The sequence below is a fragment of the Budorcas taxicolor genome, chromosome 24 (assembly GCF_023091745.1).
Source record: "Budorcas taxicolor isolate Tak-1 chromosome 24, Takin1.1, whole genome shotgun sequence".
Lineage (NCBI taxonomy): Eukaryota > Metazoa > Chordata > Mammalia > Artiodactyla > Bovidae > Budorcas > Budorcas taxicolor.
In genome coordinates this window covers 31181666-31325844 of record NC_068933.1, presented here as the reverse complement: position 1 = coordinate 31325844, position 144179 = coordinate 31181666, and positions in this window count along the sequence as shown.

Here is a 144179-nt window from a genome sequence, read left to right as displayed (position 1 = left end):
TGTGGCGGAGCCTGGTGGGTTGACATCTATGCGGTCTCTCAGAGTCGGATATGACTGAAGCGACTTAGCAACAGCAGCAGCATATGTCAGTCCCAAACGCCTAATTTTTCCATACCAACCTCCATGTTTCCCCTTTGGTAATCACAGGTTTGTTTTTGAAGTCTGTGAATCTGTTTCTATTATGCAAATATGCTACTTTGTATCATCTTTTTTAGATTCCATATATTAGTGACATATGATATTTTTCTTTCTCTGTCTGACTTAACTTCACTAAAAACAGCGGGCGGTACGGTTGTTCCCAGGGTCTTGCAGAGGAGAGGACTGGGAAGTCAGTGCTTCGTGAGTACCAGGTTTCAGTGGGGGACAATGAAAACAAGTTCTAGTGACTGATAATGGTAAAGGTCGTAGAATAATATTGACTGTGCTTAAGGCCGCTGAACTGTGTGCTTAGAAATGGTTAAAACAGTTTTATGTTTTGTATATTTTATAACAATTTTAACAAAATAAGTTGCTGCTGATGTCGAGTATTTGCATCACATCAAGAAGCACAAAGTGACTAGCTGACCTATTATTCATGGTGGAGACAAACCATCTTTCCGTTCTCAGGGGATATTTTCCCCTTTGACAAGTGGGGCTTAACCTGAGTGGCAGCATTTTCAGCACAGGCACTTCTCACGTAATGATTTTAGCATTCATCAGTGATCCTTGCCTGACTCGAGCTAGTCAGTGGCAGTGTTTTTCTCCCTGTCATTTCATCGATAATCATTAGCTGATCCTCTTTTATAATGAGATATTGTTTCCTCATCAATTAGGGCCATTTGGTGACATTTCATAGTCAGAAAAACAAAAGTATAAATGCCTAACTAATTCTTTCTTATTAATTTACTTTTAAAGTAAGAAGTTAGTATAACTGTCATTTCTAATGAGTCTTTTTCACGTGTGTAATTTTAATTTCAAATTTCAATCCACAATGTTTTATATATACATATGTATATACATACAGACACTTCCCTGGTGGTTCAGCTGGTAAAGAGTCAGCCTGCAGTACAGGAGACCTGGGTTTGATCTCTGTGTTGGGAAGATCCCCTGGAGAAAGAAATGGCAACCCACTCCAGTATTCTTGCCTAGAGAATTCCATGGACGAGCCTGGTGGGCTTCAGTCCATGGGGTCACAAAGAATCAGACACAAGACTAAATGACTAACTTTCACTTTTTCATACACATACGTACACATATATGGGGTTCCCTGATGGCTCAGATGATACAGAATCCGCCTGCAATGTGGGAGACCTGGGTTTGATCCCTGGTTTGGGAAGATCCCCTGGAGAAAGGCATGACAACCCACTCCAGTATTCTCAGCTGGAGAATCCCCATGGACAGAGGAGCCTGGAGGGCTTCAGTCCATGGGGTCGCAGAGCCGGACACAACTGAGAGAGTAAGCCCACACACATGTATTTCAGTGGGCTGAAATTGTATGTTCACAACATGCTACAATGAAATACATTTATCATTATTATTTTGCTCACATTGTTTCAAGTTTGAACAGTAGAATCTCTTTCAACTGGGTCCTGGGTCCTTTTGACAGAATTCAATTAGTCTTTGAATGCATTTTTGTTTTCTGGTACAAAAAGATGTCCCAATACCTTTTCCTTGCCTTAGCAGATCTGGAGACAGTTTTAGAAAAGAACACTGTCACCTTTAGTGGAGAATGGTTTTGAGAAAGCAAACTTTGGATACAAGTGGTACTCAATTTTACTTGGGTATCACTGGTAATCAGCCCTTTCACGAATGCCATAATTAAAAAAAAATCTTGCATCTATTTATACAATTTTCATTTCAAGTATGACATAAGAAAAGAGTTACTTAATTTCTTGAACTTTAGATCTGTGTCTCTTTTCCCATACAGTGAAATCATGGTACATAAAAAATGATATGGAAATGACTATTTATTTGTAGCATAATACAATAGTCACAAGAAAGTTTCAGAATAAAATAAATATTACTACTGAAATAAAACTACTGAATAAACTTTAAGATTTCCTTGTACTTCTTTTTAAATTAAGTTTATCAATTTCTTTTAAATTGTGGTAAGAACATTTAACATGAGCTCTATCCTCTTGGCAAATTTTTAAGCGTGTAATGTAGTATTGTTAATTATAGACACAATGTTATAATGATTCTGCTGTGACACCTCATGATAACCTCACACAGACTCAGTTTAGCCATGAAGTATTCCAAGTCTTCTCCAGAAATCTCCAGCCTTTCTCATGTTACTTAGAGTGCCGCTCGTTGAACACATACTTATGAACTGTAGGACATCCTTCCTCTCTGACTCAGGGCAGTCCTTGCTTTTCAACACCTGCTCTGCTGGGTAACCCGTGGAAGGAAGGGCTCATCAGTTCGCACCTGACATCTTCTGTTGCTTCTGTTCTCAGGAATCTGGAATTGGAATCTACATGGTTGATTTCTACCTTAAAATATCTCACCATTGTGAATTCTAAAGATTTTCTGAGCTTCAGGTTATCAAACTCTCTTCTGTTCTTCTACGGTTAATGGGCAGAGCAATTCTCATGAATCCTCACTGACCCCAAACTGCCTAGTTCTGGGAAGAGAAGAAATACTTAAAGTGATTGGATCATACTGGTTCAGTAACACTCGAGCACACAAGCATGGGTCTCAACCAAACAATGATTCAAACGTTGCCTAACTTTCTGAAATAGTGTTTCAAATTTGAAAAAGGAATCGCGTTTGGATTATTCCAATGACTTCTATGATTCAATACCATGGAATCCTTGCCTTGTTAAACTCTGTATTTTAGGATACACGAATTTTGTTCTTTTTAATATTTACTTCACTTTAAACTTTAAGTGAAGAATATCTGAAAGCAAATTCTTCTTTTTTTTCTGGGAAAAGGTGGTATGTATTGATATTTTAAACTTAGAGTTTGTTGTTCTGCCATGAATGGAGGCCCCTAACTCTTCTTATCAAGTTGCAATCTCAATTATATGTGGAACTTAAAAACACTGAACTTACAAAAACAGACAGTAGAATGGTAACCCCCACAGCTTGAGGTGTTGGAGAAATGGGGAGATATAGGTCAAAGGGCACAAACTTTCAGATATAAGATGAAAATATCAGCTAACAATAGTGTTCTGTCTACCAATACAATAACAATAGTGCTTCACAGACTGTTGCTATGAGAGTAGAGCTTTAATATTCTCACTGTAACATAACGCAAACAAGAAGAAAATGGTAATTACGTGAACTAACCTTGTTAACTAACTTTATTGTTGTAAGCATTTGGCAATATATACATGTATCAAATCATCACTTTGTATAACTTGCTGCTGCTGCTGCTGCTAAGTCACTTCAGTTGTGTCTGACTCTGTGTGACCCCATAGACAGCAGCCCACTAGGCTCCTCTGTCTCTGGGATTCTCCAGGCAAGAATTCTGGAGTGGGTTGCCATTTCTTTCTCCAATGCATGAAAGTTGAAAGCAAAAGTGAAGTCGCTCAGTTGTGCCCGACTCTTAGCGACCACATGGACTGCAGCCTACCAGGCTCCTCCGTCCATGGGATTTTCCAGGCAAGAGTACTGGAGTGGGGTGCCATTGCCTTCTCCGTTGTATAACTTAAATGCACACAATGTCATTATGTCAAATATATCTTAATAAAGCTAGAAAAAAGAATTAAGGAAACTTCAGGAAGATGTAAACACAATAATTAATTTGGTCATTATTAAGGGACACTGCATGACAAATGCTTATAACTTAATTAAAGACAGTGTGATCTCCAAGTTCTGAGTATTATTTCTTCAATTTTAAAAAAAAATCATTCAGTTCAGTCTCTGAACTCAACCCACTACCAAGAAAATAGAAGAATTCACTCTGGGTAGAGTAGGAAAAATCCCCTAGAGAAGAGAATGGCAACCCACTCCAGTATTCTTGCCTGGGGAATTCCATGGACAGAGGAGCCTGGTGGGCTACAGTCCATGGGGTCACAAAGAGTCAGACACGACTGAGCAATTAACACTTTGGACTTCCCAGGAGGTGCTAGTGGTGAAGAACCCGCCTGCCAGTGCAGGAGACATAAGAGACGCAGGTTCGAACCCTGGGTCAGGAAGAGCCCCTGGAGGAGGGCATGGCAGCCCACCCCAGTATTCTTGCCTGGAGAATCCCATGGACAGAGGAGCCTGTGGGCTATAGTCCAGGGGAACGCAAAGGGTCAGACCTGACTGAAGCAACTTAGCACACATGTACAGGAGCTGCCCATGCTCTGAAGAACAGAAAACCTGTATACACTGGATGTGTCGGTCCTGCCTGCTCGGTTACTCTACAAATCTGATCAAAACCCAAATGAATGCTGAGTCTGGACAAAAGGCATGCCATAGCTAAAAGCTTCCACACACCACAACAAAGATGAAAGAACCTGCAACTAAGACCTGGTGCAGCCAAATACATTTTTTTTAATTTTATTTTAAATGCTGGGTGACAGGAAACCTCAGAACCGGCTTCTAGTTTGGCATGTATTCTGGACTATGATTTCTTCTGGATTGGGCAATATTCTGAATAAACCCCAAATCCCATTTTATGCAAGAATCTAAGCTCCTACCTTGGTCTTCCAGGTCCTTTGTTTCACAGCCGAGTCAGAAGACCAATGTGGAGGATTAAATCCGTCCAAAGCTTGTGCAGAGACTATTTTCATTTTCCCCTGCTGCATTTTTCAAAAGAGGATAAGACCTATTAACAGAGATTTATATTCTGTCAAGCTTTATTTGAGAGAATGATATTCAACATTCCAACCCATTTTTGCTAACATATCTGAAGAGAAAGAATTTTTCCCTTTTAACATAGTGAACTTGTCTCTTTGGTTTAAAATCTTATGATGAGGTCACAGATATCTGATGGAATCTTAGGCCAAATTAAACATAGGAAAGAACCATTTATTAAACAGGATTATCTATAGTGTTGTGATTGAATATATATTATTTTACTATTTCAAAATTTACTTCATGCATCTACTGTAGCACATAAATTTTCTTCCCACACATGCAGTCTTGAATTACGACGTGGAACACAGAAAACATCTCTTGGAATCCAGGAGGCTGAAGTTACATCCATAGATTGCTGTCTTGTTATTTAGTCTCTAAGCTGTGTCCGACTCTTTTGTGACCCCAGGGACTGTAGCCCACTCGAGTCCTCTGTCCATGGGATTTTCCAGGCAAGAATACTAGAGCAGGTTGCATCTCCTTCTCCAGGGGATCTTCCTGACCCAGGGATCAAACCTGCGTCTCCTGCACTGGCAGGAAGCTTCTTTACCATTGTGCCACCAGGGAAGCACCTCAGCTAAAGATATTTCTCTTGATTATAAAAGCATCCTCTTCCCATCTTCAGCCCCTGACCTTTCATGTGCCTAGAGAATCTAGCAGAGCTTCCAAGGGAAAAATATGACCACGGTCCATGATTTTCTTCAAGTCAGAAGGACAACCAGGGAACTGTTGGCAGCCAGGGAACTCTTGCCTCCTCCCCCTGGGGAAGCAGCTTCATCCAGGCAGAAGTCTCTGGAGGGTGACAAAGTGCTAACAGCCCTATCTCTTTTCTCCAAGACATTTTATTCACCAGCAAGTGCTTTCGGATGAAGAGATTCCTTTCTTGGTTTCTCTTGTTAAATTTAACATCTCTCATAAGAATTAATTACAGCGACTCAGTACTAGCAAATGACTAATGAATTACTTTGGCCACCTGACACAAAGAACTGACTCACTGGAAAAGACCCTGACGCTGGGAAAGATTGAAGACAGGAGGAGAAGGGGACGACAGAGGATGAGATGGTTGGAATCTCATGGTGGCTTGAATTGAAAAGCCATGAACAGTGATGAGGGGAACATCACATTTCAGAAAATCATGGTAAGAGATGAAAACATGGGGACTGGCCACTCAGGTGGACGACAGGGTGTGTGTCAGTGATATGATGATACCGGGGGAGCTGCCCCTCCTGCGTCTCTGCTCTTCTCGAGCACTGGGCTGGCTGTGGCATTGCCTCACTTTTTTTTTGAAATTATTTTTTATTGGAGCATAGTTGCTTAACAGGGTTCTGTTAGTTTCCACTGTTCAGCAACGTGAATCAGCTATACATAAACATATATTCCCCCTCCCCTTGGGATTTCCTTCCCATTCAGGAACTCCGCTTCCCTGGGCTGTAAAGTGTGCTCTCATCAGTTATCTACTTTATACATAGTATCAATACTGTATATGTGTCAATTCCAATCTCTCAACTCATCACACCTGCTTTTCCCCTCTGGTGTCCATACACAAGTGTCCTGTGTCTGTGTCTCTATTTCTGCTTTGTGCACACAATCGCCTAGACCATTTTTCTAGATTCCATGTACAAGTGTTAATATGCGATATTTGTTTTTCTCTTTCTGACTGACTTCTCTCTGTATGACACTCACTTCATTTTGTGCCTGCTGTGTCCCTGACCTGGACAGTAGCATGGTTTTCTGTAGTTAGAAGGTGTAGGTCCCTTCAAGCCTTGACTGTGATGGATTCCTCACGTGTAACCTTAAGGGAATATCTTTATCTCTTTGAGAGATGATACCACATGACTACCACTCATTGTTGGAGACATTAGGATCCTATCACCTGAATAGCATTTTCTCATTGACAAAGTCTTTTCAAAGGTTATTTCTTCACTTTCTGCCCTTGTTCCCCCAAATTGAGGTATAATGAAATGTTCTCTGAATTTATCTTTCACAAAAGCTCTGTTACATTAAAATCTATGAGTCAGGTAAATGCAAGCAATGGAACTAAAATGGTATAGTTTACTCCACTGGTGCTTTATATTTTTTCTGTGATTGATGGATTGATTGATGCATTTTTGCTTTCAAACAAAACTTTTCCTATTGCAGACCCCTGGCTTTATTGAGCTTTGCCTCGAAGATTTAATAAAATCGTGCCTTTCAGCATTTGTTTTAGAGCTTCCATCCTGATATTGCACTGGGGTGGGCCATGCAAAGAAAGCAAAACAAAACCTATTACCCTTCTTCAAAATTGTTACAATATGAGTTTCTTCTTCGAATAGATATGCTGCTCTGGTTGATCAGTTGTCCAAGAAAACTTTCCAGCCACTGCCCTAGAGCTCTCAGCAGTGAGAAGTTCGGAGATTTGGGCTCAGGGAATGAGACCATATTGACATCAACCACAGTATCCTGAAGCTGATGAGAATTTGTCTCTTAAATATTCAGAGCAATGGGCTGGATGTAAAGGGAAAAAAAACCCCACAGATATTTTCTCAGGGAACGGGACAAATTACCCCTTGGATCTAAAATAACACCCATTCATATGAACCAGAATGATAAAGCAGAACTTCCCAACCAGCCCTAGGGAGATGGTGAGTGAAACTGTCAGTGTTGATAATTTCCAATAATTCTCAGCATGCACGTATCTTATAATTCTTGAAGCACACTTAACGCATTTGACTTTGCATTTTCCTCCTAAGAAAATTATCACTATTTACCAGTATGTATGGCATTATAAAATAAGAATTAGGTCAGCCTCCTTCACGCTTTGGGATCTAACATGGTAGTAATGCTTGTTAGACATTGCTAATTCTGTTCCCCCCCAATATCTGGTCTTCTCCTCTTTAAATGGGGAACCTCTGACTTTTAGTTGAGCTCATTGCAGCCCAGAATGAAAGACTCTCTTCCCAACCTTCTTTACCAGCTAGCCATGCATGGCAAAGGGATGAATCTTTACCCGGAAGATGGATGTGGAAACGTGTAGAATTGTGGAAAGACTGCTTGAAAAGAGCTGTCTCAGCTGAGAGAGGACCCCTTTATGCTCTTCTGTCATTTCTCCTCCTCACTTGACACAGTCATGCTCATCACAAGGTGACCCTGGCGGGGGGCGCAGGGGAATACAGACTGAAGATGGTGAGATAAAAACTCAGGAGCCCCAAGTCCTGCCCATGTATGGAGCTCTTCCCCAGCCCTAAGCAGCTGACTCAGGACCTTCTCTACTCGAGTCAGACATTTCTCTCTTATGGGAGCCACTGGTTGTTTTGTCTGCTCTATGAAGGTAAATCTTAAATTTTAAATATAAAGTATATCAATAACAATGCTGCGGAGGGTCATATTGGAGCCTGAAATAAGAGGAAATTCAGTAAAACTGATCCTGTCTTTAATTTAAAAGTTCTGACCTTTTGTTTACATGGATTTTTTGGCATATTCTTTGATTTGTTTAAATACTGCATTGGGATTGCTGCTTCTTGGAAGATAAATTAGACAATTTCCCCTATTCCTCCTAAGTACAACTAAAACTTTTGCATTATATATAGGTAAACCACGGACTTTGGATTATACTGATGTGTTACTGAAAGTTCATCAACTGTAAAAAATGTACCACTCTGGTGGGGGATATGGATGAGGAGGAAAGCCATATGTGTGTCAGGACAAGGAACATATAGGAAATCTCTGTACTTTCTATTTAATTTTGCTGTGAAATGAAAACTGCCCTGAAAGAAATAGTCAATTTTAAAAGAATTTAATAGAACTGAAAGGAGAAATAGGCAAAAGACCAAATTGTATGTGGAAAAATCAAGACCCTTGTCTTAATAATAAAATGATTGGAGAGAAAATTAGCATGAATACAGAAAAACTCAATATGACCAGTGATCAGGATATAATCCATTTTCATAGAAAAGAAACCACACTGGGGCCATACATACAACCTCAATAAATTTAAAGAAAATTTAATTCAGACTGAGTGTGTTGACTGACTACAAATGAATTATATATTACCCCTTAGTAATATTTGTTAAAATCAATATATTTAGTTCTCCTCACTCTCCATATTCTTTCCAAAGATAAAAAAATTCAAGGACATGTCTTTTGGGACCAATGCAAAAATTAATCAATTAGCAAATATTACTTAAGAAAAATGTTGCATTAATTGTATTAAGTGTGCATGACATGCTAGGCAATGTATACATGTTAAATATTAAACATTTTTTAAACAAATCATCACAGAGGAAAATTTCCACTTAAGGTAGTATGTTCCTAGTTAGTACATTCACTACTGAGTGTCACAATAACTGACTCTAAACAGCTGATGCAGATAGACGATGTGAACTTTGAGTGATCTCAATATCCTAGACCCTTACTTGACCTTACTGGGCTTCCCTGGTGGCTCAGATGGCAAAGAATCTGTGTGCAATGCAGGGGACCTGAGTTTGATCTCGGGGTTGGAAAGATCCCCTGGAGAAGGGAACGTCTACCCATTCCAGTATTCTTGCCTGGAGAATTCCATGGACAGAGGAGCCTGGCAGGCTACAGTCTATGGGGTCACAAAGAGTTGGACACGACTGAGCAACTAACATTACTGGACCTAACTGAAGACATTGTCCAAAAAAGTGAACAATGAGGCTTATTTCAACTAATCATGCTGGATCCATGGACTCATTCTATTCTATCTATAAAACTAGTCTTCATTTAACAATTAACTAGCAGAACCATTAACTCTGACTTCCCAACACTTAAAATCCCTTGATTTCTTTTTCTAACCAACAAATAAATGAATGTCTTCATTGCTGTATCTTCCCTTGTTGGTAAGTTAATAGACTTTGATTTGCAACTTAGAAAAAAGATAAATTTATTTTTCTTCCCTTCTTTGGTAACTGGATAAACCAAGGTCTGCAGATTCTGAGCCCAGAGCTCTTGTATTCATCCTGGACTGCCTGAGTGCCCACCACTTCCATGGACTATGCATAATATACACGTTTAAGAAATCCAGCCCTGATCCCTCAAGAGGCCGTTGATCTATTGAAGTAAATAGAGATGAAAATAATAACATGAAAAATATTTCAAGAAAGCAAAAAAATGCAATTGCTGAAGAGCGGAAGATACGAAAAGCACTGGGGACTTGAAGGGAGAAGAAGCAGAATGAAGAAAGATTCTAGGCAAGAAGGTAGAAAGTAACACCGAGATCACTAATGCTCCTGTATCAGAAGCTGATCAAGCTGAACAGGGAGTAGTAGGGTCAGGTGTGGCTGAAGTTGTCACTAGGAATTTGTATTTCATTCTCCAATCTGATCCACCAGGGGAATGTGCCCTATTCATCTTAATAATAGAAGATGACACAACAGTGGTCCTTCAAAAAGGGATGAAACAGGAAGAAGGTGAAGTCGCTCAGCTGTGTCCAACTCTTTGCGATCCCATGGACTGTAGCCCACCAGGCTCCCCCATCCATGGGATTCTCCAGGCAAGAGTACTGGAGTGGGTCACCATTTCCTTCTCCAGGGGATCTTCCCAACCCAGGGATCAAACACAGGTCTCCCGCATTGTATGCAGAGGCTTTACCATCTGATCCACCAGGGAAGTCCTATGAAAGGAAGTCCTATGAAATGGGAGAGGAGGTTGAAAATTGACCACAGACTCACTGCTATAAGCCATGGGGATCTGCTGGATACCTTTGAACCAGGAATGACATATAACGACAGTGGTATTTTATGAGATTACTAAGAAAAGGAGCAGAGGGCAAAAGGAAGAGGGATGAAAAAACTGATTGCATATTTTAATCAAATCCAAAATTTGTTCTGAGTCGCTTATAATCTGTCAAAGAATTAGAGGATGGAATTAGAACTGCTAAAGTGAACTGAAAGAAGTCCTCTGATGGAATGTAAGCTCTGTGATACAGACCTGGGTGAGTTATTCACAGCTCTTGTCTGCAGAGCCTGGGTCAGTGCCTGGCACACCATAAATATGCAATAAATAGTTTTAAAATAATTGAAAGTTAAATGATTGAATTAAAACAACACTGGAGAACTTCTGGGTTGGGCTTGTAATATGAGAATTTGGCAAATCAAGAAAGTTTACATTATCTTATACTGGGTTTTCTTTGATACTTGTGTCCGCAGATATTCGAGTGGGGACCGAAATTTGAGAAAATAGAGACTTTTAAGTTGAGTTTCTTATCCTGACTCTGAATTTTTTTTTTTTTTACTTTATTTTACTTTACAATACTGTATTGGTTTTGCCATTCATTATAGAGAGTTCAGAAGTGTTTCAGCAACTAATACTTGCAGCAAAAGCTAGGTTTTTGAGTCATCAGATAAAGTTATTGCTTTTAAACTAAGAGAACTTGCTCAGAAATAAAAATCTTAATAGTTAGGATCTGACCCCGGATCAGACTAGCAAGATCCGGATAACTACTGACCTTAAACATTTTCCTTTCATAGAAGGCTCACCTAAGTTCACTGTATTCAACCTTGCATGCAGAATCATCTGGGAAGTCTTCAAATATCTATGTCTGCAGCTGCCCTCGGATATCCAGGTATCATGTGGTCCGGAAGCCAGGGCTTGGACATTAGTATTTTTTGAAAGTTATCGGGTGATTCTGATATGGAGACATTACAGAGGACCACTCCCCTGGTAACTTTATCTCTCCCACCATCTGCACCCCAAGCTTCATTTGCCTCTAAAGTCTCCAAGCCCTTTCACATTTCTATGCCGTTACTCACACTGCCCCTTGTCATTCTTACTTCATCTGAGGAACACCTGTTCATTGTCTTTGTGACTCAGATTAGATCCACTGGCCCCATGACATCTATCTGCTCTCAGGGCCAGCTCTGGCGTCATCCACGCCTCTCTATCTGATGTTGCCACAGCTCTCAGCTGATTTATATACAGTTGTCCATTTAATTCCCCCCCCCCCCCCCCGCCCCCACCAGGTTAGGAACTCACTGAGGGCAAGAAACATAGTTCTGGTAGTATCCTGATCACTTGTCACTTGGTAAATAATTAATAAATATGTATTGATGGAACCAAAATTATTTGAGAATATAATAGACAGTAATGTCCAGATTATGTTAAAGTCCCATCCAAAGTTTCTTTCTTTCTTTCTTTCTTTTTTTTTAAACCATGCTTTGTGTGTATTTTGTGTATCAGGACACAGAACTGAAAACTGAGGGTCTTATTTTCTGGTCTGGACAGTCCTTAGGTTTCCCTAAATTTAAGTTTCCTCACCTTTGAAGTGAGAGAATGGTTTCAAATAAATTCTATAATCTCATTAATTTTTAAATCAATTCATAGCTCATAGAATATAAAATTATAAAATAGCCTAATGGGGTTGTAAGAAAACATGCAACTTTCTGCTTGTAAGCTATTTATATGCTAAATGCACATTCACCTTCTGAAATCATATCTTCATGGACTGGAACACTCTTTGAAGCACAGAAAATCAAGAAATGTGCTGCTCTGTCAGCCTTTAATAACCATCACTTAATGGATGCTTCCCAAACAGCAGGAAATTCACAGCTGGGATGGAACTGTAGGTGTCAGTTCTATTTATTGATCATTTGTCTTCAAGCTACAATAGTATTAACATATTCTGTATTCATGCTAATAGTATTTGTTGGGCAAGCAACATGGATTTATCCTTCATTACCCTAAAAAGATGAATGTTAAGTGAAGCTACTTTCAGAGGATCACACTATTTATTCTAAGAGAACACACGAGTCCTTACTCAAGAATAGAGAATTCCCAGTGGAGAATAATATTATGTAGCATTTACTGAGCACCTTCTATGTACCTTATGTTGTACTTTACTTATTCTCTCATATGTATAATTTTATATCATTAACATGGCAAGGTAGATTTTTTTAATTTTATAAATTTTATTGTGTTTTGAATTCATTAAAAAATTTATAATGAAAAAAATTTAAACATATACAATAACAGTTTAGTGTAGTGAACATCCATGTACCTATCACCTAGATTTAATACTTTGTCAATGTTTTTCCTTTATCTGTTTTGTTCCAGGTTTTTAAAACTAGAGATATTCTGACAGTTTACCCTAAATTCTTTAGTATCCGCTCAAAAAAATAAGCATCGTTGCTGAAACAATCATTCACAATACCACTACAGCACCAAAATATTGAAACATCTCCTTCATATCATCTAACTTTAAGTTCACATTGTATTCATGTTCCCAATAGTTCTCAGAATGTGTGGTATTAAGAAAATACATATTGTCCGAAGTAGTTCTGGGCTGGGCAGGAGAGGAGGAGGGAAAGGTGAGCCAGGGGCCAAGTGTGCCCACACGCTTCTGCCCCACTTTGGCGGGAGGCTCGTCTGAGACAGGACGTCCCCTTTGAGTCACCGGCCTGCAGGATTACTCCCACACCCGTGTGCAACCTGGCACAGGGGAGACACACAGCACACACACCAGGCCAAGCCAGTCCCTGACAGGGGATATTCCGATGGGATGCTTCTGAAAGCTTGGAGAAAGCTAAGGCCACACTAAGTGAAGATGAAATGCCAGAACTTCCACAGCACACAGTGGAGGGCATGATCAAAATGCCCAGGGAGATGAGCAAGCTAGAGAAGCCCGGTTGCATTCTAGAGGGCCTGAAGGACACTACAGTTGCCAATGAGATGAGGAATCCACTGGAGAACTGAGCAAACGTATCATGGGGACGCTGAGTGGTACCTGCCTTCTGAAGGCCAGGGAAGAAGAGCAGGCGAAGTTACACAATTGGGCCCCTTGATATCAGTGGGTTAAGATCTGATCTTATATATAAGATCTGATATATAAGGTGGCTGCACTTAACAGAGTAAAGTCAAGGGGGCACAGTTATTGTAACAAGTATCAAGATACAAGCAGTAGCTAAGAGTCCTGGTCTGCAGGGAGCTATGAAACGGTTACCAGGATACAGAATTCTTGGGGGCAAGAGAGACAGGCAGCCACCAAGAACAAGACTTACTTCATACAGCAATAAGTGAAGAATAAATGACCCGGAGGCTGAGGAAAGCTACCCCATATGATAGCAAATGTTCAGCATGCTTGCTTAGTTTCCAGACATGAGCCAGTTCTCAGGCCCAGAATCCATTTAACACAGAAGAGATGAGTCAAAATGAAGAATGATTCTGCAACTCTCTGGCAAGAACAAACGTAGGAATTTCCCAACCCTCCCTAGAAGGACCTACCATCATTTTCCCGGGTAAATGTACGCTAAGGAAAGACAGATAGTATATAGGCCTTTCAAGAACTGTTAAATATCAGGTTCATGCTGACAGTGATATTCTGAGATACAAAGTTATCCTGTCCCCCATTAAAGTGGGATATACGGGGTTCTCATAATACAGGGAATCTTGATCCAGGCCTGGCTCATAGTGGATCCACAAGGTTCTCATTGTGGGTAAGAGCAGTATTCCCAAGCAGGGATATGCTGCTTTCAGATCCTGAAGAGCTCGAATAGGCTCCGAGCTTCCCCTTTAGTGACAGAGGCCTAGAGGCAAACTCTTCTCTACTTTGGAGAGAATTTCCTACCATAACCCAGCCACTAGATCCCTAATAACATGACTAATAGAGGAGGCCTTAGTGTTCATAGGGTTTATCTTCCATCTTCTGAAGCACGTTCTCACCAAGACTTCCAATGTCATTGCCATGTTTTGGCTCACTTTGATGAATTAACATTATGTCAATAAGATGGACCAATGTAATACTCTGTGAAAAGGCCAGACAGTCCAGGGCCTTTTGGAATGAGGGTGGAAGGGATGACATGTGACAATGTAAATGTATTTTGTGGCCAGTCAGCACCAGTTGAGCCAGACCTGCTTCTGAACCTCCCTTCTAATAGGAAAAATAATGCATTTTCCAGATCAATAGCATGGATGCTCTCTGGAGGTGACCACTGGCCATATCTGGGAAGGAAGCAAATTCTTAGGAGTGGAAGTTCCCTGAGGTCAAGGGCAATGCCCCAAGAGGTGGGCATCTGTGAGCAACCAGGGCTAGTGCTCTCCTGCAGCTGCCGGTTGGGTGATGGTCCTGACGAGGAGATCCGAGTGGGGCCACTGTAGCTAAGCTGCATGTGCTTAGTCGCTCAGTAGTGTCTGACTCTTTGCGACTCCTCGGACTGTAGCCCACCAGGCTCCTCTGTCCATGGGAATTCTCCAGGCAAGAATACTGGGGTGGGTTGCCGTGCCCTCCTCCAGGGGATCTTCCCAACCCAGGGATCGAATCTAGGTCACTTGCATTGCAGGTGAATTCTTTACCATCTGAGCCACCAGGGAAGCCCAAGAATACTAGAGTGGGTAGCCTATCCCTTTTCCAGGGGACCTTCCTGACCCAGGAATCAAACCAGGGTCTCTTGCATTGCAGGTGATTCTTTACCTGCTGAGCTACCAGGGAAGCCCACTGTAGCTATAACAGTAACTAATCCCCACAGTCTAAGGGAGAATAACTTATGTAAGTTATGCAAAACCCAGAAAGCACCATTAAGATTTTAATATTACATTTAGTTGCTGGATTGGAGAAGAAATCTAAATTTATGAAGTAAAACTGATTTTTTGGAAAGTTCTGTTGTTTCTATCAGTAACTTTTCCTTAGTGAAATGGATCAGAAATGCAGAGTGTTTAGCAAGACCTTCTTCATATTTTTTCCAGTTGCTTTACACTCTCGGTGTGTGTATTTTAAGTTAATTTGACCCTGTCACTTGAAGAGGGTTCTCATTTGGATCGGAATCAATATATAGATGTGAGTAGCCTTGTCCATACACGGACTGCTGACACTTTCCAGCAGGGGAGAAGACTATTACCAACGAGAATTTCACACAGAGGACCTGGCCGACTTTTGTAGGTAGAAGAAGCAGAAACCTAAATTAAGGCTTGTCTGTGATAGTGTTCCAGCCAGGACTAAATGCAATAATACACATATTGATTGACCTCGCTCCTCTAGCCTTGCGGTTTGTAGATGAGAACAATTTGATTTCTTTTTTTCTGCCTTCTATAGTGCAGACAATTTCCTTTGGCCCTTGGGGGACATTTCTAAGAGGGAGAACAGCTCATCTTAAATCTTATGATAGGCTTTGCCTTGGTGAATAAAGAATAAAATTTTACTTTGCCCATTTTCCCCACATGCTTGGGATTTAAATGTTGGAGAAGCAACTCATTTTCCCTAGGTCTCAGTTTCATTGTTTTTAAATGAGAAAGTTGAACCTATGATAATTGTGTACACTTCCATCTCTGAAATTGTTTCTGAGGTCCTGAGATCATCCTTCTGTACTGAGACTACCTGAAAATCAATTTTCACTCCTGTTGGCCAATGCATACCATATTCAATGGTGTTTAAAACAAAATCATATTATTATTGTTATTTTATAAAAGTAATACATGATTTTCAGGAGTAAGCCTCTCTCTGAAGCCAAACACTTAAAAGTAACACTTAAAACACAAAATTACCAATTGAAACTAGGAATAAGGGAAGTGAAGTTCCTTTCCCCAAACTCATTTGCAAAAGGAAACTGGAAAATGCTGCTGCTGACAGTTTCATGAGGCAACATCTCTAGAGAGAGGATGGAAGGACATGGGTATAGATTTAAGACCAAATCTGAAAACAGTCACCCATGGGTTGAGTACAAGACCTATGATGTCTTGAGATCACCAATGAAAGACTAAGTTCTGAGCTGGAAGCTTGGAAGAAACTGAACAAAGATAGATACTGTCAGCTAGGGAGTGAGCATAGGTGAAAAGTAAAAGGCAGAAAGCCACAAACCACAATTCCAAACACAAACACACAACTCACACTAAGAAAAAATGCAAAATTACAATAACCAGAACATAAATGTTCTTTCAGTTCAGTTCAGTTCAGTTCAGTCGCTCAGTCGTGTCCGACTCTTTGCGACCCCATGAATCGCAGCATGCCAGGCCTCCCTGTCCATCACCATCTCCCTGTCCATCACCATCTCAGACTCACGTCCATCAATTCTGTGATGCCATCCAGCCATCTCATCCTGGGTCGTCCCCTTCTCCTCCCACCCCCAATCTCTCCCAGCATCAGAGTCTTTTCCAATGATAATATTAAATAAATAAAACATTCGGAAAAACTGCTATAAAATAATCGTATAATCTAGGAGTTAAATGCATAGCAACTATTAATGGGAGGGGAAAAAACAGGCATAAAACAAGAACAAGTAGAAAATGAGAAATGTAATTTCTGAAATAGATTTTTTAAAAATATTTAAACCCTAGACTGAACACAGGCATAAAACTAGTTAACTGAGAGGTAGTACTAAGGAGATTATGTAGGACATGTAGAAAGACTTGATTAAGATGTAATTAGACTGTGTGCAAGTTCTTCCCTTTCAGAAGTTCGTTGTTGTTCTTGGTTAGTCACGTCCAAGGCTTTGTTACCCCATGGACTATAGTCTGGCAGGTTCCTCTGTCCATGGGATTCTCCAGGCAAGAATACTGGAGTGGGTTTCCATTTCCTTCTCCATCAGAAATTAGATACAGGTACTCAATAACTTAAGACTTTGTTAAGAAATATATAGTTAATCGCTCAGTCGTGTCTCTTTGTGACCGTATGGACTGTAGCCCACCAGGTTCCTCTTCCACGGGGATTCTCTGAACAGGAATAATGGAGTGGGTTGCCATGCCCTCCTCCAGGGGATCTTCCCAACGCAGGGATCAAACTCAGGTCTCCTGCATTGCAGGCAGATTCTTTACCAGCTGAGCCACCACGGAAGCCCAACAATAGTGGAGTGGGTAACTTATCCCTTCTCCAGGGTATCTTCCTGACCCAGGAGTCGAACCGTGGTCTCCTGCATTGTAGGTGGATTCTTTACCAGCTGAGTTACCAGGGAAGCCCATATTTTATACAAATAAATATTTATTATAGACAATTTGGAAAAGAAAGTATTGGATGAAGATAGAAATGAAACTCTCATATAACATTGTCACCCAGAGAGACCAAAAAAGAAAAAATCAATATTTGATATAATTCCCTAATATATATGCAATTTCCTTATGTATTATTTAATCCTTTCATTTATATATATGGACATATATGAAGGAATTGGGGCTTTCCTGGTGACTCAGTAGTAATGAATTCACCTGCAATGCAAGATCTGCAGGAGACTCAGGTTCGATCCCTGGGTTGGGAAGATCCTCTGGAGAAGGGAATGACAACCCAGTCCAGTATTCTTGCTTGGAGAATCCCATGGACAGAGGAGCCTGTTGGGCTACAGTGCATAGGGCTGCAAATGATACAAATGAGCAACTCTGTAAAAGTCAGGCCATACCCCTGAGGAATCATGTATATAAAGTATTAAAAGATAATTAATAAAGTCTCCCGTGTCCACTTGAAATGCTAGAGTTCACCTCAAGGAGTTCTGTTATTATCCCATAAGTTTTGAAAGTTCCCAGTACATATATTATTGTCAATGCATACCTTCAAACTCACCTAAACTTATGTGCTATACTGGGTTTGTAAGAAATATGAGTCCTGTCTTTGAGCAGTTTAATATAAAGAATAAATCTGAAGTAGATTTATCCAGAACCTCACCACTAGTACATCTACACCTAGGGGGAAAAAACAAAAAAAAAAAGGCATAAGTTAGTTTTTATGAGCCTTGTGGCCAAAAATTCATTTTATGTTTCATCCAAAAGAGATGATAAACAATCTTGTCAACAAGTTAGAACTTGTTAGCACTTCAGGAACTTTACGTAAACTCTGACTATATAATGTGGGCAAAGCTTTAAAAAAAAGTATTCATTCCAAGAAGCATTTGGCTTGTTACTAATAAACAGATTGGCTTTCCAATATAGGGTACAAATACGAGAGTTGATTAACTGCTGCCTGCTTCTTTTCTCACCTAAACTTTTCCCCCATAGTCAGATTACTATGGAAGTTGTAATAAAATTTGTAGCTGGTGTTTCATTCACACTTCAGTGTTATTTTGTTACTATTCAAGCCAGTGAATAGAAAACAAATTTACATCATGATAAGAGCTCAGGCAGATGCTATCCATAATGTTAACTACTTGTCATACGTGGCGATGTAGTTTTCTCTCCCATGGGAATAGGATTTCTCATTTCTCCTAACCATAGAGCAGTACCATTTATTGTCTCTCAGCAAAAACTACAAGGCAGTCATTGGAATGATGTCTCTTCTCAGAATAGAGTTTTACAGCTTATAGCTTCTCTCACTGACTTCCTCTCTGCCTTTAGAATATTTGACAGAGATTCTCTCTGGAAAGGAGTCTGGATAGTGAAGAGAGGTTAGATCATGCAGCCACAATCTCCTCTTTCCTGTCACAGACCACAGAGACCCCATATCAAAATGCTGGGTACCCTTAATAGAATTCCCTGGCGAGTTGTGGGGTGGGGGGTAAGCTGCTAATCCTGCCAGAGGCCAAGAGACACAACACACACAAACACATACACACAAAACACTGGCAGATGGAATTTTATCAGTCAACCCGAGTAGAATCCACATACTTGAATTCTGTTTCTCAAAGTCAAGTTTAAACCCAGATAACAGTTTTGAGCACATCCAGGAAGTATTCCTGCCGAAAACTGGGAGTTCTCATTCTATACTCTCCATGTTAATTCCCCTCAGTGACTACCAGTGAGAGACAAGAAAGCTTTTGAAGAAGTTACTAAAATATATTTTAAGCAGGTAATGGGGACGAGTATCACAGTTTGGCATTTTTTTGTAGCAATATTGACAAGTTTACCTCTCAGTCAGTCAGTTAAGTCACTCAGTTGTGTCCAAATTTTTGCCACCGCATGGACTGCAGCATGCCAAGCTTCCCTGTCCATCACCACCTCTCAGAGATTGCTCAAACTCATGTCTATACAGTCAGTGATACCATCCAACTATCTCATCCTCTGTCATCCCTTCTTCTGATGCCATCCAACCATCTCATCCTCTATCATCCCCTTCTTCCGCCTTCAATCTTTCCCAGCATCAGAGGATCTTTTCCAATGAGTCAGTTCTTCACATCAGGTGGCCAGAGTGTTGGACTTTAAGCTTCAGCATCAGTCATTCCAATGAATATTCAGGACTGATTTCCTTTAGGATGGACTGGTTGGATCTCCTGGCAGTCCAAGGGGACTTTCAAGAGTCTTCTCCAACACCACAGTTCAAAAGTATCGATTCTTTGGTGCTCAGCTTTCTTTATAGTCCAACTCTCACATCCATACATACTGGAAAACCATAGCTTTCACTAGATGGACCTTTGTGGGCAAAGTAATGTCTCTGCTTTTTAATATGCTATCTAGGCTTGTCATAGCTTTTTTTCCAAGAAGCAAGTGTCTTTTAGTTTTATGGCTGCAGTCACCATCTGTATATCTGAGGTTATTAATATATCTCCCAGCAATCTTGATTCCAGCTTGTGCTTCATCCAGCCTGGCATTTTGCATGATGTGTTCTGCGTATAAGTTAAATAAGCAGGGTAACAGTGTACAGCTTTGACGTACCCATTTCCCTATATGGAACCAGTCTGTTGTTCCATGTCCAGTTCTAACTATTGCTTCTTGATCTGCAAACAGATTTCTCAGGAGGCAGGTAAGGTGGTCTGGTATTCTCATCTCTTTCAGAATTTTCCACAGTTTGTTCTGATCTACACAGTCAAAGGCTTTGGCTTAGTCAAAGCAAAAGTAGATGTTTTTCTGTTACTCTCTTGCTTTTTCAATGATCCAGCAGATGTTGGCAATTTGATCTCTTGTTCCTCTGCCTTTTCTAAATCTAGCTTGAACACCTGGATGTTCATGGTTCATGTACTGGTGAAGCCTGGCTTGGAGAATTTGAGCATTAATTGGCTAGTGAGTGAGATGAGTGCAAATGTGTGGTCGTTTGAACATACTCTGTCATTGCCTTTCTTTGGGATTAGAATGAAAACTAACCTTTTCCAGTCCTGTGGACACTGCTGAGTTCTGCATTTTTTGTAGTAATGTTGACAAGTTCACCTCCCAAGTCTTGCAATCAAGTAAATTGTCTTGTTACGTATGTATCGTTGATGGTGCAGCACTGTTGCCTGTTCCTTAAATGTGAACTGCCAAGCACTTTGGAAGGACAGAAAGGTAACTGAGTCAGAAATCTGGAATCTTATATTTGGTTCTACCTCAAACAGTCATGAGTTTCCCTAGTGGCTCAGATGGTAAAGAGTCTGCCTGCAATGCAGGAGACCAAGATTTGATCCCTGGTTGGAAAGATTCCCTGGAAAAGGGAATGGTTACCCACTCCAGTATTCTTACCTGGAGAATTCCATGGATAGACGAGCTTGGGCAAAAATGGCCTTGGATAAGCCATACAGCTGTTTTCTAACCTGCAAAATATAAGGGTCTAGCATACTTTGCTCATTTCAGCTATAATTTGTAGATTCTGTGACATAAATGCATGGTATATGTGTAGAAGTGAAACTGAACCTCAGACTGTGACTCAAACCCACATGGCCAGGATTTGAGCCAAGCCAAAGCTTCAGTCTTCCAACTAAGATCACACTTGGTCTCTGGACTTAATGAGGCTGAAGTTCTTGATGTCTCATCACATAAGAAATTCAGTGAGAGACAAACTGATAGGTCAGAAGTGGATTTGTTTAGAGAGAAACACACTCCACAGACAGTGGACTGACCAGCTTAGAAGGAGAGAGCAGGCTTGAAATATGGCATGGTTAGTATTTATGGGCTGGGTAAAATTTCATAGGCTAATGAGTGGGAAGATTATTCCAATCTTTTCAGGGAAGGGGTGGGGATTTCCAGGAATTGGGCCACCACCCACTTTTTGGCCTTTGATGGTTGGCCTGAAACTGTCATGGTGCTGGTGGGTGTGGCATTTATCTCTGCTGAGTTATGATGAGCTTATATTGAGGCTCAAGGTGTAGTAGAAGTCAACTTATCCACCATCTTGACCTGTTTGGTTCTAATTAGTTTAAGTCATGTCCTCAGGCTTTGTCATTCTTTCCAAGTTAGTGGCCTTCCCCCTTCCCTGCGCCTCCACTGCAGGAGACCTGGGTTTGATCCCCAGAGTTGGAAAGATCCCCTGGAGGAGGACAAGGCAACCCACTCCAGTATTCTTGCCTGGAGAATCCCCATGGACGGAGGTTCCTGGCCAGCTACAGTCCACGGAGTTGCAAAGAGTCAGACACGACTGAGGAACGAAACACAGCCCTTCCCTCCTGTTTCAGAAGTAGCATGGAATAGGAGAGCATGGAAGAAAAGGAACATCGACCTAAGAGGCAGCAAAGCCTATCGCAGTTACTTTCAAATCCTGGTTGCACTACATGTTAGTGAGATGGATGCAATGCCTTAACCTCCTTGAACACACTTTTTCATTTGTAGAGAGGAAATGACAATGCATACCCCAAGGTATTGTTAGTATTGAATATAAAACGTAAATAAGGAAAAGCCTTGACCATTTACTGGCACAGAATATGCAGACAAAAAACGGCAATTTTATTGCTTTTGGTATCTGTTTTTCACACACAAATCTGAGAACCATTCATTTATGTATGACAAAAGAATTCTGGGATTAAAATGATAAATTCTGGGCTTAAATCCTGTTGTATGGATGACAATAAAAAATACAATATACCAAAACTTGTGGAAAGAAAAATGTTCTTTAGAGTATAATTCATAGTATATATTATAATTATATTTTTAACAGGCTAAAATTAATTGCTTGAAACTTAAAATAAAAAATGTTAAGAAGAAGATATTTGATAAACCTAAAGAAAGTAGAAAAAATGAAACAGTCAATGTAAGAGTAGAAATTAATGAATTAGGAAACAAATATATAATAGAGAAGGCAAAATTTTCTTAAATAGGACCAAAATTATTATTCATAAAATAATTGATTTATAAAATAAAATCTATTAAAATTAAGACTTTATTTGTCAAATATATATTTAAAAATAATAAGACATTTGAAATACATAATTTCATCAGAAGATAAACATCCGGGATATATAAAGATGCTAGACAAATAAATAAGAAAGTTCAATAGAAGAAAACAGGCAATAGCCTTGAAGAGATGACTATATCCATTTGGCCAACAAATATATCCAAAAACACTTGGGCTGGTTCAAAATTGGGAAAGGAATGCATCAAGGTTGTATATTGTCACCCTGCTTATTTAACTTATACACAGAGTACATCATGTGAAATGCCAGGCTGGATGAATCACAAGCTGGGATAAAGCCGGGGGAACCTCAGATATGTACCTCAGATATGTAGATGATACCACTCTAATGGCAAAAAGAGAAGAGGAAATAAAGAGCCCTTTGATGAGGGTAAAAGAGGAGAGTGATTAAGCTAGCTGAAAACTCAAATTCAAAAAATGAAAATCACGGCATCCAGTCCCATCCCTTCATGGCAAATAGATGGGGAAAAGGGGGAAATAGTGACAGATTGTATTTTCTTGGGTGTCAAAATCACTGTGGACTGTGACTGCAGCCACAGAATTAAAAGACCCTTGCTCCTTGGAAGGAAAGCTGTGACAAACCTAGACAACATAATAGCATAATAAAAAGCAGAGACTTCATTTTGCTGACAAAGGGCCCATACAGTCAAAGCTATGGTTTTTCCAGTAGTCATTTAAGGATGAGAGAGTTGGATCATGAAACAGGCTGAGCGCTGAAGAATTGATGCTTTCAAATTGTGGTGCTAGAGAAGACTCCTGAGAGTCCCTTGGACAGCAAAGAGATCAAACCAGTCAATCCTAAAGGAAATCAATCCTGAATATTCATCGGAAGGACTGATACTGAAGCTGAAGCTCCAATCCTTTGGCCACTTTATGCGAAGAGCCAACTCATTGGAAAAGACCCTGATGCTGGGAAAGATTGCGGGCAAGAGGAGAAGTGGGTGACAGAGGATGAGATGGTTGGATGGCATCACCAACTCAATGGACATGAGTCTGAGCAAACTCTAGGAGATGGTGAAGGACAGGAAAGCTTGGCGTGCTGCAGTCCATGGGGTCACAAAGAGTCAGACACAACTTAGGAACTCAACAACAACAACAAAGACACTCAACTTCGTAAGTCATTATATATATGCAAATTAAACTACAGAGAAGTACCGTAGCATACTTACCATAATTGCTAAAATTAACATTTTAAGTGTTGGCAAGAATGTGGAACAATTAACACTCTCACTTCTAGGGGAACTATAAACTGGAACAATCGTTTTAGGAATCTGTTCAGCAATGCCTACTAAAGCTGAGTACATGTGTACCGTAGGACCCAACATCTCCACCTCTAGTTCCATACCCAGGAGATTCACACCACACATATCCATAGTAGCACTATTTGTAATAGCCTCAAACTGCAGAAAATCTAAATATCTATCAGCAGTAAGACAGATAAATAAATGGTGGTGTATTTTGACTGTGAGACAACAAGCAGAGTGAACAACTGTCACACATACAACATGTATGAATCTCACACATGTGATGTTGAGTGAAGGAAGCTAGTTACAACAACAAAAAAAACCCATACTATCTCATTCTGTGTATATGAAGTTCAAAAGGAAGTAAAAGTAATCTTTGATACTAGTTGTCAGAATAATGGTTAATTGGTAGGAAAATATTTTCTGAGGAAGGTTCTTGGGTGAAGGTATTTTATTAATTTTTGGATCTGGATGATCGTCACATAAAATATTCAATTTGTGGAATTCACCCAGACAGATACTTATGATGGGTGGGTGTTTTCATATGCTTATAATATTTCAATAAAAGGTTTACTTATAAAAATACTGGCTCTGTGACTTTCCAGCCTTTTGTTCTTTGGAAAATCAGTTATAGTCTATATCTTATTTCTCCTATCTCTAAAATAGACATGAATGAATAACAATTCCACAGCATGTAACATAGAATTCTGTCTCTTTTTCTCTTTAAAGCACACCATGCCGATTAGTCCACGTGTTTTAGGTTCTGTGGATGCAATGATGAACCAGACAGTTCCCCCGCCTGCAATAAACTTGCATTTTGCTTGATTATGTGTAGATATGAGGACAAGGATCACATTTGATCCAACCTGAACTTGAACTTCTCTTTTAACTTCCACACAAAGAATTGCTAAGAAAGTGGCAAAAAGCAATATAATTCATATTTGCTAAAGAAAGAAATGATATAAATTTCACCTTTTCCCCTGCTTTGGCCCCTCACTGTGATTCAGAGAGTATGTGTAACATAGCCAGGGAAAAGCTGAGGGCGAGAGGTCTTGTTATATAGTGAAGAAGAAGGTTATCAGGGTAGTGTATTTAAAAAGCTTGATGATGCTGATGGCGCTGGTGTTCTTCAAGCAAAACCTGTGTAGAATTTTAGTTTCCTCTTTGTGTTTTAGTTCACTATTCAGCTTGAATCTAACTCTCAAATACAGTCACCTGCACATACTCACTTAAGCTTACAGCCACCTTGCTTGTGACTTTCCTGGCCAGTTCCCAGCACTTTCAACAAATGTCTTTACTTGCTCATGGCTTGAACCTAAAAACGCTTCAACCTTTAGCTTGAACCTGAAGACAAACTGGTAAATTATTAAATTTCCAAGGCCGCCTCTTACAGGGTTTGGAAGACCTCAACAGGAATCTCTATGCCATGATGTGAACTGCCCAGCAATGTTGTTAGAGCACCATGGTGCATGCATAAAGAAGTGAAAAGAAAATAATCGCTTCTTTAATACCTGGACAATTTATACTACTGACAAAGCATGTGGATTCTCTTTATCCTGAGAGTTGGGCTAGCTTCTCTTCCAGTTCCCCGAGAAACAGTGAAATAGTCAGAAACTTCTGAGTCTCAGTCAGCATTCAGGGTGGGTGAAAGGGAAGGGGCTTGGCAGAGATAAGTTATTGAGCTCAATCATGCTAAATTATTGTGGCTCATTAGGAATGATCAAAAGCCTTTCTCAGCAGAAATAATTTAACTTTACACTGAAGAGACTGTGTTTTTCTAAAACAACTCTCACATTGGTTAAATGCACACATGAGAAAGTGTCCTTTGGTCAGGGTTAGTGTTAAGGCTTTACCCTAGACTTTGTCAATGCTGCCGTGGTTGAGCAGTAACATAAAAAGGAAATTGCTACAGAAAGTAGAAAGTAGATCACTGCAGATTTTGCTTAAAGCCGGTGATGACTGTGCAACACCCTTCTTGAAACAATGCAAGTAATAGGAGTAAGATCTTAGCATGCATTAAATGCCTGTGATGTGTCAGATGCTGTTCTAAGTTTTCAAGTCTGAAATCACTTATTCTTCACAATATGCCTATGTTACATACTTTTCAAAAAAGCTTGGAACTACCCTGGTAGTCCAGTAGTTAAGACTTTGCCTTCCAATGCAGGGGGTTTGGGTTCGATCCCTGGGTTAAGATCCCACATGCCTTGTGGCCAAAAGTCCAAAACGTAAAGCAGAAGCAATGTGGTAACAAATTCAATAACAACTTTAAAAATGGCTCCCCCCAAAAAATCTTTTTTTTAAAAGAAAAAAGCTTTCTTATGGTATAATTGACATACAATACACTGCACATACTTCAAGGGTATAAGTTAATAAGTTTTGACATATGTATACACCCCTGAGACCATCATCATGATCAAGATGAAAGAACATGGATCACTCCAAAAGTTCTTTCATGCTCTTTGGCAATCCCTCCTTCCTATATTCCACATTCATATCTCTTTCCAACCACTGATCTGTTTCTGTCCCCACAGGTCAACTTGAAGTTTCCAGAATTTCACATACATTCAATCATATAGTTGTCTGGGGGAATCTGGCTTATTTCACTCAGCATAAATATTCTGGGATTCATCCATGTGGTTTGTGTGGAGCCCATTCATTTTTATCACTGAGTAGTACTTCGTTGTATGTATAAACAAATTCTATACATGCAACTGTTGATGGATATTTGAGCTGTACAATTATTGGTTGTTACAAATGCAGCTACTATAAACATCTGTATACAAATATTTTTATACATTTATTTTTATTGTGTAATAGCTACTAGTCAAATCTATGAGTCCTATGGTTTGCTTATCATTTAAAAAACTGCTAAACCCTTTTACAGAGTAGTCACACAATTTCAACGATAGAATTTTGCTTGAAACCGTGCATAAGAGTTCCAGTTACTCTACAAACCTGTCAGTGCTGGTTATTGTCTGTTCTTTTTTCATTCCAACCACTCTAATATGTGTGCCGTCGTGTGCTGTAGTAGCTCCTTGTTCCTTTAATTTGCATTTTCCTCATGACTAGTCATGTCAGGTGTCTCTTTATGTGCTTATTTGCCATCTGTTTACCTTTGGTGAACTGTCTGCTCAGATCTTTGACCCATTTTTGGTGGTTACTTGTGTATTTGTAGAGTGCATAGTAACATACAAAGAAAGTTCTGGAAAAGAAGCAAACATACTCAGTTGCGATCAGCGATATTGAGTGCCAGCTTCCTTTATTCGGTTAACATAGTGCTACTTTACCTCTTCCTTCTCCAGACGCATTTGATAGACTTCATGGTATATGTGACTGTATTACTTTGGTCTTTTCTTGAGATGAGTTTAAGTCTGGGACCTTAACTGTGAAAAAAGTTGAATAGAGAGAAAACCTTCTGTTGAACAGGACTGGCTTCCCTGATAGTTCAAGTGGTAGAGAATCCTCCTGCAATGCAGGAGACCCCGGGGTTGATTCCTGGGTTGGGAAGATCCTCTGGAGAAGGGATAGGCTATGTACTTCAGTATTCTTGGACTTCCATGGTGGCTCAGCGGGTAAAGAATCCACCTGCAATGCTGGACACCTGGGTTTGATCCCTGGGTTGAGAAGATTCCCTGGAAAAGGGAAAGGCTACCCACTCCTTTATGCACAGTTTCAAGGCAACATTCTCCAGTGTTCTAGCCTGGAGAATTCCATAGACTGTATAGTCCATGGGGTCACAAAGAGTCAGGCACGACTGAGTGACTCTCACTTTCACTTTTAAGTTTGAATGCTGGTTCTATTCCAGGCTAGATGAGTCACTGTGGGCAAATCCCTGATGTCTGAGTCTTAGTTATTTCTATCTGGACAACTGCGGGGTCAGTGTGGGGTGATGGCTCTTCCTTTACAGAGCTGCCAAGAGTATCACAAGGAGCTAAGGAAAAAGAAGCAGCCAGGACTGTATTAAACTTGTGTTGTTTTCAATTTCTTTGTCTTTTTTTCCCCCCTCTGTAATTTCAGTGGGAGACAAGCAGAGATGTGTACAGGGCCTGAGAAAAGAAATACATGATATACTTCAGGGAATTCTTTTAAATACTTTTAAAGTAGATCCCTTTATAATTAGAAGAGTGAAAAAATTTCCGTCGCCTAGATCTATAGATGCCAGTGAACAAAAGGTACATTGCACTATGCACCAGACTGTATAAATCAGCCCAGGGAATACATAAGGTGAAGAATCTTATTTCAAGTACCTGAAGCCTCACTAGGGACACAGAATATATCCCCTTAATTCCTCTCTTTTATTATTTCAACTTATATGAAATGTTTGCTTGGAAACAGAAGACCTCCTCTGGCTAATGCTGAGTGATGTTGACATTTTTTATGAAAAAAAGAGATGATATTGCTTGCTACAGCTAGCTGGGCGGTGGACTGGGAAATTGGGATTTGAGGATCTTCAATAGTACTAAGTATTTTTAATACATTTAAACCTGATCCAAAGTCCCCGTGGTCAACTGCATTATTTGTTCATAAGTAATTATACGTTTCCTAAGCTTGGCTTCCCTTGATTAGAATACCCTTCTGCATAGTAGTTCCTAATGGTAAATATGTCACTTCAAGTCTCCAATACTTCAGTGACGCCTGAGTGAACAACAATTCAGTTCAGTTCTGACACTAATAACCCCATAGTTAGTGCAGGTCCCAGGGGGTAAGGGCTCAGTCCCACGAAACTGCCCCCACTTCAATGTCAGCTGTAAATGGGGCCCCCAGGTGACTCACACTTCTGCCTGCTGACTACCAATTCAGGGGCTCCAACAATCCCCTTGATCAGGTTCAACAATTTGTTAGAATGATTCACAGAACTCAGAAAACCACTTCACATATGTTACTGACCTATTAGAAAGGATACACAGTGCAGAGTCCTAACCCCATCAAGAAAGATACTATATGACCCTGCAATCCCCCTCTTGGGCATATATTCAGAAAAAAAATATGGTTGGAAATGGTAAATGCACCCCAATGCTCATTGCAGTACTGCTTACAATAACCAAGACATGGAAGCAACCTAAGTGTCCATCGATAGAGGAATGAATAAAGAAGATGTGGTTCATATATACAATGGAACAGTACTCAACCATTAAAAGAATGAAATAATGCCATTTGCAGTACCATGGATGGACTTAGAGACTGTCATACTGAGTGAAGTAAGTTAGACAGAGAAAGATAAATATTGTATATCCTTGTATGTGGAATCTTAAAAAAAACATTATACAAATAAGCTTATTTACAAAACAGAAACAGACTCACAGCCTTAGAGAACAAACTTATGGTTGCTGGGTAGAAGGATAGGGGAAGGGATAGTTAGGGAGTTTGGGATAGACATGTATATGCTGCTATATTTAAAACGGATAACCAACAAGGACAGGGAACTCTGCTCAATGTTATGTGGATATCAATATATGTTTCACCAAAGAAGACATACAGCTGGCCAAAAAGAATATGAAAAGATGCTCAACATCACTAATTATTAGAGAAATGTAAATCAAAACTGCATTCCAACCTCATACCAGTCAGAATAGCCATGATCAAAAAAAAACCTATAAACAGTAAATGCTGGTAGGGGTGTGGAGAAAAGGGAACCCCTCTACACTGTTGGAAGGAATGTAAATTGGCGCAGCCACTATGGAAAACAATACAGAAATTCCTTACAAAACTAAAGATAGAACTACCATGTTACCCAGCAATCTGGACATATACCCAGAGAAAACCATAATTTGAAAAGACACATGCACCCCAATGTTCATTGCAAGACTATTTATAATAGCCAAGATATGGATGGTAAAGCCAATAGATGGATGGTAAAGAAGATATGGTACATATATACAATGGAATATTACTCAGCCATAAAAAGAATAAAACAATGCCATTTGCAGCAACATGGATGGACCTAGAGATTGTCATACTGAGTGAAGTCAGACACAGAAAGACACATATCACATTATATCCCTTATATGTAGAACCTAAGGGGAAAAAAAGGGTACAGAAGAACTTATTTATAAAATAAAAAGTAGAGACGAAGATATAGAAAACAAACATGACTACCAGGGGATAAGACAGGGGAGGGATAAATTGCGAGACAGGGATTGACACAGACACACTGCTCTACGTAAAAGAGATAACTAATAAGAACCTGCTGCATAGCACAGGGAACTCTACTCTTTACCCTGTAGCAGCCTATACGGGAAAAGAATCTTAAAAAGACAAGAGTGGATCCATGTATCTGTGCACCTCGATTCATTTTGCTGAACATCTGAAATGAACACAACAGAGTAAATCAACTATCCTCCAATAAAATATTTTTTAAAAGATTGACCTAAGAAGTAAAAAATAAATAAATGATGCAATTCAAGAGCAGCCAAACAGCAGAGATGGGTAGGGCAAGGGGGGAGAGTGAGTGCAGGGCTTCTGTGCCTTTGCCAGGCACACCACCCCAGCATATCAACATTGCATCAAACCTGAAGCTCCTTGAATCCATCAGAGGGGTTTTTATAGAGGTTTTACAAGAGATTAAACTTTCTGACATCTTTGAATGAACTCAACTGTCCTCCCTTTCTTCTCCCTCCCTGGGGGCAGGGTGGGCTGAAAGTCCTTACGCTGCATTCACATGGCTGGTTTTTCTGGTGACCCATCCTCCTCCTAAAGCTACCTAGGACCTTCTTCCCTATGATTCACTTCATTAGCACACGAAAACTGAAAACCCCAATAAAATCCAAGAGCTTGAGGAGTTGTGTGCCTGGAACCAGGGGCAAGGACCACATATACATACGTGGGCATACTCTCCAGGCTCCATTACTTTGGGTTGGGTTATCTGACTTGCATGGAACAATGGAATGTGGGCAGCTGTGACAGTGTGCCGGTTCCAAGTGAAGGATTTAAGAGGAATTCCATGGTTTTGCTCATCCTCGTGAATTTCCTCCCTCTGTCACAGAACAGCGCACCCTAGACAGTGGCTGCCCCTTGAGCCTGGTTCCCAGAAAAAGGACCAGTAAGTAGAGTGGACCTGAACCCAAACTGTAACGTGGAGCCAAGTCACTCCACGTCCAGTTGGACCAGCAGAACAATACTCAATTCCCAGAGCCAGGAGTAAGAAAGACTTTTTGGGTTATAAACTGCTGAGACCTGGAGTTTGCTTGCTGCCGCAGCAAAAGTTGACAAACGTATACATCAACATGCATTACTTCATGTTTATCCTTCGCTTACTGTTGGATTTTAAACATAGTTGTACATGTTTGAAATAAATCATGTTTCACTGAATTCAGAATTGCCATCCATTTATATTTTTCTTTGCATTTGGGGATTTAAGCTGAACTTTATAAGGTTTCATTGTCACTTGCTCCTATGGAGTCAGGCTTTCTTAAATCCACAAAGACCTGGAAATTAAAGGAATAAATAAGTAGGTTACCTGTGGGGCAAAATCCAATGCAAGTGTTGAAAACTCCAGTGTCTGAAAAATACATTCCTTGAGCCTCTCAGTCCAAATGCCACTGGCTTCCTCCATCCCCAGTTGATAGTACATTATGTTCAGGACTTATCAAAAATGCAGCCAGTCTGAAATTCAAACCTGCTCTCACAGAGGCAAGGTTCCCAGTGGGAGATGCCTCGCAGAACTGAGTTATCTCTTGACTAAGAAAGGCTAGTTAGGAATGACAGCTCTAAGAAGGAAAATGTGTTCGGGGGCGAAATGCATGCTGAACAAATACAGATGAGAAAGAGGCAAGAAGGAAAAGGAGGGGAAAAAAAGAAAAAAAAAAAAGAAAAAAAACACAACCCACTAAAATCTGCCCTGTAGAAATTCAACTTTGTGTGCCTGTGTGCTGTAAAACACTTCAAAGCCTAAAGAATCAAAGCAGAGAAGGTGTTAGCCTACAGTGAGAGATGAACACATAGCCCGCACTACCTTGGTACTAGGCAGGCACTGGATTGGACTAAAGAAAGAGTGAGAATTAACTAGAGCTCCTTCTGAAAGCCTTTCTTGGTGTTGCCTGTTTGGGCTTTTGTGGGTTTGATTTCTCCGTCTTGGTGTTTTTCCAGTTACCAGGCTGCTGCAAACTCAGGTCTTGAAAGCAAATCTGACTCAGTAAGTCTACAGGAAAATGATTGCAGCAGTGTTTACCCCTTTGATTCATACTCTGTTCACCACGGATCTGTTTTGTCCTACAAACCAAAAACTCATAACAGTTAATGGACAGCCCACAATATCAAGAACACATAATAAATTTCCCTTCTGAATCATTTTTTATTTTGGTTTCTGCAAACTCATTTGTGGATCGCTGGGTCCAGACCTTCCTGTTGTGGGAGGGGCTGTTTATTTTCAAAACTAAGTGAGAAGCTATGGATAAACTCAGAAGATGTTGGCTGATAAAACAGCCCAATATCAATATACTCAGCCTTAGAGTCTTCTCTTTGAAACTCATTATGTCCTTTAATCTAATGCAATATTTTAGCCTATTGTATACTTAGTTGTCTCTGTGGGCATATGGCAAATTTAAATTTTCAACCAGTTTTAACCTGAGCCATCAATACTATTTTTTTTCCACCAATTTTGGTTGGGTGACTGAAATAACTGCTGGAACTTAGCAGGTTAAGATGGATTGACTTTCATGATCTCTTATGCACCTACTACAAGTTCCAGAGAGACATCTTGTTTTGCTGCCGTTTGTCTTTCTGAACATGTTTTTAAAAATGCTTCAAGAGAGCTAAGAGTTCTTATCATTGGTATTGGATCTATGCATTAGAGAAAAGTCTTTAATTATTCGGCATAAATGAAAGGACTTTCCTTCTTAAAGGTGGAGACTCTATGAGTAGACAGTTCATCACTGTAACCCTGGGATCCTGCTTGTCCTTCAGTTTCAAGTTTCTTCCTTTAGAAATGGGATTTACTGGAAGCAGAGTCCAGGAGAGTGTGGATCTTGCTGAAAGCACACTCCCCTTAAACACTACCTGTCCATGGACAACCTAGAACAGCACCCTGTAAAGTAGGCCCTTCATTTACATGCACTCTTCTTAGAGGTTATTTCCCTTGAACTTCCTAAATCAAACTCAGGCATAGGTATAAACCGTGGCTAAGTGTTGGCCTGTCTTCAGAGGAGCAGAATATATTAACAGATTTTCATTCCATCTGACATTTTCCAAACTCGAGAGAAGAATGATTGTGGGAAAGCAACTCCTTTGCTACCATGCAGCCAAAAGAGAAGAGATGAAAGGAAACTGAGAGCAGCCCCTGGGCGCTACCAAACTCCGCTTCCGGCTCCTTCCTCTTGCGGCAAGCGTAGATCATTAACATCGGTAATGTCCTCACTAAATCTGCTTGGAGAAAGTGACAAGTCTCATTTGTTACTGACAGAAAGTCGGCTGGGAGTACGTTTAAAATGCATCGCTCTTGCTCCTGGACCCTCTGAGTTGCTGTGCGCTGTCTGTCGGGTAGGCCTGGGTATTTGGTTAAAGACTATCGGGGATTTCATCCATCTCCTCGGGGGCCTCCCGGAGGAAAGACCGGCTGCTACTGCTCCCTCCTTCTTTCTTCGGTTCCAGAAACAGCCTCTGCCAGCCAGCTGGAGGGGCTGTGATTTCAAATTCAGAACCTGGGGAGGGAGTTCTAAGCCAGTAACTGCCGTGGATAATCAACAGTGCTCAGTCTGACAAATAATTGCAGCGGATCTGGATAGCTTTAAACAGGTGGATGTGGCAATGATACTGGTTTTCATGAACTAGAAAACATAGTTGGGGTCCCTTTAATAAACTGTAGAGTGATTTTAAATTAAGTAAGGTAAAGTTTAAAAAACACAATGCAGGGGCTTCCTGGGTGGCTCAGTAGTAAAGATTCTTCCTGCCAGTGCAGGAGAAGTGGGTTCGATCCTGGTCTGGGAAGATCCCACATACACCAGAGCAGCTAAGTCGTGAGCCACACCTACTGAGCCTGCGCTATAGAGCCTGGGGGCTGCAACTACTGAGCCCACGTGCCACAAGGACTGAAGCCCGCAAGGAGAGAAGCTACCGCTCACCGGAACCAGAAAAAAGCCTGAGCAGCAACAAAGACCCAACAAAGCCAGAAATTAACAAATAAAAGTATTTTAAAACGATCTTGAAAGAAGTGATGCAAATGGGATCTCTCAGGAGTGGAGATGAGTGTGCCTCGTGAAAGAAAAGCTTAATCATGACCTACAATCTAAAATTAAAGTGAATTTCATGTGGATGATGATCGCCTGATCCCAATGTCAACCAGATTCAGAGCCATGGATTTTAAGTATGACATGAAATATTTAGACTCCACATTGGGAAGGCTTCCTCTATGACGCAGAATAGCTTATAGAAGAAAGCTACAGTGGAAATTGGATCAGGAGTAAACTAGCTGTTTACCCCACACTACATGCCTCACTTCTAGTTAGAATGAATGGTGCTGAGTCTTTGAAAGCCATTCATGGCCTTTGAGAACTGAAAGTGAGTTCCCCAAAATGTCAGAGAAACAACTATCTGCTGTGATAGATGTGGGTCACATTTAAAGCAAAATCCATGTTCTGTGATTTTACTCTTATTGTTATTTTATTTAATGTCAGTAGTTTCTTCATTTAGTTTTAGAAGTGTGGCCCTTCAAAAGCATGTGCACCATGGGAATGGAATAAATATACCAATAACCATCTAGCCCCTGCTAATTTATCAGGTACCTTGCTAAGTCTTGTGCATACAGATTTCATTTGATCTTCTAAACCCATGAGATATTTATATCTTTGCCTCAATTTTAGATAAGAAAACTGAAGTTCTAGATTTGGTATTTCAATAACTTGATAATAAAACAAGTAGCATATCATGTAGGCAAATTGCAGCCACACAAAAGTAGAGTCCGGTGAAAGATCACGTGGGACAGCCCCGATGAGGAGACGGATACAAGGTACTCATTGTTCGTTCTAAATATCAAGGACACCCAGAGAAATAAGAAATTGTCCCCATCATTTTTTAAAGTATCTTTGATATTAATTTCTCATTTAAATGCTTTCTTCTCTGCAACCACCCTCTATGTCTTTTCAGTCTTCTAACTTTATTGAGGCCTTTAATGGCTAAGTCAAAGATCTCTCTTGGCACATGTCACACTGCACTTGAAAATATGTGGGTTGCTTTCAAATATCTTTCAATATTGATCTCTAACATAACTCCACGGTAATAAGAGAACAGACTCTCTCTGGTTTCAATACCTTTAGACCATGAAATTTCTGCACCTGGTCTTATATCTCTGGATATGTTCCAGTGTCTCCTAGTTTATAGTCTATGGGAACTTGAGTAGAATTTGTATCCTACTGTTGTGTGAAAATTGCATAAATCTTAATTACATCATGTTGGCTCATATGCTTTTCAGGTCTACTATATTCTTGTACTTCTTTGTACATTCCTTCTATTAATTTCTGAGAGTTTGATGATTGCAGCCATGAAATTAAAAGACACTTACTCCTTGGAAGGAAAGTTATGACCAACCTAGATAGCATATTAAGAAGCAGAGACATTACTTTGCCAACAAAGGTCCGTCTAGTCAAGGCTATGGTTTTCCCAGTGGTGGTGTATGGATGTGAGTTGGACTATAAAGAAAGCTGAGTGCTGAAGAATTGATGCTTTTGAACTGTGGTGCTGGAGAAGACTCTTGAGAGTCCCTTGGACTACAAGGAGATCCACCCAGTCCATCCTAAAGGAGATCAGTCCTGGGTGTTTTTGAAAGGACTGATATTGAAGCTGAAGCTCCAGTACTTTGGTCACCTGATGCAAAGAGCTGACTTATTTGAAAAGACCCTGATGCTGGGAAAGATTGAGGGCATGAGGAAAAGGGGACGAGATAGTTGGATGACATCACCGACTCAATGGACATGGGTTTGGGTAGACACGGGCAGTTGGTGATAGACAGGGAGGCCTGGTGTGCTGCAGTTCATGGGGTCGCTAAGAGTCAGACATGACTGAGCAACTGAACTGAACTGAACTGATATTGAAACTCTAACTAAAATTCTTAATTTATCTACTTAAAATAAACAACCATGATATATAGTAGAACTATATGTTCTGTACTTTCCAAGTCTCCTGTAAATGTGTTATCATTTTTCATAATCAAAAAAAATAAAAATGAAAGATAAAGGAAAAAAGAAGAAGAAATGGCCCCCATCATTGAGACTTGAGTACAATGGAACAGCTTGGGGGATGGTCTGTCCCCGGTGGGGTAACCGTCATGTAGCGCTAGGTCAGGATTGTGGATGGGAGGCCATCACATCAACTCCAGGGGAGAAGTTACACTGATGGGAGGGGAGAGCTTAGCCCAGAGGGAAGGAAGAGAGCCTGATGTTTGTGCAATGGTGAGAAGCACTGTGTGGCTGGAACACAGACGACATCAATTTGATGAAGGGGAGTGCTGAGTAAGGCAAAACAGGGGTCTAAATGGCAAGAAATGAGGTTGAGAAGTCAGGTTGGAGATGCTTAAGCAGTCTAGTATGTAGCTACATTGCTCCCAATTCCCCTAGAAGAGAATGCCTTTATTTATTCTTTTTTTTTTTAGCATTTTTTTTACTGGGGTATAGTTGCTTTATAATGCTATGTTAGTTTCAGCTGTACAACAGTGTGAATCATATATATATATATATATACACACACACACACACACATCTCCTCCCCCTTAGCCTTCCCTCCCACCCTCAATCTCACCCCTCCTGGTCATCACGGAGCACTGAGCTGAGCTCTCTGTACTATATAGAAGCTTTCCACTAGCTATCTGTTTTACACATGGCAGTATATATATGTGTGTGTGTGTGTATGTGTGTGTGTCTTTAGCAATGCAATCTTCCCTTTCACCTCTGAGGTTGTCCAGCTAGAGTCTTCCTTTCATTTTGAAGTGGGTCCACAAACCTTTGCTTCTGTTGAGGACAGAAGCTCAATGATGGTGTAAGACCAAAGGATGGGTTGACCTACTTCCCACACTGGAGAAATCACATCTGGGCTTCAGGACACTGGTTAGTGTTCCCTCTTACAGCTTTATCTTCTCAGTTCTCGCTTGATGTCTAGGAGCATATAGATATTGCCACTAGGGTCACCAGTAGTCTATACTGTGTCTGTGTACTTTGGAAAAAGCTGAACTTCCTCCCTCCCACACCTGCCCTGCTTCTCTCCTGTTACCAGTGACAGCCCCATTGATACCTGGTTTGGGATTCAAAGGTGCTATTGTACCAGGAATCCCCCTTCATCCAGGTAGATGCCATCACTTGCAGGGCACAAGGCTACCATATTGGATTACAACTCTCTTTGCTTGGCATGACATAGTCCCCCCAGATTTCAAGGTGAGGGTGTAATTGCATTTTTGTAGTGCTGAGCTCCAATTTCCATATAAACAGCATAATTTGATAAATCACACTGCTACAGGATATAGCTAGCTCTGCCACTGCAAGTTCTAGAACAGACTCGAAATCATCATTAACGCTTAGTAACCATAGCAGGGAAGGTTTTGTGATCGTATAGATGGTCTCTTAGATCCTCCTGACCTAGAAATTCTGCCTGTGCTTATAACTGTTAACAGATGAGCAGCATGTTCCCATTGATTGAAGGTCTGTGAGTATGTGAAGCTGGGTGTGAACAGTGCTTGGAGCAGATGGGAAGAACAGATTTCTTAATGGTAATTGGTCCCTTGGATATCAGGGCTCACTTTCTACCTCATTTTTGGAGGTCAGTACATCAGTATTAAAAAACAAGGAGAGAGATTTTTCAGATCTGAATTACTTTGTAGCCTCATATTGTCAGCTTTCAGTTGACTATCTTCATCCCCTACTTTGTCTCCTAATATCAAACATACAGAGGCAGAGAATTCAGAGATCCGGATTAAAGTCCCAGATATGCCATTCACAAACTGTGCAGTCTCCTGGAGGAGGGCATGGCAACCCACTCCAGTATTCTTGTCTAGAGAATCCCATGGACAGAAGAGCCTTGTGGGCTATAGTCCATAGGGTCGCAAAGAGTCAGACATGACTGAAGAGACTTAGCAGACACACACAGAAGCAAGTCAGATACACTGCTGTGTTGGATCTCAAAATATACATATGCAAAATAAACATAATTGAGAAAAATGCCCCCAGTGCCCTGTTCCTATTTCCTACCACATCGTGAGGACAGGCATCAGGCCCCACCACCAGTTGCCAAGGCATCATCCTACAGCAGACTGGACCCCGAGGCCACTCATACATCTGCCTTCTTCCTCCTTTTCTGCTAGGAAAGTTAGCAAGCTGGTGCTCTGGCCACTCAGACCTTTTTCCAGCAAGTGACACATCCAGCGGCAAAAAGGAAGCTCTGCCTTGAACAGTTGATTAAACTGTTCGTGCTTTGCTCTGATTTAAAACTAAAACTAAGAATCAGTTATAGACCTCGGGAGGTTCTAATGGAGACTCGTTCAAATCATGTGCTCCTACATCTGTTACACATTCGCTTTCACACATTGCAAGCTCTTCAGACAGCAAGATGCTCCCCATCCTGTGGGCTTCACTCCGCAGAATGCCCGTCACTCAGGTTGCTACATACTCAGCACTGGCTCCATCACCTAGGCATCCTTTTTGGCACATTTTCACACTCAGTATTCTGCTACAGATTGTCCCCATCACTTCAGTTAAGTCAATTGATGCTTATTTTAGAGAATAAGTATAAAAGTAGGTACACAATGTGGAGAGTGTATTTACATTCATGGGACACGTTTCTGTGACTGTGCATATTAATGACAACATTATTCAAGTGGTTCTTGTAGAGATGGGAACACACACTGTATACAAGTCATTTAAAGTTCATTTGGGTGGAAACTATTCAGATAAACTTAAAGTGGAATCCTGGTAAATGCAACATTGATTCTTAAATTATTCTAGTATTTACTTTCTGATTTTTGTAGCCCGAACACAAAAATCAAGGTATAAATTGCTACTCAAGAGAAGTTAAGCTAAAGTCACCTTCAGTTTGCATGGACCAGCATCAGCATTAGGCTCTCATTACACTGGGCTTTTGTAAGTGATGTAATAAGGATGAGAATGGGGTGAGAGGTCAGTAGGAGCCAGTACGAGCTTCCTCTTCTCCACTAGGGAGCCTGGGATGCTCCAATATCCATGGACAAAGAAGTCTGGTAGGCTACAGTCCATGGAATCACAAAAGAGTAGGACACAACTTAGCAACGAAACAACAACAAAATGTATATACATCAATCCCAATATTGCAGCTCTTCCCACCCTCCGCATGTCCACACATCTGTTCTTTACATCTGTGTCTCTATTCCTTCCCTGAAGATAGGTTCATTTGCACCGCTTTTCTAGATTCCACATATGTGTGTTAATATAAAATATTTGTTTCCCTCCATCTGATTTGCTTCACTCTGTATAGCAGACTCTAGGTCCATCCACATCTCTACAAGTGACCCAGCTGCACCCCTCCTTATGGATGAGTAATATTCTACTGTATATATGCACCACATCTTCTTTATCCATTCATCTGTCGATGGACACTTAGGTTGCTCCATGTCCTGTCTTCTTAAAATGAAGAAGCAATCAGTTCTGATTGTACTTTAAATAGAAAACAAGCTGGGCTAAGATAGTTAGAAAGAACGGCACTGCTCATCTCGTGTTGTGCCCATTTTTCCCAGATATGTAACTAAAAATTATGGAACAACAATACCAAGATTGAAAACTAAGTTTAATTTTTTAAAAATCTTTTTTTTCCCTCCAAAGAGTTCTCATTTAATACTTTGATTAGGAAACATCATTGTTAAATTTAAGACTTTTTCAAACATCTTTCTGGTGATCCTGCTTTGCAGATGGCCCTACACATGTGTTTTCTCTGCCAGGTGGAAAACTATGATTGAACACAGCAGGATACCTCCCAAGAGTGGTAGCATCTCTCTCGTACTCTTTATTATTTTCTGGTGACCAATTAAAAGTACTTTTTATTGAATTTGTTACAATATTGCTTCTCTTTTATGTCTTGGTTCTTGGCCATAAGGCATGTGAGATCTTAACTCCCCGACCAGGGATCAAACTCACACCCCTGCCCTGGAATGTGAAGTCTTAACCACTGAACCACCAGAAAAGTTTCCTCTCTTGTACTCATGGAGGGGAGAAAAGAATGAAGGCTCAGATTCAATAATCACTGGGGGGCAAGAGCATGGATTTGGACACCCAGAGAGGAAAAGGTTAATCCGGGACTGAGGGTCGGTCTCCCTGTACCTCTGAGGAAGAAAACCAGGGAGAGCTTCTCCAGGGTTCTGTGGCTACACTATCACTGAGCAGGGCTTCACCAGGTAACCGATGAGCTCTGCAGCGTTTCCTCCTGCAAAGATGCTGGCAATGAAAGAAGAAATGTATGTCTGCTCAGCTATTAAGTGTGAAGAATCAGCAAGTCAGAAATGAACACAAATGATAATATACATCGAGTCCTTCATGGAAACAAATACCAAGAGCAAATATGGTCTTTTGCCTCCCTTAGTGTTCCCGACTGTGGCAGCAGGCTGGCTGGAAAAGACCTCCCAGCACCTGGTTCAGGGTAGAGTTAGCGTACACTTCTAATTCCTTTCCTTAGTCTCAAGACCAAAAATTACAATGGTTCATTTTTGCTGGGATTCTAGGGGGTGAGAGGCCCTGGAGATGAATAGGGATAACTGCCCACGAGGCATGAAAAGGATGTGAAGAACAGAGAGCAGAGTAAAAATACAAATGATAAAATATAAACTATGAAAATATAGAAAAATAGTAGCAGAATAATAAAAGAGAAAGAAAAAGAAGAGAACCAGTTATTGGCTGAATTGTTTCTTGTACATCAGAATGTAACTGTATTTGGAGGTAGGGAACTTAAAGTGATGATTATGGAAAAATGAGGTCATATGGATGGGCCCTAACCCAATATACCTTAAATTTTTACAAGAATATTAGATTAAGACACAGACTCACAAAATGGGAAGACCTTTTGAAGATACAGGGAGAAGGCAGCCATTTACAGCCAAGAAAAGAGGCCTCAGAAGCAACCATTTTTACTGACACCTTAGTCTCAAATTTCTAGCCTCCAGGATTGAGAGAAAATAAATTTCTGTTGTTGAAGCTACCCAGATTGTCAGACCCAGAAAATAAACAAAATCCTCCAAAGATGAATAGAAAGAATAGAGAAAAGTTGCAGATAGCTAGAAAATAAGATAGAAATAAATAATAGGATGCAAGTAATAAAGATGGGAAGAGAGTGGGGAGGGCAAGTGAAAAGATACGGTGGCATTTTTTGCTGAATTTCTAGGGAAAGGAGGAAAGGAAACCTGGAAGACCAGCAGGCACAGAATAAATGAATGGAGCCAGAGAAAGCACAGAGTGGGCCTTCATGACTGAGGACATTGGAACGTTTGCTGAACTTCCTCACTCTGTGAAACACCGACTCCAGGAAAGCCTTGTAATTAGTTCTTGCCAGGGAACTTGGATTGCTTGAGGAAATAACAGACTCATGAGATAATCTTGATTATATATTGTTGCTGTTGTTTAGTTGCTAAGTTGTGTTCAACTCTTTGCGACCCCATGGACTGAAGCTTGCCAGGCTCCACTGTCCATGGGATTTTCCAGGCAAGAATATGGGAGTGGGTTGTCACTTCTTTCTCCAGGGGATCTTCCTGACCCAGGGATTGAACTTGCATCTCCTGCATTGCAGAGAGAGTCTTTACCTCTGAGCCACTAGGGAAGCCCCAAAATAGAAGAGGCCTGCGTCCTCAAGTTCTTCATGAAAGTGAAAGTGCTATTCGCTCAGCCGTATCCAACTCTTCGTGACCCCATGGACTGTAGCTGGCCAGGCTCCTCTGTTCATGGGATTCTCCAGGAAGAGTTGGTAGTCATTCTCAGCTCCAGGGGATCTTCCTGACCCAAGGATCAAATCCGGGTCTGCTGCATTGCAGGCAGATTCTTTACTGTGCTGCCTGGGAAGTCCTCATAGAAGAAGACTTTCAAATAACAAAGGGGAACTATCATGACTCTTTATTTCTAAAAGAACTGACTGATATAAAAATTGAGCAGGTAATTAAGACTTCTGTTAATGACGTCGTTAATTGGGCTCATTTTCTGGTCCTTCAAAAGTGTTTCTAGTGGTTTGCCTAATAATATGTCACAGAAACTATGGAATAATGCCTGATATGGAGAGGCTTATAAGTCAAGCGCTGAGAAGGGAAAAAATGTGTTACAGATTTTTTGCAGATGTTCTCAGATCAAATTATGGTGTTGAAAAATTGTATAGTATGTTCAATAGAGCATCCAAGATGAAAAGACAGTTCAGTGGCTTTGTAATCTGGATAAAAAAAAGAATCATGGAGCTGTGCTTATGTAGGGTGTAATTCACAAATTCAGAACTGTCAATGGTGGAGGTAATGGTGAGGAAGCATTTGACTTTTTGAATAACTTTCACATAAATTTACATCTAAAAACCTGGATAATAAATGTGCCAGATTTCTTATTTTCTATATCTACTGAGTGAACACGTAGGTTTTATATTTTATCTATATTTATCAACCAGTACATGTTCTATACACATGAAATGCTGAGAACATGGGGTAGACAGAAGAAATTATCCTAAGAATCACAGAATATCAGAGTGTGGAACAAAATCAGGTGTCATTACTTTAGGCATTTTCATTTGCATTCTCATGAAACTGAGGATCTGAGATATTAGTCGTTTGAACCAAGTCAGTGCTGGAGACAATGGTGGATTAAAACTAGGAGACAAATTGTGCAACTCCCAGATTTCTGGACTTTTGAGATCTTTGTAAAAAGATGCTAAATGTTCCAATCAGCATTTTTGTAACTGCTTTGAAAAAAAAAATCCCTTTTTAGACTGTTTCCCTGATAAGAAAGTATGTTTAGATATAAATCTGGGACATTACAGGATATACCAAAAGTGTTACAAATCTTTATTTGGGGCTATCATTCCCTCACTTGTTCAGCAAATCCTTACTGAGCATCTATTATGGATCTTGGAGAAGAAAAAGGCAACCCACTCCAGTATTCTTGCCTGGAGAATCCCATGGACAGAGGAGCCTGGCGGGCTACAGTTCATGGGATCGCAAAGAGTTGGACACCACTGAATGACAAACACACACACATACTACGGATAAAGCACTGTCCTAGGAACTATAGGGACAGCAGTGAGCAAACGTCTGCCCCTAGGGAATTCATATGTTCACGGGGGAGATGAGAAAAACAAGACAATATACAGAACATCAGATGTTAATAGCACTGTTGTTGACAAGAATGAACTGGGAAGAGACAGAGAGTTCCGGGGTGGGTTAAAAGGATCCAATCAGAGCAAGCCTCACAGAGAACATAATGGTGTGCAAAGGTTCGAAAGAGAAGAGGAAATATGAGCCTTTCTACTACAGTGAGCAGTTCTGTGAAGCCATGGAGTTAGGTATTCCCAGATTTTTATCATTTCGGAGGATCAAGACAGGTGGCTAGTATTTATTACATTAAGGAGGAAATAAGGGTAAATGCCACTTGTCCTTTTCACTGTGTGAGGTGAAAATATTTTCAGGGGCCAAATGGACTTTCAGGTTCTCCTGACATATACAGTCTGGCTGGGAAAAGTGCCCACATTTCATGAACTGGCTGGTTGAAGATGGTGAAAGGGCGCCTTTGCTGAATCCAGTCAGTGACTAGTTTCCTTTCATGTCAGTTTTTAATCTGTGGATGTGGTATGATTGTTTGGGTTAAGAAATATAAATTGGGATACTACTTTCTGACAAAAGTATGATGGATTTATTTACTGTGCCACAGCCAGAAGCATAATCCTTCTGCAGAAATGAATAGCTGAGCATTTCTAGGTCACAGGACACCTTGAATTCCACCCTCTGAAGATGATACTTCAGACCTCTTTAGTATAAATGCAAATCTTACCAAAGAGTGGCATGTCAGCAGTGTTTGAAATGACTCTTTTCCTTAGAAAGCAAACCTAAGAACTGATCTTTCCTAAACATTCAATTTTTCTGCTGTTAACCTTTACAACTTGATATGTGAAAAAAAAATTGAGAACCCACTTCAGATACGTATGAAAAGAAAACAAAAAGAGTCTCTTCTTGACACTTTCCTGGTGGTCCTGTGGTTAAGACTCTGTGTTCTCAAAGCAGAGGGCCTGGGTTCAATCCCTCTTCAGGGAACTCGATCCCACAGGCCACAGCTAAGAGTTTGCATGCTAGATCTAAGGATAGCACCTGCCACAACTAGGACCCCGTGCAGCCAAATAAAGACTTTTAAAAAAAGAGTCTCTTCTATATATACACACACACATATGTAGACACTCCTTGGTTTCTGTATGTTACAATGAACTAAAGTATGATTCAGTTTACATATATCCAGTTTCCCTATCACTTATTAAATACTCAGCTGTTGAAGATACTGAAGCTGTCTTCACTACTGAAATGGCACACACAAACCTATTAGAATTTTCAGGGACCCTTCGCGGGCTCTATTCAGAATGGGGACAGGTTAGGCATAAGTTCTGAAGTCAAAACAGGAAGTGGAGCTGGGCAACGGGCAGATGGAAGAGCTTTTGAGCACCTGAAGCATGAGAGCACTCCTGTTTTTGGAGATACCTGAAAGTAAGACCCAGTGAGACTTACAGTCAGAAACGGTTTTCTTGCAGATAACGATGCAGCGACACAGCTTTGTAAGCAAATTCTCTACTTCCTTACAGAGAAGTTTCAAATCCAGAGGCGTCTGTGTAGAGACAGTGTAGGGTGGCATGCTCTGACATCAGACAAAGGGATTCGAATCTTAACTCTCCTTACTTCTGGGACTTTGACCTCTCTCTCCGTTTGTCCTCCTCTGTTTCCCTTTGGGATTATTGTAAATTTAAGTGACATAACAGATAAAATTCTTTGAACGGTATTTGGTACAGTGGAAAGGCTCACGCATATTAGGTATCATTACTTAACCTCGGTGGCCTCCTGGAATGAAACAGTGCAAATTGGAAATACAGGACCAGACTCTAAATTGTTGCTTAACACTAATCCTGGTGTGATAGATAAAGCACAAACTTTACAGTGAGACCTGGATTCTAAGGAACTCCAGTGTTCAGTAGATCGTGTGACACCTTTCAGTACACCGTTTGGAGTAAAGGCATCCAAGCCTTTCTTACAGAGACGTGACAAAGTGACAAGGATTAAACGCCGATACTCAGTAGGGAACGGCATTCCTCATATGTACCTTATGGATGTTTAATGTCATAGCAGATTTCTATTGGATATAGTTACAATATCAAGAGTCAATTCATATCCTTATTTCATATCAAGATCTGTAAAATATTCGTAAGGCATAAAAAATACATGGGATTTGTTAGCAGCAAAGACCCTGGAAATAATCTAGTTCTATCTTTTCATTTTACAAGCAAATGAACTGAAACTAAGAAAAGGCAGGTGTGCTGTTTCTGAAGCCATGGGTAGTTCACAGAAGATCTAAGACCACGTGTCTGTGACTACGTATCAGAGCTATTACAGGTTAATCTCAGCTAAATTCCTAGCAAGCTTTCTATCACATTGAAGCTTTCTTGCAATTGCCTATCAATGAATCTGAGCTTCCCTGGTGGCTCAAATCGTAAAGAATCTGCCTGCAATGCAGCGAACCTGGGTTTGATACCTGGGTTGGGAAGTTCCCCTCGAGAAGGGAATAGCAATCAGCTCTAGTATTCCTGCCTGGAGAATCCCACGAACAGAGGAGCCTGGCAGGCTACAATTATGGGGTCGCAAAGAGTCAGGCATGACTGCGTGACTAAGCACAGACATCACTGAATCTAGATAGTGAAGATCTTGTACTTTAAATTGCAAACATTTTCACACCACTTCATTTCTTCACCTCCAGTGGCTATAGATTTATAGATTTAAGAATATTAGATTTGCTTTGGGACAGATATTTTTTGTTTTCAGGCAAACACTTTAGTGATACATCTCCAGGTGTCCCTTGCTGGGTTAGGGTGAGGACAGAGTAAAGGAGGGACTTCCCGGGTGGTGCTAGTGGTAAAGAACCTGCCTACCAATGCAGGAGATGTAAGAGTCACAGGTTCAGTCTCTGGGTCGGGAAGATCCCCTGGAGGAGGGCATGGCAACCCACTCCAGTACTCTTGTCTGGAAATTCCATGGACAGAACAGCTTGGCGGGCTACAGTCAATGGGGTCACAAAGAGTCGGACACAACTGAAGTGACTTAGCATGCATGCATGGGGTAAAGGAGGCATTCAAAAGGATGTGATGGCTTGAGAACATTTGGAAAATGAAATACTGACTAGAGTCCATTTCCCCTGTGGCAGGGGAATTGAGGATCAATGTCTCACTTACTATATGGCAAATATCATGAGATTTTAAACATATCTTAGAGTTAAGTATAATCATCACTCTATTTCCAAAGCCAAGGAGACAGAATGTTATAAACTGCAGCCTGAGGTATTTGCATTGAGTACATGGATCCTGGCACTGAAATAGTCATGAAATGTAATAATATATCCAGTTCATCCACTGGCTATATAGTTTCTACAGCATCTGCTTGATTATTTAAATAATGTCTGCATCTGAGACCAGTAACTTCTCAGTTCAATAAACTCAATGAAAGAAAAAGAGAGATAAGATTAGTTTGCTTGACAATTCCCACCACCCTTCCTCCCCAGAGACCTTGTTTAAAATTTCTCACCCAGTAGACACTGGTATATTTTCGTCAAAATAATTTTTGAATGGGAATCAAAATTCCTGGTGTGAATGTCAGTTTACACTCTATGATTTGGGAATCTATATGTCTTGAAGATTCTTTAGTGAATCTAAAGAATCTGCAAGATTTATTTGCCATATATATATATTTGTGTATTTGAACCAGTGGACATTATACAGCATGGTCAATATTCAAATTACTAGCATATTTTTCCTATATTCTCAGTTTAACTATAGAAATAAGCCAAGCATACCACAGTCATGTTATTGAAAAAAACTGTCTTACACATTCACTTAACAAAAATTTATTGAATGCTTACTGTGTGTCAAGCACTGTGTAATGTCCTGTATTAAGTGACAGGTATATTTACAAAAGTAGTTTTTATCAAAAGAGGGAGGAATGAAGGAATTACTCAGCCATTCCATTTTTAGGAAATATGTAAACAAACATTTTCTGTGTATTGGTTTTCCTCTGTCCTGCTTCAAGGTAGGAAAAGAAATTGGACAAAGCTCTTAAGTTACTTCCAGGGTTCACGTCCTCGGTTCATTTTGATTCTCATTATTACCTGACATAAGGTGAATTAAGCTTCTTTTCAGATGAGTACATAGGCTAGATACCAGGAATAAACTTCTCATCAGAAAAATTTATCAAGTCATAGAATCATTGTTTTTGGAAAACATTTGAAGTCCCATTTCTGGAGTCCTTTAAAAAGGAAAATGGACAAGATGATGTTGCCTTATTGCAAATAACTTAGGCTTTGACTTTGTCTGGTTCATTGTTCTGTAAAGAGCCTAGTGCATTTTGGGGGGCTTAATAAATGTTGAATTATAAGTTAAAATTCTTACATAGCCTCTGGGGATGGACTCTCCATCTTAATAAGACTTTTCCAACTCTCATTTTCATGATTTGTTGCCATGTAGGTAACAGTCATGAATTCAATGAGATCTATAAATGCAAAGTATTTTGCAGTCTCAATATGTCAAAGATAAGATTTCATTGAAAGTAGCACTAGAATGAACACTATTGAGTACTTCTAAAATGTGGATCGAAGGACAATCTATAGAATTTCATATAGGATGAGCATCATATAAAGTGCTAACGCAGGTTAATTTTCAGCTGAGATTGATTGGGAAATAACATGAAACAGAAATGAGAAAAAAGATCATTATCCTCCAAAATGAAAGGTACTGGAGGATTTATGGTGACACAAAAGCAGAAAATACCAGGACTAGTGAATTAGGTAAAAGTTCAGTATATATCAAACTGGTCGTTTTGGCACTAATACATTTCTGAAAATAATCTTGCTTTAGACAACATATGAAAGAGCATAGCGCGTGTATATGATGGTGAGACGTGACGTACGTGTGTGTGGGGTGGGGGGGGGTGAGAATTCAGAGAAATTGAAGTAGAGGTGAGGTTAGTCCATCTTTTGGACTAATGCAGTCATAGTATAACTGATGCAAAGAAAGAGTAGGCCATAAATTGCTTCAAGGGATTCAGGGGGCAACAGAGGTCCTGGGCAGACTCTCTGAATAATAGTTTCAGAGCATCTGCTGTGCAATATGGTTAAAACCTTTTGAAGCCCCCTTGTATGACTCACTTGTCACTTGGCTTGAGGAAGAGATGACAGATCTGCCAGGAATATTCAGGAAGACTTTATTTTTTTCCAGGGAGAGGAACAAGCCAGCTGTTCTTGTTGTATTGATATTTTAACAAATGCAGGGATCACAGTCTTCTGAACGTACCTGGGATTTTAATATTTCATATATAATATGTTGAGGGAAAATACTGCCCAAAGAAGAGACAAGATGAAATCCAGTGGATGGATTTAATTAGCACAAAAATTATTTCAAAGAAATATCTTGTTTCAATATTGTATATTGATGCATATATGTGGCATCTAAAAAATGGTACAGATGAACCTATTTCCAAGTCAGGAATAGAGATGCAGACGTAGAGAAAGGATGTGGATGCGGGCAGGGGAAGGAGTGACAAATTGGGAGATTGAGATTGAGATAAATACACTACCAGGGATAAAAGAGACAGTTAGTGGGAAGCTGCTGTATAGCTCAGGGAGCTAAGCTCTGTGCTGTGTGATGACCTAGAGGGCTGGGATAGCAGGGTGGACGAGAGGTCCAAGATGGAGCGGATATAGGTATACAGATAGCTGATTCGCTCCGTTGTATAGCAGAAACTAACACAACATTGTAAAGCAATTAGATCCCAATAAAAAGAGAAACACATTATTTTATTTCCTGTGATATGCTTCATTGTCTTTTCTTCAAGTTGCCCTTCATCTCATGAAATTAATTCAGAAAGCTGACCTTCCTTCTCACACTGTGAAAGAATAAGATTGCTAAGGCACCACCTGTAAGAAAATGCAGGGTTTGGAGAAGTGGCGATTGTACCTCAGCCACTCTCCTTCGATACACCCACACACCACATGCACACCCACCTCTCTGCCGCCCCTCACCCCACCCTACATACACACAAACACTTCCCTGGTGGCTCAGATGGTGAAGAATCCCTGGGTCAGGGAGATCCCCTGGAGAAGGGACTGGCAAACCACTCCAGCATTCTTGCCTGGAGAATGCCATGGACGGAGGAGCCTGACAGGTTACAGTCCATGGGGTCACAAAGAGGCAAACACAACTGAGCAACTAACACTTACTGGACCTACCTGGTCCAAAAAGTGAGCAATGAGGCTTATTTCAACTAATCATGCTGGATCCATGGACTCATTCTATTCTAGTTAACAGTTAACTACCACAGCCCCCATTAACTCTGACTTTCCAACACTTAAAATCCCTTGATTTCTTTTTCTATCCAATGAATAAATAAATTTCTTCATTGTTGTATGTTCCCTTGTTGGTAGCTTAATAGACTCTGATTTGTAACTTAAAAAAAAAAAAGATGTGTTTGCATTTCTTCCCTTCTTTGGTACCTGGATAAACCAAGGTTTGTCAGATTCTAGGGCTTCCCTAGTGGTTCAGCTAGTAAAGAATCTGCCTGCAGTGTGAGAGACCTGGGTTCGATAGCATGCATACACACACACACACACACACACACACACACACACACCATCATTTCTACAAGTGAGCCATTTACATGTAAAGGTGCCCAAAGACCCATGGAGTTGCATTAGAACTCATCTAAGCACTGCTTTTTTTAGCATCTTTATTTTCCAATCAATTGGAGGAGACATTTTCTAAAAATGGTGCCTGTTTATATCACTAATTCCCCTTAAAGGATCACAGCCTTGTCATGGCAAAGGGGCTTGAGTAACTCAGTGAAGCTATGGGCTATGCCATGCAGGCCACCAAGATGGACGGGTCATAGTGGAGAGTTCTGACAAAGTGTGATCGCTGGAGGAGGCAATGGCAAACCAGTCCAATATTCTTGCCTTGAAAATCCCAGGATCAGTATGAAAAGGCAGAAATATATGACACTGGAAGATGAGCCCCCCAGGCTGAAAGGTGTTCCATATGCTACTGGGGAAGAGCAGAGGGAAATCACTAATAGCTCCACAAAGAATGAAGCAGATGGGCCTAAGCAGAAATGACGCTTATTCGTGGATGTGTCTGGCGGTGAGAGTAAAGTTCGATGCTGTAAAGAATAGTATTACATAGGAATCTGGAGTGGTAGGTCCATGAGGGTGGGTGAAACTTAGAACTTGAAGTGGAGAAGAAAAGCAACAGGAAGATACGAGAAATACTTAGGAGTCAACATGATGCCCATTGATTGATTATATATGAGGGAGGAGAAAAGGCAAGGTGAAGCTGAAGATTCTGGAATCAATGATGATGATCATGTTACAAGCCCGGGCAACTATGCAGAGGGTGGCAGTGATGATGGCACTAAAAAAATGTGAAACTAGGTTCATAGGAAAGATGATAAAATAGACTTCGGACATTTTGAAATTGAGGTGCCAATGGGCAGTACAGATGAAGACCTGTGAGTCTACCAGTCAGGGTAGCAAGAACATGTAAGAGTCGCTAGCATCACAATTGAAATCATAGAAGTAAACTATTTCACTGAATAAGACAGAACATTGAAACAAGAGATAGGAACAAGAAGACTAGGACAACACTGATGGGATGGGAGAAAAACAAGGAATCGTCACAGAAGGTAGGTGAAGGGCAGAAGGAGAACCAGGAGCATTTGAGACCTTAGAGTCTAATAGGTCAGCATGGTTTCAAGAAGGAAGTGGTATCAAATGCTGCTGAGATATCAAGAGAGACGCATGTGTGCATGTTCAGTCATGTGTGACTCTTTGCAACCCTATAGACTGTAGCCCTCAGGCTCCTCTGTCCATGGGATTTCCCAGGCAAGAATACTGGAGTGGGTTGCCATTTTCTTCCTCCAAAAGATCTTCCTGACCCAGGGACTGAACTCATGTCTCCTGCATTGCAGGTGGATTCTTTACCACTGAGCCACTGGGGAAGACCACCAAGACAGACAAAAACTGGAAAATGCTTATTTCATTTAATTACAAGGAGGGCTTTGGTTTTAGTGGGGCTTCCCAGGCTGGCTCAGTGGTAAAGAATCTGCCTGCCAATGCAAGAGACACAGAAGACGCAGGTTCAATTTCTGGGTCGGGAGGATCCCCTGGAAGAGGAAATGGCAACCCACTCCAGTATTCTTACCTGGGAAATTCCATGGACAGAGGAGTCTGGCAGGCTACAGTCCATGGGGTCGCAAAGAGTCAGACACAATTGCGCACTGAGCACACTGGCTTTAGTGGAGTGATGAGGATGGAAGTCAGGTAAGACTGGATTAAGTTGTGAATGGAAGAAGAGGAAGTGAAGATAGTGAGGAACAATTTTTTTTTTTCCTTTTTCTGAGTGTGGCTGTGAAGAAAAAGACAAAGCAGTTGTTGACTTTCATGAGTTTTCTGGTTCTGGTCCATCCAAGTTTCAACCGCTGCAATTCTTTCCCCTGAACGCTCTTCCCATTTTTGTCGCTATTTAAATCACTAGATTTAAAAAAAAACACACCAGTGCATCCAGTCTAAGGAAGGATTGGAGGTTTCCACATAAAGCCTTGAAGGAACTATTTCAAATGTGTTCAAGTGTCTTTTTAGTAATACAACTGTTTTCTTTAAAATCTCATGAATAATTCTAGTATATTAAAAATAGATTAACTCCGAGCTGCTCTGATTTAAGAGAGTACAGAGAGCCTGGAGCCCTACACTCAGTTCCCCCAGCTGGTTTTCTAAGCTGGCCCCTTGTGGGCATTTAGAAAGAATCCTACCAATTCAGAGAACTCACGCTTAGAATCATTTCCTAATTCAGAGGTTACTTGGACTGAAGGAGACCGCACGTAAGCCTCTTTGTTCTGAAGTTTTTCTCACATGCTTCTCTTGGACGGTTACTGAGAAATGTCACTGCTGTCAACGCATCTCTTGGGACAGAACTAAATACCAGATTTTGAAGCTAACAAAGACCATAGCAAAATACGAATTCAGCCAAACACCATTTAAATGGCACCTTGGAATCAAAAATAGTATATAGTATCTTGATAAGCAGTTCCTTTTCTTCCTGTATTGCTCTGCTCTGTTCTGTCTCTCTTGGTTGCGACTCTGTAGAAACTTGCGAAGGCAGGGCAGGAAATGGGAGAATGAGAAAGCCCAGGGAACTGCTGAGCCCCATGTGGATGGCTCCGTACATTGCCTCCCAGCTTCTCCAAGGATGCCCAAGTGTGTCAGCAGATGAAATCTGAATGGCGTCCCTGTTCTGACAAAAGAATAAGCTATGTGAAATCTTACAGAAATGACAGCCGCATAAATAATACAAAATAACAGATATTTGTGTGGCACAGAATGTATGAAAGAGCTTCCCTAAGTGGATGGAGTATTCAGGACCTCTTTCTGTGTGTAACTGCTGGCTGGCAGCAGAGAAAAATCAATTTACTGATCAATCTACTGGGTGAATGAAGGCAGCATTGAATACACAGAAAGGGAGTGAAAAACCACCTTATACTGGAATAATAGCATACATGATGTCCTTAAATAGCTTATACCCTTCCTGACAAACACGGAAAAGCCCAGAAAGGAAAAGAGGAAAAATACATCACACGGCCCTTTAGCAACTCTTCAGTTGAAGACAGGGATTCCCAGGTGGTGCTAGTGTTAAAGAACCCACCTGACAAGCAGGCAGACATAAGAGACGTGGGTTCCATCCCTGGGTTGGGAAGACCCCCTAGAGGAGGGCATGGCAACCCACTCCAGCATTCTTGCCTGGAGAATCCCACGCACAGAGGCGCCTGGCGGGCTACAGTCCATGGGGTCGCACAGAGTTAGATACGACTGAAGCAGCTTAGCAGCACGCAGTTGAAGACGTGGCAATCTGCATCTTACAGAGGAGAAAACTGAGGTGCAAAGAAATTGAGTGGCATATCCGAAGTCACAGAGCTGTAAAAGGAGAAGCTGTGACTTTTCCCACATAATTTTCAAAATGGTTTCATTATGACAGTAGGTTTCAAAATCAACATTCTTCAATAATGTGACCAAGTACTTATGAGGGGAACACAGGGCTGCCTTTCCTCCCACTTGGTCTTCACAGTGAGCTCTACAGCTAGTGTTTTTCAGGGTTCCCTTGTAGTTGTTGATCAAAATTTGGGTCAGCTTAAGAGTTCCATTTTTTATCATGGAATTTCTTCTAGTGAGCAGAAAGACTAAGGGGACAGCCCCAAGGAGCTAATCAGAAGAGTGCCCTTAGGGACATCACTGGTGGTCCAGTGGTTACGACTTTTCCTTCCAAAGCTAAGGGTGCAGGTTTGATTCCTGGGCAGGGAGCTTTAAGAAATTCAATAAAGACTTAAAAAATGGTCCACCTCCCCCTAAAAAAAAAAAATCTTTAAAAGAAAAAACAAAGACTGCTTTCAATACATCCAACTCAAAGCCTAAAATCCCAGTAGTTTCCTGTTTCTACCATTAGAACATTTAAAAATCCTTGATTTTTCAGCTTTTGTCCCTTTTGGAAATGCAAAGGTCCTTCAGTGAATTCAGCTAATTCATCTTTTGTGTAGATATCAGTTATCTAAACTGATATCCCAAGTTTCTTGGGAACTATAGCAGAATTATCCACGACCGAGAATGACTCCTCCATTTCTTGTAGAGGTGACAGATGAGAGGTTTGGAAGGGAGCTGCCCTATTACTAACTAAAAAACAAAACAAAACAGATTCACATGTGAGCCACCCATTGAAACACCTGGCCTTGTTACTATGGCAAATTTAGGGTGACCTCCCTGTTTTTCCACATATTTCCCCTCAGCTCCTTTTTGATTACTCCTCTGAAAAAGCCTTCTCAAAAACCATTTTATCCGGATTTTGTTAGGGTAAAAATGCTGGCGGTTAGCTTCACAGGTACTAAATGTCTGAGGAATGCTTCTGGTCCTCAGTGATCTCTTGAGAGAAGATTTATGTTACTGCGTCAGCGGCTCTAACTGCTGTCCAAGGTTCTGATACGCACTTCCCGGAAAGTTACCTGATACGCACTTCCCGGAAAGTTACGAATGTAAAAGAGAACACCTCAGGAAATTCTCCCTAATGGCCAGCAGCTGAGATTAACTGTTTTCATCTAAGTTTCTTCTCTTGCAGTATATTTCTATTTAGTATTTTACCTGAGTTGTGATTGAGACATGCTGTCCTAACAAGGAGGACCTCTTTCTTCAAGTGATTCTCAGCAGCAGTGATTTGGTAACAACTGGAAACATTTTTAGTTGCCAAAAATGGAGATGGGGGCCTGCAGGAGTACTACTGGGATACTGCTAAATGTTCCAAAAGGCACAAGACAGAGCCCCACAACAAGGTGTTATGCAGGCAAAAATGCTAATTTTGCTAAGGTTGAGAAACTTTGCTTTAAATAAATCTTCAGAAAACGGGACATTACTGTTCCTTTTCTACTATGGTAAGGCAGCCGGGTTCTAACGTCAGACTGAAAAAAAAAAAACAAACAAAAACTTCCAAAGAAAGGAGAATTATGGTTAAAAGTTGAAGCTTTGAGCCAGACAGAGATGGATTCCACTCCCGGATCTGCTACCTAGCTGTGTGATCTTAAATAAGTTATGCAACCTTGCTACAAGGCAGTCTTCTCAGGTGTAAAACTAGCAGTGATATCACTTTATTGGATTACTATGAAGAAGCTGTAAATGCACACAGAATGCTTTGGCACAGGTGCTACAAAACAAAAGCATGTGTTAGCTGTTTAACATGATGACTGTTACTCTCCAGTGAGACTTTTATCAACTCTCAGTTCAATACACTCAGACCAGACAGAACTAACTCTTGGCATAAAAGAAACCCAGAAGCATAAACCTAAGGATACCTGTCAGTCTATTTTCTAGTTTTAGCTATTTCTTAGCTCATTATTGCTGCCATAAGCTCCTTCTTTTGCTATATATATATATATATATATATATATATATATATATGGATGAAAGTGGCATGATCAACATAACTAGTTGTGACTATTTATTTACTCATTCATTCATTACGTCTGACTAGGCTCATGGCAGAAGTAGACTGGAGATGAAGGCGAAACAAAGACAGCTAAGACCTTATATCAAATAGAAGACTCAAGGGACTGATTTAGAATGGAAGAACTAAGGCATGGACACAGAGGAGCCTGACACAAAGCAGAAAATGATAAAGTGCCGGGGAGACGAGACCAAAGCGCAGAGAGCTTTACGGCAGTTCCAAGGAGGAGAGACCACTTCTAGGGGGAGAGAAATTTGGCTATCAATTTCTCAAATAGCAAACACCCTTGATTCTCTATCAATCCTTCCCTTTCACAAAGCTTAAAGGAATTTTTAAAATTCTAAGCCAAGTGATTAATTAAAATGATTTCTGGTGTCTTCCCTCTTTCTTTCAGCTTTGGTGGTAATTAATCATCACCGTTCCTGGCTTTTAATAGCATTAACTTTGTGTGTTGCCATATTATTTTGTTGTCTCTTAGAAACTCCATTGTGTCAGCATACAACAATGCTGACAATAGGTTCAGAAATGTAAATTAACCTTGATTCACCCCATCTCTGAAAGAGAGCTTCTGAGTCTTTCAGGAGAAGGCTTCCCATCATTGAATGTGAAGTCTGTCTGGATTTTTTCACAGTGTTTTCAACAGGACGCCAGATTATTTGGGCCAAGAGAAACATGTATTTGAGTAATAGTGGACCATTTTCCTACTTAAATAGGCTTTAAGATAGCCTCAGACCAAAGAGCAAAAACATCCATCAGGGAATACCACAAAGGTCTTGAATTCACTAACATAATTTATGTTGAAAAATATCACACATTTTAAGCCCTCTTGCAAAATAAAGTGGTAAGTTTCTTGTTCAAGATGGTGATTGTACCATTCTCAATTCCCTCAAAATTCTTGTGAAAATTTGGAGAAAGAAGAAAAGACACAGTTTTGATCGATCCCTAGTCAGGGAACTAGATTCCACATGACACAACTGAGAGTTTGTATGCTGCAACTGAGACCCGGTAAAGCCAAGTAAGTAAATAAAACAGTGAAAAAGAAAAGAAAAAGGACATCCCTCGTGGCCCACTGGCTAAGTTCCGTGCTCCCAATGCAGGAGGCCCAGGTTTGATTCCTGGTCAGGGAACAAGATCATGCATGCTGGAACTAAGACCTACTGGAGCCAAATAAATACGTAAAATATTGTTCTAAAAGACATGACCTAGGCTTCCCAGGTGGAGCTCGTCATGTGTGCCCTAGCCAAAGCACACGTACCAAATCAACGACTATCAGTTCAGTTCAGTTCAGTCACTCAGTCGTGTCCGACTCTTTGCAACCCCATGAACCGCAGCATGCCAGGCCTCCCTGTCTATCACCAACTCCTGGAGTCCACCCAAACCCATGTCCATTGAGTCTGTGATGCCATCCAACCATCTTATCCTCTGTTGTCCCCTTCTCCTCCTGCCCTCAATCTTTTCCAACATCAGGGTCTTTTCAAATGAGTCAGCTCTTCGCATCAGGTGGCCAAAGTATTGGAGTTTCAGCTTCAACATCAGTCCTTCCAATGAACACCCAGGACTGATCTCCTTTAGGATGGACTGGTTGGATCTCCTTGCAGTTCAAGGGACTCGCAAGAGTCTTCTCCTCTAACAGTACATAATTTCCTAACATTCGGAAGGTCTATGGTGACATAAAGAGACTTACCATTGATAATAAAGGCTGATACACACATGAATGAGAGCAAATATTCTTTCCTGAAGAACTTTAAGGCACCACTTGGTTCCTCCTGTGTTGTTTGAATAAGAGCCCCAAGATCTGCAACAACAGAAAACTTTCAGGCTACCTCATGCAGGATATTTATTTAAAAATAGAAAGATGGGAAGTAGAAGGGGCTGCTGGTCGAGCACTGAGTTCGAGGAGTTACAATTCCAACAATGAATTGTGGGGTAGGGGGAGCTAGGAGGAGCCTTGATGTAGGCTGGGGACGATACCTACTCATGTAGCCCATCTGCTCATGTATTTCATCTCTTTTGCATCATAAAGAAGAGTGAAGCTAGAGGACAGTGGCTCTGATCAATCCTGTTGTGCCTGTGGAGAGGATATATTGGAGTCATAAGACAGAGTCTAGCTTGGTGGTGGTGGTGTTGGTGTTTAGTTGCAAAGTTGCGTCTGATTCTGAGAGCCCATGGACTGTAGCCCACCAGGGTCCTCTGTCCATGGGGCTCTCCAGGCAAGAATACTGGAGTGGGTTGCCATTTCCTTCTCCAGGGCATCTTCCCGACCCAGGGATCAAACCCAGATCTCCTGCATTGCAGGTGAATTCTTTACCATTGAGCCACCAGGGAAGCCCATATAAGCTAGTAGCTGGGCATTTTAATTTGTCTTCCCCTGGAAAGGGAGTTCCAGTCATATTCAAGGGTACATGAGCTAGATGTTGTCATTCATTATCTGCATGCCACGAAATGAATTGTAGACTTTTGGATCAGTTGAGAAAAGCTGACTTCTTCCCTTCATACACAAAGGACCTTTCTCCCGTGTATAAGTGGATTCCTCATAACCAGGGAAATGGGCCAGCAAACCACATCTAAGATTAAAAATCATGTTGATGTATGGCAAAACCAATACAATATTGTAACGTAATTAGCCTCCAATTAAAATAAATAAATACTTTCAGCACTCTTATAATCAAAATGCTCCACCAGTAAAGTTATATGATAACTTAAAAAAAAAAATCAGCAACAGTGACAATATAAAGTGATCTTTCTTCTGATAAAGGCAGGTCTCCTTTATCACTGCTTTAAGTCTCCTCCCCTTCTGTATCTCCTTGTTTCTTGTTCATTGGGATGTTTCTCAGCCTAGCAAGGAGAATACTACCTATTCTTTCCTTCCTTCCTTAATTGGGTTATTTTTCTCTCTAGTTGAGAAGCTGGCCACCAATAATGAACTTAGCATTTCCTCTGTTGTAGGACAGGAACAGTAGTAGGGCTGTGTTTACAATAATTGGACTGATTACAGGACAGTTTTGAGCACTACCTGTGATGATGCAGGCAAATTACTTACTGCAGTGCCCCACACATATAGACACCTCACAACCAGAAAACCTAGAATATTCTATGACCCAAACAGTCTAATGTGGGACCAGGTCACACACATGGCCCTGCCAAAAGAAGCCTGGCTTGCATTTAGCGAGAAAGAGAAAAGTCCAGGTGCAAAGGCAACATGATAGCAGGGTGGGGGTCATTGCTTGGATCACTGCTTACAGGTGTTATGTTCCACTTGATCGTGTCCCTCTTGTTCAGCTAGCAACCATTCTGTTCTTGCAGGAGGGGAAACTGGGCTCGCTACTCTCATTCCAAAATGAAAGTAAAGGGACTTCCCTGGTGGTCCAGTGGCTAAGACGCCATATTCCACTGGGAGCCTGGCTTCAGTCCCTGGTGTGGGAACTAGATCATACATGCCACAGTTAAGACCTGACACAGACAAATAAATAAAGAAGGAAAAAGAAAACCAAAGTAGAAACTATAGCCCACATGAGCCACAAGAATATTAGTCACCTGGTCACTGGGAATTTGGAACTGATTCTGTAGCAGTCTGAGAATTGGTGAACCAGCTGAACAGGGTCTTCCTTGACCCTCAAATGACGTTCTAATTGAGAGAATGTCTCTATCTGCTGCTGTGGAAGATGTTGCTTTGGTACGTAAATGTATAATCTCTATCTTATCGTATTAGTAGAGAGCTGTATCAGGGCAACACTACCTGCCCTAAACCTCAGTGGTTTAACACATAGAAGGTCATTTCTCTTTCATTTTGGATTCAAAACTGGTGTTCTCAGTTGGTGGGTAACTCCTTTCCCAGTTGCTATTGAGAAACCCAGTCTCCTTCCTTTTTGAGCAAGTGGCTTCTGTGTATGTCTACATCAATCCAGAAGATGGGGAAAGAGCAGAGTTTTTGACAGACCAGGTGTCAGACAGCAGACACTGCTTCTGCTCAAGCTTCCTTTGATAGAACTTAGCCATGTGACCACACCTGACAAGGTCCCACATGCTGCAAAGCAACATGTGCACCATGACTAGAGAGAAGCCCCTTCTCACCACAACTAGAGAAAACCTGAGCAATAAAGACCCAGCTCAGGGAAATAAAAGTAAATAAATTATTTTTTAAAAGTCCAAATTATTCACTAAAGAGTCAAACATGGAATGCCAGAGGGAGTTGTGCTAATGGCCACCTTGCTCTCAATGGCTCCGAAAATGAGAGAGAACAAAATAAAATCAAAGAAAGGTAGAGCGCGGGAGAAATCCAAACACCCCCACTGATCTTTCAGGATAAAAATCTGAGAAAGCCTCACAGAACCTTCTCTTTGCTCTCACACTTCATCTCCTGCTTCTTCCTGTGCTCCTCACTCCCTTCTGGCCACTCTGGTTGTCTTGCTCCTTTTCCAACAATGCAAAATTTTTTTCTGCCTGAAAGACTGACTTTACTTTGCATGCTAAGTCACTTCTGTCGTGTCTGACTCTTTGTGACTCTATGGACTGTAGCCACCAGGCTCCTCTGTCCATGGGATTTCTAGGCAAGAGTATTGGAGTGGGTTGCCATGCCCTTCTCCAGGGAATCTTCCCAACCCGGGGATCCTACCCTCCTCTCTTACATCTCCTGCACTGGCAGGTGGGTGTTTTACCACGAGCACCACCTGGGAAGCCCATTATAACGTGTACCCCTCCCTTTTCTGTCAGAGTTATGTCTAAGGCCAATCAATTTCCCCATGCCATTTTGCTGGTAGCATCTAACCATTCTGCCACTCCCCTTAGAGCGTCCCTGGAATAGTTAACAAACCTCTGCGGGTTATATTAGATATACGTTATCCAATCTACATTTTTGTTAATGGTGGACCACCAGAATGATACCGACTCACAACCTGCTGCTATTTGGTTTCTAGCCTTGAATTCATAGGAATGCTTCTAGGGACCCCAGCAGAATTTTTATGTATATATATATATGGATCAGACTTTATTTTAGTCTTTGTTTAATATCCACCTTCTCACATTATTTGTCCCTAGTCACTTTATACATAATATTAACCTTTATCACACTCCATTCTTTAACCTGCTTTATTTATCATGACCTGAAAATATTATTAATTTATATTATATGTGTACATATATATATGACAGAGATAATGCAAATAAATCCACCACAATGCCAGCGCTATGAGGGCAGGCATCTTGCCTGGTGTCATCAGGGCTTAGTCTAGTCATAGCCCCTGCAGCATGTCTATTACTAGGACCAGTTTCTTCTTTCCAATTTACATATGCATGCACCATGGTTAAATTAATATTCCTAAAGACAAGTTGCAATCACATGATCTACTTTGTTTAATACATTAAGCTGTAGCTGACTGCATACAGAATGGAGTCAAAATTCCTCACAATGGTGAACTGATGCAGTCCTAGCCTAGCTTTTATAAGATGGCTCATCATTCCTCTACTATTCACTTTAACCAAACTGGACTTTGCAATGTGTTCAAAAGATATGTGTATTCAATATCTGCATTTCCATGTTTTCAAAATTTTATCCAGCTTGTCTCAAATCATTCTCTCTTCATGAAGAAATTTCCAATTCTTTCTGGTTGAATATGACTGAATCCTCAAAGAACTTAACATGCAACTCTTCTTTCCCCCACCAAGCAACTTGCAGGATCCAAGTTCCTTGACAAGGGATCAAACCCACACCCCTGCAGTCAAAGCACATGAGTCCTAACTACTGGACCACCAGGGAGTTCCTCTGGGGGTGACTCTTTTATTCCACTGATCTCGTCTTTTTTCTCCTCCATTCCACGGCAAGGCTAAGACCGTGTCTGACTCATCTCCATGTTGCCCCAGCAGAGTGCCTGGCATCTGGCTGACATTCATTTACTGAGCACCTGTTGACTGCAGACAGACTTGGTGAGTGCCAGATCACAAATAAACTAACTACCTGGAATGAGCGAGTGAGTGAGTGAGTGACGTTGCTCAGTCGTGTCCCACTCTTTGCTACCCCATGGACTGTAGGTTACCACGCTCCTCCGTCCATGGGATTTTCCAGGCAAAAGTACTGGAGTGGGGTGCCGCTTCCTTCTCCAGAGCCTCTTCTCGACCCAGGGATTGAACCTGGGTCTTCCGCATTGTAGGCAGACGCTTTACCGTCTGAGCTACCTGGAATAGAAACTATTATTAACTCCACTGTACAGAAGAAGAGGCTAGGTAACATGTCCAAGGTCACGGTGATGGAGCTAGAATTCCAACTCAATTCTATTTCCAGGTTATCCGCATAGCAACAGCATACACAGGCATGTGATCTGAAAGACTGCAGGGAACTTTACTCATAATAAAGCCACACAATCTGGAGGATACAACATCTGGTTATTTTGGCTGAGAATTTTTGGATTTCTATTATTCTTTCCTCGTGACTGGTTGCAAGTGTTTATTTCTGAGTCTGACACATCTCTGGGCTGTTTTATCTTTTTGATGGAAATGATGTACTACACAGATTTACAAGACTATTCTGAAAGATATGAATTCTATATTGCTGCTCAATTGCGTCACCTGGTATTTTAAGCCAGTCAACACTATGTATTCAAAACAATCAAGGGACCGGGGAACAATTAGTTAGGAGCCTTGACAGCCAGAGAGTAAATTACATTTATGAGCATACTCTGGAGCCATCACAAAAAGCTCTTTAATGAGAACATGGGCTATTTGTTCTCATCCATTAAACAATGTCTATATGCTGGTTGTTGATTTGAACAACCCCCAGCTTTTGTTTTTAAGGTCAGAGTGGAGATTCCACACATTGTCATCTGGACCACTTACAAGAGTCACTGAAATGTATCAGTGTTTCATGGATGTGGAATCCTTACTTGTCTTTTGAAAGCACATTCAGTTCAGTTCAGTCGCTCAGTCGTGTCCGACTCTTTGCAACCCCATGAATCGTAGCACGCCAGGCCTCCCTGTCCATCACCAACTCCCTGAGTTCACTCAGACTCACGTCCATCGAGTCGGTGATGCCATCCAGCCATCTCATCCCCTGTCGTCCCCTTCTCCTCCTGCCCCCAATCCCTCCCAGCATCAGAGTCTTTTCCGATGAGTCAACTCTTGGCATGAGGTGGCCAAAGTACTGGAGTTTCAGCTTTAGCATCATTCCTTCCAAAGAAATCAAAGGGCTGATCTTCAGAATGGACTGGTTGGATCTTCTTGAAGGGACTCTCAAGAGTCTTCTCCAACACCACAATTCAAAAGCATCAATTCTTTGGTGCTTTCTTCACAGTCCAACTCTCACATCCATACATGATCACTGGAAAAACCATAGCCTTGACTAGATGGACCTTTGTTGGCAAAGTAATGTCTCTGCTTTTGAATATGCTGTCTAGGTTGGTCATAACTTTTCTTCCAAGGGGTAAGCGTCTTTTAATTTCATGGCTGCAATCAACATCTGCAGTGATTTTGGAGCCCCCCAAAATAAAGTCTGACACTGTTTCCACTGTTTCCCCATCTATTTCCCATGAAGTGATGGGACCAGATGCCATGATCTTCGTTTTCTAACTGTTGAGCTTTAAGTCAACTTTTTCGGTCTCCTCTTTCACTTTCATGAAGAGGCTTTTCAGTTCCTGTTCACTTTCTGCCATAAGAATGGTGTCATCTGCATATCTGAGGTTATTGATATTTCTCCTGGCAATCTTGATTCCAGCTTGTGCTTCTTCCAGCCCAGCATTTCTCATGATGTACTCTGCATAGAAGTTAAATAAACAGGGTGACAATATATAGCCTTGACATACTCCTTTTCCTATTTGGAACCAGTCTGTTGTTCCATGTCCAGTTCTAACTGTTGCTTCCTGACCTGCATATAGGTTTCTCAAGAGGCAGGTCACATTAGCTAGTGGTAAATAACCTGCCTGTCAATGCAAGTAGATGTAAGAGACATGGGGTTCAATCCCTGGATTGGGAAGATCCCTTGGAGGAGAGCATGGCAACCCACTCCAGTTTTTTTGCCTGGAGAATCCCATGGACAGAGGAGCCTGGCAGGCTACAGTCCACGGGGACACAAAAGAGTTGGAAACAACTGAAGTGACTTAGCATGTAACACTTTTTTAGATATTTGGCCACATGGTACAAGGGAAAGTATATTAAACTTGAATTTAAGAGTCTAAATCTTCTTCTCTCTAACTTATTATCTGGGCAAGTCATTTTACTTTGCTAGTATAAAAAAGAGAGGACAGTAGATTAGATAAAGTTTGCCCCACTTAAAAATTCTAATTGCATGCTGCCCACATATTGATGTAAAGATGCAAAATGTTATGGATAAAAGACAGTGTAGTTTAGAGATAATCCTTTTATATGGTTTCTGAGGCTTCAAGAGGAGATATTAAAATAAAATATGTGAAACAATCTCCGGTCTTATATTTAGGAGAAAAAATGAATTTGACGTTATTGGTCAAAACCTAGCCCCAGAGTTCATTTAAGAGGGTGAATTAAGGTCAACTGGGCTTTCTTGGTAGCTCAGATGGTAAAGAATCCGTCTCCAATGCAGCTGACCCAGGTTCAAACTTTGGGTCGAGAAGATCCCCTGGAGAAGGGAATGGCAACCCACTCTAGTATTCTTGCCTATAAAATTCCATGAACAGAGGAGCCTGGCAGACTACAGTACACGGGGTTGCAAAGAGTTGGACACGACTGAGCAAATAATACTTAAGGTCAATCCATGTAATTCTGTTCTTTATATTATGCTCTTATACTAGGAACAAATATGTATAGTACCATTGGATATGGAGAAATAGAGAGTAGTATGTTTCCTCAATTACTAAATTCAGACTACAGAGTATATCATTAGAATATGTTCAATTAGAAGTAAGAGAAAATCCAACTTAAACTGTTGTAAAAATAGAGGAATGCATTTAAAATGCATGGGTTTGGGTGGACTCTGGGAGTTAGTGATGGACAGGGAGGCCTGGCATGCTGTGGTTCATGGGGTCGCAAAGAGTCGGACACAACTGAGCGACTGAAGTGAACTGAACTGATACCTTCTTCCTGAACAATTTTTAAGAAATATCTACTGATACATACATATACATATATATAGATGCATGTGTATGCATGCATACTTATATATATACAAATATATGATTCAGATATGTTGTATGATTTAACAGATATGTAGTATAACATAAAAATGGATTTTAACTTTTTAATCACTTAATTTATTTTGGAGTAGAACTTATTCAGTTCAGTTCAATTCAGTCGCTCAGTCGTGTCCAACTCTGCTACCCCATGAACCACAGCACACCAGGCTTCCCTGTCCATCAACAACTCCCAGAGTCTGCCCAAACCCATGTCCATTGTGTCGGTGATGCCATCCAACCATCTCATCCTCTGTCATCCCCTTCTCCTCCTGCCTCCAGTCCCTCCCAGCATCAGGGTCTTTTCAAATGAGTCAGCTGTCCGCATCAGCTGGCCAAAGTATTGGAGTTTCAGCTTCAACATCAGCTCCTCCAATGAACACACAGGACTGATCTCATTTAGGATGGACTGATTGGATCTCCTTGCAGTCCAAGGGACTCTCAAGAGTCTTCTCCAACACCACAGATCAAAAGCATCAATTCTTCGGTGCTCAGCTTTTTCACAGTCTAACTCTCACATCCATACATGATCACTGGAAAAACCATAGCTTTGACTAGATGGACCTTTGTTGGCAAAGTAATGTCTCTGCTTTTCAATATGATATCTAGGTTGGTCATAGCTTTCCTTCCAAGGAGTAAGCGTCTTTTAAATTCATGGCTGCAGTCACCATCTGCAGTGATTTTGGAGCCCAACAAAATAAAGTCTGACACTGTTTCCACTGTTTCCCCATTTATTTCCCATGAAGTGATGGGACCAGATGCCATGATCTTTGTTTTCTGAATGTTGAGCTTTAAGCCAACTTTTTCACTCTCCACTTTCACTTTCATCAAGAAGCTTTTTAGTTGCTCTTCACTTTCTGCCATAAGGATGGTGTCATCTGCATATCTGAGGTTATTGATATTTTTCCTGGCAATCTTGATTCCAGCTTGTGCTTCTTCCAGCCCAGCGTTTCTCATGATGTACTCTGCATATAAGTTAAATACGCAGGGTGACAATACACAGCCTTGATGTATTCCTTTTCCTATTTGGAACCAGTCTGTTGTTCCATGTCCAGTTCTAACTGTTGCTTTCTGACCTGCATATAGATTTCTCAAGAGGCTGGTCAGGTGATCTGGTATTCCCATCTCTTAAAGAATTTTCCACAGTTTATTGTGATCCACACAGTCAAACACTTTGACATAGTCAATAAAGCAGAAATAGATGTTTTTCTGGAACTCTCTTACATTTTTGATGATCCAGAGGATGTTGGCAACTTTATCTCTGGTTCCTCTGCCTTTTCTAAAACCAGCTTGAACATCTGGAAGTTCACGGTTCATGTATTGCTGAAGCCTGGCTTGGAGAATTTTGAGCATTACTTTACTAGCATGTGAGATGAGTGCAATTGTGCAGTAGTTGGAGCATTCGTTGGCATTACTTTTCTTTGGGATTGGAATGAAAACGGACCTTTTCCAGTCCTGTGGCCACTGCTGAGTTTTCCAAATTTGCTGGCATATTGAGTGCAGCACTTTCACAGCATCATCTTTTAGGATTTGAAATAGCTCAACTGGAATTCCATCACCTCCACTAGCTTTATTAATAGTGATGCTTTTTAAGGCCCACCTGACTTCACATTCCAGGATGCCCTGCTCTAGGTGAGTGTGAGTGATCACACCTTCATGATTATCTGGGTTGTGCAGATCTTTTTTGTACAGTTCTTCTGTGTATTCTTGCCACCTCTTCTTAATATCTTCTGCTTCTGTGAGGTCCATACCATTTCTGTCCTTTGTTGAGCCCATCTTTACATGAAATGTTTCCTTCGTATCTCTAATTTTCTTGAAGAGATCTCTAGTCTTTCCCATTCTATTGTTTTCCTCTATTTCTTTGCATTGATCGCTGAGGAAGGCTTTCTTATCTCTTCTTGTTATTTTTTGGAACTCTGCATTCAAAGGGGTATATCTTTCTTTTTCTCCTTTGCTTTTCACTTCCCTTCTTTTCACAACTATTTGTAAGGCCTCCTCAGACAGTCATTTTGCTTTTTTGCATTTCTTTTTCTTGGGGATGGTCTTGCTCCCTGCCTCCTGTACAATGTCACAAACCTCCATCCATAGCTCATCAGGCATTCTATCAGATCTAGTCCCTTAAATCTATTTCTCACTTCCACTGTATAGTCATAAGGGATTTGATTTAGGTCATACTTGAATGGTCTAGTGGTTTTCCCTACTTTCTTCAATTTAAGTCTGAATTTGGCAATAAGGAGTTCATGATCTGAGCCACAGTCAGCTCCTGGTCTTATTTTTTGCTGACTGTATAGAGCTTCTCCATCTTTGGCTGCAAAGAATATAATCAATCTGATTTTGGTGTTGACCATCTGGTGATGTCCATGTGTAGAGTCTTCTCCTGTGTTGTTGGAAGAGGGTGTTTGCTATGACCAGTGCGTTCTCTTTGCAGAACTCTGTTAGCCTGCTTCATTCTGTACTCAAAGGCCAAATTTACTTGTTACTCCTGAACTTATTAGGGTATATGAAATTATCTCAATCATTTTAACCACTATATAGTAGTCCATTTTTAACCAGTCATTATACATATGAGCATTTAAATTCTTTCCATGAATTTGCTAAAAGACAGCCTGCCCAGTGAATTATTATTTGCCCACCAAGACAAAAAGGCTTCTCAGTCCAGGCCACTTGGTGAGGATACCTCTCTCTTGTTCCATCTGGCCAGGATTTTGCATGAAATGTCTCCATCTCTCTGCCGGAAATACCCAGAACTGCAACTGTTGGGTCTTAGGATAGTTGCACGTTTTATATTTTAAGATATTGCTAAGCTGTTTTCCAAAATGACTAATTATTTTACACTTCCACTAGTAGTGTCTGAATGATTTTGTCTCTATGCATTTGTATTAGCACTTCATATTATCAGTATTTTTTTTTTAGCTATTCTTGCAAATGTGTAGGGATATCTCATGGGGTTTTAACTTTTTTAACTTGCATTTACACTTAATATTATTTTAATTTACATTTATTTACAAGTTAATGATGTTGAACATCTTTCCATGTGCTTATTTGTCATCTGTATATCCTTTTAGGTGAAATGTCCCTTCATATCTTTTGTCCATTTTCTGAAAGGATTGGTTGTTTGGATACTTGTTCTTTGTCAGCTACCTGGTTTGCAAATAGTTTCTCCTTGTCTATTTTTTTCCACTTCCTTTTCTGTTTTTTTTTTTTTTTTTCTTGTCCATTTCTACAAACACATTACTGAGGCTTGGATACGAATCACTTTGAACTGAAAGATCCATTTGGGTGACTTTCCTTTGTTGAATCTTCCAAACCATGCAAATGATAAGTCTCTCTACATTTTAAAAATTCTTCTTTGGTTTCATTCATCAGAATTTTATAACGTCCAGTATACAGATTCTATACCTATTTTCTCAGTATATATCTAAGTGATTTGACTTTTTGTCATGATTATCAGCTCAGTTCATTTCAGTCACTTAGCTGTGTCCAATACTCTGTGTACCCCATGGATTGCACCATGCCAGGCTTCCCTGTCCATCACCAACTCCCAGAGCCTGCTCAAACTCATGTCCATCACGTCGGTGATGCTGTCCAACCATCTCATCCTCTGTCATCCCCTTCTCCTCCTGCCTTCAATCTTTCCCAGCATCAGAGTCTTTTCCAATGACTCCACTCTTTGCATGAGGTGGCCAAAGTACTGGAGTTTCAGCTTTAGCACCACTCCTTCCAAAGAAATCCCAGGGCTGATCTCCTTCAGAATGGACTGGTTGGATCTCCTTGCACTCCAAGGGACTCTCAAGAGTCTTCTCCAACACCACAGTTCAAAAGCATCAATTCTTCAGTGCTCAGCTTTCTTTATAGTCCAACTCTTTTGTTGGCAAAGTAATGTCTCTGCTTTTAATATGCTGTCTAGGTTGGTCATAACTTTTCTTCCAAGGAGCAAGCGTCTTTTAATTCATGGCTACAGTCATCATCTGCAGTGATTTTGGAGCCCCCCAAAATAAAGTCTCTCACTGTTTCCATTATTTCCCCATCTACTGGCCATGAAGTGATGGGATCAGATGCCATGATCTTAGTTTTCTAAATGTTGAGTTTTAAAGCAACTTTTTCACTCTACTCTTTCACTTTCACCAAGAGGCTCCTTAGTTCTTCTTCACTTTCTATGATTAGGGTGGTGTCGTCTGTGTCTCTGAGATTATTGATATTTCTCCCGGAAATCTTGATTCCAGTTTGTGCTTCATCCATCCTGACATTTCTCATGGTGTACTCTACATATAAGTTAAATAATGAGGGTGACAATATACAGCCTTGACGTACTCCTTTCCCAATTTGGAACCAGTCTGTTGTTCCATGTCCAGTTCTAACTGTTGCTTCTTGTCATGATTATAAACAGTGTTAATGATCTTAATTTAGGTTTCCTTCTGTAAATTGTCAGTACATAGATATGATTATTGTATGTTGATCTAGTACGCTGTGACATGGCTGATTCTATTATTTTTAGGAGCATTCAGTTTTCTATATGATAATGTCATTTGGCAATGGGAGCAGTTTTATTTTTCCTTTCCAGTCAGCATGCCTTTCATTTATTTCTCTTGCCTATGCTGCTGCTGCTAAGTCGCTTCGGTCATGTCCGACTCCGTGCGACCCCATAGATGGCAGCCCACCGGGCTCCCCATCCCTGGGATTCTCCAGGCAAGGACACTGGAGTGGGTTGCCATTTCCTTCTCCAATGCATGAAAGTGAAAAGTGAAAGTGTAGTCACTCAGTTGTGTCCAGCTCGTAGCGACCCCATGGACTGCAGCCCGCCAGGCTCCTCCGCCCCTGGGATGGTGGCAAGTAAAACTTGCAGCATCATGTTGAGCGAGAGCAACAGCAGGCCTCTTGCCTTGCTCCTGGTCTCAGGGAGACCACCCTCAGAGTCTCACATTTACCGTCACCATTAAATCGCGGCATTTAAATAAGTGTCTCTGCTCCAGCTTCCAAAGAGACCTCTCTCTCTATGACAGTTTTATTTTTCTTATATCTTCCCCTAGTTCTACCAGTTCACTTTTCTTCTCATAGTTGTTCTTTGCTCAAAATATCCCTGAATGCTGGCATTTCTGCTTTCATCAGGTTTTGGTTTTTTTTCTTCCTAAATGATATTATAAAGTAATTAGCCTCCAATTAAAATAAATAAATTTAAATTAAAAAATAAAACTCATCAGGTATTTTTAAAAGGCAATTATTAGGACATTTTCCTGGCTCTTCAGTGGTTAAGACTTCATCTTCCAATGAAGGGGGTGCAAGTTCAATCCCTGGTCAAGGAACTAAGATTCCCACATGCCTCATGGCCAAAAAAACCAAAGCATGAAACAGGAACAATGTTGTAAGAAATTCAGTAAAGGCTTTAAAAAATGGCCCACATTAAAAAAAATTTTTTTAAGGCAATTGTTTCATCACTTTTTTGGTTATTAATAATTCAATGGTTATTAGTTTTAATGGTATTTAATCTACTTTTATATGGAAATCCTCTGAAGTGAATGCTCGCTGACACTTATCTTTATCTTAGTTTGATACCTTTACAACTTTTTTAGTTGCTACTTTGTCTATATTATTTTTATAATTTTTAAATTTTGTTTTGTTTTTACACAATACTTTATGGTATAGATTTGCCTTGATTAACTGTGCGTTGGGATCATTTTCTTAATTATTTTATGTATAAATGAGGTGTGTTTTCCTTCCCAGATGAAGTATTTCAGGTGTGGAGGAGTTTGGCTCCCATTCTGGGACAGCGACAATTTTCCTTGATTTCCAGAAGTCCTCAGGGACAGTTTTATCCGTGAAATGTTTATCTTGCCTTTTCCCGCCCAGCATATATCAGCAGCTGCAGGACTGCTCCAAATTCATATTCTTCCCTCTACTCCAGGTTACCTGCAAACGGCCTGCTGTAAACCTGGCTTGTTTGTGTAGTCTGCTTCCCTCACTTTCCCGGTGGGGAAATGAGATAAAAATGAAAGATGGAAGCGTCTACCTTTCAGCCTATTTTTCCCCAGAATGAGATTGTTGAGTTTTCTCTTTAACATATGGTACCTACTTCAGAAAACTGAGCTCCACACTGGTGTCTAGACTTCTTCCCACACATCCACGGGATACCTCCTGCCTGTCTTAATATGCAAAAATCAACTAATTTATAGCAATATTGCATTCCTGTTCTTATCCTTTTCACTTGTGGACTAGTCCTGAGAAGAGAGGGCACAAATATCTTATTCTGTCATCTTTTGAGCCAGAATTTCATGAAATCATATTCACACTGTAAGAATAATGGCTGGTATTGAAGGGTTTTACTGGGCAAAGACCCTGGGGCTAGAGAGATTTAAGAGTCTCTATCTTGAGTATCTGATGTTCATCTGAAATCAACATCCAGATTCTCATCACTGGGATTTAAAGTACGTGATCCTGGGAAGCATGTCCCTATGCTGCCTCAGTTTTCATAAGGGGAGCGATTAGTGCCTCCCCAAACCAAACCTTCTCTCTTGGTATTCTGGGGTTCCAGATTCAGAGGAGCTTCCCATTGGCTCTGGGTGATCAGTCCTATAGAAAATTACCAACTTGTGCCAAACTTTGTGTACTCATTTCTTGAGGCTGCTATAACAAATCACCTAAACCAGGTGGCTTAAAACAACAGGGCTGGATTGTCTCACAGTTCTGGAGGCCAGAGGATGAGATCAGCATCACTGGGCCAGAACCAGGACGCAGGCAGCACCGTGCACCCTCCAGCGACTCTGGAGGGGAACCTATTGTGTACCTCTTCCAGTTTCTGGTGGCTGCCAGCCTTTCTCAGCTGTGGTTGCGTCACTCCAGTCTCCATTTCCATCTTCACAGCACTTCTCTTCCATGTGTCTAATCTTCCTCTGCTTCTCTCTCTTATAAGGATGCTTGTGATTGTCTTTAGGGTCCACACTGTTAAGCCAAGGTGATTTCCCAGCTTTGAGATCCTTAACTACAGCTGCAAGGACTCTTCTTTCCAACAAGGTAACATTTACGGGTTCCAGGAATCAGGACCCAATATCTTTTTTTCAGTAGATAGCTGGCTTAATTACTTATGAGGCTTGCCATCTACTTCCCCAAGACAGTGGATCTCATCTCCAGACAGTAGATCTTCATTATCAGAATCTTAAAAGTTCGTTTCAAAGACTTAGCTGGATGCAGTCATGTGTGCGTGCACGCCTTGTTGCTCGGTCATGTCTAACTTTGGGTGACTCTTGTCCAGTGCTGTCCAGCTGTGTCCAGTGCTGGCATTTCTGCTTTCATCAGGTGTTTTTAAAAGGCAACTGTTTTGGCATTTTCCTGGCGGTTCAGGATCTTCCTGACCCAGGGATAGAAACCGTGTCTCTCACATCTCCTGCACTGGAAGGCAGGCTCTTTACCACTAGTGCTGCCCGGGAAGCCCAGATTCAGCCATACATGTGGCCTGGATATTCTCAACACCACATGTCTATCTCAAGGCCATGTAGAACCTGATAACTTTGGGGGCCATTTTTAGCCAACCTTACTACAATCCATTTATAAAACCCCAGCAGTTGACACATCGTTCCATATACTCTTCAGACTGGCACTCATTTGTCTATATCTATAAATGGATCCCGTGACGGCTTTCAACTAAAAGCACTGCTGGTTTTAATAGAGATGTATAACATTACATGAGCTAAAATGGAAAAAGAAACTTTAGACACAACGAACAATCTTTCTCCTGTGACCGTTATCCATTAAGATGTAGTTCTTATCGGAGCTGGTCTATAGGAAAGCAGAAACATACACAGATGAGCTGATCCATCAGGAAGCAGATGTGTGGGGTACTTGTTGAGAATCATCCACAGTCAATAGCCTGAGTCTAGGAGACAAACCATTACCAGCAGTAGAAGCAATTAGGTAGCTGAAAGGATGGTTACCTACAGTAAGACAGTTCCCTCTAGCTTCTAAGTTCTCAAAGTTGAAATTAAGAACAACAGAAAGTACAGGAAACAATGAAACTGGCCCAGTGATTCAAATACATGAGTATACTTTATATTGAAAATTATCATCAAATCCAAAAAATTAACTCCCTGAACATAAGCAAAATGTAACTGAAGGGATGTTTTCCTTCTCACCAAAAAAGCATGGAGAGGTCATAGACATGAATTCCCATTCACTAAGTGAGTGTGTAACTTCACATCTTTGAGAAGTCCTTTCCTTATCTAATGTGGCATGGGTTTGGGGAGATAGAGTTACAGTGAGACTATTGAAGGGCTTCTTCGGTGGTTTAGTGGTAAAGAATCCACCTTCAATGCAGGAGCCACAGAAGATTTGGGTTCGATCCCTGGATCAAGAAGATTCACCAGAGGAGGGCATGCCAACCAACTCCAGCATTCTTTCCTGGAGAATCCCATGGACAGAGGGGCCTGAAAGGCTATGGTCCATGGGGTCACACAGAGTCAGACATGACTGAAGCAACTTAGCAGGAAGGCAAGCAGAGGCAGTTGAAAACATGATCTCTTGCAGTCCTTGAAGTTGTAACAGTGATGACACTGTTATATTATGTCTTCAGTGTTGCTTGCTCAAGAGTATGAACATTTGGGTTTTAGGAGGTCAATAAGAACAGAATATTGCAATTGGGAATAACCCAAGAGAGGACAATTGGATTAATTACAGCTTTTGATTCTGCAATTGGTTAAAAGTCTGGTGCTAATTGAGGTCAATGATATGGGTTCAATTCCTCTAAGGGCCAGATGGCTTTGCTTCATTTTGGGGCAAGAGGCTGCTATGCTGGGCTTCCATCAGCCTCCTCACTAATGTGAATCATTGGTCCCAGAAGAGAAAAAAATAAAATCAGAGTCTGTGCCATATGTGAACAAACAGGTCAACATCATTATAGAGTCCAACATTTACAGAATTTCAGGGGCGAGTGGAGTCCTGCGACCTTCACAAAGTAGAAATGAGTATCACTATTATGATATTTAAAAATACAGTACTTTCTATTGTTAACTTTTGGGTTTCCTTTCTCTGAATGGGAAATTTCTTAGTTTGGGATGATACAAGAATTAGAATTTGATGAGAAAGACAGAATCACTAGGACTGATAAGAAGTAGGTGATAGAATCTGCCCTGATGAAATTGTGAAAGCTGGTTCAAGAGTCCATATAAGGCAGTTATCTCTACATCTGTGGCTGGGCCTGGCTGACAACTGTGAAGGACAGATGATGCAATATGGATAAAATGAGATAAACAGGAACCCCCAAGGTGAGATGCAGCCTCTGAGGACAAAGTGGAAACTGTGTCTGCCTCTCCCTGCCTCCGAGTCCCCAGTTTCACTGATGCAAGTGATTTTCAGAAAGAGCCGGGGTCCTTCTCCACAGAGCTGCACACGAACCTGGTCAGGATTTGGAACAACTGAAGGAGAAGGTCTGGCAGGTGCTGGAGAACCTGGAGGCTCAGCCCTGGTCACATGTCAATAAGGTGACCCAGAAGATCAGCAGCATCATGCGGGGACTGCACCCCCGCACCTAATGCCCCACACTGACCTTGAGTGTGTAAAAATGTGGCTGCTTCTCCAAACCTGCCTTCTCCCTAATTGCCTGCAAAATGTCACTTGTGACCTATGCTTACCCAGAAATATACAAAGGTGGGGGTTCTGGGAAACATGGTTCTGGCTTACCTAAGCTGAAAGCACAAATCCATCATAGATGGAAAGATTATAAAGAGTTTTGTATATAAGGTGTATGTCACTTTCATGTATGTATACATGCATATGTATATTCTAAATTTGCACATATATGTATATACACATGTACATACAAAGAGTCTCTTGCTTCAAAAATAATTTTGTTATTTTCTCCCAAGTGTCTGGATGTTGAATCTCTCTCAGCTGGGGCAGATGGGTAACGGGTGTCTTTCTTTGATTTGTATAAAACAGAGATTGGCAAACTATAGATTGTGGATTCAATACGGACCATTGCTTGTTTTTGTAAAAAATGTTTTCTTGGAATGCAGGCACTTTCATGTATTATGTATCATTAATGGTAGTTTCCCACTACAATGGCAGAGTTGGGTACTTACAGGTACCATGCAGCCTTCAAAGCCTAAAATGTTCACCATCTCTCTGTTTACTGCCAACATCTGCTGCCCCTGGTATAAAGCTCTACCTTAGGCTGTCCTCTTGTCTGGTACAGTTCAAAACTGTATTCAGACAGCTCCCAACACTGCATTCTGGTGATCAGAGATGGGTATCAAAACACCATTGTCTTACCACTAATAGCTCACTCATCAGACTGCTATTGCCGCTGCTAAGTCACTTCAGTCGTGTCTGACTCTGTGCGACCCCATAGACGGCAGCCCACCAGGCTCCCCTGTCCCTGGGATTCTCCAGGCAAGAACAGTGGAGTGGGTTGCCATTTCCTTCTCCAACTCATCAGACTGTTTTGCCACAATTCTGAAAACCCCATGTGGAGATTAAGGTAAGCTTTTGGAAATCATGTAATAAAAGTGCCAATATACCACCAGGGTTTACACATTCACATGAAAAGCAATTGGTGTGATTCTATTCAACAAATCCATTACATTCACTTAGTGAACAAAGCTTGGAAAAATAAAGCAGAAGAGGAAGTGGGTGCTGGATGTTCAGGATGCTAACCAGTCAGTTCAGATCTCATCAGTTCGGTCTGTGTTGGACAGACTTCCCTGGGCCCTTAAAAAAAGATCAATGGATGCCTGAGCCTGGTGGCCAACTTATAAGGGAAGTGGATAGGAAGACAATCTCAACTTGCCCATGTCATCATTTTGCTAAGGACCAACCTTGTTAAGAAGACAGACTGCTTGCTCTCCCAGGGCATGTCAGTTACAGCAATCAGTCCCAGAAGACTCAGAGTTTTAAAAGAACACTTTCAGCTTAAATCAGAGCAGTTAAATCAGGATATCTGCACCCAGTTGATGGCTGTATGTCCATGTATTTGACAGGTGACTCTTGACTCCATCAAGTCTGTGTTGTAACTGAGGCTCCAACTCTCTGGGGGATTTGGGTAGTTCAGCCGGAAAATCAACAGCCGCTCATTTTTGCTTTTCTAATAAAGCTTTAGCTCTGGCATCTTCCTGGACTTCTCCTTTTTCATCTCTTCCTGTGGCTGCAGTGTGGTTCCTTATTTAGATGCCTGATTTTCTTTCTGTAAATGGAAAACTTTATTAATAAGACACAGGTGAAATCTCAGGAGGGTTTCCTTTCGGGAGGTGACTTTCAACTCAGTATGAAGCTAAGAACATGGTAAATAAAGGTTATTTTCCAAGGTCTCCTGGGCTTGGAAAGTGGGCAAAAATGAGACTGAAGGGCGAGGTCTTGAGGTAACTATTGCAGAGGCTGTTTAGCGTTGTTGCACAGCTTATTAAATACTCAAAGTCACTTTACAAGCAAGAATGAATGTTTGTTCTCTTTGATCTGTGGGGCTCTCTGCGTGTATTTTGAGGCTGCAGTAATGATGCCACTTGCCTGTTTTCCCAATCAGCCGGAACTCTTTGACCTTAATCCTTGCTCTTCATGCTCGCCGATGTCCTTCTACAAATGCTGTGATTCTGTCTTAGAAACACAGTCGAAAAATGCCCAAAGCATATGAGAGAATCTGCATTGCTTGTAACAGTGGAAGCTCACAGTTTCCAAGGGAATGAAATGCCAGAAAATCACTAAGCTTTCAAGAATGCAGCACTTAATCCAAATAATCCAAAAGCAATCTACTTGGCAATCTAATTATATTTCCTTAGGAGAAAACGGCAATAGTGTTTGTTTGCATTTAATTGCCTCCCTTTAATATGTTTGTGTTGTACTCATTTCTGACTCTGTTCATAATCTAAAGGTCCCTTGTAATATTTGACTTAGCCTCCCAGACAAACCCAGAGGATTATGCTTGGATTCATACATAAAATAGGACAAGAAAGCTCTTATTTTGTGTATGTCAGAGCTGATGTCAGCTTCTAGAAACAATCACTTTTCTGAGACAGGTAGAAAGGAAAACTACATATTCAAATTGACTCATCTGTTTTGCTCTCATGTATTGAAGCATTGGTAACACAGAGAAAATTCTATGCCCCTCTCTCTTTCTCTCATTATGTGCTTAATGGTGAGGATGGAAGACACCAAGAAAACGACTCATCTTCAGCCATAAGCAACAGAGCAATATCTCTCTGTGGAATGGTAATGTTCTGATGGGAATTCCATTCCCTGAGAGCCACGACAGCGCTCTTTATACTGAATTGGAAATGCCACATTTGCATATTTCCCTGAATGTTTGCAGAAATCTCCGAGGAGCTGGTGAAGGTTGAGGCCAAAAGTCACTTCTGACTCTCAGGGAAATCATGCCACACAACTGGATTCAAAACATCTTGCTGGTTTGTAGAAATGCAGACACTGCTTTCAGTCCCAGCGAGTGTTTCTCCTCTATCTTGATCTCTGGCGTCACAATGGAATGTCAGTCTTCACTCCAAGTACTTCATTTTTTCACCTGCTCTTTTTTTTTGGCTTGGAATTGTCCCCCAGGACTGCCCTCTTTCTCTCTTCCCCAGGACACAGATGTTGCTACCCCCAAACAGACAGAGGCAAAGCTACCTTATTGATAAAATCCTACTTGATAAAATCTTGCTCAAATGTCACCTCCCCTTGGAATTTAATCCCAATATCACTCCTCACTCTGGGACCATGACATTTTGACGTCAGCCAACATAAATGCCATGGTAGGCTAGCCCTCATGACACTATGAGCCCTTCCCATGTAGGGTCATAGTTTCTCTTGCCTCTCCAGCTTCCAAACACAGTGCAGAGCATGTTACAAACGCTCCATAATATCTTTTGAATGAATGAACAGAGACCAATATTCTGCTCTGCAGTGAAAAACTAGACTCTGCCACATTTAGGAAAGAACAGCATTGCTCAGAGTTGCTTCATCTCTTTTTTAGATTCCATGGCTCTGGAAAGTAAAACAGATACACAGAAGTTTTTCTTAAGATTTCCATCTCTCTGCCTGCATTGCCCATATGTTCTTGTATGCTATCTGCTTTATCCATGAGAGCCCTCAGCACAGTAATCACAGTTGTTTTAAAGCCCTGGCCTGGTAATTCCAACATCTACTCCATATCTGGTTCTTCTGCTTCTTCTGTCTCTTCAAGTGGTGGTTTTTGCCCTTTGGGATATCTTGTCTTTTTTTTTTTTTTTGAGTGCTGGACATGATGTATCAGGTAAATGGTAAATGAATTGCTGTTAATAGGCCTTTATTAATGTGGTGGCGGGGTATGGGGGAGGGGAGGTGTTCTCTGGGCCTCTGGTTAGGCCTCTGTCTCTAAGTGAGTCTGTGCCTCCAGCCTGGGAACTTCATAAGTGTTTCTCGGGTGTTTTTTCTCCCCACTGTGTGGGGTAGGATGGTTAGCATGGGTTAGAGTTTGGTAATTCCCTTCTCCCACGTGGAAGGCTAGAACAGGCTGGCGGTGGTTATTTCCCTTCCCCAGATCAGTTAAGCTCTAATCATACCCCCATAAGTTTGACTGTGATTGCCTAATTTCCCAAGGACAGGTCTTATTAAGAAGAACAGGGATTTCCTGGTGTTCTAGTGGTTAAGACTCTGTGCTTCCAATGCAGGGGGCACAGGTTTGACCCCTGCTTGGGAAACTAAGATCCCACATGCTGCACATTAAAAAATAAAAATTTTAAAAAAAAGTGTACTGCTGCTGCTAAGTCACCTCAGTCATGTCCTACTCTGTGCGACCCCGTAGATGGCAGCCCACCAGGCTCCCCCGTCCCTGGGATTCTCCAGGCAAGAACACTGGAGTGGGTTGCCATTTCTTTCTCCAGTGCATGAAAGTGAAAAGTGAAAGTGAAGTTGCTCAGTCCTGTCTGACTCCCAGCAACCGCATGGACTGCAGCCTACCAGGCTCCTCCGTCCATGGGATTTTCCAGGCAAGAGTACTGGAGTGGGGTGCCATTGAGAACAGAGCGCTGTGGCATATTTCAGAATCATAGGGGGCTTTTTTCCTGGATATTGACTATAGGAATCTGGTCAAGGCTGGAGGTAAATTTCATGGTGTTGTGAGGCTCTTCCCTACGACTGCATCCCCCTGGAATTTTTCATTCTCAGAGTTGTCCACACTGAGCCTCTGGGAATTCAGCTATTACAGTTCATGTTTTCTGGCCATGGAAACACTTTGGTGGTTTCTGCAGGTAATCTCTGCTTCAGTGAGTTGTGATATTCCGTATTTGCCTGTCTCCAGTCTTGGGGGACAGCGTTTTGCCCTGTGTTCCCGCTCTCTCTGTGGATCCAAGAAGAGTTGTTGATTTTTTTTAATCCCTTCAGATTTTTACTTGTTAGGAAGCAGCAGTGACTTACAAACTCTCTCCTTTCAGAACCAGAAACTGTCAAGTCCTCCTTGTACTTCTTAAAGCGTCATTTTCTTACTAATGTGGAGAAGTAGTTTTCTAAACCGTGAGTTGAGCTGCGCCGTTCTACGTGGAAAGTGCAATCACTCAGCAGGGAGGTCATAGGTGTCCAAAGCCTAGAACAAGTAGGTCAGTGCCGTAGGTCACTTGCTTCCGAGACGGAGATTCTGTGCTGCTCCTGAAAGGCTGGCAACCTTCACTTCTGTGGTGCTGCTTGGTGGTTCCGCAGAATTCACGAGAGAGGCACTGAGAGCACTGAGGCGCTTTTGATTTTTCCATCCTGGCTGTTGGATTTGCCAAGTTAGAGCCTTCTCTTCAAAGGCTGCAAACTCAACTACAGATGATTGTGTTAAAGGTCGGAGTCTATTTATGCTGGAACGCTCCCTCATTGGCAGGGCTCTTTTGTCTGGTACAGTATCAGGAAGTCTTGAGCACAAGCTGTCAGCATCCTGGCAAGTTCTAGAGAGCTTGTCTGGAGTCGCTCGAGACGGGGAGAGTGAAGAGAAGTACACGAAGACAGTAAGGCTGGGAAACTGTTCAACCCTCTGGCATTATCTTCATGCCTTTTCAAAGAGCTGGGGAACTCGCCTAGCATTTGTTCAGCAGATCGGTGTCATCCAAAACTCACCATCTTCTCCGCTTCAAGACAAAAGGCGTCTCCCTTTATAGCTTGCTCTGACAATTTTCTGTCAGACATTTGCAAAGCGAGTCAGACACGCAGACAGGAGCCTTTGATGGAACAAGGGTGACATTTCAAAGCAAGAAGGATGAGAAGATACCTAACAGCACACTCCAGAAATAAGCACCTTTGAAAAGGTATGGTGGAAATTTCTCAGCATCAGCCTAGTATTTTATCATGTAGTGCCATCCACTGAGTCTTTTCACGTAGCTCAACATGAGTTAAATTATGTAGAAGTTGCAAATGTCACATCACAGAAAGGTGAATTTCAAACTCTTATTTTACAGCTCCAAATTAGTGTGGACACTTCCCATCAAGAAGGACATTTGTTTCACTTGAGTTTTTGGCACAAATATTGCTCTTTTATGAACACATTGCAGTAGGAAAAATGATGTTCCCCACAGGTAGAAGGAAGGGATTGCTTTTACATTCTCAATAACTAAATGAATATGTATTTTTGATGGCCACTTTAGAAATGCCTTCCTTGATGGGTGTCAGGAGCTATAGTTACAACTGTTTGAAAGTAGGCTTTGAGTACTAAGAAATAGCTCACTGCTTCCATAATACAGAATTGCACAGGAGAGTGAGACGCTGTTAGTGGCTAGATTGATGGTTTGAGAGGTATGCGGTAGTGTGATTGAACTGGATGAGGGCAGAACCAACCCTTTGGCTGTTTTCTTCTCACTGGAGTGTAGTTCTCATAGATGGGTGCCCACGTGGTGTTGGCATATGCCTTCTGAAGGGTCTTGGTTGCTGAAGCATTGTTATACCGTCTACTTGCCTGACTTGAATTCACACAAAAGTGAACAGACCTTTCCCTGTTCATTTCTTCTCAATGAGAGGAAGAAAGTTTCTTGATTTCAGCTTTGGGTTAACTCCAACCCTAATCCTTGGACCTTTCCTCAACTTCCCCAGGACTCAGTTCTCTAACCAGCAAAATGGGGGAAAGTAAATTAATCTACACATGCCATCAGGTAACTCCTCTGCTCATATATCTGCCCTCTCAGAGTTAAGGCTGAAGGTTTGGTAACTGTCCACAAGTCCTCGCAGGCTTAAATCATCTGATTTGAAACCACTGCTCCTCTTTCTTCCCCGCTCTCTTCTCTGTCTTTCTTGACATATTTTTCCCCATACTTAACACATCGGACATACTATATACTGTCAGTTCAGTCCAGTCGCTCAGTGGTGTCCGACTCTTTACAACCCCATGAATTGCAGCACACCAGGCCTCCCTGTCCATCACCAACTCCCAGAGGCTACCCAAACCCAAGTTCATCAAGTCGGTGATGCCATCCAGCCATCTTATCCTCTGTCGTCCCCTTCTCCTCCTGCCCCCAATACTTCCCAGCATTAGGATCTTTTCCAATGAGTCAACTCTTCGCATGAGGTGGCCAAAGTTACATTTTATTTATTTATCTACATACACACCTACACACAGATAGAAAAAAAAAAACAAAACCCAGGAGCAAACAGGTTTTCACTTTATTATTAACTGTTGTATCTTGGGGCCAAGAACACTGCTTGGTATACAGTAGGTGGTCCATAAATATTTTGAACGAATATATGGTCAACATTTTTATGGAGTTTGGTGGTCTCTTATTTAATTCGTACTCTACAAGGGAAAGATCTTTTTAATCCCTATTTTACAGATGAAGACAATAAGATTTAAAAGCATTCATATGTCTAGGGCTTAAGGCCCCATACCTAATATGTAGTCAGCTAGGATACACCCTCCATCTCTTTTTTGAATCCAGTTCCATTTTTGTTGTGTTACATTATTCTGCCTCTTCTACCTGAAAAAAAATTGCTGTGTGAATTTAATTTAGAATTATCTTAAGTCTTTAAAAACTGTAATGTCCCGTTTTGCAAAAGACATACTAGGCCTGATTTTTGTACCTTTGTTTTTCGATGAGAACACAAGCCAGGGCTGTTTATTAGAACCTGTTTATTTTTCATCCACACAGATTTTTGACAAGCATTTGCTCAAACATACCCTTCCTGTTCACTGACTCCCTGGGAGGAGCAACCCAAAACACTATGGTATGAGAGAAGAGAGAAGATTCTGGTGGGTGGGAAGAAAAGGAGAGGAGCATATGATCATGAAGGCGGTGTCTTCCCTTTTTCCCCTCAAGCAGTACCAGTTGTTATCCTCAATGGTTTCCATCAACTTATTTGCCTCAGCCTCTGGTTTGTTGTGTGTCTCTCCCTGAGTGTCACCGAGAGCAAGCCCCACACACCACGGTGCCAAACAGCGCCTGTGTGTGTGCACGCGTGCACGCGCTCAGTCCTGTCTGATCCTTTGCGATCCTGTGGACCGTAGCTCAACAGGCTCCTCTGTCCATGGGATTTTCCAGGCAAAATACTGGAGTGGGTTTCCATTTCCTACTCCAGTGGGTCTTCTTTATCCAGGGACCGAACTTTCAACTCTCGCATTTCCTGAATTGGCAGGCAGATTCTTAACCACTGCAGCATCTGGGAAGCCCCAACAGTGCCCACGGAGGGAACCAAAGCTAGCTAGCACTCACCGTTCTACTTTCTTTCTTTAAAATATCCCCTTTGCTGCCATACCTCAGCCACGGGTAACCACTACTCTACTCTCTATTACTACAAATCTGTTTTTATTTTAAATTTGACATATAAATGAAGTCATACTTTCTGTCTTTCTGTGTCTGGCTTATTTCACTTGGCATAATGGACAGGGAGGCCTGGCGTCCTGTGATTCATGGGGTCGCAAAGAGTCGGACACGACTGAGCGACTGAACTGAACTGAACTGAATGTCCTCCAGGTTCATCAATGCTGCTGCACATGGCAGGATTTTCTTCTTTTATTGAAACTGAATAATTTCCCTTTGTGATCTATCTATCTATCTATATACTCAGTCATGTCCAACTCTTTGCAACCCCGCGGACTCTAGCCCCCAGGCTCCTCTCTCCATGGAATCTTTCAGGCAAGAACACTGGAGTGGGTTGCCATTTCTTACTCATATATGTGTCTGTGTGTGTATATATATTCACTAATCTATCAGCGGGTTCTCAGATTGTTTTCCTATATCAACTATTGTGAATAATGTTGAAGAGAATGTGGGAGTGCAAGTATCTCTTCTAGTAATGATTGTATCTTCTTGGGATATATACCCAGAAGCAAGACTGCTGAATCATACGGTAGATCTATATTGAAGTTTTTGAAGAAACTACATGTTTTCCACAGCACTGGTTGCATCAATTAACAGATAAACGATCGAACAAGTAAATGAATGAAGTGATTAAATATGAAAGTAATATTTTAAGCAAATATATTTTTCTAAATTCCTTAAACTTTATGACTTTATGACATAAAGTTTTTTTTTTTAAGAAAACCTTCCATCTGTAAAACCTGAGTCCTTGCAAAACTGTAAATAAAGCATTTTCCAATGGCTGAAGGAATTCTACATTAAATTATTGAAAAGTGAAAAACCTAAGAATACTTTGGTAAAAAAAAATTCAATAAATAATTAACACAGTTGGGGCACCTTAATCAGTTTTTTTTTTTAATCTGGGTTTTCATAAACTCAAAGTTAAATTAATACACATGTGATTCAAGATCCCATATCATTTTTTGTTAGTTAGGAAGTTCAGGTTTACAAAGAAGGAAGGATCATATTTCCCTGTAAACATTTAGGAAGTGAAAGCTGTCAATAGCAAACTAAAATATTCAGGAGGGAAAACAGCCAAAATGTCACATGGGTAAGGAATAACTTTCAATGGTCCTATCAAAGGACCTCTTCAAGTTATGTATTGATCCCAACACAAGGAAAATATGCCTAGAAACTTAATTTGACATTTACAATCAATAGCACTCAGATGTCACTCGAGCAGAGGGTAGAAAAAAGATGACTTCAAAATTAAAGTCATGAATTTGTAATTACAATAATGAATAGAAGTAATTTATTCAGTTAGTGTTTCCAGAGTCTAAAGTAAATCAGGCTGCCACAGCACATTGCTGGAGGAATGGAGAGGCAGGATCTTGGTTCTTGGAGATTAATCTTTATTTACCCACCCATGCCTTCCTCCTTATCCTATTATTTGGGCTTTGTGCTTTGCTTTCTGAAGTGTGGTCATATTCTCCCCACCCCCCCTCAACAAACTAACTATTGTAAATTAACCTAGCGTGAAGATTGAACCAGGGGCTTCCCTGGGGGTCCAGTGATTAAGAATCTACCTTGCCACGCAGGGGACACTGGTTCAGTCCCTGGTTGGGGAAGATCCCATTTGCCTCAGGGCAACTAAAGCCCATGCACACAAGTACTGAGCGTGTGTGCTGCAACTACTGAAGCCCGTGTGCCTACAGGCTGTGCTCCACAACAAGAGAAGCCACCCCAGTGAGAAGCCCATGAGCCACAACTAGGGAGTAGCCCCCCACTCTCCACACCTAGAGAAAGCCCTCACACAGTGAGGAAGACCCAGTGCAGCCCAAAATAAATAAACTTAAATAAATATTGCTTTTAAAAAAGATTGAGCCATTAAAAGACTCAACTTCGATAAGCATGAATCTTTGCCTATGTGCATTACCCCATCTTTGTCCAACAGTCTTAAAGAATCTGCAGATTTCTGTTTTGGTGGAGGAATAAGAAGCATTGTACACAGTAGATGCTTAAGAATCTGTCCTGAGTGAATAGATCATCCAGGAGTCATTGGCATCAGGAGTATCTACTGGGAATAACAAATATGTTATTTAAACAGAAAGACTATGACTGCACAGGTTCTACTGTGCTCAGAAATACTCTGTGAGCATCTTTCTCAACTTGATGAGTTCTTCCTTTTGTCCTGGCCACTCTTCCTTTCTTTGTAACACCATTTCTTTGATGATTTATCTGGTCTCAGAGCTTTAAATGCCATCCTCTTGCAAAGTTACACCTCTGGCTATGAACTCTACTTCTAATTTTTAATGTGTCTGTCCTTGCTACCCAACATATATATTCTGATATTGGAACAGGTACCTCACACTTGACACATCTCCCATCAAAGTTCGTGATTTCCTTTTCTCCAAAGATGCTCTTCTCCCAGTCTTTGGCATCTCAGCTAGTGGCAAATTCATCTTTAAGGCAGAACCATCCTGGACTCCTCTTTTTTTATCGTAACTGACATGCAATATGACAAGCAAAGCCTTGTCATCAAATAGGTATAGAATCTGGTTAATGCTTGCATTTCTTCTCCATTCTCTGCCTGAAACCATCACCTTCCATTTGTGTTATTGCAATGGCTTTCTTATGGATCCCCCTGCCTCTGCCCTTTCCAATACCTGTTCCTCACCCACAGTCTGTTCTCAATGTATCAGGTGCAGTTGTCTTTTCAAAACTCAGGTAGGACCATGTCCTTCCTTACTCTAAACCCTGAGACTTCCCCCGCATCCCACTCAGCATAAAAGCTAAACTTTACCATGGCTGTAGGGGCCCAGGGAAACTGCCTCACCTGCAACCTTATTCATGTCACCTCCTTCATCTCTCCTTGTTAGTCATTCTTTCTGTCCTCACTAGTCTCCTAGGTGCTTCTTAAACCTGGCAAGTATACCCTTACTTTGGAATGTTTGACTGTGCTATGTCCTCTAACAAGCGTTCTCTCCTTACAGATAATACGACTGGCGTTTGAACAACATGGGTTTGGATTGCATGACCCCCTTTGTGCAGAAGGAGGAACAACTGTAATGCTATATGTGGGTTGTGGACATTGGCACCTCCATTTGTTCGAGAATCAACTATAATTTGATTTCATTGCTTGGTTCCTCCAGCTTTCAGCTCATGTGTCATTAAATCAGTAATGCCTGACCTGACAACCCTACATGAAATAACAGTTTCCACCCACCTCCGCCTCGGAGTTATTGTCATGTCTGACTCTTTGTGACCCCATGGGCTGTAGCCCACAAGGCTCCTCTGTCTATGGGGTTTTCCAGGTAAGAATACTGCAGTTGGTTGCCATTTCCTTCTCCACAGGATCTTCCCTATCCAGGGATCGAACCTGCACAAGTCTGGGTTTCCTGCATTGCAGGAGGAGTCTTTACCCCTGCACCACCCTATCCTATCTTTGTAGCTTTCATCACCATCTGACCTACTCTTTACTGGCCTGTGTTATTTACTGCTGATGGCTTCACACTTGAATGTAAGTTTCATGAGGGCAGAGAATTTCTGTGTGTGTGTGTGTGTGTGTGTTTTTTCCTCAGCTGTATTCTCAGTGTGCAAGACAATGCTTCAGTAAGTATTTTGGGTGAGTTAAATGCATTACACTTTTCATCCATTCCAAAACATTAAAAAGCAAGACTGCATCTGCCATTCTGAGGAGACCAAGTCTCCAGATTATTCAGCCCTCTTGCTCATCACTTCAATAATGTGGAACAATTATGCTCTGGGCTCTACCTTTGGGTTTTCATTTATTAATTTATTGTCAATAAATTCAACTTATTTTTTCATAGTTGCTCTAAGACATGCTACTGAAAGATTACTGTATGAAATATCATGTGTTTGTACATATATAATGCGACCCTTTAAATTCTCAGGTCTCTTTTAGCCATATTGGCTTAAGTTTGGTTTAAAAATAAAATTGCAGATCTTAGATATTCTAGACAATATATCCCCATTTAAAAAACTGTTTTTTCAGGCAGGCCTGCTGACACTGTTGGTAAAGGACCAGTAGAACCTGGTAGCTCTAGTTGGTATCTGCTTCCAGGAGAGCAATAAGTGTAGAAATGTATGATGTCCTCTTGGGCTTAACACTGTCCTCAGCACTGTGCCAACAGGTTTACTGACAGGTAGGTTCAAGCAGAGGACATCGGTCCCTTCTGGTTATAAGCTACTTTGGTCTTGCTCCATCCAGGATGCTAAAGAGACTGGATAGTATTGTGTATCGGGTCTTCTCTAATGATGCATGAAAACACACAGAGACATATACACGAAGGAGACACCTGCTCTTGTGTATGGGATTGATTTCAGGGCAGATTTCGAGTCCTCAATCCTACGAAGAACTCATTTCAACATAGAAAGAGTTTCAGTTCCCAAATTAATACTTGTTAGCTCTAGACCAAATGAATATTCTCTGGAAGGAATCAGGATAGAAGGTGAATCAAATTCTTTTGAAAGATTCAGAGAATCTTGCCCCTTACTTGAATGGCTTTACAACTAAATTTTTCTTTCTATGTTTATCTCAGCTAAAGAAAACGTCAGTAGTCTCTGCTCAAGCTGGAATGGACCAGGACAGTTCTATGTTCTATGTTCTGTATCTTCCTTTCTGACATCACTAAAATTTTTTCATAACTTTTATGTATAGGTCAAATATGCCTTGTCCATAAGGTTTTCCCTATCACCTTTATATGAAAATAAATCTTTTGTCCCATTAGGCTTTCATACTTCCCATAACACACTTTATATACCTACATATATAATATTTAATATGTTAACTATTTAATATACATAAATTTATATCCGAATTTGCATGGCTGCAGTCATTGGGGACCAATCATTCTTTCAACTGCCCATTCTGTGGATAATTCTGTTCCCTTGACTCCTTGGACATGGACTGTCTGTTTCTACTTTAATCACTTCTATTCCTTTCATCACGGCTGCCATCTCCAAAGCAGCCTGCCTTTTTCAGGTAGATTTGACTTTTTGCTGACAACAGCTTGGACCAGGCAGAAAGTATCTTCTCCAGGACCTAAGCTATAGCAGGCTTTTGTTTTGGTTCATTTGTTAAAAAAAAAAAAAATCCTGGTCTAACAATAGGACAGTGATGACCTACAAAAGGAATTTTTCATTGACAATTGAGGGAGAAAATGTGCTGTAATTACCAGGAGTTTGAGGGAGAATTAGATGGCAGAGATGATGTTTTTAAATAATTAAGAGATTTGTTTTAAAAAATCATCTTTCTGTTTTTAGGATTTGGAGTAGTTTAACTGCAATAAACATGCAATTTTCTGGGGTAGTGTCTCAGGAAATAGCCCCAGTAGGGGCTTAAATCCCAAATGCTGTCTTTTTCAGGTGGATGCTCTGCTCTGTGTTCCCCCTGACCTGGGACACACTTTCTCCCAACATTTCCCATACTTTGTTGAAATTAACTGTTCAGCATGTACCTTCAATGCCAGACTATGAGCCTAAAGAGGTCTAGTAATCAAGGTGGTTGTGTCAATCATTTCTATTCCCAGGGCCAGCAATTATTTGCAGAATGGATAAACAGTGGATGTGGTTAACAGTTTGGGAAATCTTTAGGTTCTTTAAAAATGACTGCTCACCAAGACACAGGGTCCTGGAGTGAAATGCTGTCAAAGTTAGTCTCTCTTCTTCTCTACAAGGTGCACATTTAAAGTGGTATAATTTAAAACCTTGTTTTATGACTTCCATGGATGTATTTAGTGAACAAAATAGTTTATCTCAAACAATGTCCAGAACTAAATTCATAGAGAATGGAGGCTGAGAAACAGAGTCTAGGGAGCAGTGCAGATGGGGATAATTATATAAACACTTAACAGATGTTAATTACCTTCTTTTTTATTAATGCTCTCTAAAAAATATGAAAGGATATAATATATATATGTATTTATGTACATACAATGCTGGTATAGGTCATGTGTTTGGAAAGCTCAATAATTCAACAAAACAGTAAATTATTGATGAATAGATTGTATTGCTTGGAATAACAGCAAACAGGTAGATGTTGATGAAGTGATTATCAGGAATTATTGCTCTCTACGGTGTTATCTGATTAAACAAATATTGATTGAGTACTTAGTAGGGTAACCATAATAATAAATGATTTATATCTATTAATTGATTTGATCTTCTCAGACATTCAATTAAGTTTTTTAAATTTTCATTTGATAGATGAAGAAATTAAAGGTCAATTACACTGAGTAATTTGCAAGCAATTATATAACCTGCAATTGGCAGAGCTGGGATTAGAATTCAGTTGTGATTTATCCAACATCTATGTGTTTTTTTTTAAATTGCATCATAATGGATAGGGAAAAGAGAAGAGCCAGAGCATGTATAAAAGCCCTCTTGGTCTTTATCCATGTCTGAGGAGTAGAAAAGTATTTAATGCAGCAAGTGATGAAGGGAGAGGGCAGCAAGTAACTACAGCTGTAGTTACTGCAGTTAAGTATGGTAGGGAAGAGAAGTTTGGAGAAATATCTGCAAGGATCAATAGGGGATGCACTGATTATAAGTAAGGAATGGATGTTCTCTGACTTGCTCTGGAGACAGGTGACTGTGCCAGCAGTGCGGATACCAGGAGACTTTGAAGAAACAAGAGAGGCTGGACACTTTGGCAGTGCTGAGTGCTGTCGCTCTCCAGCCCCTCAGTCACGTCTGATTCCTTGCAGCCCCATGGACTGTAGCCCGCAGCGGAGATCACCATATCCAGATGAGGAGACACAGGATACTAGCTCGCAGCGGAGATCACCATATCCAGATGAGGAGACACAGGATACACTACTGGCCTTAAGAATTCCCCTGGAAGAATCCTGGGTTTGGATAAGCTATGAGTAATTTTAATTTCCCTCAATTTGAAGATTGTGACTTTGAGGAAGAGAGTAGAATAAGGGGAATTGAATAAGTTTGGATATAAACCAGTTTGAAAAGCAGATAATTGGTTTTCAAACCATAATCAATATACCAATGAATATGTTCTCGACAAGGAAAAATACTTTAAAAATCACCTAATTAATATAAGGACACAGTGTCATTGTGCAAAGCACACAGGACAAATGAAAATCTCCCTTCCAGGATCACAATGTGGCTACAAGACGCACTCCTTCTAAATGGTCCTTCCCAAGTATCAGCTGAAAGTTTCCTGCTCAACTGTTCATCCCACTCTCCTCTCCCATGCCTGGTTCTTTATAGGCTTGCTTAACTATTCTCTATAAAAGAAGATTCCTCTCTGCCTAGCCTTTAAGATGCTAGCAGATCTTACGACCTGGGAACTCTCTTCATTGCAACTGTCCTTCTCCCCTTATTGCCATAGTCTTTTCTAGTAAAAATTCTTTTGACTTAAGCCTGAATTCATTTTTCATTTGACCCAGGAAATAATAATAATAAAAAAAGAGAATCAATGAAAAATAGGAAATCATATGATAGAACAATATTCTATTATAAAAATAACAACAGTAATTGTAAACAGACTAGATATATCAATTAAAAAGCAAAGACTAAGATTTAATTAAAAACTAAACAAAAAAATCTGCTGACTGAAGACATACTTAAAATAAGAGGAAAACAGTTAAAAAGGAAGGGATATAAATTGATATCTCAAACAAAAACAAAGAAAATCAATAGATTTTTCATAGGATCTGATTAAATAGCCTTTAAGATAAAACCAGTATAATGTTCAAAGAGGACGCTATGTTTTTATACTCTGTGTTCTACAACAGCTTTATATACAATAAGCAGTTTACAATACAGCCTCTGCACGTATTAATGATTAACTGGATGGCGTGTTAAGAGATATAAATAACTGCTACTGAGAATTTTTACACCTCTTTTAGAAATTGGGTGATTAAACAGGGAGGAAAAGCAGTGATTTTGAAAACCAAATGAATATTAATAAATAATAATCCACACTTCATGAAGATAGTATTTTTAAGTATACACAAACATTGACCTACCCTCAAAAATTGGTCTCATATTGACATAAAGGACATCTTCAAGAAATTTCAAAGAAACACAATATAAAAAAACATTATTCTTTTAAAATCCATTATGTTTGGAAACTAAATAATTACTGAGTTATTTCTCAGGTTAATAAAAGAAATATTAACAAAAACTAAGATATATTCAGAATAAATGATAATTCATGGATTAAAAGACAAATGTATACAGCATAGCTAAATCAGTGCTTAAAGAGAAATGCAGAGTTTTACATAAATTTATCAAGAAAGAAGAAAGATGGAAGATAAATGAGCTTAGCACTCAGTTCAGGAAGTTAGGCAGAAAAAAATCAAATCCAAAGGTATAAAGAGTAAGAAACATGAAAATAATCAACGTAAGAGAATATTCAATGATATTTGATAATATTTGAATATTAACATTAATATACAAAGATTAACAAAAAGCTGATTTTTCCAAGAGACTGTTAAAACAAACTTCTGCCAAGGTAAACCAAAACAAACAAACAAAATCAAAACTACAGAGTCAGTTCAGTTCAGTTCAGTCGCACAGTCCTGTCCGACTCTTTGCGACCCCATGAATCACAGCACACCAGGCCTCCCTGTCCATCACCAACTCCCGGAGTTCACTCAGAGTCACGTCCATCGAGTCAGTGATGCCATCCAGCCATCTCATCCTCGGTCGCCCCCTTCTCCTCCTGCCCCCAATCCCTCCCAGCATCAGAGTCTTTTCCAATGAGTCAACTCTTGGCATGAGGTGGCCAAAGTACTGGAGTTTCAGCTTTAGCATCATTCCTTCCAAAGGAATGCCAGGGCTAATCTCCTTCAGAATGGACTGGTTGGATCTCCTTGCAGCCCAAGGGACTCTCAAGAATCTTCTCCAACACCACAGTTCAAAAGCATCAATTCTTTGGTGCTAAGCCTTCTTCACAGTCCAAGTCTCACATCCATACATGACCACTGGAAAAACCATAGCCTTGACTAGATGGACCTTAGTCAGCAAAGTAATGTCTCTGCTGTTGAATATGCTAATTAGGTTGGTCATAACTTTTCTTCCAAGGAGTAAGTGTCTTTGGATATGCAAATAAATAAATTGGGGAATGAGAAGGTGGAAGTAGCTAACTACAAAACAGAAGTGTCAAAAGAGACCATAACTCTATAGATTTTTTGACTGTATTATGAATTATCATAAGTAATGAATTTGAAATCCAGATGAAATTGATAGATTCTTTAGAACTGCATAAAATGTTAAAAATATTAGGAACAAGATATATTACTGGGGTCCATGCCTAGGACAGTGTGAGCAAGTGAATAAGCCTTTGTATCTTCCTGGCATCTGGCTTACAACAGAGGTTCTGATTAGTTTGTTGAATAGGATAATAAATGAATGGGTGAATAAATGACACTCAGATGCCTCCTGTGATACTGAAGGAAAGGACAGTGACCACAGCAGAGCACTGTGTTGATGCTGAAAACACTCAGCGTGGGAGTTGAGATGGCTGAGACTGGCATGGGCAAGAAAAAGGGGTCGGGACATTCTACTCGGGAGGAAGTATGATGCAGGCAGCCAGGAAGACAAATAGCTCCAAAATTTAAGACCTTTGTGAAAAATAAACTTTGAGAAGAGAAAATTGTTCATGCAAACCAAAAAAAAAAAAAAAACTTTTTATGAACTGCTTTCATTTTGGGATAACAGAACTAAGCTTTTCCTTTTTGCCTTTTCATGCATTGCATCCTAAAGCCAATTTCCATGATATTTCAGGAACGGCATTACTAAGAGCAAGGCAGCTTCTGTTGGGTTAACACTGAAAAGCCTGACGGAACTCAATAAATAAGAAAGGAGAGATAAGAAAGGCTCCTTTCTCATTCCCACTGGTGAATGACAATTGACTCTAAGACCCAATAGGAAAGAAAGACACTGTTGTGGCAATGTATTTCAGGAAATTGTTTAAAGGGCTTAACGCAATAAATCTCAGATCAAATTAAGGGAAAACAGTTTCATGGCATGGTCACGGCGTTAATAAGGACCTTCCCAGTCAGGGCCATTTCAAGGTGCTTAGCTCAAGTGGAGAGCCGTGGTACGCCCTGTAGGCACAAGTCCCTGGGTCTGCGCCAGTTCCTGGGGTGCACAGCTGGCCTGGATTCGCTGAGGAGCTGCACAAGTGCCAAAAAGCATGATTTCATAAGAAAAATACAGCTTTTCCTCATCCCAGGTGTTTGAGCTTTGGAGACTTTGCTTTGGCTGTTAACATAGTTACTCAATGCCCCCAGGGAAGGCGAGCTCTAAACTGGTCCATGGTTGGGCTGGTTCCTGGTACCTGCAGTCTCATGCTAACTTAGTCTTCCTGAAGCTGTTGCTCTTTTCTCTCCTACAGCCAAAATGCTCTCTGGGGCTATTTTCTTAATTCCCCAGCTTCACAGAAGTCTCAGAATTCAGTTCTGTTCTCTTTAGCATCTGTTCCCCCCCACTGCCCCCCTCCCTGCCTAACTTCTCTCCAGGTATTACATGAAAAACCTTTTTAAATGTCCTTAATATGATGGCTTCAGAGGAGAGATGTTTGAGGTTAAAGACTATAGGCTGGAAGAGAAAGTGTCTAAGATGTCAGAGTTGCTCTAATCCCTAACTCAGAAGAGACAAATTACTGCTGCTCTATGCTCTGTGCCTCATCTCTCAGCCATGACTGATCTTGTTTTTGTAGGAAAACTAGCGCTCTGTCTGGGAAGTTTGCTTGACTGAATGTTACTTCCTCTTGATCCTGTAAAATCCTGACTCCTTCTTGTCCCACTTGAACTCTATTCAGACATATCCTTAGTTATTCCACCTGGGCCAACTTCTAGCACATTCTGTTCTCCAGAGGAAGGCACTTTTCTACTATACTTTAGAGAGGATTTACCTTTGCCTTCAGAACCTCTATTGTTGCTGACATTAGGTCAAATGTTCTTCTAAAACCTGTAGATACAATAAATCTTCAAAGCAAATATAATAGGTAGTTGCTTTACACTTAATACAGAAAAACTGAGGCAAAAACTGAGACTGTCACTAAGAAGAAAAAATATATAATATAGAAATGTACAAAGTATAAATGAGGTAGTGGAAATATCTGACATATTTATGACTCTCTAGTAATCACAGAAATGCACATGAAAATACTGAGATTAACTTTAGGACCTATGAGTGAACAAACAGTAAACTAAATGGTATTAATTTATTATTTATGTATTAATTTATTATTAAGGATGGAGGGGGCTATGAAATGGTTGGACTTCCCCAGCAGATCAGCGGTAAAGAATCTGCCTGCAATGTAGAATCTGCCTGCAATGTAGAATCTGCCTGTAATGTAGAATCTGCCTGCAGTGTAGAAGCTGCAGGAGAGGCAGGTTCGATCCCTGGGTCAGGAAGATCCCCTGAAGGAGGGCGTGGCACCCCACTCCAGTGTTCTTGCCTGGAAAATCCCATGGACAGAGGAGCCTGGCGGGCTACAGTCCATAGGATCACAAAGAGTCAGACACAACTGAAGAGACTTCGCATGCATGCATGAAATTCTTAATTTGATAGACTATGTGAATATAAGTTACACAAATATCTTAGGAAGTTATTTAGTATTGCATCTTGGTAACATTTAATACATTTATCCTTTTAAGTCATTTTTTCCCCTTCTAAGAGTTCTTACTTGGAGAAGGCAATGGCACCCTACTCCAGTACTCTTGGCTGGAAAATCCCGTGGACAGAGGCCTGGTAGGCTGCGGTCCATGGGGTCGCTAAGTCGGACACGACTGAGCGACTTCACTTTCACTTTTCACTTTCATACACTGGAGAAGGAAACGGCAACCCACTCCAGTGTCCTTGCCTGGAGAATCCCAGGGACGGAGGAGCCTGGTGGGCTGCCGTCTATGGGGTCGTACAGAGTCGGGCACGACTGAAGCGACTTAGCAGCAGCAGCAGCAGCAGCAGCAAGAGTTCTTACTAAGGAAATAGTTTGAAATATTGGGAAAAAACCTGATGCATAAGCATGTTTATTTATAAAAGAAAAAAAAGTAGAGTAAATGTCAATGAGCAATAAAATAGTTAAATTAATTATGGCTCCTCTACAGAAAATTGAATATTATGCAACAGATGAATGTCATGTTTATAAAGAATATTAGTAATGTGAGAAATTACAGCACTAAGTGAAAAAGCAGACAGAATGATATACTGAGTAAAATCTCAAATATCCTGCTCTATATCTCTGTGGCTTCCCTCTAGCTGGTATTTCCTCCACAGGGCTTGTTTATTCCATCTGCGTAAGTGCAGAGAGTTGATCTGTTCCTCTATGAAAGGAACATATTTAGTTTTAGTCCTCTTCCTAATTTCTCAAGTAGGGATACAGGCTCTCAGTAATACAGATTTTTAACAGTAAAGCTTCAATAGCAATCAGTCATCATTCAGTCAATCAACAAATGTCTGCTGATCACAAGCAATATGTGTCAAATATTAATTGTGTGTGTGTGTGCTAAGTTGCTTCAGCTGTGTCCGATTTTTTGCAAACCTATGCAGCCCTGTAGCCCACCAGGTTCCTCTGCCCGTGGGATTCTCCAGACAAGAACACTGGAGTGGGTTGCCGTTTCCTCCTCCAGGGGAGCTTTCTGAGCCAGGGATGGAACCGGCATCTCTTAGTTTCCTGCATTGGCAGGTGGGTTCTTTACCACCAGCGCTACCTGGGAAGAGCAATTCAGCAGCGAGGGAAATGCAGGGACAGAGAAAGAGAGGGAGAGATGTCCTGCTTTAAGGAACTTGGGCAGGTGTCTGTGCTGTCTGTGACAGAGATGGAGGGAGATAATGCACCTAAGAGAAAGCTGTTAGTAAAGAAGCTATATGCAGAAGACAGAAGGCAAGAGTAATAGTGAGGTAGACACGCGAGTGGGTGAGTGGTTTTTGGCTGGATTTGCCGGGAGAGGCCTCTTTGAGCAGGTGATATTTAGATTTGAGATCAGAATAATGAGCAGAGGAAAGAACAAATGCAAAGTCCTTGGAACGGCATATGAGAGAGACAGAAAGGAGGTTCGTACAGCTGATGAGCGAAAGGGGTATTGGAAGCAGACAGGACTGGAGAACACAAGAGTAAAAGTTCACGGACCATAATGAAAAGGTTTTTCTCTAAGTCTGTGAGTCTGACAAACTTATGGTTACCAGTGGGGAGAGGGGAAGAGATAGTGAGTTTAGGGTCGACATGGACACAGTCTTCTCAGTGCAGTGTGGCAGCCTGGATGAGAGGGGAGTTTGGGGGAGAATGGATGCCTGTATATGTATGACTGAGTTGCTTTGCCGTGCACCTGAAACCATCACAATGGTGTTAATCGGCTATACGAGAGAAAGGTTTTTCTGTCGCTGTTTTTGAATAACTGGAGGCTTTTGAAGGGTTCGTAGCAGTGGAGAGATGTGATCTGAGTTATTCTTAAAATGGACCTGAGGATGTCATGGCAAATGGACTGAAGGCAGCAGGAACAGAAGCAGGAGGACCTGAGAGGAGGCTGCGGCACTCATTCACGCCAGAGATAACGGCGTCTGAATTAGGAGCATGACACTGGAGATCGTGAAATGATGTCAGATTCAGAATGCATTTCAAAGTTCACCTTATGGCACTTGGGACTCACTGATGAATTACCTGTAGAAGATGATGAAGAGAAAGGACTCTGGACTTTCAGACTGAGTAACTAAGTTGCCAACGCACTGTGGACAGATGCAATCAGGGTAGGTTTGGGCATTTGTTGGAATCCAATAAAGGGGGAGAATTTGATGCAGAAGAAAAGAGGGTAATTTTAGGAATGAAGCCCTTAATAAGACATCCTGGGGATAAAAACCAGAGTTTAGGTGAAATCGATTGTCTAAAACATTAGCAAGTGCACTCCTTTCCTTGAAACATCTCCAGTGGAAATGGTGAAAAGGTGAGATAACTCCCATCCATTGATGTAATTCCTCTACCAAGTCTATGGTGAGCTTACCAGCAGAGAGAATGGGGTATGTGGAGAGGAAGGGAAAACTTGGGGAGAAGAATGCACAAAATAATTACCTGAGAGCGTAGAGAATGAATGTAACCAGAAAAGTGAGGCAATGTGATGGTGAATCCCTGTTTCAGAATCATAATCAGAAATTTGAGGTCCAGACGCAATGGTCCTGTCATTTTTTTAACTCTGGCAGAATTCAGTGGACCATGTGTGAGAGAATCAATCCCTAGGCAGGTTGATAAGAAGCTGGGGGTCACCAGGGAGGAAAAAGGGGTCTGGAATTCTCAAAGAGAAAGAAAGGACAAACATCTTTTTTTTTTTTTTCCTTTGTGTACATTCCTTAGTCTTAGTCACATAAAACATTTTTTCTTTAAGCCCAGAACTGATGATTACACAACAAACTCAGTTTAAACTCTATACTAAGGATTATATTGGAGAAGGCAATGGCAATCCACTCCAGTACTCTTGCCTGGAAAATCCCATGGATGGAGAAGCCTGGTAGGCTGCAGTCCACGGGGTCGCTAAGAGTGGGACATGATTGAGCGACTTCACTTTCACTTTTCACTTTCATGCATTGGAGAAGGAAATGGCAACCCACTCCAGTGTTCTTGCCTGGAGAATCCCAGGGACTGGGGAACCTGGTGGGCTGCCGTCTATAGGGTCGCATAGAGTTGGACAAGACTGAAGAGACTTGGCAGCAGCAAGAATTATATAACAACAATGTATCCTGCTTGAGGACAGTTTCTCCTTCCTGAAAACCTTCTGGCTAATCCCGTTATCTTAAAATGTAAATTATGGGAGTGGGTCTAGTAAGATCTTTACAACTTTGAGACACTTTTGATTTATCATAATAACTAATTTAAAAAGTACATAACTCCCTTGCTAAGACAGCAACCCACTCCAATATTCCTGTCTGGAGAATCCCACAGGCAGAGGAATGGGGGCACTCTCCGTCCCCCTTCCAATGTCTGTGTCAGAAGCTTTCTATGTCCCTTTTCACTTTAATAAAACTCTGCTACACAAAAACTCTTGGGTGACTGGGCATGGTCCCTGGGCCTGAAACTAAATCTGCTTCGAGATCTCGAATCCTTCACCGTAAGCCACCATGTGAGTATATAAAATAAACACATGTAAGGATTTAAATGAGGATAAAATTTTGTGAGACAAGTAGAATTGAAGGGAACAGAATATGAGGGTCTGAGGGGGTGGGATTAGAGAGTTAAGGTGTTCACTAAGAATTCTAGACTGGGTACAGAAGAAAGAGCAGAAGATAAAGAGAGTGATGGAACATAGAAGTGTGGAGGGATCAATAGATGGAAGACCTCACTGAGAGCATAAAATCCCTGGAGTGGAGGACTAGAGTGGGTGAGTTGGGAGGATGGGACAAGATTGACTTTTAAATCAATATTTTCATAGAATGTAGTCATTAATGATTGCTCTAGGAGTGGGTTTCTTAGATGAGGGTAGAAGAAAATTTAACACTATTAAGATCAAGAAACAAGAGAGCGTCTACACATAGTTTAGTCTTTGAGAATTAACACTGCAAGTGTGGTTGTTAGGAAGACAGTGAACAAGACACTGAAATTCTGAATCAAGGAAGGAGGGTGACTAGGAGATCTGTTGATGAAAGCGAGAAGACGGGATGAGATGGTGACATCTGAGAACAGGTACAGTCATGGATTTGGGAGGAGAATGTAGGAAAAGCCATTTTGAAGCCTCTATCGGAAAGCAAGGGGGTCATACGGCAATCCTACACCTTGAGGTATGTAGGTCTTGGGGAATAAAAAGCAATCCACAGATGCGGCAGATGGAATGCTGCTGTTGGGACAAGTCAGTTTCAGTTAGAGCAAAGGTAAGAAAGCAACAGGTAGGGAAGGCATTTTGAGAATGTATCTGGTAACTTCATAAAAATTCCTAATTATAGAAGGTACAGTGGAAGAGCTTGGGAAGGCAAGGAAGGGTGAAAGGTTAAGGGTCATACGGATAAGAATGAGGATGCACAAATGTGAAGCTGTAGGCTGAGGCTTGGAATTCCACAGCTGCCTAAGGATGGGGAGGCTGATGCCATTGGCCCTAGATGTCAGTGTTCAACCATTGGATCAGCCTGTTCTATCTGAGGACACAGTATTTTCGATACACATCCCTTTAAACATCTCTCACCAGGAAGTTCTTTTCCTAAATATGACTTGCTCCTCCACTGTTATGTGTGAGGGAATTAATCCAGGCTGGCCAGGGCATCAGAAATGCCAAAGCAAGTCATGAAAGTAGCCAGTATAACAAGTCAGAATAGACTATTGCATTGGGAATGAAACCCCAAAATTGACAAGGTTGAAAAAGGAAATAAGAAGCAGGAACAATACAACCAGTGTGAGGTTTCCAATAATAATAAGGCTAGTATCAGCATTTATTGAGGCGTTACTGTGGACAAGCATGTCACCTGTATTAATTCATTCATTCTTCACACAAGCTTCTAAGGTAGATATTTAACCACAGTTTACAGGTTTGAAAACAGAAGTACAGAATGGTGAGAATTGCTAAAAGGCATCCAGCTAGGAAGTACCAAAGTTAGGAAGGAAATGCAGAGCCCACTGTCTATACCATGCTTCTGGGTCACAGTTCCAGGTATGCCCAAGGACATGCTGCCCAAGCCAGGATCTGGGAAATCATTTCCAATTTCAAGCGATTTCTCATTGAATTGGTCTATAATTGGCGTAATTGGTTCTGACCTCTAAACACCTCCAATTCTGCTCACTGTTTTCCATCCCACTGCTGCCACTCTGCCCCAAGCCCCTTTTCACCAGGATTACAGCAATCACCTCCCCAAAGGGCTCCCTCTATCTAGCCTTGGCCTCTTGTGGAGCTGGAGAGACCTTTCAAAAGAATAGTCTTATTATATCACTTTTGTACTAGAAACCTGGCGATCAGTTCCCTTGCCCTTGAGATAGAATCACCTGCATGATGAAGTTGAGAGGCTCTCCATGGCTTCACCCCTGCTAACATCTACGGTTTTCTTTCTTCTCTATCCCATACGATGTATATTTCTCCAGTACTAGACTTGTTTCTTAAGTGATTCAAAAGATACAACAAGTTACTCAAAAGATGTGTGTTCTCTGGCATTTGGGCTGTATCATAGATATTTCTGCTGCCTACAACACCCAGCCCACCTTTTTTTCCCTCCCTCATCTGTTGAGATGTTTTCAGTTTTCAGCAACTGAAAATCCAGCTAACAATGGCTACAGCAAAGAGCTATGTTTAGTATCCTAACTATGGGTGATAATCAGAGGGCCTTGCTGGAAACATACAAAGAATATCTCATCTCCCACAAAGGCAGGGCAGAGAAAGCTGTGACGAGCCTTAGACTTGGTCTTCAGAGTAACAGGGCTCCAAAAAGCTTAAACTTCCAACTAAAGCAGGTCTTTCTGAGATTTCAGAAATTGACAGGACATAGACGCTAAACTTTACATCTCCCACATTAGAAGCACTTTACATCACTTATTTAGATTTTACAGCTGAAAATCTTTTGCTTTCTTCTGAGAATCTGTCATCTCCCCAGGACATGTGCAGTTCAGGGATCATCCGAGGTGTTAAGGAGCTGTTATAAGCAGAATCAGGACAACCTCCCTATAGCTTACAGGATTACATGAGGGACTTCCCCTCTCTAATTCTAGCCACCTCTGAGACTGAGGTTTTCTGCTTGATTTTTTTTTAAAATTTATGTTTTTAAGATTGATTTTTATTGGAGTATAGTTGCTTTCACTGCCCAGTGGCTCAGATGGTAAAGAATCTGCCCACAATGCGGGAGACTTGGGTTCTGTCCCAGGGTCAGGAAGACCCCCTGGAGAAGGGAATGGCCACGCACTCCAGCATTCTTGCCTGGGGAAGAGCCTGCTGGGCTACAGTCCAAAAAGCTGGGCATAACTGAGCGGCTAGTACACACACGCAGTTGCTTTACAAGGTTGCGTTAGTTTCCACTGTATGGCAAAGTGAGTCAGTCATATGTACTCGTGTGACCTCTCCCTTTTGGACGTGCTTCCCATTCAGGTGACCACCATGCGTGATTTCCAACTGTACAGCTTGCTGTGTTCTCTGGGTACCATCTGTGAAACCAAGGACCTCTCCCAGTGAGACCCTCATCTTTCAAGGTTGAATCTCCTCAGGTTTCTTCCTACCTTTGGCTTCTCCTCAGAGATTTTACACAGTTGTTTTATACATTTTGTCCAAAGCTTCCAACTGCCTTCTGTGGGATGGCTTGTTTCATACAAGCTACTCATGAATTACTAAAAGAAGAACTCTCATTATTAGGATTTTTGAACAAGGAAGGAGTAGAAGATGACTGCCACACCATTCACCCACCATCAAATAACACCACGTTGCCTTGTTCACTCCTACAGTTTTGAATTTTAGCTTAAACTCCTCAAACTACAGATGCTCTGTCTTCCTCCACCTGCTGGAAGAGGTTGGCCCTACACATCTCTGTTGTATGGTCCTACTGTGCCCTGTGCCTTCACTATCCCAACACCCATCATGGTTTATGGAAATTACATGTTTAATGTCTTTTTCTCTGGATAGGGTATCCCTTCTTGAAGGACAGCAAATATGTGTCTCATGTTAATTGCTGTATTCTAGGTTCTATCATGTGGTAGATAAATAAGAAGGATAAATGAATAAACAGTGAATAAATTCAGACAGATAGGGGACTTCCCTGGTGGTCCAGTGGTTAAGATTTTGCTTCTAATGCAGGGGATGCAGGTTCGATCCCTGGTCACTGAACTAAGATCCCACACGCCACTGGGCAACTGAGCCTGAGTGCTGCAACTAGAGCAAAGCCCTCCAGCTCTGCAACAAAAGATCCTCCTGTCACAGTGAAGATCCCACCTGCCACAACTAGGGCCTGACACAGTCATAGATAAGTAAATATTTTGTAAAAATTTAGATAGATAGGAAAAATAATATAGTTTAAAATTAGAACAGAGAAAGCAAAAAGTTTCTGAAAATCTTGAACTCTGATTGACATTGCCTCAGCATACTGAATATACAATTAGTAGTCAGCTCTTGAATGTCTCTCTCATCTTCTGACCCAGAAGAACCTGATACGACCCCACAACAAAGCCCATCTCAGTTGAGACCAGAGTGTAAAAAGTGAAGGGGCAGGTGCCACTGAGAATGTTTCCTGTATTTACTCTGAGCAATTTGCACCTTCTGTTTTGCCAGAGAGAAGCCAGGAATGCCTTAAAAAGAGAGAGCTCAAAGGCCTTGAAGCTAGGTTGCATTATATGATTAATTATCCTCCTGTCCTTGCTGAAGAGTCAACCCAATTAGCCTTCCATAACCTAAAGATTCTACACAGATATTAGGATTTTCATGCTTTAAGTATTTCAGGTACATGCACTTTGTGCCTCAGTTTTTGTTCATAGAGTTGGGGGTTGGTAAATATATATATTTTGCAATACATGCTGAAACATTGAAAGATGAATATTGAGAAGTAAAATCATTTCAGTCAGCACCTATAATCTGCCAAGGCAATTAATCAAACACATACTTTGTCAACTCACTTTTGTTCTGTTATGTTTTATGACTCTATTATTATTTTATCAACACAATAAAAGGAATTAATCTTCATTGCATGGAAAATGTTTGGGAGGCAGAGAAAAGGGACTTCGCTGTCAGTCTCGATCTTGTGGTTAAAATCAATCATCAGGACAGACTGAATTATTTTTAACTGTGGTGTATTCATTAAGCCTTACTGGAAACACTTTAATGCATTATAGGATTTCATACACTATCAGAATACAGATTGTCCCCTGGCATGAAGCTGTTCAATGACTCAGTTGCCCTTACATTACCTGCCTTCTCTAATAGGAAATGGAAGTTTTCAGAAATTGATGAAAGAATAGCAGTTACATCTTTATCCACAGGCTTACACGTCTCTTGAGATAGAAAGGCACAAATGTAAACCCAGAAGAATTTCTTAAATCTAGAAATAACTGTTTAATACTAGAGGGGATGCAAAGTTTCTCAGGAGGACCCTTATGCACAATAAGACTTCATCGGTTTCTACAACAGAAGGTTCCTTGGCCAAGGGTTGGTTTACTGGCAGAAACAGTCACGCAAGTAACACTCATTACTGAGCATCGGTTATGGCATGAACAATAAAAGGGGAACTGTGGGGGTAGAAAGAGTTAAGACATGTAGTTCCTATTGGCAATGCACTTTAATCTAGTTGGGGAGATTTGTAGGAGAATAAACTCAACATTGTTTGAATCAGTATAAAAAGAGTCCAGCAGATTGGCAAAGACATATGCTTCATTCATCAAGTGCAGGAGGGGACAAGGTGGGACACAGTGTGGGCTTGAGGGGTCCTGCAGATCCAGGAGGCAGGTTAATCGTGTCAGTGCCTTGGAGTGAAGAGGGAGATGGTTGCTGTCTTAATGAGAATCTTGCAGAAATGTTTGTTTTTAAGTGGCTTTACACATTTCCTTCTCTCTGATGTGGCTAAGTATCAATGGAAAACATACCAGGATAAACCTATGTGAAAAAATCTTAGTTTCAAAGCATGTGATACTTCCTTTAAATTGTCTCTCCAAAATGACTCTATTTGGTCCTGCAAAAAAAGCCTGGAACCATCCATCAGGTCCCTGTGTGACCTCAAGCCAATTATTTTACCTCTTTGAGCCTCAGTTTTCTCATCTACATAAGAAAGCACAGAACTAGTCATCTTGATGATTCTTTATTACTCATGTCTAATGTTACGAACAGTTCTTCATTTTCTTTGGGAGGAAAAGAGGAATCAGAAAACCCAGCTGACCTCATTGCTCTGACTTGTTGATCCATCTCTGCCTTTCTGGTTGGTGTCCTTGCCCCATTTTGCTTGGCTCGGGCAATTCCCCATTGCTTCTACAGAGAGTGGAAAGGTGTAGGGAAGTAGCTTGTTCTGTTCTGGTTAGTTATTCAATCCTAAATAATTAATGCCATTCCTATACTTCATCACCTTGAAGTTGTTGGATGGCCAAGGGGTATTAATAAAGGATAAGTTCCATGAGGTCTAAAGAAAAGACTCCAAAACCTTTCTTAGGGTCAGCCAAGCAGAAGGAGGAGGGAAACAGGGTTAGGAGAAATGAAGGAGGGACAGGAAATACATGTTTCATCTAGTCTCAAAATTCTCCAGTAGGTAAAGAAGGAGAAATATTATAACTGAGAATTCTCCACACAGAATTAAGCTGGTGATAAATTAATATCTTTGAAGAAAAATCAATAACAACAAGGTTTGCATTGAGCTGAAAAATCTCATTATGAAATAGAAGCATTTGAGCTGTGTTTATCCCCCTTAAAATTAACCCTCTGTAGAAAAGAGCCATTTGAAAGTGGCAGGAAGTGCAGATCATCTCCCGTGAAGAGCTTCTTCTATAAATTACCTCTGCAAGGTCCAGGGAGGGGCTGGTTCTGTGATCCAAAACATAAAAATGCACTGATGATCCAATGTAGCGAGATTTTCAAAACTGAAGGCATGCTGTGTCTCCTCCAGGAATGGAGTCTATGAAGGGCTGGCTACCACCATTGCATTTAGCTGTTTGATATGTGCTCTAGATCAGGAGAGAATGCCATAAAACCCATGTGGTCTGGATGGTAGAGGCTGGCACCATGTCTCCAAAATGCCAGACAAATATATTTTTAAAAGTCATTTTTAGAAAGTGAATTAATTACATATATATTTAAATGAAACTGATTACCATCTATGCTGAATTTCACCAAAGTGCATGCTTCTTTGAGTGTGATGTATACACAGAGCAGCCCCTGCACATATCTTAAAAACTCTGGAATTGGAATACTCTCTCATTCCAAGAGTCGTTATTGATATCTATAGATCAATGAAGGCAAAAATTAATCAAACACTAATTATGTGTCAGATACTGTGTTATGTGCTTTACATACATTATTATAGTAAATCCTTACAAACCAATGACACAGCCACAATTATTATTTCCACAATTATTACTTCCACTTCAGGATCAGGCATCTAGGTCTTGCTCAAGGTCACATACCCAATAAAAGAGTGGAACCTACTTCTGACTGGCTAAGGACCTGGCCTCTTAAACACCATCATACATTGCTGCACCAAGAATATGAATAACGATCAAGTTAACAGTGAAGTTAAGAGCCAGTCTTCAGTGTAACACAGTGATCAGGACTATGGATGCTGGTGAAGGGAGAGACACACAGCATGATGGAATGAATCGGAGCGCTCAGAAACAGTCCTAGACAAAAGTGCCTAGCTTACTTTCTACAAAGGTGCAAAAGCAACTCAGTGGAGGAAAGATAAACTTTTCAGCAAGCGGTGCAGGGGAAAGGCAGAGTTTCTGGGCCAAAAAAAAAAAAGGGAAAAAGAAATACCACCTAAATCTCACACTGTAGACAAAGATGAACCCGAAACAGATTTCGGACTTGAATAAAATCCACAAAACTCAGATAAATACCGTATTCTAATGCATATATACAGAATCTCGAAGGATGGCACTGAAGAATTTATTTACAGGGCAGCAATGGAGAAACAGACATAGAGAACAGACACATGGACCCGAGGAGAGGGCAGGAGAGGGTGAGATGTATGGAAAGAGGCTCAGGACACTCAAACAGGGGCTCTGTATCAACCTAGAGGGGTGGGATGGAGAGGGAGATGGGAGGGAAGTTCAAAAGGAAGGGGAGATGTGTATACCTATGGCTGCTTCATGTTGAGGTTTGACAGAAAACAGCACAATTCTATCAAGCAATTATCCTTCAATAAAAATAATTATTTAAAAAACCCACAAAATTCTAAAATTTGGGGGGAAATATGATAGACTCGTCAGGAGCTATCATTAAGCAAATAATTCTTAGATATGACCCAAAAAGCACAGTCTGTAAGACAAAAAATTGATAATTGGGCTTCATCAAAAGTTAAAACTTTTCCTCTGTAAAACAGCCCATTAAGAGGATAAAAATACAAGCTATAGTCTAGGACAACATACTTGCACACCAACTATCCAGCAATGGGTGGTATCTAGAATATGTAAAGATCTCCCAAATAACACAAACGAAAAGCAAACGATCTTATTAGAACATGGGCAAAAGACATGGAGCAGGCATTTCAGCAAAGAGGCAAATAAGCCTAAGAAAAGTTGCTAAACATTATTAGCCATGAGCAAAATCCAATTTAAAACCACAATAAGATATTACTACATACTTATTAGAATGGGTAAAATAAAAATACTGAAAATACTAAATGCTGGTGAGTATGCAGAAAAACTGGATCACTGTGCAGAATATAAAATGATACCGCTGCTTTAGAAAACAGCTTGGCAATTTGTTAAGAAACCTAAACATGCAACTATAATAACAATACAGAGCTGCATTACTGGGCATTCATCATCCCAGAGAAATGAAAACTTATGTTCACATGGAAACCTATATGGAAATGTTTATGAAGCTTTATTTTTAATATCCCCCAAATGAAGTAATCCAAATATCCTTCAACAAGTGAATAAACTGCAATACATCCATACCACGAAATACTACTCAACAATAAAAAGGAACAAGCTATTGACATACACAACCACCTGGATCAGAGTCCAGAGAATTATGCAGAGTGAAAAAAAGCCAGTCCCCAAAGTTTACATTCCATTTACAAGACATTCTTGAAATGACAAAGTTAGGAAAATGGCAAACATAACAGTGCCTGCTGTGGGTTAAGAAGAGCGTGATGAAGAAGGAAAGTGTATGTAGCTACAGAAGAATAAAACGAAGGATCCTTGTGTTGGAAATGTTCTGTATCTTGAGAGTGTGAATGTCAACATTCTGGTGGTGACATCGTACTATGAATTTGTGGGGGTTTAAATTATTTTATTTTATTCATTGTTCTTGGCCTCATGGTATGTGGGATCTTAGTTCCCTGACTAGGGATCAAACCCGCACCTCTTGCATTGACAGCTTGGAGTCCTAACCACTGGATTGCCAGGGAAGTCTGATTTTGGAAGCTGTTCACACTGGAAGACACACTAGGTAAAGGCTCTATAGAGATTATCTGTATTATTTTTTCAATTGCATGTGAACGTACAATTACCTTAAAATTAAAAGTTAAGTTAGAAAAGAATTCCCAAGTAATATCATGTGCTTCCTGATAGGATGTACTATGAAGACTACCACTTTATATCTGTGATATTTTTGCCCCCAAAATGCATAACCCAAACTTAATCATAAGGAAATCTCAAGGAAAACCAAATTGAGAGACATTTCAGAAATAATCAGACACTACTTTTCAAAAACATCAGAGTAGTCTTGCCTGGAGAATCCCATGGACAGAGGATCCTGGTAGGCTATGATCCACAGGGTTGCAAAGAGTCAGACATGACTGAAGCAACTTAGCATGCAGGCATTAAAGGTAAAAAAACAAAACAAAACAAAACCTTGGATTGTCCCAGATTAAGGTATGCTAAGGACAACGGCATACAGTGTGGTATTCTAGATTAGATCCTGGACTGGAAACAAAGGATATTAATGGAAAATTAGTGATGTTTGCAGGTTTGTAGATTAGCTCAAACAATTGTTTCCATTTTAATTATCTGATTTGGGTAATTGAACTGTGATTTGGGAGAATCTGAGTGAAGATGATCCAAACATTTGTATACAATTTCTTCAAATTTTTGTAAAGTCTGAAGTTATTCAGGAAAGTAAAAGCATAAGGAATTTTAAACATATTTAACTTCTAAATTAATGTTGGATAAATATATGAGAAAAAGACTGGTTCTTTTTTATTGCTTAGTGAAATCAAATGCCTGAAATCTGAAACATTCCCCTCCAATATGGCAGCCAAACCTCTGTCTCCAGCCCAGCCAGGGAGTCACCCTGGGGCGTCCAACTGCTGGGTTGCAACTAGGGAATGCAAAGTTGATTTTGTGCATGATAAAAAATCATATGCTTCAAGAGAACTGAGTTATGCAGGCTCAGAAGAAGGTAAGATTTTTAAGGCTGAGAATAATTCTAATTTGTATCCTCTCAAACCCATTTGAGTTCTTTTCTTTCAAAGGAAAACTCCCAGCACTGAGTGGGTTGTTGCTGTGACATGAGCAGGCAGTGGCTGTTTCATACATTTTGGCCTGACAGCAGGAGAATCGTAGCCCCTCAACCTGTCATCTCCACCTTCTGGTTTCATTTATTTTTCCACTTTTTCTTTCTGTTCTGGGCTAAGAGCAGCTACAGCAATGCAGTCTCTAGCAGCCGTCAAAGCGGCATAAATATTAGTGATAATTGTAAGGTACAGTAATTGCAAATAGCGGTGATTAATTCTTACAATAATAGCTGTCCTAAGAACAATTGATTTCCCTTCCAGTCATGCCCAAGTTTCCCATGAGAAAGTTTTAAATGGTTATTATTATTAGTTTAAGCTTTGGGGAGAGAAGGGAAGTGGAGAAGAATGGCGATTACTTTGGTTTTGTTGGCTTTGATTCTTGGTTAGTGGGCAGAGGAAAGACATCCATGGTGTTGCAGGAAGCACTGTCCTGTCTCCATTACCAGAAAATCAACCCCACTCTGAACATGGAGGTGGGGACTGCAACTCACTGAATGTGGATCACACAGTCACAGCCAGGAATTTGCTTAAAACTATGATGACACAGCACAGGGAATGCAAAGACAAATTCTCACTCACGTAATAACTCTCTCTTGCCTAAGTCTTATCCAACACTATGTGAATTATTTTTGAAATCTTCCTGATATAGCTATCCAAGCACTATTATCTCTATTTAATGTATGCTAATAGAAATATGAAGCAGTAAATTGCTTCTTTCAGACCACTGAAGAAGTCAGTGTTGAACCTAGAATTTAAGATCAAACAGCCACGGCTCCCATTTTTATGATCAAATCAGGAAATTAAACCAACATTTCAGGGCTGGTTTCCCTCAGAGATTACCCCCTCATCACTCTTCTTTTGTAAATGAACATGTAAACGAACACCAGACAAAATTTATCACCATATACTTACTGTCCAACTAAAACCAATCATTTTATAGTATATCAATACTCAAATTTCTCTCAGTGATTAAAATTTATTTTATTTCAGTTACTCTCCAAACTAGGGGAAAACTATTTCTAAATTTACTAATTAGGACCTGATTTCCTTTCGAATGAGTACAATTATTTGATTTCGGGGTGGTGTATACTTGTATGCATAAACTAAGTAGTAGCAATAAAGCTTCGAATGTTCAGCATCGAGTTGACACTTCAGGTCCTTATATCCACTTTCACATACTTGTCTTTCAGAATAGGCATGTACTCAGAAATTAATTAACAGTTTTCCTGTCTTTTCCAGATTTTACTATAACTCCAGACTTCATGAATTCAAGCACTCTCCTCAGCTCATTCTGGTGTCCTTAGCACCTAGTAGAGTGTCTAATATAATACTAACTGTAGGTGATCAATAAATACTCGTTGCATGAATAGGTAGATGGGTTACATCCTTATAATCTCCATTTATTTCATAGCTCCTGCTACTAACTGTTTGAGAGCTGTAGTAATCTTTTCTGACTACATTCCGTCAGCAGGCAGGGATTTAAAATGCATCAGTCAGCTACTGCTGCATAACAAATTACCCCCCAAACCTTCCACTTTCAAAAAATGAATAGGGCTTCCTTTGAGTCTCAGTGGTAAAGAATCAGCCTGCCAGTGCAAGAGACATGGGTTCAATCCCTGACCTGGGAAGATCCTGAATACTGTGGGGTAAGAACTGAATGTGGAACAACACACTGGCTCCAAAAAGGAAAAGGAGGACGTCAAGGCTATATATTGTCACCCTGCTTATTTAACTTATATGCAGAGTACATCATGAGAAACGCTGGACTGGAAGAAACACAAACTGGAATCAAGATTGCCAGGAGAAATATCAATAACCTCAGATATGCAGATGACACCACCCTTATGGCAGAAAGTGAAGAGGAACTAAAAAGCCTCTTGATGAAAGTGAAAGAGGAGAGTGAAAAAGTTGGCTTAAAGCTCAACATTCAGAAAATGAAGATCATGGCATCTGGTCCCATCACTTCATGGGAAATAGATGGGGAAACAGTGGAAAGAGTGTCAGACTTTATTTTGGGGGGCTCCAAACTCACTGCAAATGGTGACTGCAGCCATGAAATTAAAAGACGCTTACTCCTTGGAAGAAAAATTATGACCAACCTAGATAGCATATTCAAAAGCAGAGACATTACTTTGCGGACTAAGGTCCGTCTAGTCAAGGCTATGGTTTTTCCTGTGGTCATGTTGGGATGTGAGAGTTGGACTGTGAAGAAGGCTTAGCACCAAAGAATTGATGCTTTTGAACTGTGGTGTTGGGAGAAGACTCTTGAGAGTCCCTTGGGCTGCAAGGAGATCCAACCAGTCCATTCTGAAGGAGATCAGCCCTGGGATTCCTTTGGAAGGAATGATGCTAAAGCTGAAACTCCAGTACTTTGGCCACCTCATGAGAAGAGTTGACTCATTGGAAAAGACTTTGATGCTAGGAGGGATTAGGGGCAGAAAGAGACGGGGACGACAGAGGATGAGATGGCTGGATGGCATCACGGACTCGATGGACGTGAGTCTGAGTGAACTTCGGGAGTTGGTGATGGACAGGGAGGCCTGGCATGCTGCGATTCATGGGGTCACAAAGAGTCGGACACAACTGAGTGACTGACCCGAACTAAAGCCCTGCACCACAAATACTGAGTCATGCTCTACAGCTTAGGAACTGCAACTCCTGAAGCCCAGGCACCCTACAGCCCGTGCCACACAACAAGAGAAGCCACTGAAATGAGAAGCCTGTGCACCACAATGAGAGTAGCCCCTGCTCACAGCAACTAGAGGAAAGCCCAGACAGGAACAAAGACCCAGCACAGTCAAAGATAAATAAATAAGTAAAAAACAGCAGATATTTTTTTACCTCGCACAGTTCCTGAAGGTTAGGAATCTGGGTTGTCAAGCCTCGAGGTTTCTCAATGAATTTCAGTTAAGCTGTTGACCAAGATTATAAGCTCAACTGGAACTGGATAATCTACTTTCAAGCTCACTTACCTGCCTAACTGGAACTGGATAATCTACTTTCAAGCTCACTTACCTGTCTGTGGTTGAGAGTTCAGCTTCTTGCCAGGCAGGCTTGCTCCAGTGTTGTTTATTGCTTGTCCCCCAAAGTCAGTAATCTGAAAAAGAGAAGGAGATCATGTAAGGAATGGAACCCAAAGAATTGAAACTGTAATTCTTTAGTATCTAATCTTAGAATGACAAACCATCATTTACTGGCTGCAAAACCCAATCCTGGTACAAGAAGGGTGTAAATATTAGGAAGCAGGGATGTGTGAGACCCAGCTAGGAGTTTGGCTACCATAAAGGCTTTGCAAGGTTTTATATATCACCTTCTCGATAAAGCATATGTATCATGTAGCAATTAGTAAATTAGTTTAGATGAGGAGGAAAATTCTTTAAGTGAAAGAGGGCAGAATCATCTTGGACGTGAGAACCTCTGTAGTGGGAATTATGTTAAGCTCATCTCACAAGATTATCAGGCTCATCCTAAATGTAAAAGCGCTGGAAGAGAAGTGAGAGGTAGGAGGCCAGGGGGAAAAAAGATGACCAAACGAGAGAGGCGACAAATGTCCATTCGCTTGATGCTTGCAGAGGCAATAATGCGAACTCTTCAATTTCCCAAATTTTAGCCTCTTATGAGCAGGGAGATCCTGCATTTCTGACCAGAAGTTGAAAAGGGTAGCTTAATAGTATGAAACAGAGTGTGGAGATGGTTGATAAATTAGTAGGATGACTGTATAATTTATTGTCTGAACCAAGACACTATTTAGAGCAAAAAGAAGGGCTATTAATAATGATGCCACTGAAACCGGCATAAATTGAGACTGTCCAGGACAATCTTGGACACATGCTCACCCTATAAATTAGAGCCATTTATTTTGGGCTATTTTTACTGTGAGAAGCCTGGAATAGTGAGTTTGGTAAACAGTCCCTTGAAACTTACCTTTTACGCTTTCTAGAATACCTAACCCAGAAAAAAGAATTAAGAAGGAAGCAGGCAGCACTGTGTACTATTGCTTGACAAAGGACAACTTCTTGGGGAAGCGGCTGATTTGTAAGGATGTTGTCTAAGAATTCATGTCCCTCTCAAGGAAATCACCAGTCATGAGGGATTCGAACATATCTTTTGCTGCAGTTTTCCTCATATCAGCTGCAAATAGAGAGTCTGCTTCATTTTGCAAAATTTCTTTTCATATGCATCTAATTAAAGTATCTGTTGAGTCCATCATGTTGTATTCAAGTTAATTGAATAGGAAAAAAATTTTAATGGTCCCCTATTAGATTTTCCTGGTTAATGTCACCACCATCTATTGATTTTTTTTTTAATTAGAGATTTTTGTTAATGGATTTGCACAAATTAAAATCTGTCTAATAAGTGGTGCTCCTCTGGCAGTTCTCAGGACACTTGCTGAGATTTGAGGGAGTCTGCATTTTCAATGACAGATTCTATAGAATTCTAAGATGAGATTAGAATTCCTGCTGATAAACTTCATTATGCCATGGATTTTTTTTCCTCCTCTGAAAAATAAGATTTTTAGAGAGGATTTTTAGGGAGACAAGTGTATAAATAGTAACACTCATTTGCACCCAAATACAGATTGTCATTCCTAAGTCCTTCCTGGTCGTTCAGCAGTAAAGAATCCACCTGCAATGCAGGAGACTCAGGTTCAATCCCTGGTTGGGAAAGAGCCCCTAGAAGAGGAAATGGCAACCGACTCCAGTATTCTTGCCTGGGAAATCCCATGGACTGAGGAGCCTGGTGGGCTAGAGTCCATGGGGTCACAGAGTTGGACATGACTTAGCAACTAAACCACCACCCCACCCCATAGCCCCACCACCAGTATTCTACAGCCCAGTGCAATTGCTGAAATTCTAGGTAGAGTTGTACCCTTGATTTTTAGGCTCTGCCCTAATGGTAAGGGAGTCACTCAGTCTAGCATAAAATTTTTGTATGGCTATAAATAGAAGAAATAACTATATTCAAGGTGATTACATTATAATTCTCTCCCCGATTGCCTTTTCCAAGAAGTCAGAATAATTGTCCAAGGGCATTGGATTAATCTTAGAAAAGCTACTTTTTCTTTTTCTTTTTTTTATTTTTAAAGAGAAATGTTGTTCAGTCCTAGACTTGATGCAACAAGGTCCTGTTCCTGATGGTCTGAGAGAGTTTAAAGTCAAAAAGGGGGCTACGAAATATTCTTGCTGTAACTTGTTTCTTCCTAGAACATCACTTAAAATTCATTCTGAACTTGAGCCTGCCGAAGGACAAAGAGAAGCCTGAGGGAAGCTTAAGGGCAAAAGAGAAAGTCTTCAGGGTCAGCATCTGGTCCTGGAGAAAGGTAAAGATAAGGCAAGAGAGCAAAGGAAAAAGAAACCTTCACCTTCACAGACTGCTGGGCAGTGGAGCTGTTCCGGGCACACCAGACCCCTCCTATTATTCCTTCTAAAAATGGAAGAAAAGTCCTCTAAAGTTCTTCATCTTCACAGAATCAGATTACAGGAGAATTATCACAGGTAACCCTTAACCCACCCAGGTAGCTTCCCAGGTGTCACACAGTCAAGTCATCACAGACTCAACTCTGTCTTACTGCCAGGCAAGGAGAAGTGGTTAATCCAGTCCCTTTCATCCCTTTGAATCATTTCCAAGGAATAAAATCAGGAATTCACCAAAGACAATAACAAAGCCCACCTGGCTCCACATCACGCATAAGGATAAAAATCCTTCCATTTATGTCTTCCAAGCTCTGCACGTCCCATCTATTCACCCAAAGCCTATCGATCCTTCCATTTCCTAGAGCTCCATAAAAACTCCCCAGAAGACTGCCACTAAAATTCATCTCATCTTTCCTTTATCTGAATACTGTGGTGCATACAGCATGCAGAATAAAATTTAGTGCTTAATTACACATCACTTTGTATTGTCCTTTAACTTTTTCTTGTAAGTAAAAGAGAGATAATATATTTTTGCAATTATCTCCCACATTTAATAATACGGACCTCCCCACCAATTTCCCATTCTCCTGACACACTCACTGTCCTTCCTCCTCTCCAGACAACATCCATTAGAATTGTTCCAAGAGAAATTCACATAATATTCAATATTTTTATATGGCTTACTACATATAAGCAGTTAAGCAAATATATTACCTGCACAGCAACCCTGTGATGTAGCAATATCGCTTTGTTTTCTTTCCCTGATGAAAAAGAAGACATTACATAACTTATCCGAGGAAACAAGTCTAGTGAAGTGATAGAACGAAGATCCAAATTCAGGGGTGTTGCTTCAGATTATGCACTCTTAACCCCTTCATCATACAAAGAGAAAGATTTTATCTTTAACTGCTTATATCCAGGTTGGATTCTGCAGCAAGTTAAAGTTCTAAACTTCAGGCTAATAGGTGACCTCCCATTGAGTAAACCATGAACCAAACCCAAAGGATCCAACCACAAGGTGATTTCACAGTATAGCAGGGACAAGCCCTTTGGCCAACAATGGTGGGAACATGGTTTATTTCTCAAAGTAGAAGGATCTGACTTTGATAAAGTAGGAATTCTGAGTCTCTCCCTTTCAATTAGAGGAGTGATGAGGAGAAACCAATGAAGATGCTAATGGCCTTGTTTCTGTATCCGTTCAACCAGGAGCAAGAGAACCTTTAGCAACATCCATAAAAAATGGGGAAAACAAGGCTCACTCATGACCATGGCTATATCTTAGTGTTTTCCGTGGACTTAGGAAAGTAAAAGTCTTTATCTCAGAGCCACGACCTGTATAATGCGGGAGCAGTGGTATGGAGGTAGCAGAAGTTGGGTAATAGCTGATATTGAAATCACCTTTGGGGCTTCCTATGGATTCATCATAGCAAACACGTGAGAGTGAAGCCCTGTATGTTCTGAGTGGGCATGAAGAGAGGTTGAGGGCAGTGGTGGATTACAAAAGGCTTGGTTTGGAAAAAGGGACAGCATTGTGCAGTGGCCAGTGGTGATGTGTCCAGCTGACTGTGGAGACCTGATGAAATCACCCAGCCCTCACTGGCACCAGACCAGAAGGCAGAACAGCCTGGCCACACCACCCAGGGGTTGGGGGCGATCTGGAGGAAGCCAGGTAGATCCAGGACCCCTCTTCTTTCCCAAACTTCCATACAATACACCAAGCCCCCTTTTTATATCCAATACCATTTGGCAGTGGTGGAGAGAGCAGTGAAATATAAAGCCTGAGTAATTGCTCTAAGTGGCTGAGTTACCCACAACCACTGTCACACCAGTGAGGCTTAAGAGGAGAACTTTGAAGAGAACAAAAGTGTAAGGTGGAGGAGGACTCTTTAGGTCAGAAAAGCTTGCAGTATTATTATCCAACAAGTTTAAGTTGGCTCTACTAACCCACTGAAAGGGGGTTTGTCACAAAAATCAGATGATTTGGAGAAAATATCAAGATGATTTCCTTTGCACATCTGAAGGTGCTCTCTGAGCAGATGTCAAACCTCATTGTACAGCTACACAAATTGCTATTTTCTCCTAAGTGAAGACCCTTCAGATTAGGAAATGGTGTGCCTTTTTGTATTTCTTGTTGGCTCAGCTCACAAGTGGGCACGGCAAGTGCACAGAAATATTTGTTGACACACTGCCCCAGCGCGAAGGGAATGAATCTCTCCTGTACTTTCTCCAAGACAATTAAAAGAAAGAAAATAATACACATGTGTGATTTTGGGGGGAACAATTTTCTTTCCTCGCATCTAAATGTCTTCTTGGTAAGTGTTGGTTTGGGAATCTAATCTGGCTTCCTCTGCCTGCATGATAACCCAGGGAGCAGCTCCAAAAACCAGACAAGCCAATTAGTAGTGCATCTAATTTTTGTAATTTCCAAAACCCTCCATCACAATGAGGTGATTACAGGAAAATTAACCTCTAGCAGTTGAAATTATTCCGTGTGGAGTTCAGCCAGGGACAGGAAACCAAGTTGACTTAGGAAGAAAAGCATGGGGCTTCTTCTTTCAAGTGACTTATCTGAAAAGTCAGCCAAAATGTGGAAACCTTGTTATTTCACTGACTTGTTAATTCCTTTGGCAACCAGACAGCTGAGGGCAGGCTGATGTGAGCGAGGTGATAGAGTGGAATCAATTTGGAAGGCTTGGTTTTCACCCAGTGGCCTTGGGTGGATGAACATGGAGGACGTAACACAGGACAGAATCTGAGAAAGGAAGAGGAGGACTCCTCAAACAACACCTGGCACTGAGGACTTGGCGATCAAAGGCTTTAAAGGGTAGATGGAGATTTGAAGTACAAATGTGCCAGGCAACATAATAGGCATATTCTTAAGAGTTGAGGTTGAATAGATTTTTTTTTAATATATATATACATCAAATCTTACGTTCAATGCTGCGAATGAAATCACTAGGAATTGTCATGTTTTAATGAGGAAAAAACTGACTTTTGATAAATTGGCTTTGCGAATCTGTGACATATTGTGTTCTTCTCTTTTTCTTATTATTGTTATTCATTCATTTCCTCACTTTTGGCTATGCTGGGTTTTCACTGCCTCATGGATTTTTCTCCAGTTGCGGTGAGCAGGGGGCTGCTCTCCAGTTGTGGGATGCATTGCAGTGGTTTCTCTTTTGGGGGGAGCATAGGCTCTAGGTGTTCATTGGAAGGACTGATGCTGAAGCTGAAACTCCAATACTTTGGCCACCTCATGCGAAGAGTTGACTCATTGGAAAAGACTGATGCTGAGAGAGATTGGGGGCAGGAGGAGAAGGGGATGACAGAGGATGAGATGGCTGAATGGCATCACCGACTCGATGGATATGGGTTTGAGTGAACTCTGAGAGTTGGTGGTGGACAGGGAGGCCTGGCATGCTGCGGTTCATGGGGTTGCAAAGAGTCTGACACAACTGAGCGACTGAACTGAACTGAGGCTGTAGGTGCACAGGTTTCAGTGGTTGCGGCTCCCAGGCTCTAGATCCTGGGGTCAGTAGGTGTGGTGCAAGGGCCTAGGGGCTCTGAGGCATGTGGGATCTTCCTGGATCAGTGTTGGAACCCATGCCTTCTGCACTGCCAGGCAGATTCTTCACCACTGAGCCACCAGGGAAGCCCTCTTCTTCTTCTTTTTTTTTTTCTTTATTGTTTGTTTTAAACACAGCCCATGAAGTGACCTGATTTTTTCTCAGGAAGTAGAACCCAGTGAGGACCTTTCTATACTTCATACACTAGACGCATTCAGCAAAACCCCTCCGACAACTCCTTCCTTGAGACAGGTATCCACGGAGCATCCTTCCCTTGCTAGAAGCCTGCCACACATCTAGGTTAGAATTTAAAGAAGCTGCCTTGCCTATGAACACAATCTGAAGTACTAGGTTGTATTTGGTCAGTTAAAAGGAAAAAAACAAACAAACAAACAACACTGTTGCCTGCCACATCAGTAAACAAAAGATGTTGCGGCCATTAAGCCATCGCATTACAGCGTCCCCAGTGACAGTGAACCCTGAGGGAACTCAGGCTAGAAACAGGCTGCCCGCCATCAAGCCATCCGCCACCCCCGCGGATGGACCCTGAGGAGACTCGCGCGAGAAAGCACAGGATACCGGCCCTGGATATCTGAGGTGTGCATCAAAGGGGCCCAGACTCCCGTCTCTTCCCAGATACAGAAAAGCACTAAGTTTACCGAGGTGTCTGGTTTTCTTTAATTAACGGTAACATTTTCAAGATCCAACTACCTTGGTCTTTGTCACAAAACTCCCATATATCCTGGCTCCTCCCCTACTTCTTTGGAATAGTCCCTCAGAGCTACCTGAAAGGCTGCATCGTGGGCTTAAGTCCTCAGTTTCGTTCACTACATAAAACTTAATCCTCAACTTTTAGGTTCTGCATTCTTTTTTCCCAGTCAACATATTTCCTTCAGCAAGTAAACCTGGTTAGAACAAGAGAATTTAGCAGGGCCCTCCATCTATTCACCGAGTTGATAGAAACAAAACTTCTGTTTCAGTTCAGTTCAGTTCAGTTCAGTCGCTCAGTCGTGTCCGACTCTGCTGGAAAAGGTCAGTTTCCATTCCAATTCCAAAGAAAGGCAATGCCAAAGAATGCTCAAACTTCTATTTACTTGGTATCAAAGGACCTGATGCTTCTCAGGTGACTCAGTGGTAAAGCATCTGCCTGCCAAGCAGGAGACTTGGGCTCAGTCCCTGGGTTGGGATGATCCCCTGGAGAAGGAAATGGCAACCCACTCAAGTATTCTTGCCTGGGAAATCCTATGGACAGAGGAGCCTGGTGGGTTACAGTCCATGGGGTCACAAAAGAGTCAGATAGGACTCAGCGACTAAACAACAAAGGTCTTGATAGGATATTGACATTCTTATTGGGAATAAGATGGATCCTCTCTCTAGAATGTTGGATCCTCTCTCTAGAATGTAAACTTAGTACCACTTTAGTCCTATCAATGAGACATGAGAGCTAATTTTTGTTTCTTTAGGAGTAACCAATAATGATTGACTAAAGTCCTTGCAAAAGCAAGAATGGAAGGACATCCAAGAGGATGAACACCCACCCACCCAGCCCATGGTCATGTGTGGACAGAACAGCTGGGCAAACTCAGAGAATTCAGAGTTTTTCTCTAGAACTTGTCAGGCAGAACACTAAATGGAACAGAGCTTGCTTCTCACACTTGAATGTGAATCACCTAAGGACTGTATTAAAATTGCAGATTCTGCTCTGGAAGGTCTGGAGAGGGGCCAGGATTTTGCATTCCTAACAAGCTTTAAGGTAATTTTGATGCTGGGGGCCCAGGGTCCAAACACCCTGAAAATTGGGCACTAGATAACATGACACTTAATTTGTAATCCACGCCGAAACTTGTAGAGGTCAAGCTCTTTGTTTTTTCCCCTTTCTTTCCTTATCGCTATCTGTGTAAGCACCATAAATGTCAGCTAAAGAGCACTCACGCTGCAAACAGTTGTGCCTATGGGAGTGGGGCACCGGGGCTATGGGAATAAAAATGGAACTCTGTTTTTTCTTTTTTTTTGCATCAGGTGAACATTACCCTTTACATGGAACCAAACAGTGAAGAATTCTGTGCTCCTACTCTTGGGCTCCATTGACTGAAGGATCTGATGTTCAGAGAAGGAACTGAACTTTCACAAGCCCACTGAGAAAATGCTGCTGAGATGCGCATTAATCAGAAGGCTACAGGAGGATAATCCTAAGTGACTTTGCTTGAAAACAGTGGCAAATAATCACCAATTTTCCTTTTGCCTCTGTTTAAAGGCTCCTAAACTACTTCAAATAGTTTATGCCACAAACTCTCATACTACTAAATAAAGTGGAAGACAGACCTATCAAGCTGTAGGCACTGCCAACACCTATGTTGTGAAATGTGAAGATCAGTGTACAAAACGACCAGCTCACCAGGTAAGGTCAATAGCCAAACTGTGAATGAAAAACAGAGGTCTGCATCTCACAGGGTCAGCTTAGAAATCCTTTTCTGAAGCAGTGTGTGTGTGTGTGTGTGCCCAGCTGCTCAGTCATGTCCAACTCTCTTCCACCCCATGGACTGTAGCCTGCCAGGCCCCTCTGTTCATGGGATTTTTTCAGGCAAGAATATGGAAAAATCTTTTCATTTCTCCTCCAAGGGATCTTCCTGACCCAGGGATCAAACCCAGGTCTCTTGCATCTCCAGGACTGGCAGGCAGACTCTTTACCCCTGAGCCATCTGAAAAGCCCTTTCTGAAGCATTACAATATAAACATTCCCACGAAAACTGCAATCCTTGGTGACGGGTAAATCGGAGAGTAGATTGAGATAGGTCTTGTACTTACTGACTTGTCCTTTTCACAGAAAATATAGAACTAGAATGAGCCCCAGAAGGGTACATGTTGTGAACTCCTGTTGGTTATCTGCTCTTTCTGCCAATTAAAAGGCAGAATGAAAGCAATATAAAGTAAATGCAGATTGAACTCAGAATTATCCAGAAATAAACTCCATTCCACAAATTAGAATATTACGTACTAAGATCAGATGATCCTGCCGTATGTATGCAAACTGAGTTTAAATAAGAGACAACGACATGCCAGAAGCATGGTTAGGAGTGTGTGTGTCTTTAAAACCTACAGCTTTATATGTCAGAAGATAATTCTAACAGCAACTAGAGAGACAAACCACAATAGGGATAGATTTGTTTACTCATTCAGTGATGTGGAAATCAGGGGAAGAAAGCAAAATGAAATCAGTAAAAAATATGCAACATGAAAAAAAAAGGAAAACAAAGCATTCAAAGTATATTAAATATCAAAGTAGAGAAAAAGAATATGTATACCTTATATTTTAAGGCAGAGCAGAAAATAAATTTTAAAATATATTACTTTGTACTCAAAAATTTGAAAGAAAATGGCTAGGCTCTATATACTAAGAGATTAGAGATAAAAGAGTAAAATAGAAGGTTAATGTTTAATATGAAAACAACACATTAAAAAGTAAAATAAAAAGATAATTTTTAAAAAAATAAAATTATAATCACAGATTTAATATCAGTGTGAAAGATCATATTTGAATCTAACAGAAATTAAATTAGTGTTATGGTGGGCAAACTTGAAAACATTTCAGAATTTATTGAAAGAGAAAAGAGATAAAAATGAAATCCTGATGATATCTATGGAAGAGAAAGAATGATGATCTAACATAGAGATAACTGATGTTTCTGAGAAAGAGGACAAGTCAACAGAAGCAATAATTTAAAATATGCTAGAGAAAATCCTTCCCAGATTGAATGAAGTCATAATCCTGTAGATGGAAAACATCCCTAAGTACATGTGGTAACATAAGTAGAAGACTAGCTTCTACATACAAGTTGTTGAAATTTCTAACTGTAAAGCATAAAAGGAGATGGCTATAAAATTTCTTCTGGTTATTTTTGTTGGAGGAAAAAAATCTACTTCAAAATGTAAAACAATACCTATTTCGTTTTCTCACGGACTCTGAGCGTTAAGCATTTGGAAGGGGCTCAGTGTGGATGGCATGGAAACAATACACCTGAAAATTAAGGATATGGTTTTGTTCTGGCTTTTGCAACAGAGAGAATATTCACTAATGAGGACAATCATAGAGAAAATACAGGGGGATCTGGGGCTTTACAGAAGGGGAATCATTCATGAGCTACATGGGAGTCATGAGGAAGGATGGAGTGGGTCTTATCTTGGAAACTGTGAGGGCAGGTGGTCCTTTCCAGTTAGCTGTTTCCTGTCATAACAAGTGTGAGAGGCTTTCTCAATGAGCACTGCCTTCTGGAGCACTGCCTGGAACTCCAGGCTCAGCGAAGTTCAACACTGTCAATGACTTAATCTCTGCTCCCAGGGCATCTGGAAATTGAGCAAAGACAACCTGATGGCTAGGGGTGATGCTGTGTCTGGAATCACCTGACGGTTTCTTGATTCACACATCTGGTGCCTTGCCTGGATATCCGAGGGCCGGGATGAAAAATTAAAGTCTGTCCTAACTTGGCTTTCCCTCCTGGTGTCCTCAGGATGATCGCACTTGTTTCCTTGCAGTTCAGGGTTCCAAGTGTGCATTTTCCAAGCCAGCTAGACAGAGATTGGATTTCCTTTTGTGACTTAGTCTTGGCAGTCAGATTGTAATGCTCCTAAAAGACTGCAGGGGTGTAAGCAGTCAAGCCTGCTTGTCAAGCCTGACAAGGTTCCTGGTGAGAGGAAAGAGATGCCGGACTCTCAACTGAAAGAGTATTGAAGCATCTATGGCCTTTAAAAAAAATAGCCAAAACCAACACTTTGATTATAAATTACTTACATTCTGCTGCATGAAAAATAAACTCACTCCTGCTCCTAAGATTCCCAGAGTAAGTGAGTGAGTGAAAGTCGTTCAGTCGTGTCTGACTTTGCAACCCATGGACTGTAGCCCACCAGGCTCTCCTCTGTCCATGGGATTCTCCAGGCAAGAATACTGGAGTGGGTCGCCATACCCTCCCCCTGGGAAGATTCCCAGAGTCTCATCCAATTGCAGCAACAACTCAAAGTCTAGGATGTGATCATCCAAACTGGGTCCAGGTGCTGATGAAGTTCCTCAGGTGTGGGTCTTCAAGTATGGGTCATCTCCTTCTGGAGGTAGATGAGCACGAGAGACTAGTTACCTCTGACTTGCCCACGAACAAACCATAGTGGGACAGGCATAAGATAATAGTCGTGTCCGACTCTGTGCCACCCCATAGACGGCAGCCCACCAGGCTCCCCCGTCCCTGGGATTCTCCAGGCAAGAACACTGGAGTGGGTTGCCATTTCCTTCTCCAATGCATGAAGTGAAAAGTGAAAGTGAAGTCGCTCAGTCGTGTCTGACTCTTAGCGACCCCATGGATGGCAGCCCACCAGGCTCCTCCATCCATGGGATTTTCCAGGCAAGAGTACTGGAGTGGGGTGCCATTGCCTTCTCTGGATAAAATAGATAGTCCCATTCAAAATCAGATAAATGTAAGGCGCACAGAAGTCACTGTTCCATAGCAAATCTGAAATTGAGCTGCACATGTGCTGCTGGTTCCCTGATTAGGGCTCTGCCTTATTCCTTCGGTGTTGTTTATCTTCGGGTTCTTCAGAAATTCAGAACCAATAGCATGAAGATAGAGATAGATGGATAGAGAGATGATATATATATATATATATATATAGAGAGAGAGATAGGAGATAGATAGGAGATAGATATGCGTGTGTGTGTGTACATATATGTAGGTATATGCATATATACACACCAACCTATCTATCTGTAGAGAAAGATCTATTTTAAGGAATTCGTTTACGTAACTGTAGGGTTATCAAATCTGAAATCCACAGGACAGGTGGGCATGCTAGAGACCCAGGGAAGAGTTGACCGTGCAGTTCAAGCCCAAAGGGAAACTGGAGGCAGATTCTTTTTTTTTTTTTGGAAGGACTCACTCTTTTCTCCTAAGACAGTCAACTGATTGGATGAGACCCATCACATATGGAGGCTAATTTACCTTAAAGTCTTCTGATGTGCATGTTAATCACACCCAGAAAATACTTTCACAACATCTAGACTGGTGTTTGACTTTAAATTAGACACCATATCCCAGGAAAATTGACACAGAAAATTAACTATCACACTGTTCTTCCTGGCTCTTGGCTTCACCCTGTAAGTCCTTCTTCCTTTTCCAAAAAAAATCGAGTTTGCCAAAGGATAATGTTCTCAGACTGGGAGCCCAAAGGCCTCTGTACTGTCTCTTGTCTCTTTATATTTTGTTCTATTTGTACTGTTTCCGTCTCTTTGGGGTAAAGTTTTTGCCTACTCTTCCTCATCCTACAAAAACTGACTTAAAGATGTGTTCTGTGCAATTTTAGATATGCTATTTGTATTAATTCATTTCATCTTCACAACAGCCCGATGAGGTAGGTATCAATTTTCTCTTCTGTTCAGGGAAGAAGATAAAGTCAATGAAGAGTAAGCTTGCACAAAATCACACAGCCTTACTCAGCAGAGCTGGGATTCTCAGCAAGGATTCTGTCCACACACTTGCAGCTATGCACAGCACTTGTCACATATAAGCAGATGCTTCCTGGACTTCTTGCAAAGAACTAACTCATTCTCTCTCAATCAACACTGACAGGGCACTAATATTTTGAAATAACTTATTAAAATTAATGAATATGTTGGAAGCAATCATCCTGGTTGTGAAAAACAGACAGCTGTCAACTTGAGTTCGATCTTTTGGAAATGTCAGGAAAGAGCAAGCCTGGCGAACTAACAGATTATCATTACAGGGTGAAGCCAAGGGGAGGGATGGAACAGGGAATCTGGCCCCAATAACCTAGTGACTAATTGTGTAGCGTCTGGTCAAGAAGCGAAGCTAGACCTTTCTATTTTAGTATTTCCCTCTGTTCTTTGAAGAGGGAAGAAAAGATACGTCAGCTGTAACAGTGATCCTATGTTGTTTAATTACTGTGCTTCTCACATCCAAATACTTGGCCATTCTCCTGAATTTTCAATAAGTGGCAAAATAAGTGAAGGAAGAAGCAAGCAGTGGGACACAATTTAAGAAGGCTTTCGAGTTTGGGGTCTTGTTTTATTCTTTCCCTCCCAGCGCATCCTTTAAGTCCTCAGCTGTGTATTTTTTTGTTCTCTTTATGCCTCTCGAAAAAACAAAACAAAACAAAACTGTGTGAATAAAAGGAACTTCCCTGGTGGCTCAAATGGCAAAGAATCTGCCCACACTGCAGGAGACCCAGGTTTGATCCCTGGGTTAGGAAGATCCCCTGGAGAAAGGAATGGCTTACCCACTTCAATATCCTTGCCTAAAAAATTCCATAAATAGAGGCTACAGTCCATGGGGTTGCAAAGAGTCAGATATTACCGAGCGACTAACACCATGTGAGGGAAAAAAACAAACAAACAAAAAACACCTGTTTATATATGCGTTCTTCTCTTTTTTTTTTTTTCCCCAAGTTGATACTTGAAAGTCAGTAAGTCAAGAAAGAGATAAAAGACATGCATTTGAGGGAGGTGACCACTCCACAGTGTAAAAGGCTGAAGGCCTCCAAAACCTGTCCCAGATTCTAGAGGGCATTCTCTCAGGCCACCCCCTGCCCTGCCTGAAACCAGAGCAGATGCCTCTGCCGGCCAGCCATCTGTCTGGACATGTGCAAGGGCGTCCTGTGGTTTTTGTGTGCGATCTAATTGCCGGCTTCGAGAGTGTGGCCGGTTGGGTGTATAAAGATCTAGTGTTCAGCAGGGACCTGCCATCACTCATTGCTCTTCTGCATCTTTCCTTTCCTCTTCCCTGACACGGGTTTTAAATAGAGTGTGCACACTGTATGTAATTGCCTCACAACTAAAATTCAGACTCTGGAATCGGGGGCAGGGGAAGTCAGAGAACAAGAAATATACCATAGATCAAAAATACTGGGAAAAGCACACAATACTTAACAAGGTGCAAGCCTGGAACAGGGGCCCACAGGCAATCACGCCTCTCAAGAGGCACCTGGGAATATCCCTGAAGTCTTCCCTTTTCCTCAGCAATGCCCCCCTTTGCTCTCTTTACTTGAACTAGACCTTGAGCCAGAAGGTATCTGGTGATATTCCCTGGGGACCTCTTCCGAGCCCCCTCATTTCAAAATATTTGGAATGAGTTACCCAGGAACACTTGGTAAAGAGCAATTAAACGCCACCCTGCAATCTTGGGCTTAATTATCTTGTTAGGTATACACTGTAGCTCATTGCATCTAAATGCAAATTTGTGTATCTGAGATTTTTATTGGATTTGCTAAGTCCAATGATTGCTAGTTTATATGGAAAGGGGTTGGGGCTGATGAACTATGGGAACCCACCTGGGCAGCAATGAGACAAAAAGTTCCTTGATTCATTTAAAATAGACCTCCCTCTCCCATGGTGTCTGTCTTCTTGAATTCTGATTTCTTTTTGTGTGTGCTATTGGGCTCATTTGCTGATAAGGGAGATGAGGGTAAATAGCATTTTGAAGAGCAGACTGCAATAAAGCAGGAACACGGCCGGACAAGGCGATTTGCCCCAGAACTTAAGCCTTGGTGATGATCACTGTGTCCATGATTTTCAAACACTGGACAATATCTTACAGCGTTACACACACCCACGTATGTATATTATATACATAAGTTTTTATAAATCTATACTGTCCTTCGGGCTTCTCAGGTGGCGCTAGAGGTAAAGAACCCGCCCTTGCCAATGTAGGAGACATAAGAGTCACAGGTTCTATCCCTGGGTCAGGAAGATCCCCTGGAGGAGGGCACAGCAACCCAGTTCAGTATTCTTGCCTGGAGAATTCCATGGACAGACGAGCCTGGCGGGCTCTGGTCCATAGGGTCGCAAACAGCCGGATACGACTGAAGCAACTTGGCATGCACACATGCATACTTTATTGGTGTATTATATTTTCTATTCTAGTGTGCTTTATTCTATTCCATTAAAAAGTATATAAATGCTGGTTGCAACCCAGTTGAAGGATTTCACAACCCCCACAAAAATCTTGATTCTTAATTTGAAAAGGAAAAAAAAAGAAAATTGCATTAGATGTTGCTCCTGCTCACAGTGTTTCTAAGCTTTATTAAATCCCCAAATGAATGATGGAAACAGTGTTCCTAAGCAATACCACCAGCCCAAGGTGCTAATCATAAAGGGTCAGCCTAAAATCAGGTAAAGCAGGGGGAGCCGAGGGGGCAGCACCTGTGTGCAGTGGAATTTGCTAAAGATGGCGTGGTTGGCAGTGGAATAAATCCCCTGGCGGGTTGGCATTACGGCATTTCAAACGGTGCCAGCTTCCAAGGGCATTTTACATTCACAACTGTAAGTGCAGGCTGTGCCTGAATGGTTCTTGGGCACTTCCCCTCTCCATCAGCCCTGCTCAGGCTGTTATACCACAGGGGTCTTGTGAGGGGAGATGACTTCATGTTCAGTGCCAGCCATGGCTATCATTTTTCTCACTGCCTTCCCCACTGAGTTTGGGGTCAGTCACCTTTCATCATTTTATGGTAGGACAGGCCTATTTTACAAACTCTGGCTCGCCAACCAATAAGCATCCTTTGTCAACATTGCCCTCAGATCATCTGGAGCCCCAAATATTAATGCCAAATGTTCTATCTTAGCTAAAATATTAGGTTGGTACAAAAGTATGTGTGGTTTCTGCATTGTTGAAATTTGACACTGGAATACATTCTAAATAGATGTGGTTATGTTATACATCATTTTAATGTGCCTTTCTCACTTCATGTTTCTTTGCTAATGATATTACTTGCTGTTTAGTTTATATTTATTTCAGACTATGGAAATGATGTTAGACAAAAAGCAAATTTGAGTGATTTCTTATTTGAGCTCAAAATGGGACATAAAGCAGCAGAGATAACTCCCGACATCAACAACACATTTGGCTCAGGAACTGCTAACAAAAGTACAGTGAGGTGGTGGTTCAAGAAGTTTTGCAGAGGAGACGAGAGCCTTGAAGATGAGGAGTGTGGTAGCTGGCCATCAGAAGTGGTGAATTTTACTTTTTGAAAATGCTAAGCACACAAATATGAAATGTTAACATTTATTAATTCTGATTAGGAAGTACACTGCAATTTGTTACATGATTCTTAGTAACAGTTTGTATTATCTTGTATATTTTCCTCAAATGAGATAAAATAAATAAAAAACGCTGCTCTAGAAGTTGACACCAACCAACTGAAAGCAATCATCAAAGCTGATCCTCATAAAACTACATGAGAAGTTGTTCAACCTCGACCACTCTACAGCTGTTTGGCACTTGAAGCAAATAGGAAAGATGAAAAGGCTCGATTAAGTGGGTGCCTCATGAGCTGGCCACAAATCAAAAAAATTGTCATTTTGAAGTGTTGTCTGCTCTTATTCTATGCAACAACAACAAACCATTTCTTGGCTGGATTATGACATGTGATGAAAAGTGCATTTTATAAGACAACTGGCGACAACCAGCTCAGTGGTTGGACCAAGAAGAAGCTCCAAAGCACTTCCCAAAGCCAAACTTGCACCAAAAAAAGGTCATAGTCATTGTTTGGTGGTCTGCTGCCCATCTGATCCACTACAGCTTTCTGAATCCCAGTGAAACCATTACACCTGAGAAGTATGCTCAGCAAATCAATGCGGTACTCCGAGAACTGCAAAGCCTGCAGCCAGCATTGGTCAACAGAAAGGGCCCAATTCTTCTCAGTGACAAAGCCTGACCACACATCTCACAATCAATGCTTAAAAAGTTGAACAAATTGAGCTACAAAGTTTTGCCATATTCACCTGACCTCTCACCAACTGACTACCACTTCTTCAAGCATCTTGCCAACTTTTTGCTGGGAAAACACTTCCACAACCAGCAAGAGGCAGAAAATGTTTTCTAAGTGTTTGTGGAATCCTGAAGCATGGATATTTATGCTACAGGAACAAACTTATTTCTCATTGGAAAAAATGTTTTGATTGTAACTTTCTATTTCGGTTAATAAAGATATGTTTGAGCCTTGTTATAATTTGAAATTCACAGTCCAAAACCACAATTACTTTTGCACCAAGCTAATAGAGTACAGAGAAATTATAAACTTCTGGAAAGAAAGGAAGGAATGGGAGATGAGGGAGTAAGGGTGGAAAAAACTTTCATTGAATGCCTTCTCTTTTAGACATAATATCAGAGGTATTAGTTTATTTAATACTAACAGGCCCCATTAGACTGGTTCCAAATAGGAAAAGGAGTATGTCAAGGCTGTATATTTTCACTCTGCTTATTTACCCCATTAGACTGGTTCAAAATAGGAAAAGGAGTACGTCAAGGCTGTATATTGTCACCCTGCTTATTTAACTTCTATGCAGAGTACACCATGAGAAACGCTGAGCTGGAAGAAGCACAAGCTGGAATCAAGATTGCTGGGAGAAATATCAATAACCTCAGATATGCAGATAACATCACCCTTATGGCAGAAACTGAAGAGGAACTAAAAAGCCTCTTGAGGAAAGTGAAAGAGGAGAGTGAAAAAGTTGGCTTAAAGCTCAACATTCAGAAAACGAAGATCATGGCATCTGGTCCCATCACTTCCTGGCAAATAGATGGGGAAACAGTGGAAACAGTGTCAGACTTTATTTTGTTGGGCTCCAAAATGACTGCAGATGGTGACTGCAGCCATGAAATCAAAAGACACTTACTCCTTGGAGGGAAAGTTATGACCAATCTAGAAAGCATATTGAAAAGCAGAGACATTACTTTGCCAACAAAGGTCCGTCTAGTCAAGGCTATGGTTTTTCCTGTGGTCATGTATGGGTGTGAGAGTTGGACTGTGAAGAAAGCTGAGCACTGAAGAATTGATGCTTTTGAACTGTGGTGTTGGAGAAGACTCTTGCGAGTCCCTTGGAGTGCAAGGAGATCCAACCAGTCCATCCTAAAGGACATCAGTCCTGGGTGTTCTTTGGAAGGAATGATGCTAAAGCTGAAACTCCAGTACATTGGCCACCTCCTGGGAAGAGTTGACTCATTAGAAAAGACTCTGATGCTGGGAGGGATTGGGGGCAGGAGGAGAAGGGGATGACAGAGGATGAGATGGCTGGGTGGCATCACTGACTTGATGATCGTGAGTCTGAGTGAACTCCGGGAGATGGTGACGGACAGGGAGGCCTGGCGTGCTGTGATTCGTTGGGTCGCAAAGAGTCGGACACGACTGAGCGACTGAACTGAACTGAACAAGCCCCATTAAAAAGACGGTCATTGATCCTACTATTTGAAAATGATCTTCAGGAAGGTTGAGCTGGATTTTCCAAAGTTATATAGCTGGATGTTATGGATTAAAATATAGGTCTGCCCATTATTCACAGTAGCTAAGGTATAGAAACAATCTACATGTCCATCAATATATGAATGGATAAAGATGTGAGATACATAATTATATATGTATATAATTCTAATACTTTTTCAGCCATGAGAACGAAGGAAATCCTGCCATTTACAAGATTTTGGATGGGCCTTGAGGGCATGATGCTTAGTGAAGTAAGTCAGATGGAGAATGACAAATACTGTACGATATCAGTTATGCACAGAATCTAAACAGAGAAACAAAGAGTAGTGATTACCAGGAGTTGGGGTGGGGAAGATGGGGACATATTGGCCGAAGGGTACAGAGTCTCAATTTTAAGATGAACAAGTTTAGGGATATAAGGTACAGCTGGTCATTATGGCTAATAATATTGTATAGGTAATATACTTGGCTGTTGCTAACAAAGAAAATCATAAATGGTCTCACCACAAAAAAGAGATGGTAACTAGATCAAGAGATGGAGGCAGTATCCAATACAAAGGTGGTAATGATTTTGCAACTTATAGAAGTATCAAATCAACACATTGTACACCTTAAACCTACACACAATGTTACCTGTCAATTATACTCAATAACAATAGGAAAAAAATTTTTTTAATAAAAATGTCTCCTCCCACCCCTGCCAAAAAAATAAAATTCTGCCTGGGTCTCCAGAGCATATTCTTCCTAATATGCACAGGGACCTTCTATTTTCACTCTGAATCACAGAGAACATCAATCGGAACGTCAACAAAGAAAACCCACTCTTGATAAGGTGCTTCCACATTCACCATTCAAAAACCCTAAGGGGACGTGTGAGATGGAATGATAGCTGAATTAGAGATCATGAGATTGAGTTCCTGGATCACTTGATGCACTGGACAAGATATTCTCTTTGCAACTTAAGTGGAGGAAAAAAAAAGAGAAGGGAAGGGAAGGCAAGTAGCGGCAGGGTTGGAAAAAAGAGAAACTTAATTAGATATTCTCCCGATAAGTGAGATAGGTACTTCCAGACGACGAGAGTTATTGTGAGAAAGGTTTGATTCAAAACTAAGGTAAGCAGCTCCTTTGCCCTCTTTCTGTTTGTTCGCCACCCTTTTCCTTAGACTTAAGCATAAAGATGGGATTAGGCAACATTAGCTTAGCTCCTGATTGCTGCTTTTCTAAATATACACAACACCTTACCTCACTTGTTGATTCCTTTCCTAGATTAGGAGAAATAAGAATGAAGAATTAAGTAGTTAAAGAATGACTGACTCTCTACCCCTTGTTTCCCCTTAGTAAATTTACAGGTGGACCCCTCAGGCTCAGGCTGAACACGGGGGCAAGACAGCACCCCAGGGAAGAAAATAGGAAAAGTCAGCAGACCTGCATTCAATGGAACAATGATAAGAAGAATCTGACCTCCTGCCTTAATTCACCGAGATTGTTACTCCTTTTTTCCCTTAAAAAATAGTCGCATCTGAGCAGAAAGAATCCTTGGAATTGGTCTCTGGATGTGAGTCCACCTTTTCCCCAGATTGCCAGCTCTTCCGCATAAAACACATTTCTTCTGCCAAAGCTTGCCCCCTGATTTATCGGCTGTTGAGCAGCAAACGACCAAAGCTGTGTTTGGTTACACCAACTGTTAGCTTCACTTTCTTCTCTGTGATCACGATTCACTGTGTGCATTTGGACTCTGGTCCTGATGGCTTCAGACGTGACTGCTTTGCTGAGGAGGCCCAACCTGTGGAAGTTTTCCATCATATCAAGTTGATGTTTTTATGACCGTGACTTAATGTTTTTGTGTAAAGAAGTTACCTATTTATAATGGAAAACAAGGAGAAACAGATTTTATTGTGGTTGGGGAAATGCTCCCTGGAAGAGGGGCCTTCTGCCAGGTGCTAATTACTTTCCTATTGTCTTTGGCTTCAAGCTTTCCACACCAGGGAGAGGAAGGGATGGGAGGGGGAGAGCTGAGGGGTGGGGGTGGGGGGGTCTGGTGGAAGATAATTGAACAAGGTGAAAATGAATGCTCATTAAATTCCAGAATACAGGAGGACTCATTTCATATGATAGGGCTGTAAATATGACTTTTAATGAAGTTATGACATGGTTGCCAATAAAAGTCATTTACTCTGCAGTATTATAGTTAATTATACACAGCTGGAGCCATTTATGGCCTGTCCCTTGTTAACTCTGCTTTCCCTGTGTGTTAACCCTTCCAGCACAGACCAACCAGGAACCAGGCGGTTTTAAACCTGACGACACCGTGGAATAAATGTCCCGGATGGCCGGCTATAGGAGAGCACTCTCACTGCCCGCCCCCTCGGTACACCCTCCCTTCCAGGAGTACACTGGAGGAGGCGTGCAGATCGAAAAAGAAGGAGAAAGAATTATGGTTTTATTTTTCCCTTTTTCTTTGAAAAAAAAAAAATACACACCATCCTTGATTTGTGGGAAAATTTATAGACATAACAATATTTTATGACCAATTTTAAGAGCATTTAAAACACCTTTTGCCAATAGCAAAAATGTTGTTGCTGTTTAGTTTCTAGGTCATGCACGACTCTTTTCCACTTCATCCACTGTAGCCTGCTGGGCTCCTCTGTCCATAGGATTTCCTAGGAGAGGATACTGGAGTGGGTTGCCATTCCCTCCTCCAGGGATCAAGCTTGTGTCTCCTGCATTGGCAGGCAGATTCCTCACCAGTGAGCCACCTGGGAAGCCCCGTGACAAAAACACTTGAATAAAATAATCATGAAAAAAGTAGAACTGACAGATCGTCTTTAGCAGCGTAACCCTGTTTGACAAAGAGGCCGCCCCTTAGCGTGGCTGGAAGAGATTCCTCGTTCTGAAAACCCTGCACTCTGAGATGGATCGATAAGGGAAGGAACCCCTTGGCACAACAGCAGTTACTAGGTTACTAAGCAGTTACTAAGGCCTCTCAGTTGGTTACAGTGAAGCCAGAATGGTAGCTTATCTAAGAGCCCTGCTTCCTGCTTATGCCTATTTTTTAAATTTATTAAAGGGATTTCAACAAAAGATGCAGCTCACCATCTTTATTCTGGAGGCCTGGAGGTTCTGAAAGCACATGTACTGCCTTGTACTATTCTTTATTATGGGGTAAGAGTAGGGGACCTTACTCAGTAACCAAAATTAGCATAGGGTTTTAGTTTCGACACCTGTTAACAGTTTTCTTTCCATGAGGATTCAGCTGTTGGAGTCAGGAAAACACCGCACTCGGTGCATGGACTTCACAAGCATCTTCATTAGGCCCGCTCTTTTTGGCTCTGAGAGTCGCCACGGGCAGTCATGGCAGAATCTTGCTGAGTCTGTTTCTAGATTATTTCTGGTTCACAACTGCGCGGCTGCCTGGTTTATTTCTGATTCGTGACTGATCTAAATTATTTCTGTCACTAATTAATGGCCATCTGGCTTCTTTCCACCAGCGGGAAGTGTGAAGAGTTGTGTGTCTGCAGGATTTCACTAAATTCCCATTGACTCAAGCCTCCCTCTGTTTCTCACAGTAGGGTCAAGGGAGCAGCTCCTTTATAAAATGACAGGCCAGTTTCAACCTGATGGGTTGAAAAAATTAGCCAGTGCCAAATGATACTTTATTGATCTTTTCTTGGGAAGGTGAAGGGAAGTGGGGCAACACAGAGTCCTCAAACTGCTTGTCTGGGTTCATCTTCCCTAAAGGGGCAGCTTGCATACAATCCCCATTATATTGGCTTTGGCATAGTGGCTGGCTTTCATGATGCTGTCGGCTTTCCATTTGTGTGTCTATAGGTACGAAAGCCCTCTTGACAGAGGGAAAAAAATGACAATGAATGATCTCTTTATAATTACAGCCCCTTTCCATTCGTGGTCAGATTATTTTAAGGGGGCATGCTTGGACCTTCCTTGACCATGGGAATCTGTCCAACTTCCACACTGTGAATATCCAAGACAAACACACATATTTACCATTAAAACAGAGAAAGCAGATGCAAATATTTATGGAAACTGGAAGAGTTTGGCTGGCTTGGAGGGTAGAGGGCTGGCGTAGCTTTCATTTCAGTTGTGTAAACACACCTGGAGGAGTGATGGAGTGGGGACACAGATGGAATTAACTTGGCCTGTCTGGGGCCCACAGACCTCTCCTTAATGAGCCCCTAACTTCTGAGAAGTCAAAGAGTTCTGTATAATCAGGCCTGTTCTTGTTTTTCCCTCGAAAAGTATCAGGAGCAATACCTTCGAAGGATAAACTCTGAAATCCTAACCTTAGTAACTTGGTTCCCAGGCAAAAAAGCTTGCTCCCTATCGAGAAAGGACATACCAAACTTTCTCAACTTTTGTGTAAGATTCTCTGAATGTGTAATTTGAAATACTTTCTAAGCACATCTGTGATATTCCTTTTTCTAACTCTGGAGGAGATTAAGAGGGAGAAGGAAGAAGTCAAACTATTTTTTTTTTAGTTCTCTTTAATTTCTTTAAACAACAACTGGCATTTATTGTGGTGTTTATGATAAGAAATCAAACTTTTAATGCTTTAAATGTGCTGGCCTTTTAAGAAAAACTTCTCTACCAGCTCGTAAAAAATCAAGCTCTGCTGGCAATGGCAGATTGCTAGATAAGAAACAAAGAAATGCAAAAGACATCAGCTAGCAACAAACAGTCATAAAAATGCACTAATAAAAGATTCTGATATACATTTGATAAATGGTAAATAAAAGCAGATTTATTATACGGTATTGGTTGATGCAACATACATATTAATCAAGGTAAATCCTTTGATAAAAAAGATAGGTTTGATAATGTGAGTTTAAAAATTTAGTATCATGTCTTCTCACATTTTACCACAATGAGGTATAAAATATAAATTTTAACACTTATGTAAGATTAGTATTAAACTTACATTTTATGGAAAGCTATTTTATTTTACATATTCTAAATTTCCAAGGGAGTGAGATAGAATATTATTGTCTCCACACTATTTAAGCTTATGAGAATCTACTCGTATATATTTAACTAAGTGAATTTATAATGTCTTTTTAAAGAGTGTTTTCTGTGAACTTTAGACAATGCTGTGAATCATCTGGGATTGTTTCCTCTACTTGCATGAGGTAAAACTGTAAATGTTACCTCTCTGATGAAATATCCTTATCTATAAACAACAAATTTGACCTTTGTAAAACTCCAATTAAGATGATGAGTTCAATGTGGTAAAGCCATTCTCTGATGAGGTTAATACATCTGGAAGCTAAAGTTAAAGGCTTTAAATTTGTCACCTAAATATATATTTGTGTAAAGGCCTATTGATGTTATTAAACAAGAAAAAAGGTTATAAATGATAAACCAATGGAAAATTTATCTTGGTGTCATCAGCCTGATGTTAACACTTGGTAATAAAACTTCTGCATGATCTGCCGAGAGGAACCTCCTCCTGTATATCCTGTATTACGCTTGTGTCTTTTAAAATTTTTTTTAAATTTTACTTATAACTTTTTGTTCCTTTCAATGCATGTATCTTTTTGATGAATTTTATCAGACTCAGGGTTTTTTAAATCAATCTTATCAAAGTATAATTGCATTTTTAAAAAGGACCCATTTGAAGTGGTTTGATGAATTTTGATCAGTGCATATATTTGCATAGCCACAATCACATTCGAAAGTAGCACATCTCCACCCTCCCCAAAGGTTTCTTGGGCCCCTTTGTAGTAATTCTCCCCACCGTACTGGATCTTGGATCAATTGGAGTAATTGATATCAATTGGAGTAATTGATAATTGACTCCATCACTATAAGTTTCTTTGATCTTCTTTATAGGTTCATATCCTTGGGTTTATATAATACACAGCCTTTTATGTCTGGCTTCTGTTGCACAGCAGAAAGATTTCGAGATTCATTTACCTTCTTGAGTGTACCAGTATATTTTTTATGTCACTAAGCAGTGGTAGTATTTCATTTTACAGTATTTTTGTATCCATTCACCTGTTGATGGCATTTAGATTTGGGGGGGTGCTATTTCAAATAAAATTGCTATGGATATTTACATGCAAATCTTCTGGTGAACATATATTCTTATTTTTCTAGGAACAGGATTCCAGGTCTTAAGGTAAGAAAATGTTTAAACTGTTAAGAAACTGCTAAACTCAATACCAAAATAGTTTCTTAATCATTTTTAAAATAAAAGTTCCTCATTTCCAAAAAACTTGAAGTTCCTTATAACTGATGGGGTAATTTCTTCTAGATTTATAAAATATTATCTCTCTGATTAATAAATTAAACAACATAATGGTCATTTCTTACAATATATGACCACTTCTGGAAGTAATACTGATTGTCTTCTGACAACTCATTTTTATATTGCTTTTCCCAAATCTAGGTCCTAAATGAATAACAACACCATCAAAACACCTTTTGCATGTAAACTATCACTTCCTCAAAGAACTCTGGGTGCCCCTATGTTTTGCTTTCTCACCTCATCAGAAAAGATACTAGAAAGAATTAGGCTTATTTGTAATTACAATATTTTTAATTAGTTCAACACTATATTGACTGTTGTTTCTCAGGTGGCACAGTGGTAAAGAATTCACTGGCCAAGGCAGGAGACCCGAGAGACATGGGTTCAACCCCTGGGTCAGGAAGATCCCCTGGAGTAAGAAATGGCAACCTGCTCCAGTATTCTTGCCTGGAAAATTCCATGAATAGAGGAGCCTGGTGGACTACAGTCCAGGGGGCATAAAGAGTTGGACACGACTGAGCACACATGTGCGTGTGCATACACACACACACACACACACACATACACACACACAACACATTGACAGTTGCCTGATTTTTATCAAGATCAAAATACAGGAAGAGCTACCCAATCAAAGAGAAGCTCCATTTTACCTAGATGCATTATATATGGGAAAAATGATATTAATATAAATATGTTTCCTAACCCCTCTTTTGGAGAAGGCAATGGCACCCCACTCCAGTACTCTTGCCTGGAAAATCCCATGGACGGAGGAGCCTGGTGGGCTGCAGTCCATGGGGTCGTTAAGGAGGACATGACTGAGCAACTTCACTTTCACTTTTCACTTTCATGCATTGGAGAAGGAAATGGCAACCCACTCCAGTGTTCTTGCCTGGAGAATCCCAGGGATGAGGGAGCCTGGTGGGCTACCGTCTATGGGGTCGCACAGAGTCGGACACGACTGAAGCGACTTGGCAGCAACCCCTCTTTACCTCATGTGATGAAGATTCCAATGCAAAGATATGCATAGGAATCCTAAGATGTCTTATCTCTGAGTATGAGAAGCCCTTATCAGCTGGTGACCATTATAACATACACTACTGATGAATCAGAAGGACTCGGACTGTGTCAATACCACAGCCATTGCCAACGCCATGCTCCTCTCAGCAGGATAGCCACTGTAAGGCATCATGAAACAGTCACATGTCATCCTCCAACAGGGGATTCTACCCTCTCTCTCATTTTCATATTGTTGGTTATTGAAATAAATTAACCAAGACCATTCAGTCTTAGTATCAACAGACAGTTCCTGGCTCTTCTGTCATAGGTGCCAAATGGCTCTGCTAAACAGTCAGCTCAGAAATGGACTCTTATGGAAGAAACATAAAAAAGATCATAGCTGCTGCAAATCTGTGTACTCGGTATTCTTGTTACTGATCCCAGAGGGTATGGGATGCTCTTGACGCTGCAGGACACAGATTCTTTCATACAGAATCCCAGGGCGGCAGCGGGGACCACCATCTCACTTGTTGTTTAGTGCCTGCTGAGCCACTGAGCTTTAAATTCCCTGGTGCAGGATGGGAGGTTGTTTTAAGGAACAAGAAAGAAATTTCCTGAATCCTTCCAGCAAAGATACTCTTATACACTCTTGTATCAGCCTTTCTAACCTGGTTAAGGAAACTGCTTGAGATAGCATCAACATAGGTTTTGGTAAACAGAAGATCTGACGAAGGAGTAGAACAGTGTGGAAGGAAAAAAAAATAATAAAGGCTACCTGGGATAAAAAGAAATATAGTCTCAGGGATGCACTTAATTATAACCAGATGTATTGACGTTTTTGTCCTGCTAGAGTCTGTCCTTTGCTAATGGACGGGGTGGCATGGGAATCAAGACACTTTGGCTTACAGACTCGGACAGGGTACTCCCTCTCAACAGGGGCCACTCTGCAGTTACAGAAAGCAGTGGGGGCTTTATCTAGGAACCATGCTCATTTTCCTGGGTGGAAGTCTTCAGGCCCTTTTATCATAAAGTCCTGGCTGCCTCCACCAAGATTTTCAGAAGAAACAAAAATGTACCAAATCCTTTAACTTAGGAGATGGGTCATTTGTTCACAGTGCTATAATATATTGTGTGGGAGGCAGAGATCTTACCATTCTACTCAGTAAACAAGAAGGCCTTACTGCCTCCACTTTTACCCTTCTGGTGCACACAGATTCTCTATGTGCTTTCATTCCTCAAATAGAGTAGTATCTGCATCTTTTTGTCACCTGCCAAAACCCACTGGCACATCTCGGAGGCAAAGTGCCTGGAATGTGTGTTCCCCAGAGGGCAGCCTTGCATCAGTGACTCTTCTGGGTGCCCCAGGGCCTGATCAGGACGATCCTGAGATGTGACCTCCGCTGAACCCAGAGCGTCCCTGCAGGGTTGAGCCAGGCTCCATGGGAGACTTTGGTTGATATTTCTCCCTTGGGATGCCTCCTTCTCTTTCAAAAGGTCCCTTTTTCCACCTCCTCATCCATTTTTTCCTAGGAATACTTCTCACTTTCATGCTCCCCAGTGCCTCAGGTCTCTTGGCGAATAACCCATCCTAAGACAGCTCATCCCCCCCACCCTCGCTTTACCTTGCCTCATCAGGGTTCGCAGCATCTCCTCTCAAAGCCTCATCTGCCAGGCCTACCTGTTTCTCTTGACAACGAGGAAGAGGTCCAGCTTCTCTCCTGTATCTTGAGAGGCAGGTACCACCGGTTCAGCTGGATGTTCCTGGAAGGTCTCAGGAACAGTTTCAGAAGATAAAGACTGGGCTCTGGAACTCAGCGCGGGGAAGCAGGCTCTCCACCAGCTAGAGCTGCAGTAGATACTGAATCACCCCAGCAGGTCCTGAAAGGGAAGTGCACCTCAGCAAAGTCTTCCTTCCTTCCCTGCTTCTTTTCCTCCCCCCTCCTCCCCGTCCATCTTCCCCTCCTCCTCCCCTTTCCTCCTCCTCCTCTTTCTTCTTCTTCATTTATGTTGTTAAGTAAGAAAGCATAGTCTAGTTTATATGAGAAAACGGTTTCTTTTCTAACCATGTGTTTAATCTTGCTCCTAGAAAGAAATAAACAAAAATATGGCATCATCAACCTAAAGAATCCTATAACATTTACCAGAGTTTGGGTCCTATGACATGAATGACCACTTTTCCTGCCAATGGCTCTGCCTTACCCATGGTGTTAGTGCCTGTTACGTTCTTTCTGGTGCTCAGTTCTTTCCCTAATAATGCCACATACCCACTAAACCCACAGTTTTGGGGAGGGGATTGGAGTAGGAAATGGCAACCCACTCCAGCATTCTTGCCTGGGAAATCCCATGGACAGAGGAGCCTGGAGGGCTGCAGTCCATGGACAGTCCATGGGAAAGAATTGGACACGCCTGAGCCAGTGAGCCTGATTTTTAAAAAATAATTTCTCAGCCTCCATGGAAACTGGTCATGGTCAAGGGACACAGTTCTGGCTCCAGGGATGTGAGCAGAAATGATAAGATATGACTTCAAAGACAGCTTGAAGGAGCAGCCCCAACTTGCAGTGTCCTCGTGATCCTTACTGTTCCGTCCTTCATACCTGGAACCAGGTACGTTTGGAGCAGCGACTATGTAGCCATCAAGCGTCTATAAAAAAAGGTGAGTAGAATTTCAGGAACCTCACATCTAAGTCGTAATGATTTGTTGATCTGGTACTTGCTAGCAAACCCCCACATGACTTTGTGGGAAAAATAAAATTCCTAGTTGTTTTAAGCTGCTTTTTGATATTGTTTTTTGTATGATTCTCGTTATTCACAATTGAATATAAATCTCTTGTTGATAACAGCCATAAGATATTTGTCCAAGATTTGAGCTGGGAACCCAGAGTCTAAAGATTCTATAATCCAGCTTTATCTCTGTCCAGTGTTTAGATACACCATTCATTTCCCTGTGCTTTATTTTATCTTATAAAAGAGACGACACTAACATCACCTCTGCTAAACTGAAAAAACAGGATGCTGCCTCTGCAGTGTGACAGCAGAGCCTTTCAGCACTTTTGGCAAAACCACCTCCCCATACCCACCGGCAAACTGATTTCTGTGTTTCATCCAATTCTTCTTTAACAATGGCATCATGTAAGAGGGAAGTAATGGGATTTTACGTATGGACCATTATTCCTTTGTGTAAAATCAGCTTTGTTTTAATTGGGTTATTATTGGAGGGAAGGAAAGAGCAAAAACAGGATATAAAGACAGAGCCGTAGGGAGGCAAGACTGTATTAAAATAAGTTTTATCCTCCACACATTGTTCCTCCATCCAACATTTTCCTTCATTTCTAATTTTCCCCCAAATGACTGAGGCCAAAGTATTCATTTATCAAGCCCATCCATTCTGCCTCTCCTGACCATTTTTGCATATGTCTGTGGGCTTGGCTTCTTACCATGATACCCAGCGTCTGGCAGCTGGGTAATGCTTGTGACCCCAAGGATCAGATGAGGACACATCTTCCCACCAGTTGTTGACCATGGGGCCAGTGGAAAGGCTAATGGTTTAAAGTTCTCAGGGGGTTCTTTCCACAGCAGAGCTGGAGTCAATTATTCCACGGCTGCAGCTCTCTGCAGGGGAGCTCCGTTCCTCAACGCAGGGAGCTTGGGACGCCGTCTGCTCTGAGGAGCTTGGATTAGTTCATCTGCTTCTGGTTTTCAAAAACCTGAGGTGAAGAAAATAAATAACAGGGAAAACAAAAATGAAAAATGCCCCAGGTTCCTGAATTGCCGAAAATCTGAATGTGCTCCTAAATTGAGTGCTCCATCCAGATATGCCAAACCCGGCTGGGTTTCCTGGGTGGAAAGAAAAAAAGAGACATCCAGATTTTGCTTTTGAAGATTTCTCCATCTTTAGAAGGATAGCTTACCCCTCCCGTTACATAAAAAGTGACATTTCCCATTATTTTGGTGAAGAAACAAATGTGGCACTCATATAAACCCATCTCCTCCCCATCATTTGCTTTTTAAAAACTATTCACAAGTTTTTAACTGAAGCCTATATGAGTCTCTGCTTTCCATAAGCAGGAAGATACAGCCAAGGAATCAGAGACGTACACCTAGAAATCATATAATCACAGCCTCCACGTGTTTACAATTAAATATGGAAGATGGTTTAGCTTTAGTGGCCTTAGACTTAGAAGGCAAAATTCGGACCACTAGGAAGAAATGATAGAAAAGGGGATTTCAGAGCTCAAGACCATTTTAATCAATGATCTGTTGGGTTTTAAGTAAACTGCCTAGGTTAACAGCAGGGACCACATGTGTTGGAAATCAAATCAGAAACAGAGGTTCCCAGACAGGAGCTGCAGTGTAGAGGATGTATGGGAGTTAAGGTTACACTTGTCCACTTGCCCTACAGCTCACTGCAACTTAAAAAAATATATATATATATATATATATAGGAGTATAGTTGATTTACAATGTTGTATTAGTTTCTGCTGTACAGCAAAGTGAATCAGTTGTACATACATCCACCTGTTCTTAGATTCTTTTCCCACATAGGTAATTACACAGTATTAAGTTCCCTGTGCTATACAGCAAGAATATGGGAGTGCATTGCCATTTCCTTCTCCAGGGTATCTTCCTGACCCAGGGATTGAATCTGTCCCCTACACTGGCAGGTAGATTCTTTACAGCTGAGCCGCCAGCAAAGGCATTTTATATACAGTTGTGTATATATGTCAATCCCAATCTCCCAATTTATCCCTTCCACCATTTTCCCCCAGGAACCCTAAAATTTTGTTTTTTACATCTATGACTCTATTTCTGTTTTGTAAATAAGTTTATTTGTACCATCTTTTAAAGACTCCACAAATAAGTGGTAATCATATGATATTTGTCTTTCTCTGTCTGACTTGACTTCACTCAGTGTGACAATCTCTAGGTTCATCCATGTTGCTTCAACTTCCTATTCTCATATTTCTCTGCAAATTATTTGGCCAATGGTCATGAACTATCAAGGGGATGCTATTCATTTTTATAGTTATTTTCCACCAAGAGCCAAGGCTATGGCAGATGTTTTTTCTTTCTTTTTCTTTTTTTCTTTTTCTTCTCCCTTTATCGGTGGGAAGATTTTTTTCTACGCTAACCTCCCCACTAAAGTCTTTCACCTCAATCTCAACTGTGAAGTCCTTTTTCCATGCAGAGTGCCATGGAAACACATGCCTCAAATTATGATATAAACATTTCAGGAATGGGTGGGGACAAGTATTCTCTTCTTATGGGTGGGAACAATTTCTCTTCTGTCACTAACTAGACCTTGAATTGGCCAAACATGGATTCTTGCAAATATTGTCATGGATATGTTTTTCTAGGAGGACATGGCATTTCAATATATTTGATAGCTCTATCAGCATCAAAATAGCTATATTGCTTAGAACCTTATTATTACAGAAAGGGATTTTGGAACAAAGTGAGTTAATTCTAACTTTTTCTATAATTCTCAGATTTCGGTTTCCAGATCAATTTTCCCTTTGTTGAAGCTACTGCCTGGCTGAGTCTAAGTCCCCATAATGAAGAGCTTACTAATAACTGCTCCATGACTGAACCACACTGACTCTGCACTGTCAACTCCATCTCACCCCCAGCCAAGATGCCCTACCCACTCCGCTCTCTGAATGACTGAGCTTTAGTCTACTCACAAGGAACATGCCCAGGCTAGGAAATTTCCCTATCACCTTTTATCCTTGCCTTCTTCTGACACAGGAACTGAAAGAGGGCCTTTTGCTGATACATATGGTTAATGGTCAGGAGACTCTCAGGGCAAAGAAAACTGTGTTCCCTTCAGTGCTAATCTTTCTCTTAGCTGGTAGTCATGATCTGTTTTTAGCTTTGGCCCCTTTAAGTCCTCTGTACCCCTTTAAGCAGGGCAGAGCACAGCCTTGAATGCCTCTGGACTGTCTTCTCCCCCGACCCCATCCTGCCTGTAGGTTCCCCACAATAATTGTACTTTATGCAGTTACCTGCCTCATTTTTCAGTCTTAAGAGTCCCTTCTCAGTTCGGAGGAGATTATTCAGTATCTCCACCACTCAACTGCCTCATCTAGGCAAATTCATGTGTCTGAATTTATTTCCTTTCTTATTTAATTTGCATGTCCTCTAGTTATTTTTTTTTTAATTTTAAATGAAACTGCTTATTTTCTACTGGTATTTTAAAATTCTAATCTGCCCCAGGAGAAATGTTTTGGCCAAAATTTATCTTCTTGTGATTTCTAAACTTAAAGAAATACCTTGCTGTGGGAAGGACAACACCAGGCTGGACATTAAAGAAACTAGGGTTCTACTTCTCTTCTGTCACTAACTAGACCTTGAATTGGCCACTTCACCTTATGAGATTTCAATTTCCTGATGGGTGACAGGAAAGGATTCAACTAGATCACCTCAGAGGGAGGTCTACTCTGGAAGGGGAACTCAGAGAATTCCAGATTCACAGTTTTTGCCTTGGAAACTATCCTTGGAGAACTTACATATAAAGGGATCTATCCTCTCCAGTGGCTCAGATGGTAAAGAATCTTCCTGCCAATGCAGGAGACCCGGGTTTGATCCCTGGGCCAGGAAGATCCCCTGGAGGAGGACAGGGCTACCCACTCCAGTATTCTTGCCTGGAGAATTCCACAGACAGAGGAGCCTGGTGGGCAAAAAGCCTCGGGTCGCAGAGTCAGACATGACTGAGGGACTACCACTCTCCCTTTCATCCTCCATCAGACCTAGAATCCTTTCTGTGCTGCTCCAGGACACATTTCTGGGTGGCATATGTGTCATTTCCATGTTTACAAGAGGTAGTTGAAAAAAATTTTAAGGTCTTGAGTCTTTTAGGATTAACTTTCACCTGCTTCATCATCTCCCTCTTCTATCCCGAACACACCTATTTTCTAGCCTCACTGAATTACTCAGAGGATTATCAGGTACAGAGGCTCTGGCATTTTGCAGGACCATGGCAACACCATCTGTGAGACGCTGATCTCAGGTGGCTTCTTGAGCAACCAAAGTCACCAAGAAGGGCCGAGTAGGAAAAAAAAATGAGGTTCTCAGAAATCCTAGACATGAGAAAACTTTGTGGGAGGTTTGATCTTATGTGGGTGGTGGGAACTAGATCTGTTGATATTTGAGTTTTCATCATAATAGTATTCCTTAGAAATCTTGGGAGAAGGGAACCTTAGGCTACTTTACCTCAGGTTACTTTAGTAATAGAACTGTCTATAAATCAGGACAGAGCTCAAACCTGTGTAAATTATACTGAATTAGACTTTAAGCTATTTTGAATTTATCTTTGCATTATTCCACCCCCAGCCCACACCCCTACAACCCACTACCATAAACAGCTCAGATCCTTAGACAGAACACATATTTGGAAATACACATTAAATAAGCCATACTCGTAGTATGAAATCACAAAGTAAATTTAATTAGTCTTTTAATGTTCATTTTAATTTAGCCAAAAGGGCAGCCCCCACCCCCCCCCAAAAAAAATGTGTAATGTCGTAAAATCTTTCTGTTGTTGTCCAGGAAATACAAAGTCTGACATTCACATTCTCAAACCATAGAGTTTCTCAGTCTAAAAACTGGTTTTGGTTGCTTTGGAAATTAGGCCTGTCACTCTGATAGAAAAACCAATAATTCAACCCATCCAGGACTTCTGGATGGGACTTCTTCCCTCCTCCCCTAGTCAGGGTCCGTCTCAGGCAGAAAGTCTGTAGCCTGGAAAAGAAGGCAGAAATATAATCTTTTCTCTTCCTCCCTCACCTCCTCTGACACCCACCAGCTGCTGCTTTCCAGTAGAGCTGGAATGGAGGGTTGAGACAAGAGCCAGGGCTAGCCTTTTAGATTTCCTGGCAGCACCCAGATGTCACTGACTGCAGAGACTCATATTAAGCTCTCTGAGAGGTTTCGGTCAATCACTTCTCTGCTGAATGAAGTGCAGGAGAGGAATCTTCCTAACCCTGGAGATGGGGGCTAAGTGGGAAGCAATAACCACCAGTTATCTCCAAATACCCTCTTCCCCAAGCCTGTCTTCTGCTGACCCTTCCAGTACCTGCATGCTGGTGAAGAGCTGCAGTCATGGGGCTGTCCTGTGCCATCCCTGACATCCCAGTTCTACAGTGCAGTCTGTCTCAGAATTCACTTTGATATCTGATATTTTCACCAAAGAATCTCAAATAAAACACTCATGTTATTGATGATAGGCTATTACAGAAAATCAGAGGATGTTTGCAGAGCAGGAAGTAATGGTACTTATAGATTTCATCCTCAGGAGACACCAGGTCACTCAAGTGTAGAAATCAAGACTGTTTCTTGACCCAAAACAAAGTTTACTTTTCCTCTTTTCCATTCCTTCTCCCTTTGTTCCCTGTTATCTGCTTATGCATCTAAATTGAAATTTTGCGTTTATATGGCTCCAGCCAATTCTATCTATTTTATCCAAGAAAAAGTTTTCTTTGAGGACAAATGGACAAAAGTCCCAATGCACCCATTCCTGGAGAGGATGGAGGAGCCCTGAGTATGGGAGGCACAGAGCTTGCCTGTTCTAAACAACCACGAGATCTGTTTTGTTTCCCCAGAGCCTGCTAATATGG